This window comes from Sinohyriopsis cumingii, chromosome 15, assembly GCF_028554795.1.
Source record: "Sinohyriopsis cumingii isolate HCF-2022 chromosome 15, ASM2855479v2, whole genome shotgun sequence".
Taxonomy (NCBI): domain Eukaryota; kingdom Metazoa; phylum Mollusca; class Bivalvia; order Unionida; family Unionidae; genus Sinohyriopsis; species Sinohyriopsis cumingii.
In genome coordinates, this window is record NC_142975.1 from 85,297,026 (window position 1) to 85,424,071 (window position 127,046).

Genomic DNA, 127,046 nt, shown 5'->3' on the forward strand with positions numbered 1-127,046 from the left:
TACAAGACTAATGATGTAATGAAGTGACATGTATTCAGGCCAAGTAAATAAAATATTCAGTTTTGCTTGCAACCTAACCAACCTTTCTAATAAAAATCTCACAAACTACATTTCATTCTGAAATATACTTTAAGTGAATGTTATTTCCATAAATTTTCACATCTGGTCCCATTTTAAAAAATAATATCCTGTATCTTGTACTGAACACTCACAGTACTTTGTAATTCTTAAGCTAGACAATCAGGAATAGTTGAGAATGTATGAATTCATATGCTAAACGTTTCTTGTAAAACAAAATCATGCCTAACAACCATTTTTAGGTCAGTTACAGGAAACAGTTTGTTATGCCAGCTACATGTATATATGTTTCTCTTTTACCATTCAATCTATACTGCTTATATAATTTCTGTCAAAATATTTGATACATTGTACACATGTAGAAGCTGTAAACTTGTTGAATGTGACTCGTAAACTGCATGTTTTAATAACAAATTCAAGGGTCAAGCTAGACTTGAATTTTGGTTATCTTATTTGAACTATGTCCTCTATTTTTCAATATGGATACTTGCATCTAACACTGGTTATAAGCAAAACATTTTCTACAAGTGGAAAAGTCTTCATGTTGCATCTATATTTTAAACACGTTTTGTAAGTGTACACATGTATCTTGTTCACAGCAGTGTATTTTAGCCATATGGCTTTAAAAGAACACAGTAGAAACTATCCATTTTAATTAAGTTTAACAGACAGGAGTACCTAGATTGCACGATTATAATTGTTGCAAGTTGGTAAAAGTGCTTAATCTAGCACTGAAACAAGATTGCTTTTTTACTTTCTAAAACATCACTATAAAATAGTAGTCAAGAAGATAGTTTGAAGTATCCTCAGTAACATGTACATCATACATGCCAACCATTAAACTTTTGGCAAAAACATTATGCATTTTTTCACCAAATTATAATTTCCATTAGACTGTATATGTATTATGCTTCTTAGCTGCATTAAAAAATACAATACGCAATGAAAAATTGTTTTTGTCATTGTTATTATCATCTCTTTTATTCCACTCATATAAATTTGAGAATATTCTTAAAATGGTGACAGCTGCATAAGAATAGTGTAAGAGTACTTTCCTTATTTGCTCTTTATAGTAACTGTATATGACCCATTTCCAAGAAAACAGATGGGTTTCTTCAAAAGTGAGCTCTGCCTTACAGATTCATTTTATTGATAAGCTAGTTTGTTTGTAAACCAGTCAATATTTATAAAGAAAATGGTGCCAGATGTTCAATGAGACACTTACTGTGTGAGTTGTGGATGTTATATGATGGAAAATTTTACTGCAGATGGGTTTTTACTGTTTAACTTCAAAATGTGTCAAATATGAATAAAGAACAAAAATCAACACTGCTGTACACACTTTAAAAGAAGAATATGAGAGTAATGCAATGCAGCACTCTGAGCACCTGAACATGATCAGAATTCCAGTTCATGATCATTCACACATGTAGACTAGTTGAAGTGAGTACTGAATATAAATATTTTTTCAGTATATTTTTTGTTTGTATTTTGGTTCTAATTTAGACGTATTTTGCCCTTTGTGACAGTAAGTTTACCATCTTTAAAACCAGGTTAGTAGTAAAAATGTATCTTTTTCATACATGATATAATTCTGGCATGTAATATTTAGATTGCCACTTATAATAGCAATAATTACACTTATACTTCTCGGGGGTTGGCATGCTTGTTACATGAGATCACATGCACAAGTGTTCACAACTAGTGTTTGTCCTAATTTATTTGTTACCAATGAACATTACTGTAGCTGTTCATCAACAACAAACTGAAGCATAAAAGTCAATAAATTAATTAAATAGACCCTTCTTTCCAACCAAATTGATACAGCAAAGAACAAATAATGGGCCATGCATGATACTTGGGTGCAACTATTTTTAGAAAGAGTGATTTTCATAAGATAGCCACTCACTTTCTAGCATTGTTAAACATTTGGTTGATATGATTGCCAAATTATAGTTTTAATTTTTTCGATGTACTTGCAATAACGTTTTTTTGTATTTTCATGTTAGAAAACCACTTTGAGTTTATAGCTCTTTTAATATTCCACAACATGGTATTGTCCCATACATTTCTGACTTGCATAATTATGTTTCAGGCTCAATCTTCTATAACATAACTACTCCTTTGTGGCCCTTGAATTGTGAACTTTTTGTTTTCTTTTATTTCATGCTTGAGAAATCAGAAAATACAAGTGCATGCGAATGTATACAAAAATAGTCACAAAACTTGTAATAAAGAATTAGTTCTATTGCAATACAGCATTCTTCATTTCATGTATGGCTGAAAATAGCAAACTGAATCCTTTTTTTACACTGGCCATAAAGTGTATTATGCTGTTATATCTGGCTGTTAGTTAGTATCTTATTTCTTTTTACACCATAAATATTCTTCCTCATCTACCATTACCAAACTTTGTAAGTAGCTTGTATTTGAGGCATGTATGAAACCTATCCCAAATGATTTTTTTATTTACCAAAATATACAAAACAACTATCATGTATGCTTCGAAGAAGGCAACTTTTCTACAGATCAAAACAGAATTACGTAACTACTATATAGAAACCCTTATAGTATTACTTTTTTAATCTGTTATAAAGGGACTTATGAAAATAATTACAACAAAACTTACAGGTGTGATGAAAGATATGAGGTTGGAAACACTGGAAGATTGGTAAAATTCCTAAAAGTACTTATTCCCAGGTAATAAAAAAAGTTTCATTTCTAGGATTGGGGGCCCTGAAAGGATTTTAAACATAGTGGCTTTAATTTGCACTATGGCAGACATTGAGTGCCGTAATAACTATATTGAAATTCAAGAGACAAGCTTGTGGCTGTAAAATCTAAAAAGATGTTTTGTTTGATAAATATTTTCAGAGGTAAGTAAATACTTTATTTACAGGTGATCAGACTTTCCTACAAATAAATTAGTTACTACCTTGTCTGAAATGTGTCTTACTAGACATTGCTTTGAAATAATGCTTTATCTTATTTTGTTTCAGTTAACTATTTTTTTTATTATTCTTTATTTTAAAGCCACATGTGATGGTCCTGACATCATTGGAAGATGACTGCTTCGAAACAGAACCTCATACATATTATATTGTTGTTGTATCAACATCATACCTTCCAGGTAAGATATGTTAACCAAATATTGTTTACTGTAGCTCTGTTTAGAATGACATGGACCATACTGTTTTTTCTTTTTCTTGCCTGATTGGTTGACTGTTTTGTGTGATATTATTTAAAGTGGGGGGTAGGTCACAGTGTCCCCCCTTACACCCTTAAGTTAAAAGCATTCTTCAGCATTCTCAGAGTTGATTCTTAAAAAGGTGCAAAATGCCAAGAAACATACATGCAAAATTAAGTACAATTAACATTACAGTAAGTGACATAGGAATAAATTGTCAGAAAACTGTTACATGTCATCACATAAAAGGAAAATGATTACTTCAGAAGATAAAGTAAAAGTTATTAAACTTATTGACTATGGGGAGAGTTCAAGAGAGTTGGAGAAAAATTCAGTATCTGAATGATTCAAATAAGCAACATCATAACAGGTATGGAGAATATTCTGCAGCTGTGGGAAAATAGAGTAAATTTATAAAGAATGATTCTAAATGCTAAGTAATGTTTGTACCAAGATTTAAATGATGTTTTTGAATGGAGTTGCAATGTGCTTAATAACAATACCCCACATGCATTTCATGCTTAAGAATCGAGTACTATTAGTTTATATATGTTTACTTGAATTAAGTATTTTTTTAAGACAAGAAGAACTTTTTAATAATTAATGTTGTATTTAAATGAACGTTAAATGCTTTGAAGTTACATATAGCTTTCTTACTACATACATATACTTCATACAAATATAGTCCCCCTCTGGAAAGGCCACCACCCATTTTAAGTGACCACTTTCTTGGTGCAGTAGGGATGGCGATATAAAAGGGGTATGACTATAGAAAATTGTACAAGCCAATGCTTTTTTTAACCTCTGAATTCATGTACTCTTCTACATAAGTATTGAAATTGCTAGACCTAAAGTCTAATCTCATTCAGAGTGACTTTACCTTGTTACTTAAAACAGAAAATTCCAAATTCATTCACCTGAAGCAGCATTCAACAAGTCTTCAGATGTCTGATGCACTGGCTGACTAAAAAAGGGCTGCTAACTACAACATTGAAACATGAACCAACGTGAACACATAGTTTAAATCAAATAAAATGATTGATGATAAATATGAGTCCTGAGTTTATTTAACTTTGATTTAGTTTTAACTTTGCCGATTTCTAGGGGCAAATCTGAAAAGCTGCATGAACCCAGTGTGTAGAAAATGGACCCCCAGCAAATAGAATAAGCCAGACAAGTATGCACAGTATAAAAGCACTGAGTTTGCACATTTAAAGAACAATGGAAAACAAATTGACTGTGTTGAAAATTATTGGGATACAGGAAAATGATTGGGTCCATTGGAATTAATGTATGAATTATACTCCACAGTGTTTAAATCAGTAGAACCTATCTTGAAAGACCACCCCTTGTGCCCAAAAATAATGGTCTCTCAAGACATGTGGTCTCTCATGACGGGTCATAACACTATATAACCAATAACTCTGTGCAAGAAGAACCTGGTCTCTCAAGACAGGTGGTCTTGCATAGCAGTGGTCTCACAAGACAGGTTTTACTGTACTCCATATTATTCGTAATGTTCACAGTTTATCCAAGAGATCAGTTTGTTTACAAAATTCACTAACACTGTCCACACATCAGTCTTAGTAAGAAAATGTTTCCAATATCTAGCCTTGAATGAATGAATTATTGCCTGGTCAAGAGGTTGCAAATGTGACGTGTTAGCTGGAAGAGATTTCAAAGTCACTTGACTCAGATGTGACTTAAATATGTGTATGTAATGATTTTTCTCCATTGAAAAAAATTAAATGAGTGAATCTGTATTTAAAATGCTACTTTGCTATTGTCTGTTCTCAAAGCATCAAAAGCAAGGCCACATGCCTGGTTAATAAACTCATACTATTTAATTTAAAAAGCAAGCACACAATGTTCTATTGATCATGCATACCAATGAAAAGCATCAGTCACACTTAGATACTCAAAAGATTATAGGAACATACAGCTACCTAAGGGTACTTACTTAGAACAGAAAACCATAAACAGGATAATAACTGGAAAAACTAAACAAGCAGGCAGTTTTGGAAGGTTTATAGGACCCAAACCAGCAACCATTAACTGCTTTAACTGCCACACCACTGAAGATCTACACCACATATTCAATATATGCCCAAAATATCAACCCGCTCGGAAAATATTTATCAAAAACCAAAAAGAGATTGGATCACCACACACATACTCAGAGTTACTTATGGACTCTAATAAAAGTAAACAATCAGCATATAAATATATAAATAAATTCATAGACTCAGCAGGACTTAGGAACAAAATATATATACTATCCCCACAAAACCAAAAGACCCAGTAACTAGCTAAATAAATTTAGAAGCCACCACATAAAAACCCATAACATATTCAATTTTACGAAGCACCTATAAAAAACTAAGGAAACCGCAAAATCGGATGTCCAAGATGTCCTTAACGAACCGTGTAATCAGCTGGGACTCCTGTCTCTTGCTAAATAAAGTATAAATAACATTTAATTTCTAAAAACATTAATAAATAAATAAAGAGGCAATATCTAAAAACTTATCAATAACATAACGTAGGAAGCACACCCTAAACACCTCAACTAGTAATACCATAATAACCTTGAAAATCTCTCTTCATACATGATTTCTACTAAGAACCTCTATATAAACAGCATAGAACATTCCCCCCACTTTTTTTTGTTTAGAACATTTTGAAGAAGAAAAGGAAAAAAATCGAGAAAAAAAAATCACAAGAAACACCAGGCAAATGCAACAGGAAACCAGCGATGTAAAGCAAGCATGACCGTTCCCAAGCTCTCCTTCCCACTAATGACAGCCAACCATTTAACTGTAAGGGACCTTTATGGACCCACAGATTGAGGCCAAACTATCAGGGTTCCTTGAATCCATAAAAGCCTGGGGGAGGTGGCAGCATTCCCCTTCCCAGGAACAACTAGCAGGCTGCGGTGCAGTCAGAAAAAAGTGGCACATGCACAATTGTGCGCACGCCACTATAATTAAACTCAACAACAACAAATCAAAAGATGAACAGTCTTTCTTAAATGACTTACCTACATGCTTTTTAATTACATGTAATTAGCCTGAAAAGCTGGCTCTTTTGTATGGTGCAAAAACCAGATTAGCTTATTGTCAGCCCTAATCTGTGTCACCACCCATGTCAAGTATTGTTTTAACCTCACCTGGCCTTGGAACATTTTCCCTGATCTTTGTCCCACAGATTGGTCCACTACAGTACTCGATAACTATAATTAATCTGTTCAGCATGTGTCAGAAATTCAGTGGCTAATACATATTTCTAAGTTTGATTTGAGTTTTAGTTTTATGAGGATTATTTTTAATTGTAAAATGGAAAATTGAAATTGAAATATGTTTTAGTACTCAGAGTTGAGTGTTTTTGGTTTAATCAGGGGAAAATGAGGATATTAAAGAAGGACAAATTTGGGACTAAAAGGAATTTGATCTTGAGGGATTTCAATGTACTGAGGATTTGGTTTCGAGGCATTTTGCTGTATATTGAATTACATCATTTTGGATTCCACATTGAAAGTCTTAAAAAAATCTTAAATTTGGCAAGCTATTAGTATCCCAGATTAGAAGAACATGATATTCTGTACTGTTGCCAGCCTGGTCACATTGTCATAAAGGGTAATGAAATAGCAGATAAAGCAGCCAGACCTGCCCTGCCCTTCCCTGCGGCCACATGTTTCTGAAGGGAATACTCCATATTCCAATTCAAAATGTTGAGTAAATCATTATGCTTATCATATTTGGCAGAATATGTGGAATGAAAACTCAGCAAACAAACTTAGAACATCAAACCCACTTTAGGTGGGTGGTATCTCTTGTATAAAACAAATCGAGGAGAAGTAATATTATGCTGATCTCATATCAGACTCACATGTTTGACTTATGCATACTCCAGAAGGGTGAACCTAAATGGGAGTATGTACTCTGAGAATGGAGCACATTTTTGTGGAGTGTAAATTTCCACCCTGAGAGAAGTATTTTGATGTGAACTGCTTGAAAAACTGTATGAGGACATGCCTCTGGAGATAATATTGGACTTTTTAAAGGAATCCAGTTTTTCAGGAAGTTATAATTACGTTGTTTGAATTTTGAATGTGTTACCTTTTTCTGTTATTTTATCTACATCTTGCAGAATTTTAAAATCTGTGTTTTCCATTTTATCTCTTGTGCTTATATATTTGGAAGATTTTTTGATGCCTCATCAAGTTTTAAATACCAGAGCTAAACTGAGTGGTTTATGCCACTTGGGCTCTTTGGTAAGGACTAGTTCAACCATAATCCACTAATGTCTTTAATCATTTCCTAATTATTTATTAGTATATAATTCATTGGTTACAGACTTAAAAGACCTGCCTATAGAATCCAATTAGTAGTAGTTGTTTTATGCTGCTCAAGTTCTTTAGTAAATTTTTTGATGTATACTTGCAAAGGACTTTTTGTTGTCAATTCACATTCATTTTAAAGTTTTATAGTACATTTTTGTATTCTATCAAAGACAATTCACCCAATTAAGATTCTTATCTTCTGTTTGATAAGATCAGTTGGAGCATAGAAGACACATGATCTGGTATCATTGAAAGCACTTGTCTAACACAGTATTTATGTCAAATAGAACCACAGATGTTCAGTCGCTTTCCTTTCATGCCACATAGATCATGATCAGGAGTGGTGATCATGTGCTAATAATGATGCAAGGAAGGCACCTGCTTGATATGACTAAATATCAAAATTAGAAAGTTGTTTTTATAAATTATCACAAAGTTCAGTCAGTCGTACAATATAGCAGGGATGGCATTACACAGAGATGTAATAATATGGGTCAGTGGATGCTTATTTTTATATACAAATGATAGTAGCAAAAAATTAATTGACATGTCAGAAATTTTGCAATTAACTGGACCTAAATACAAAGATAAAAACACATTTTTAACATTAAATACAACAAGAATACAACACACATATAGTGACATATTTTAATATTTAATGAAATTGAGTCTACCTCCTAGTTCTTTTAGAAACACAGTTTTAATTTATATGTAAAATGTAATATTATCAGCACATGAAGAATATTATGAAGTAGGTCTACAGTATCTTCCTACCAAAGCTTTGCCCATACCACAGTACAACATCATAAATTAACTATTTTTGTTGCTTATCTAGTTTATGTATTATTATAAATTGTAAAGTTTGATTTTTTTATTATCATTCAAAAACCTGGAAACTTGTAGTTTCCTATGCTTATTTTTTAACACTTTTTTCACTGTCTGCATTCCCACCATGTTCCTTAAAATTTTCAGTTCAGTGTGTTTACAGAAACCCTACAGAAATCAATAAGATCTTTATGTATGATTTTTGTTCATGACTTCTATACAGTCTGTATGCTTTCCTTTGAATAGATAAATGTGGATTTTATCTTAATCTCATTAATCTTTTTAATGTTTTAAAGTCTGCTGTCATTTTAAACAATACAACTGATGTTACTAAAATATAAATGCAGTCATTGCTAAATAAAAAAACATTTACATGACTTTTTCTTTAAAACTGCTGAAGTGAATTTGACTGAACAAGACAGAATGCATCCTGGCATGAAGACCTTTAAAGATGATACAACTGATCTACTATTAAATCTGGTCACTGTTAATAAAATGGTATCAAAACAGAACAGCCTTTGAAAAAAACTTCTCCAAAACCATTCAGTAGAATTTGACCAATCTGGACAGAAAACTATCCTGCATGAAGACTTTTCAAAATTTATACAGATGATTCCAGTCTGATATGGACACTGTTACTATAAATGAAAAACTGTTTTTCAGCAGCACTGAATAGAATTTTAGAATTTCACCAAACTTGATTTAAAAAAAAGCATCCTGGCTTTGCATTGACTGTCATCCAGATAAGCAATCTCAGTTACATTGAATGTATATTCCTGCATACATTCCCCAAAACTGACCTAATCTCTCACCATATTTGCTCAAATATGAATCTATAATGGCTAATATCTACTAGGTAACTGTGCCCTTCATTTTGCAAGCCACAAATATTGATAAAGTCTGCATTGCACTTCAGTTCATTAGTTTTATTGAAATGATGTATATTGGCAAAAGTGATTATGTAGTGTTTAACAAAAGCAGGCTATTAGCAGTATTATTAAATAGGAAATATTGAGCATTAAAGTTTAGGCTAACCTCAGTGTTAAAACCTTTCACTTAGCAATTTAAAGGAAAGCAGAACAAATAGATGATCACTTGTGTTCATTTATAATGTATATCATGGCAATTAAGAAACATACTATCTGCATCACATTTTATTTCTTTATTTTATATTAAATGAAGTATATTGGCAAAAGTGATTGTGCAGTGATTAACAAGGCTGGTTATATTGGCAGCATAATTTGGTTCAGTTACCTTGAACTGTTTCAGAAATCAATTATGAATATGTATGTAACTACTTTTAGAAAATAATTTTTCATTATCATTTTTCTAATTAAGGTTCTAGCTGCAACAGAAACATAAAGGTTTTCATACAGCTTGAAGGTGAACATGGCAAGACCCCTTACATCCGACTGAAGACAAATTATGCTGGGCAGAACATCTTGCAAAGAGGAGTAACAGATTTGTTTCTGGTTAAAGTCCGAGGTATACATTCCTTTTATTTCTCATACACAACCATATGAAATAAAGTATGTGTGAAGTAGAGCCAAAATGAATTACAATTTTCATTAGTATTAAGAAAGCATGTCTGTCTTACTTTGGTAAGTACTGACTCCCCTTCCATCTTCCTGTGATAAGTTCCATTGACCAGAAATTAAATTCTTCAAGCTTGATTAACCATCCTACTGTAGAATTTTATTTTTGATGCTTGATTCTACAATTTTCTCCAGGCACACTGCTTTGGAAATAAATGCTGCATGTTTTTTAATAAAGATTTCATCTTTTTTACATTTTCTGTCCCAGATTGTTGTTTTTGTGCTCATAATTTGTGGTCAAGCTAATCAAAATATTATTTAGAAAATTCTGTCTGGCAATGAAATTGATGGTCTTGTGTTTTTTTGGACAAGAAATGCACTCATTCCAGTAATTAAGTTATCATGAGATGCACTCAATTTAGGTAATCTGAAATCAACGATAATCTTTTATCTATACTTTCTGCAGTCTTTAGATATTTGCCCCATCAGCACTATAGAGGCATCCTATTTTTGCCAAAGATGAAAAATGGTCACTGGTATTGACTAAAATGAACAAGACTTTTGAAGAAAAAGAAAAGAAAAAAAAACAGTAATTCACTTGTTCTAGAGGACAAATTAACAGTGCAGAGTAACTTGTCCTTAACTGAAATTTCATATCCTGTTACAGTTTACTTACAGCTATTAATTTGTTCTCAACCTTTATAATTTAAAACATCCATCTTCCAAGCAAGTACTGAAATTGAAAAAAAGATGTCACATTGAGCAAAAGTACATCACATATTATTTAGAATACCAGGGTCTTTGAAAATATCATGCATTGGATTAAATATGATATATTATACATGGAAAAAAGTAGAGAAAACCTACTGGCTGTGTAAATGATAGGAAACATTATATAAGAATAAAAACTTTGGGGCTTTTATGTTCTTGTCATGTTACAACAGCTTTGTGTTGCATGAAGGCTAGCCTCCCACTGGGCATTACTATTTGTTGACCAGATATTGACACTGTCACTGTTATAGCCTCTTGGTATCTTGGGTAGTGTTGTCAATACAAATGTATTTTGTTTTTTTCTTTGATAATCAATCAAAAATCGATTATAATTAATTAGTGACATCCTGTTGAGATTGTGGTTACATGCAGTTTGTTTTCCGTGATGAATAATCCTTTTAATAGCAAGTTAACATGTGGCCTTTACTAAAGATGCCAATGGGTATCCAGGTATTCAGGTACCCGCCTGCTGATAATAACCCGGGAAATAAGATGAGACATAGGGTAACTGTTTAACGTATACAAGTTTTCTGCCATTGCTTGTAAAGGCTGCACAGACTTTGTCTTCAAGTTGATAATCCTTTGGAATATGCTGTGAATACATGTACTTTGACAGTGCCAAGCAGAGGTCTGCCTCTTTTTTTCCAGTAAATAATTGACCTGAATCCCATGTTTTTCCATGTGACAACTCTTTCATTGAGCTGCCAGTGTGGTACAGTGGCTAGTAACAGAGACTGGTTATTTGACCTTGCCACACAACTGTCGTGTATTCAGTTGCAACCTTTAATAGATTTTCACAAATTGTATGATTAAAGTGTTACTTTAAAAGCTCAACCTCAGTCTCTAAATAATCATCCACATATGACAATGAGGTCAAGGAAAAGGAAGTCAGACAATATTTACGATGATTACAATTACTAGGTAACAATGAAGGATTTCAGAACTTTATCAGATAATGAGGATGAATTCTTGGACTTTGTACCAGCTGACATTGTAAAATGATATATATAGGATACTATGAATTTTTTATATAAAAATGTTGACTTAACTTCAGGTTTGTACACATTTAATTTCCATTTGATTGGGTACCCAATAACCAATCATTAGGATCAGCAGGGACCTAGCAGAACGTTTCTAAAATTTTGACATCTTTAACCTTATTCAAAACAAGGTAAGGATGCTGCTAAACTTGTCATTTAATTTGATCATATTACACAGTTCAATTACCCAAACATAATTTTGCATTTTTGTCACGTTGAAACTGATTCAACAACCAAATAGTATTTATTAGATTGTGAATAGTTTTTGTGCAATCATTTCTATTGAGAGCAATAGATGTGTAAGAGTTTTCAGCAAAATGACAAATATTCTGGGGTTCAAGGCCTACCCTGTGTATTTATAGAAGTAAAGACTAACTTGATTAGAGTTAAAGAATGTGAAATAAGTCCATTTAGTTTGAAGGATAAAGCAGAATGCACTGTGTTTTATTTTCGCATGTCCCCAGGCCGTCATTCTTAAACTTTAAGATAAATGACCAAACTGTAACCTAGGCAAGCCTTTTGGCAGCTTCCCTTGTTTCATTTATATCATTTCCTGCTTTTAGGTCCCCTTGCTGTATAGCCAGCTGAGCTGATATCTTGGCTCTGTCTGCCGTGCATCAGCAATTCCTTGCAACCATTTTAGAGTTCATATTTTTTTACCCAATTTTCATTATATATGGAATATGGGCCTATACCATTGACAAGGTCTAAAACAAATTTGATAATGAATGAGATCCATAAAGATTTATGAGGTGATCTTGCATCTGATCAGCTCAGCTTGTTACTGCCTAGAGACCATATTTCATACAGAATTTTTGTTTGACCTGGATTATGGGCTTATATCATAATAATCCAGAATGAATTCAATATTGGAACAAGTAGCTATCTCATCTTTTGAAGTACAGGCATCACAAAAAGATTAAAAGTAAAATGTTAAGTCATTGCAACAATATAACAAAGTTTTACTTTAAATCAGTAATACCATACCTGTTGCAATTGTGCAGCTGGAACTTTTCTGAGTGTTCATCCTCCCAACCATCTTTCTTTTCATGATGTCACAGTTGTAATGTCTGCATTATTTATGTCCAAGAAGATTTGCCGTTGCTTTGTTGGTTAACAAGCAAATTGACTATATCTCTTGTATGCATATCCTTTGTACATGTTTTGTTTATACTACTGATATATCTTTCTTTCTGTTTACTTAAGCTGTCTTGAGAGTTTTAGCATTTGTTTCACACACGTTGTGTTTGGCTTTTCATTTTATTCTTTTTCCCCTTCACAGGACATTAATGATCCCAATATGGTTGTGCATTTTTCTGGCTATGGTACATATTTTGTGAAGTTTTCCCTATCCTAGCATAATTGAAGTCTATAGAGACTTATTTTGATTTATATTATAGTTCATTACAAATCATTGTAATTCACATTATCTTTATTGTGAATTTGACTATTTTGATACCACTTTTTACCTTCATATCACTTGTTGGGTTCTTTTTCTGTATTAGTTTTAGATAGCTTTCCTTGATATTTACCATTTTATTAGCAATCATATTGACTTTTGTGTTTCTTCTAATTTATTAGTTTCTGGCTTTCTTTTAAGCCTGATTGACTTCATTACCATGTATCTTTCTGTACTGGGTTGGCATTGCTTCCATTTTTGCATTTAAAGATTTGTGAAAATACCCACATAAGGTAACTCTCATTTAAATTATCAAATAAGTGTACACTTAGTTCATGCATTATCTCATGTTACTTGTAGCTGCATAGTAGTTTTGTATAAAAAAAATCATATAAACATTCTTTTAAAGGAACAATGGATGAGCAGGGTGTGGGAATGTTCCCTTGGTAAAAACATAGAACATGATTATCTTGTATAGTCTGCGAGAGGACAGATGTATGCCGATTCTGCAGCCTATGCTTGGATGAGGTCTGGGGTCCAACCAAATGTAGACATAGCCATAAAGCAAGAAAGATGGTTATTTCCTCATCTTTTCCATTGAAGCCTCCATGGTATGGGGGAAAGAGATTAGGCCAAGTACTACCCTAGCTCCTCTTTTGATTGCTTTTTCAACCTATGGGGACTGGGAATAATCAGCTTACAGATGATAGATTTGGAAAGGGGATTGGATTATTATTCCATCCTTTCCTATTATTCCTCTAAATTCCAATAGGATGTGGAGCTTTCCACAACAAGAAAGTGATTGGCCCTTTCCCTACATGCAGCCAAGGACTTCTAGACTTTGTAGTATGGTAGTGAGGTCATTACCGTGGGTCATGGGCTTGACTTTGAATTTACCTACTGGGCCAGAAAAAGGGAGAGGGATGAACCTTCTATCCCCAAATGCTTTTGTCAGATGGAGAGTTGATCTTACACACATGCTAAGGATAGTCTTTTAACTCCATGGGAGGAGTTACTGGGGCTCCAAGTGACCGAATGGTCTAAAGCACTCTCCGTTACGCATCACTGCCATCTCACCTCTGTCTGTGTGGGTTTGAGTCTCAGATTCAGCCAATGTGGGCATGTGAGAAATCTTGCCAGTAGCTTCTCGTGGGTCGGTGGTTCTTTTCGGGGTTTTCCCGGGTTCTTCCTCCACCATTAATACTGGCCACCATGTATAGCCTATCATGTGCTGAAAAATGGCGTTAAACCCTACAACAACAACAACACCTCCCTGCAACAGATAGACATTGGGTCACATATTCTTGCCTCCCAGGAGTGAAATCAGGACAAAGAAGTCCTTTCTGTTCTCATCAGTGTGAATGAATTTGTTACAGAACATGCTGTGTGGTACCCACTTCATTCAGGTCCCTTACCTCCGCTCACCCATCAATTAATGTAGCATTAGCAGAAGAGAACTTGTCTTTCAATGAAGTCAAGTGACCTATAAGTAAAAACCACATTTTCAGCTCATCTTTTTTCTCTCTCTCTGCTGGGGACCTTGAACATTTTCTGGGCAGAGTCCCTGTGCACCTGTCTGAATCCCACTCCTACTTGTTCACAGAGACATCACATTAAGGTATGGGTACTCATCTGGAGCCAAATTACTGCTTCTTTTTGGTTTATGGTACTGGAAAGAATGTATCCACCACATCAACAATTTGGAAATAAGGCAGTGTTCTTAATCCTTCAAGGGCATGTTCACCAAATAAGATATGTTGCATTATGGTTTTCATTAGAAAGCACATCAATGGTGGTGTACCTTGGGAGACAGGGAGGCACACATGGACCTGCAGCTCAACTTAAGAAGGAATTACTGTCTGAGTTGCCACAATCTAGGCAAAAAAAGAACAATTTGGCAGAAATTCTGCCAAGGAAAGGGAAGCTAGTTCTTACAAAATGGTCACTCCACCAATCCATATCAGACTCCCTTTTCCAACTTTGGGGGACTGCTTGTTTACCACCAAGTGACAAAACAACTTCAAATTTTATGTTTCCCCAGTCTCCGGCTAGAGGGCCCAGGCATTGGAGCCTTTCAGTCTGAAGTGGGATCATCTGTTCATTTAGGCCTTCTCATCTGTCAGGATGATCCTAACAGGTTCTAAACAAAGTTGGGCATTCCATTGCTCATCCCATTTTGATTGTCCCACTGTGGTCACAGCAGTATTGGTTCAGTGATTTTGGTCTGCTTTTGGACCATGTATAAGGTCTCTCTCTCCTACATAACAGTCCAAAGATTCTTCATCTTCACACATTGCTTGTCAAAAACAATTTCTTGGCAAAGAAAAGTTCAGTCCAAGAGAACATTGACATCTAAGGTGTATGATGCCAAATGGATAATCATATGTAGTGGAAAATGAGTTGAAGCCAGCTGTCCCTCTGAGTGCAGTAGCTGATTTTCTTCTCTTCCTTTTCAATGAAAAACTTTGCTTGGTTTCTACTATTAAGGGTTATCAATAAGCCCTTGCCAACAATTGCAAATTTTCTAAAGGCCCAGCCATCAGAACAGGTTCTCATTTAGCAGATCTTATCAAGTATTTCAAGCTGCAAAGAGCAGTGTCATGCTTGTTAATGCCTCAGTGGAATATTGTGTTTTCTGGCCTCTTAAAAAAATCATCTAAACCTTTGGGCGAAGCTTCATTCAAGAGCCTTACCATCAAGATGTTTTTTTGCTGTCCTTAGTATCTGGAAGATAATGGAGCAAGCTTCATGCCTTATCCATAAAACAAGGCTCTCTCAGATTCAGTGGATTTCTGTCTTTCCCAACCAGTTTTTTTAGAGCACAAAACCAACTAACATTGGTCGTTCCACTCCTGTTTGAGATCCCCAGTCTCATTTGTATATGTGTTGGGGTGGTCAAGATAGACTTTATTTCCAGTTAGGGCTTTGTATATTTATTTGGCAGCCTCTGAAGGGAGTAGAAAGTGTAGGAAGTATCTTCTCCACACCATTAAAGGTTTTGCTGATATTTCAGCTTCCACCATTTCCAGGTGGATTGCATTAACTATCAAGAGAGCTTACCAATCCCTTATCTGTAGGGACCTGTCTTTCATGAAATTGAAGTCCATGAGGATCAAGCCATTGCTGCCTCATGGGCCTATATAACTCATTTGTCTTTGTAGGATGTGATGAAGCTACATTTTGATACTCTCACACTGCTTTCTTCTCCTTTTACCTTTATGTGTTAGCTCACCAAAACGAAGGCATTTTTCCCTGGGCCAAATCGTGGCCCATGAGGGTTCCATCATTTGTAGTCTCTTACTTTGGAATGAGGGCAGGAATTCATTGTGTTTGTTTTATTTGCCATCAGCCTCCAACCAAAATGACAAATTCAGCTATGCAATAGCAACAGGTATGGTATTACTGATACTAAGATTTGTTTGTTTGGTAGGGTAAAACTAATATTACTGATTTAATATTTACCTGTTGATATTGTTTGATTCTCTCCTCCCAAACTGGGCTGATGTCCCACTAAGTTAGGCCTCTCAGTAAGAAAAGAATGAAGGCAATACACATGGACAACATGTCAGTGGGGCATTCCAGGGGTGACCCAGTGTTCTGGAATCTTCTGGTTCACCCTAATGAGAGGACAAATTCTTTTCATACAGTCAGGGTATTTTCCACCCAGAAAAGTGCCAGTTGTAAAAGTAGATTGCCCAGTTTAGAGAAGTAGATGGTAATTTAGCCTTTGGCCAGTTGGTGATAAGAAGGCTGAGTGAGATCTACACATAATAATAAAATAATCTTGTATATGATTGGTTGTGTTTGTTACCACTCTGTAAGCTAGCTATTTCAAATTCAGTTTTAATCAAAGATGTTGTATAAGTTTGGTTATAAACTAGATTCACACCTTGGCTTGCTTTAGTGTTTTATAGCACAGCAACACAAGTAGGTTATTTAGTGCAGAGTCAGTTGGAGTAAAGTTCTTTTTCCAAGTGCACACCACAGTAGCAGACTGAACCACTGTGAGATCCAGACAGTGATGTGATAATGCATATTTCTGATTTTGTTTTGAGCAAGTTTGGAGTATGAGCTTGTGTCATCAAATTCTCAAACAAGTTCAAACATGAGTGAGGTCCATGCATATTAATAAGGTGATCTTGCATGTGCTTGGCTGAGCTTGTTACAACCCTGGAGGATATATTTCTAGTCTGGTTTTTATTAAGATCACTCTAATTTTAATTTGACTCTGAATATGGGGTTATAGCATACAGATCTTTTGTGATTTTAGTAATGAGTAGATCCATGTGTATTAATGAGATGATGTTGCATCTGATTGACTGAGCTTATCACCATTAAGCTTGTTACCAATCTGGATTCTATAGTTCTGATTTTGCTCAAATGAAGAACATCAGCTTCTATCAGGATCCTTTGCATGTTTGGTAATGAGTGACATCCATGCATACAAATGAGGTGATGTTGCATCTGATTGGCTGAGCTTGTTTCCATTCAGGAGACAATATTTTTGTTCTGATTTTTAACCTTTACATTTCTTGAACTTGAAAACTTTAAATTTAAAAAACATTCATTTTATCCTTAAAAAGTATCTGAATTTGTCAAAAACACATTTTGAGTTTTGGGGGAAATAAGATTCCTTGAATTTATGTGGTGAATGCAAACATTAAAACTAAATAAAATTTGTCACATTTTAAATTAAGAAGTTTTGTATTTTACATGTTTTCCACATATAATGAATGAATAAATAAAATGGGATAAAATAAGGTGGATCAAACGAGGCACAGCACTGGTAGTTAATAAAATTAACATGGAAAAAGTAGTTTTAGATCATCAGATTTGTGGATACATTTAAGAAAAAGCCAAATCCATGCAGATTAATAAGTGATGTAACATCTGATTGGCTGGGCTTGTTACTGCTTTGAAGGCTAATCTGCATCACTTTTGTTACTTGTGGAAAATCTTTTTTCTAATTGAGATGCTCTAAATAGCGTAGAGACTGGAAAGTAACCATGCCATGTTCTGTCTTTCTTTCCTAAGTCCATTGAGACTTGTTTCCATGTTAACAAAATTTTCTCCTGTCCACATTTCAGCATTATTACCTCTTAAGGCATAACAGCTTAGTGAGTTCTGTTCAGTAATTCCTCTTTCATCTGGAAACAAATGTGAATCTGAAATGATAAGGTTAACCACTAATGAAAACAATTAGTTTGATCCAATTATGTTTTAAGGATTTTGTAATTTCAGAGAAGATTGGCAAAATTGAAGGATTGGTATTTGTCATGTCGTCTGGTACAGAAAAACACATATCATGGTAAGTCACTCTTGGCTCATATCTCCGACATGTTGAGTAAATAGCATTGATGGAGTTTATACTGTATTTTACTAAGTATTATATATAGCTGGATGTATTTCTTTGACCAGAAAATAATGCTTTTAATGCATGTTTTGAAATTTATTTTGACAGGTATGTGATATCAAACATATCACATATCACTCTTCTGTTTTATATTGCAGTATCAGCTTTGTTAATTATGTATAGTGCGCGTGGTAAATAATTAAATAATGTATCAAAATATATATGTCTAACACACAAAATGTATGTCTGTACATCAATCAGTCAATCTGTCACACTTTATTATAGGCAAAATAGGTGTTTAAAAAAATCTGTTGTATAAAGCGAGATACCTTTGATGGAGTCTATGACCAAAGTAGGCTCTGATAGCTATGGTGGCATTTTAAATTTTTCTATTTTACATATTTTTTAACTCTTTGACCTTTGACTTAACTGTTTTTGATAAAAACCATGTAAGCATGTTTAAGCAAAAATTACTTGATGTAGACAAATGAAACTTGGTATGTTTATTAGTATTATTTTATACAGAAGACCTGACTTAATTTTTAGATTAATCTAATTCATTTTGTTTTTACAGATTCTTGAACTTTTGGACCTTGACTTTTCTTTCATTAAAATTTTTTTCAAAGCATAATATTGTAAAATGTAACATGAGAGAGACAAATGAAATTTGATAGACATATTTTGCATTTATAGATATTTTTATATTTATAGATATACTGCCTGCTTATATTTTTAGACTTTTAAAAAGAATTTTTTTATGACACATTTTAAAACTTTTTAGGCAGAAATGTTTTGATAAACCTATTAGAACAATATAGCTGAAACCTTTTAAGTGCATCAGTGAAATTTGGCATGGATGCTTGTGTGAATATGTATGTAACTCAGATATTGTTGTGCATCTCTAGCAGTTTGTCTAAATTTTGTCAACATTTTTTGTTGTTGGGGGACTTCAGCTTTTGGTCCATAGAATTCGTAAGCAAATCTGCTTTTGCTTTATGGTTGAAATTACAATAGCAGTGCAGTAAAACTTGTCTTGAAAGACTATTGCATTGAGAGACCACCTCTTTTGAGAGACCAGATTCTGTGTTCATGAATTTATTATTTGCAGTATTATGATGGTATGAGAGACTTCATACATGCCGTAACACAGCATGTCACGCTAAAAACACAATCTTCTGCTTCCAAACCCCATGACTTGGTCATGTTTAAGAAACATGCTTTTCAGTAATCTTCAAAATAAGAAGAAACAAAATCACCACTTCATTATATGCCCATTACATAAAGCATGTATAAACGGTAAACAGCCCTAATTGGAGCTGATGTAAAACTATCCTTTGGGCAGTTTAAATAGCGACAATGTTACGAGTCATGGAAGTTGCAAGAAGTAATAGGAAAAAAGTGAAGACAACAAGCTTAAAAAAATCTAACAAATAATTTATTTCTCAAGAATATCAAGAGAAAAATGAGAAAAAAGGAACTTAAGGTTTTACAAATCAATCCAAAAATAATCCAGGAATATTAAAAATTGAAGTCCTAGTTATAAAAAGTCTTGAATGAAACTGAATTCCCAAACCAAAATCGCAAGCTTTTTTTAAGGTTGCAGCAAGCATGCTGCAACCTTATTATGTAAGCTTGTGGCAAGCTTAGATTTGAAACCACGGCAAGCTTGCCTAATTGCAAGTTTGCGCAAGCTTCACTATTACTAGCTTGCGCAAGAGTCCAACACATGAAATCACAAGCCAAAAGATAGGACTCTAATAATTGGCTCTTCAATATTGAAAAGTATAATACCAAGGAGACTTCTTAAAACAGATGTACAGACTCTAAGAGGTGCAAAAATTGACAATCTCAGTAAGTACTCCAGTGCATGATGACATAAATATAATTTATATGAACTAAATACAAAAGGTTTTAACATAGGTCACTTAAATGTACAAGGTATATTGGGAAAAATAGCCCAGATTAAGTTAATGTTGACTTCCAAAGAAAAATATATACATGTTTTAGGACTCACTGAAACCAAATTAAATGCTAATCACCAATGATAATCTATTTCACTGTCATGGCTACAATAAACAATTAGGTAGTGACAGAGAGACAGCAAAAGGAGGTCTTGTTCTGTGCAATAATCGACAAAATCACGGACAGAATAATGAATACTGACCTTACTGAATACAAACCAAATTATTATTTCACTAGGTGGAAATAATGCCAGTGATGGAAGGTCACTGAATCAAATCAGAACAGATTTTGAACGTTTACTGTATGTACTCAATAAGGAACAACTGGATAGAATTTATTGAATCATTATGCCTAGACCAGCTGGTAAATGAGTCTACAAGAGTAACAGAAAAATCAAGCACTCTTATTGATCACATTTATATCAACCTACCAGACAATGTGGCTTGTGTTAATGTACCAAATATTGGTCTTAGTGACCACTATCCTACTTTTTTGACAAGAAAGATTAAATGCAAAAAAATAAGAAAAATACATACAAAATATCACTTAGAGATCATTCAAAATTTTTAATGAAGAACAATTTATCAATGACCTTTATAAAGTTCCATAGAATATAATCCAAAATTTGGATGACATAGATGAAGCTCTGAGTGTGTGGACAGACTTATTCATGGATATAGTCTCTGAGCATGCACCATTGACAGAACATCGAGTAAAGACTGAAATTCAGCCTAATTGGCTCACTACTGAAATCCTAGATGCTATGAAAACACAAGACCAACTCGAGGCTATGGGAAACCGTGCACAATATAAAGTATGGAGAAATAAAATAACAGGTATGATAAAAAAAGCTATAAATTTTTTTATTATCAATCATTGCTTGAAAACAAAAAGAGCAACACAAACTCCATTTGGAAAGTCTTCAGTGAACTCACTGGAGGAACAAAAAAGATCAGACAAATAGAATGCACTCACTTCTGGTAAATGACACCATAGTCACTGATGACACTGATATTGAAAATGTTTTCAGTGATTTTTATCACCAACATTACCACAGAGTTAAAAGAACCAGTGATAGAAAACAACTTTAATGAACTGAAAAAGTTCTGCAGCAGTAAAATCTCTAAGGAGGTATGTTTCTCTATCCCACCAGCATAAAAAACTTTGTTAAAAAATGTCTCAGTGAACTTGTTACCAAGAAAGCTACAGGACTTGATTAGATTGGTCCATGACTCATTGAATCTTCTGCCTCTGCTATTGTAGATAGCATAACATTCATAATCAATTTAAGTATTGCAACCTCATCTGTCCCCAAAATATGGAAAACTGCAAAAGTAACTCCTATTCACAAATCTGGTTCTAAGGATGATGTTTATAACTAATGACCAATCTCAATACTACCAGACTTGTCAAAATTGACTGAAAAACATGTCCATGACTCATTCATGTTATATTTAACCAAACACTTGCTGTTACACCCTAATCAATCAAGCTTTAGAAAGAAAAAAAAATTATGTGAGACTGCCTTGATCTCCCTAACTGATAAATGGCTTCAAGCACTTGACCAAGGTAGATTAATAGGATCTTTATTTGTAGATTTAAGGAAAGCTTTTGACATGGTGGATCATGAAATTCTTTTGAAGAAACTGAAAATCTACCAATCTGATGAAAGCACAGTTAGATGGTTTACTTCATACTTAAGTGAGAGAACATTTATTTAAGTAATGTTCTGTCTGAACCTGGAACAATTAGATATGGAGTGCCACAATGCTCAATGCTAGGTCCATTACTATTTATTTTATTTATTAATGATCTACCACTTTTACTAAGGGACTAAATATCATCTTCAGATCTCTATGCATATGACACAACATTGTCAGACATCCAAAACACAAAGCATGAACTTGAAATTTCTTTACAGAATGACCTAAACAAACTGGACAACTTGTGCACATACAATGACATGGTGGTAAATACTGGTAAAATTAAAATATTACTTGATCTCAACACGGCAAAAAAGGACAAATCTTGATAGTGATGAACTATGTCTGACATTGAAGGATAAAAATTTGCAAATGGTCTGTCATAACAGACTACTTGGTGTTACCTATCATGGACTGAACATATCAAACATATCAGTAAAAAAGTCAATTCAAGTTTATGGCTTCTCAGTAGGATAAGACATTTTCTCCCTGAAAGGCACAGAAAACTATTTTATAACAGTTACATACAACCATATTTAGACTGCTGTAATACAGTATGGGGTAATTTAAATTAATTCGAATGATAAAAACATAGCAAAGCTGGCACATCTTCAGAAAAGTGCATTAGGGCTAATATCAATCCAGAAAGAAAGCAAGGAAAATTTAGCTGGTAAGTTAAAAATATTACCTATTAAAGACCGAATCTGTATGAGAAAAGTCAAATTAATGTACATAATAGTGCTCCTGAATATTTACAATTACTATTCCAGTATAGGCTGCCTGGTAACACTCCCCACCTGCGATCCATGTCTACCAAACAGTATAAAAATCCCAAACCAAATAAGGAGTTATTTTTAAAAAGTTTCCAATACTCTGGAACTCTGGTTTGGAATAGTATTCTAGTTGAGATTAGAAATGCTCACTCATAATTTCCTTCTTCCAAACCCAATATATCCAGTGACTTCAGAGATGCAGCTAAAATAAATAAATTCCTTTGTATGAGGGCCTCAAGGTTGTTGTTGTTGTAGGGTTTAACGCCATTTTTCAGCACACGATAGGCTATACATTGCGGCTAGTATTAATGGTGGAGGAAGAACCCAGGAAAGAATCACCAACCCACGAGAAGCTACTGGCAAGCTTTCTCACATACCCACGTTGGCTGAATCCAAGACTCGAACCCACGCAGACAGAGAGGGCCTCAAGGTAGATTAGTTCTTAGCTAATTATGTTACCCTCTTTAAATAAGGTCATTATTATTATTATTAGTATAACAATATCACTCCCTGAAAAACATGCACCAGCCAGCCTCTGTCCTTATCGGATTGTTTCTCCATTTTACAGCACCATTAGACAAACAGCCTGACCTAGTGTGATCTCTATAACTTAACAGGCTAGCTTTGGGAACTATTTGCAAAGTCAGCAAAGATACCTTGCTACACTTCAATATCATGAGTGGCATTATTGTTTATATTATGAAAATATTCTAGTTGTGTTAGAATTCATTGTAAAATAAGAGTAATTATATCATGATAAACTTATGTCACAGCTTCTTATGGAACAAGGGCTAATTCAAGAGACCACAACAGCATCATAGTTTGTACGTTAATCAAAAGTAAAGTCTGCAGTACACTGTGACAACAAGGCAGGCTGATAGCTTTTCTATTTTTCATAATCAATGTTTCAAATGAATGCTTTTCTGTAATTTTGAATCAGTTTCAGAGTTGAATTTTTCAATGCAGGATAATATTTTATATTTTATATATGTTTATGTGCTCACAGATGCTGTGCATATGTTCCAGGCTTGATACTTTGATTTTTAAAATTACTTAATTATTTAGTGTCAAGCCAGATTCTTCACATCATGTTGTATATACTGTATATATTGTACATAACAGATAGAAGTCCTCAAGGTAGATTAGTTCTGTAATTGAGTTACCTTCTCTAAATAAAGTCATTATTATTATTATTATTATTATTAACTCCCATATCTCTTGCCTTGGATGTCATATAATTAAAACATCTGTATAATTTTGTTTCATGTACAATGAAATATCACCTTGGTCAATAAAGTCCTGTTTAATTCATATCCGTTTATTTGAAACCATTTGAAATGCCTGAAAAACTACTGAAACTTCTGTAGAATACTTTATAATGATCAGAATTTTAGTGAAATCTTACCAAAGTTTTAGTAAACTCTCAAAACTTTTCGTGAAATGTTCGATTTCTCGCCAAAACTTAAGTGAAAGTTTTGGCCAAAATTTTTGTGAAATCTCACGTCAATTTTGGTGAAAGTTTTGGTCAGAATTTATTTGAAATCTCACAAATATTTCAGTGAAATTTTAGTGAGATCTCGCCAAAATTTCAATGAAAGTTTTGTTTGAAATATTCGTGAAATCTCACCAAACTTTCAATGAAATGAAAAAGACTTAAATGATGCCATCATGGTTACGGTTGTTTATGCAAGAAAGAAAATGAGGACAAGAAAAACCTCAATCTTATTTGATAATGTCTGTCAAAATAAAATGTATTATCCATTTTCAAAATTACTGTAAATTTTTATCATTGATTCTCAATAATGTCTAAGAATCAATAGGCAGTTTAATAGAAATATGAAGCAGATTTTTTTATTGGATGATATTTATGTAGATATTTAAGTCAGATTTTTTTTTAGACAGAAACCTTAGGCAGATTTTTATTTCAGGTGGAAATCTTAGATGGATTTTTTTGTTTAAGCAGATTCTTAGGACAGCTAATCTGTATATTTCACCTAAGCTTCTTTAAGTTTATGGTTAGGCAGAAAATGCTTAAGAAAACTGTCTGAAATCCCCCAAAAGTCTGCCTATAATTTTGTACAGGATTTCAGGCAGATTTTTATTTCAGGCAGAAATCTTAGATGGATTCTTTTTATTCAAGCAGAATATTAGAGCAACTAATTTGCATATTTCGCCCAAAATTCCACCCTGAATCCGCCTGAATTCTGCTTGAAATTTGCCTAATCTCCCTTGATAAGAGCAATTATGGTTTAGGCAGAAAGCGCTTAAAAAAACCTGTCTGAAATTTGTCTTAAGTCAACCTAGAAAATTTTGTACGGGCTGTAACGTAGAATGCGTCGTACATGACTATCAGATTTTAGAAAACTGATGGCCAGACTTAACTATTTATTTTGTTTAAAATAGACCCTGTTAAGTAGTTAAGTTTACAAATGAGCAAATTAAGGCCAGTGACAATTATTTCGTTCTTGCAGTGTGATCATTCATAGAATAATGCCTGCAGATCTGCAGTTGTGGTTACCAAGGGTTAAATAAAGGTCACTGGTATTTATCTCTGTTTTGTGATACAGTTATTGATAGTAGTGTTACAATGCATATTGTGCCCTAAAAAACTGTATTGTGGTCGCATTCAGTATGTGGTTGCTTATGACAGCACATTATTTTCTACAATCGATCTGCTTGATGATTGTGATTGTAAATGACGTGTGGTAGGTGATAGCAGAAATACTTCCAAACAAATTTTACTGTATTTTGAATTTGCAAGTATCTGGTTATAATTATTCATTCACAAGGTCATAATGTTAAGTGAACTTCTGGTCTTTCACGGTATCTATCATAAGTTTGTCCTTCATTTGTGCACCCATCAACATTTTCTATTTTCACTTCTCAAAAGTCGCTGGACTGATTTCAACCAATTTGGCAGATAGCATTATGATATGCAAGAACTGAACATTTACAAATGTGGAACTGCCATGAAATACAGCTGCTCTAACTAAAAATAGAAAAACCTTGAAATATATTCTTCTTAAAAACTGCTCACCAGAATTGCCCTGAATTTGCAAGAAAACATTATGGTATATAAATAATACCAATATGCCATCAAATTTGACTTGTTAAAAAAAACGCAAAAATATTGAAATAAGTTCTTTTAAATACTGTAATAGTACAAAAGAATTTAATTAGATTTCATGGAAACTGTAGTGGCATAAGGGTCTTATATATTTATACCAATAATGCAAATTTATTTACCATTATATATGGTCAGTATTACTGGAAATATAAAAAAGAACCTAGCCTGTCAAGCACTTCTCAAAAGCAGCTGAGCAAAATTTATTAAAAGAAAACACCAACATTGTATTCAGATTCACAGAGAGTTTGAATAAAAATTTCCAGTTTAATTTCAAACATTCATGTCAGTAGTCTGAACTATGAAAATTGCCACAATTGATATGTTGTGATGCCTTCATCACTGTACATTGATCTACTAATTTGCACTTTCAAAAAGTTTATTTTGGAACTGTTAAAAAGAGCACAGAGAACAACAGTGTTAAACTATATCATAAATTCAGATTGTACAATGAACCATTTTATAAGGCTGTCAGATTAGTGAACCAACTTGAAGAATTTATCATATTTCACTTGGTAAGATAACAAAATATTATTCAGTAAGGTGAATACCCATATTAAATCCAAACTTTCCTGCATCTTTCAAAACTTCGAGTCCCTTTCAACAGCCTGTCATCTTGTTGCATACTTGGACTGGACTGAACAATGTGACTAGTACAGATAATTAATGCTTTCACAGCATTACTAAAAGGATAAAAGCATCCTTAAGCAAATACCAAATTTCCCATGCAATCTACATTTTAAACTCAGTTTGTCACAGTTTGTTTTGCTTTAAATCTGATAGCATGTTCAGACAATATTGATCTGCCTTAAAATGTGGTTGCCATTAATGAAAATAGAAAAATCCTATTACATCTTTTTGGAATAAACAATAGAAAAGAATTCAACCAAATTTTACAAAACATATCCAGGCATGAAGTCCTTTGAAGTCTTTACAAATAAACTTGATCCTCCATATCCAATGTATTGTTGCCTGTGTTAAAATTGAAAAATATAATATGAAATACCCAGGTATATGAAATAGGAAAAATGCAAAACATATCCAGGCATGAAGTCCTTCGAAGTCTTTACAAATAAACTTGACCCTCCATATCCAATGTATAGTTGCCTGTGTTAAAATTGAAAAAACTGTTAGTGACTTTAAAAAGATGATTAACTGAATTTCACCAAATTTTTTACATATAGCTTCTGGGAATAATCACTATGATTCATTACTGTTTTGTGCTAAAACTTTGTGATACATGAGTATTTTATTTGTTTTTCACAAATTGTATATGGCTGATAGGTTTGATTTTGAAATAAACTTTCCTGAAAATTGACTTTAAATGAGCAACCAAAAATCATTCTCAGAATAAAATATCTGTATCAAACATTTAATGACTGACTGAATTATATTTTTGTGCCCCTGGGACTTCTGAAAAGAAAGCAAAAGAAAACATTTCTTGACTCCATTAAGTTCAGTTGCAAAACATTAGGAATTCATGTACAAATGTTTGTTTATCTCATGCTTAGGAGTAGGGTTGGCAAGTTTCAGTGACTCCACTGTTGGCTGCAAGTTTCTCAGGGGAATTGGTGAGGTCTTTGTTTGAGAATGGGCTTATCACTGGAGAAATATGGTACTGCAGATTACATACCTAGAATTAAGCAATACACAAACCCTCATCTTAGCATGCTGCAGTGGATTTGTGAATAATGAATAGTGTGATTAGTCATGGCAGTTATGGCCCAAATTTATCTTTTTTCAATAATTTTATTAAGTTATTAATTATCAGTATAAATTGACTTTGATTTCTTTTTATGTTCATGAGAAAAGCAGAAAATCTCAAATGAGAAATTCCTACTCTGCCTGTTTATATTAAATTCATATCTTTATAATTGTTCAGCACTACTTCTTTTATTTGAATTCAAATATGTTTGTTCTGTTTGTTTGAGCAAAGGCGTGTCAGATGTGTCAAGCTGTACAACCCATGCACAGAGGTGACGATGTCTCCATCAGTAAAGTTCATGGTCATTGAGTCTTCCATACAGCTCCAGAATGAACACTGGCATGTGAAGGAATCACGGTATAGAACATGTTTTCACTTTAGAATAACAAACCCATTGAATTTGCTTTATTGGTCCAAGCAATAAAAATGCAAATGGAGGGATATTCAAATTTGATGATGTCATCAAAAGGCACCCATTAATTAACTTTACATTCTCCTTTTTGTGCATTTTCTTAAGAATGAAGCATCAGCTTGTGACTTACTCATGTCTCATACTCTGCTTTTATTTTTTTTTATTTTTTTTCAAGATTCTAACTTATGCCTTAAAATCTTAACTACGTGCAAGTTTACCTTTGTTTATTCCTTAATGCTGACTGTTTTTTAGTTTTCTTAAGATTTACATTCTTTTAATAATTTATTTAGTTTTGATGTCATTTGTGCAAGTTATTGCTAAGTAATTTATTTTCCTTCACTAGATCTGCCATGCTTTGTCTCTTCTGTTAACCAAGATGAACTTTCATATGAGAGAAATGATGACATAAATGGGTTCTCACATGGATCACTTTTGACTCATTATTTGCTTTGATATCATATTTGGGGGTACCAAAAAATTTCCTATTTGAGGCAGTTTATTACAGTGGTATTGAATCATCATGGTAGTACATTTTGGAGATAGAAAACATTGAGTCAGTTGTTTAAGAGATAATAGAATAAGCAAGAAGTAAAGTTTTAAAAATCCCTAATTTGTCTGTAACTCTTTAGGGACATGGCTTGCCAGCTCAATCATTGATATGGATTACTGCTCCCAAAAGTCCCTATTTGTTGTGTATCTTTTTTGGGACCTGATTTACAAAGTCAGTTGGTGATATTGATTGTTGCCCCAAGAAGTAATTTGAATATGCATGTTCATGGTGTGAAATGCTGTTCATTGTGAATTAAATGTGGGTCATATTTGTGGAAGAAAAAAGGACAATAAATATTTTTAGCTGCTGGGTTATTGCTAAATATCAATTTAAACTAACATCAGCTATTTCCTTCTCAGGGTTACAACTCACTTGTGATTTTTCAAGTTGATTCCAATCCTACACTGTGTCATGCTTAATTAAAAACAAGACACAATGTTGTCTTTGTGCTTAGAAATCTAATTTCCAGCATGTCACAGGCACAGTAAAATAGTGACAGTCAAAGTTAGAGGTGTTCATGTTTCTCTGTCCTGGTAAGTCACAGCAGAATCTTATGAGTGATGCATAAGGATAAAATTACAATTTGATAAGCTTGAAAAAACTGAAAGTGCTCCAAATGTTTGGGTTTTTTTGCTTCAATTCTTGGATGTGAAATACTTTCAGTTTAATTATAGAGGAATAACTCAAGCAGTGGAGACTTTTCACTCATAGGGACAAGGTACATGGTCATATGTAACAAGAAAACAAGAATTTTTAATGTTGTATGAATATGAGGACAAGGTTTAATTATTCAGTTGAACAGAGGACAGTGTTTATGTGTTTGGGTTGGATGGACCTGAGACTTTAATTGGGTGCTCACTCATAACATTAAGAAAAAGAATAATTATTGCTTAACAATGTTGCATTTACTTTGGATGAAACCTTGTTTGATTGAATTAACAATGGGCAGATTGCAGTGACCTTCAAAGGTCATCAGAAAATACAAGACTCCATTTTTGCTCATGATATTTTGGTAGTACTGCTGATCGTCAGTTTTTTGTGTCTGGTACTTGGACGTTATTTTATTTTACATCTGAGAAATTATGGAATATATTCATAGAGGTAAATCTATAACTCTTTAAAATTGTAATATTTTTCTAATCTAAAATAATAATAAGAATACAACAGGTATGTACCACAAATATATATCAAAGTTTCATTACAATGCTATTCAGGTTTTTTCAGTTTAAAACATTTTGCAAAACAAAAACATGTGCTTTGTGAAGGTTTTATACCCAAAATGTTTGTGTTTATTTAGTGGATTTTATCCACCCAGAGAAGCATGTTGATGAAATGTTTATTTGTATTCAGATGTAGATGCCCATATCAGATTTGGGAGCCATTCAAGAAGTTTTGTCAGTTTTTTAATTATATTTTTGGACATAAATGAATTACACAAGATAATGAAGATCTTAGAAATGAATAATGTGGTTCTTAATTATTTGAAAATAATGCATAATTGGATTTCAGCTAAGAGTAGAGCCTAGTTTAAGTTTCAGACTCAGTGCTTTTGATAGGACAGCCATTGATAAGAACAAAATTACATTGATTTTCTATAAAGTGAAGTGATCTTCCAATGATGATATTTAGATTTCCTTTTGCTTCTTTTGTTGCACAAGAACGATCATTCACTTTGTTCAAGAATGCATATCAGCATTCCCCATATTAGATAAGTTTGAGATATTAATGCATCCTATATAAATGCATCAGAGAGACTAAAAATGATGTGATTTGTGAAAACCTGTTTGTGAGGTAAAGCTGCTTTGATGAATATTTTAATAAAAGGTCAGGGACATGTAATGTGGTTTTACCTTACAAATTTAGGGCTTATTAAAATAACTTTCCCTCTAACCAACCTAAGGTACTGTCTATGCTTTCTAAAATTTAATGTGCAAGCTGAGATATTTTTTAGGTTTAAAATAAAATGACCTTGTCTGCACACTGTTTAAACCAATATCAACATTATAAATGTTTATATGCATTTCTTTTCTTGATTTCAGTCTAAAATAATAATAATAAAAGTGTAAAGTTGATATTTGAGGTGTCCTTTGTTGGTAGATGCATACCATACTTAATTCTTGATTAGTAAATTAATATGTTCACTGCAGCTATTTGAAAGCAAAGCAAGCATGCCATATTCATATTCCAAAAAGAGCATTATTTAATACAAGACAATCTATATTAAAGCAAAGATGCAAGCTTGATAATTAATGGGTTTTTTCATTGTTACAGATCTATATACAGGTTGCTTGTGGACCAGTTATTTGCAGTGCATATGTTTATATGCATTTCTTTTCTTGATTTCAGTCTAAAATAATAAAAACAAAATGTGTCAGATTGATTTTTGAGGGATCTTTTGTTGGTAGATGGTACACTATACTTCATGCTTAGTAAATTAATATGTTCACTGCAGCTATTTGAAAGCAAAGCATGGTAGTCATATTCATATTCCAAAGAGAACATTTAATTCAAGACAATCTATATTAAAGCAAAAATGTAAGCTTGATGATTGATAATAATAATAATAATAATAATGACCTTATTTAAAGAGGGTAACACAATTAGCTAAAAGCTAATTTACCTTGAGGCCCTCATACAAAGGAATTTATTTATTTTAGCTGCATCTCTGAAGCCATTGGATATATTGGGTTTGGAAGAAGGAAATAGAGTGGGCATTTCTAATCTCAACTGGAATACTATTCCAGAGCAGAGTTCCAGAGTATTGGAAACTTTTTTTAAATAACTTCTTATTTGGTTTGGGAATTTTATACTGTTTGGTAGACATGGATCACAGGTGGGGAGTTTTACCCGATAGCCTATACTGGAATAATGATTGTAAATAGTCAGGAGCACTATTATGTACATTAATTTGGCTTTTCTCAAACAGATTCAGTCTTTAATAGGTAATATTTTTAATTTACCAGCTAAATTTTCCTTGCTTTCTTTCTGGATTGATATTAGCCCTAATGCCCTTTTTTGGTTTGGGACTTTTATACTGTTTGGTAGACATGGATCGCAGGTGGGGAGTATTACCAGGTAGCCTATGCTGGAATAGTGATTGTAAATATTCAGGAGCACTATTATGAGATATCCTGTACATTAATTTGGCTTTTCTCAAACAGATTCGGCCTTTAATAGGTAATATTTTTAACCTACCAGCTAAAAAAATTCATTCTGTTTCAGGTTATTCTGTTATATTCAGGTTGCTTGTGTCCCAGTTATTTACATTAGAAAGAAAACAAATTGATCATGGCTGATTAAACATTTTCATTTATTTATGATGTTACAGTGTGACCCTGCTATAACACAGTAGTTGGGAGCCATAGAACCCAATCGCATTATAGACCGAACCGTGTTATAAGCAACCAGGTCAGTTAGCTGAAGAAAATTATGCATGTACCCACAAAAAAATTGCAGGGGAGGGGGTGTAGGTAATAAATGCGGGCGGTAAAATACCTGCTTCATCGGCACAGTTACCATCCTAAATCAATGCATATTAAATGAGAAATACACCTGTAGTAAAAACAGAAAAGACATATATAATAGTTTATTTTAGAGAACCACGAATTGGTACATATACGTGAATGCTGTTTATATATACATGTCTAATGTATAGCATGAACAGTATCAACACCGTGTACTCACCCGCGAACCTCATCATATACATTGAATCCACAATACAAGTGATTCCACTGAAAATATGCACACACACAGAGCTTTAAAATATTCAGTAATTTTTTCACAGGTCATATTGGTCTGAATTCAGTGGGAAAATGTAGCACAATCATGTAACGAATGACGAAGCACATTTACTTTTCAGTACGTCCCAAGTCGGTACAAGTTTGCCTTTTAAGTCGCCATTGGTAGTGTTTGTAAGCATAAACATTTTCCCTACAAAATGAAAACTTTCATGGCACAGTTAACGTGTTCCAGTCACACTGGAAAATGCAAAAATCCATCAGATTCCATCACTTTCATTTAAGTCTGGTACTGACTTCCTTTGATGAAAAGTTCTTTGTTTTAATTGGAAGATTGTAGTCGGCTTTCTTTGATGAAGGGTTCATGCGTTATTGAAGTCACCGCTAAAGGACAGCCTTGGAAAACCAAACAAATGTCCATTTCTTATTGCGGCGGCAACATCAAATAATTGTATTGCATGATTGAGACAGATTATTTTTCCATTTGTTGAGTACGTTTTCATACCATTTGGTGCTTCAAAGGTAATCTGTTTCCTTTGAAATTTCAGCAAACCGTTTTTTCTGGGTACAATTTTAAAAAGGAATTGGCCGTCGTTTGGACTATTCTAGTTACTGTCCCTCCATGCCTACTGAATAAACCAATAAGTAAGATGTATTTTTTATTTTTTATTTTCTTTTACATTTGTGGTAGAAGCGTGATGCTGCCTTTCACGCATGCGTCTGAAAATTAGCAAAGGGTTAACGGACAATAGAAACGCAGGTGTTCTGGTTTGATGACAGGGATTATTACAGAAAATTTGAGTCTTCTGAAGGATTTAATTCTGAGTGAAAAGAAGAGAAATTTTACTTACCATCTACATACAAATGTCAGTCTTTGTAAATATATTAATTACTAGCGAGCAGACGAAATTCTGATGAAAGATAGATTATGAGATAATACCTTGTCCGGTTGATCTCCGTTACCATTAATGTCAACAACAAAAATGTGGATATTTCACAGCATACAGTACTCATGCTAGATGTCATGATAAGCAGATTATGATATAACAATGCACTGTTTAAATGGTTTGTCAATATGGACAAAGAATTTGTTTATGTAACAATAGATACATTTCAGTGCATTTTATATCCAGTTTACGGCTTCCTTTCATGGGGCCTTTGAATTTCTGCACTCCAAACCAATGGTTGTATATAAATGTTTAAACAGCCAACGTCGCCAATAAAAAAAAATCGCCACATGGTATGGTTTGCCGGCAATAAGGAAAAACAATCCAAATTTGCGACATTGGCGAAGACATACGCGATCCCAGAATAAACTATTTATGAGTTATGTTTTTTACTTTTAAGAAGAAAAAACTAATTTTTCGTGTACGAGAAAAATACATACAAAATTTCAGGAGCCATGCTATGATCGTCTTGTATTATTCATACACGATCTCTTTCCAAAAGGATGAAGTTTTTACATTTTTTTTCGTACTTTTAAGAAAGATTTTTTGTGTACAAGAAAAATACATGTATATGACATTTCGGGAGCCACACCACGACCGCGTTATATCCGAATTTGCGTTATAACGGAGCGCGCTATAGGAAGGTCACACTGTATTGTGAAGGGTGTAGATCCTACTGAATAGGTTGGGAAAGGAGGGTCTAGATTTTATTACAGATTTAATATGTGTTGTTTTTTGAAAAGAAGAACCATAAAAAACTACTGGCATGCTTTCTCACATACCTGCATTGGCCAAGCCAGAGACTCGAACCACTCAGACAGAGTTTAGATGGCAGTGATTGATAAAAGCAAGTGCTTTAGACCACTCTGTCAACTGGGCCACCAAATTCAATATATGAATTTTGGTTCATAATTCTTTTTCCCCCAGAAAACTGATTTTAATTTTTTGGTCATTATGCTAACTGAAGAAGGTTGAATGAAACATGCACTCACTCACCTATAGAACAGCAAAAATGAGATTTTTCTAACCTGAGCCCCCCAGGTCCTGTGGTACTTGAGTTGCCAGGTGTATGGCTGATAATATACTGTTAATACATGTACCACTTACCATTTAGGGATGTTACAAAGCAGTTTTGCATGCAGCAGTCAGTGACTTTAAGTGCCAGAGGATGCATACAAGATGAAAGTGAAAATGATCTTTTAAGTAATCTCTCGGAGTTTGAGCAGAATATGTTTGAAAGGGGCTTTCAAACTTCATTGTCTCTCTTTGGCCATCATATTTCCACAGAAATGTTTATGCTTGATGGTAAAGAAATAAATGAAGGATAACAATATTTATTTTAGGGAAAAAAATATATGTCAGTAAAATTTAGATGAATCTCTGCCTTTGAACAAAATAACCAAAACTGATAAATTCTGTTTGTCCTGATTCATAAGACACTTGTTACATGTGCACCATTTTAAAATAAAATTTTCTTAACATGGACTCTTCTTGGAGAATAAATTTGGAAAAATGCTTGTTGAGCTAAATATAGGACCAAATATAAGCTGCTTCCATACACTTGATTCAAGCATATGGTTGTTTCATCCCAACTGACACAATAACAAATATTGCCCTTTCTGTTGATATTCCTGGGCATGAATATTAAACATGTCCTTGCAAATGACATGCACCAGAGAATGTTGGTATGATTTTTTAAAAATCTTTGAAATAATATATGTTCCAGATTGTTCTTATAAATATCATTGTTCAGTCTCTTCATTTACTAGCTACCTTTATTTTAAGATTATCAGTTATCCTAAAATTATCACTTCCATCATGATTACTCATGTGCAGTTTTGATTTTGGTTGGGAAAATTGTTAATAAATAAAGCTTTAAATTCCTGACTTTTTCTTTGTGTGCAAGACTTTGTGTATGCCATTTCTTTAGTTGTTGTCAAAGAATGAAATGTTGGACTATCCATCTTTTAATTATCGTAACTTTGCCATCACATTATGCTTAGTGATCTCATCCTTTTTATCACTTACTATATTTGTTTTTGTTGTCAGATACCATACCTTAGGGAGGAGTTTAATATCGTACCATCAGTGGCTGTCTGTACCCAACACAAAAGTAAGATATGGTGCTCACACAGAAACTGTAAATATTTTGATGATTTTCACCGCTTTTGGCATCCTGCTGATGTCAAGTCTGATTGCATACATTCTGTCTGACACAAATGATAATCCTGATCTGTTTGAGGTATCAGCCTTTCCATTACTTCTGGGTTCTTTGATCTCTGCAGTATCAACATTTATCATTACATCAGCAATTGAACTACAGATGCATTTTGTTGCATGCAGAGAGAAAAATGTTGGTCCAGTGTACTCGTTGGTCAGAAAAGGACTAGGTTTACAAAGGAGAACCAATGACGATTTTTTTCCTGAAGATCATTCAATTTACCCACCAACACAAGAGGCCTGTTGTATAGATCTTGAGGAAACAGCTTCCAGTATCAGTGGCTATGGAAGGTTGCTATCATTATGGAACAACCTAGACTGGATAAACATCAAGAAAAGAATTACAAAGTCTTTCTCAGGTCTTTTAATGGGAAAGAGACTCTCAGACATTGCAGATTTTGACAGACAAGATTCACTGAGAACACTGTATAAATCTTGCCAGGATATTGATCAAGATTTTATTAATGAGATGAGAAAGAGACATTATCAACAGTTTGTACCCTCTCATGCTAAGCACATACATGAAATACTGTGGAAACATTTTCCTGATACAGATACATCCAAAGATACTACAAAGAAACGAGAAGAGTCTTTACCTTCTCATTCAAAGGAAACAATAGAAGAGCCAGTATCATACAAGTTAGGTCAGAGAAAGGGAACACTGTATACATCATGCATAGATTTTACATCTAAAGATTCTATTGCAAGGAAATATAAACAGCCTTTACCTTCTAAACCAAAACATGCACGTGCAGAATCATACAAATCTGATATGGATATTGATAAATCTAAAGAGGACATCGCAAACAAACCTTCAAAAAGAAAACTCTTTCAATCTGTCATGGAAATAGATGCACCAGAAACCAACATTGCAAAGAAGCATCAACAGTTTGGATTTTCTCAGTCAAAGCCAGCATCTGGAACACTTTTTAAATCTTCCTCTACTGATAAATGGTCAGGATCTTCACAATCAAAGCAAGAAAGTGGGAAAACAAGCAAATTTGACATGGATATCATGACATATAAAGATGAAACCAGAACAAAACATGAACAGTCTATACTTTCATTAAAGCAAACGAAAGGCAAACCCTACAAGCCTGTCACAGAAATGAAAATATCTGAAGATGACAAATCAGAGCTGACAGGTGGATTAGGTGTCATAGAATCATCTTTCACTGACAGATCTACATTTAAAGAAGACATAAGGAAGCATGAACAGTCAATTTCTGATCAGTTACAGCTGGGACAAAAGGCACCCTTTACATCTTGTATAGAAATAGATATGTCACAAGAAAACTTTAAGAAGAAACATCAGCAGTATGCATCAGCTCAGTTAACACATACAAACAATGTCACATTTAAGTCCGTTATAGACCTCCCTGGTGGCATACACAAATCAAAGAGTGACTTAGAGATTAGCTCATCAGATTATTTGTCTCTAGATTTTCAGGTAACTGTTGGACATGTAGTAATAGCTGATACGTTTTCAGCTGATAAAGAGAAACATGACCAAAAATCTAAATCATTAGAAGATGTTTATTTAGATGAATTCACAGGGCATAGGGGAACTGATCTGTTGACGTATATTGAAGAAGTGGCACACCATCAAAATAGATTGATAGATATGGACAGTGATTTGAGTGACTCATCGCTCGACGAAATCGCAGAGGAGACAACCAGAAATTCTGATGAGATGGGAACTCCGTCTTCACATGTATTTGTGTCAGTAACAGGCTCATCGTCAGAAGAGTCGTTAAGTACAGACTGCTTCAAAACCAGATCTTCACATTATGTTATAGATATTCCCTCACCCTTCTGGGAAATGTGCAGTAACACAGCTACTGAGGTATATCCAGCAGTGACGTCTCAAACAGAAAGTCAAAGATTCAACTTTAACAATGCACATGACACATATAATATCCCTGAAAGCTATAGGTCCAGGGACCGTTATGAAAAAGTTGATAGTGCATCATCTGATGCTCAGCTCTCCAGTCAAAGGAAAGATCAGTCAAAATTACAAACAGGAAGAGGAAATAAAGTTGCACAAGATTCATCTCCCTTAATTGCAGGGCATTGTCCCTCAGGTGTTTCTTATGATGAATATAAACATAGGTTTCTTGAACCTGTCTTCTACAAGATAAATCTTACCACTGGACTGCCACCAAATCAAAAACTTATCGATGTAGTTGTCAAAAAGACAAGAGAAAAGCCTAATGTTGGGTGTAGGAAAAAATCTTCTACGATAATTGATATTCATCTTGGCGACAAAGATCTAGAAAAAATGCAAGAGTCAGGTTAGTCATTTTGTCTTATTTAACATCTTTGTATTGGTCTATATCTGTAAACAGATAAAATGAGAGCTCTGTATACTTTACTATTTGTTTTTGTCATATATATATATACACACTTACACACACATTACAAAAAAAGATCAGTGGTGCATTGAAAACTTACTGTCAATTTTAACTTGAGAAAGTAATTGCAAAAGGAGTTTTGTGGGGGAAGTTTCTAACAAAGGTGCAGATAAACATTTCACAACATCATCCAGAATCCCACAACTTAAACAGGAAGCTCAGTTTATTGCTAAGGAAGATGTAATAGTAAACACATTTAATGAATTTTTTGTCAGTATAGCTTTGAAACATTAAAGAACTGTTTATGAACTCCAATCTTCATGCACAAAGATTTTTTAAAACTTATTCTTAAGAAAAAAAGTCTCAGTCTATAATATATATAAAAAATTCTAAAATTCTTTAAATTGGCACATCTCACATGGTAAGCTGCACACAACCAAGTTTAAAAAACAGGCTAGCTTAATGATGGATGCAGAAGTGAAGGATCTCTGTAAAATTAAAAAGGGTGACATTGATGGTGGTGGAGGAATTGAATGGTTGAATTATTGTTTACTACTCCGGTTGGGAATAATTATTAATAAATAGCTTTTTTCTAATGAAGATCTTTGCTTTTCTGTATAAATTACCTTTTATTTTCAATGTATCCAATCCCTAAAGCATTTAAACAGTTAAAACATTTCTCCAGGTGGTTTCAACATATATTATGTCACAGTTTTTGCAGGTCAATGTGGATATTCTTCTAGTGTTACTTAAAAAAGAATTATTGTTATAATAATAACATTGAAACTTGTTTTTGTTCTTTTATTATTGTTATATTAGTAAAATACTGGTGCTATGATTTGACTGGAAACTGTAGTGATATTTCTGCTCATCTTTCAGGAAATCTCTGCATTCTAATTTGAGAATATTAAGTTCAATATAAACTATGGAATTCACTTTGCCATAATGAATCCTGTCTCTGAAAGTAAGCTTTTCATGCACATATTATGCCATTAGCAAGGTTCCTTTACTATCATTAATCACTTTTGCAAATGAGTATGATAATCTATTCAGTCATGTTAGATACATTAATTTAATACTTTACATTTACTTATAGTGTTCTCTGATTAGTCATTAGAAATGAAATGACGTAACACTTAACTTATAACACTAGCTCTTACACAGTTAGGATTTCATTGTCTTTGATTTTTTTTATATTCTACCCTCCCCTACCCCACTTGATATGAAATTAATGACTTATTGACCAATAATAGAATGCAGGTCTACTTTTAATTGATTGTAACAATGCAACCAGCTATTCTGCAAGTTAGAGATCTATTTAACATTATTTATATAGGTTCTTATGGAAAGATTCGCTGGTATCGCTGTGATGGTTATTGACACATTTCAAATTTGAATACACGAGAGCACATTGCATTTATGATGATTAGACTAAAACTGAATTAAAAAATGAAACTTAAGCATGAATTTAACTTAATAAAACTTATTTAACTGGTATTTATTTTTTCAAATCTTGCAACAAGTAGGCATTACTAATATTTTAATTGATTGAAATCTTGTCATATATTGTTATATACAGTATACATGTACTTTTTATTTAAGAAAATGTATGACTTATTAAAAGTTGTGAAGTTCATGGTATTGATTCAGATTTCTTAGCACTAGCAGTGACTGGCATTTGCAACTATATATCAAGGTTTCATTTACCAGTTTTAATTCCAATTTTACTCATGTTCAACAAACAGGCCTATTTTGATGAAATTTTCTATAAGAAGAAAATGAGATCCACACCTGTCTCAGCATTGTAAGTGGTTCCATGAGTTATCTGGGCATGCTTTAGCAAGGGAGCTGTGTATTAAGACAACAAAAGCAACAGGCCTAGATAACACTGGGTCATGTATGTAAATTATCTAATAGTATAGCTTACATATGTCCATGCATATCTACCTCAGTGTTTTGCTGAAGACATGGAAAAGTTCGCGAAAAAGATTTCAGTAGCTTCAGATCTCTGTCCAGACCTCTTAAAAACATGTTATTGACATTCTAATGATAAACCTATAAACCTGTGACTTAATTCACTAAAACCACTTCAAGTACATAGAGAACAACTTGTAAGACAGCCTTGGTCTTCATCATAGATCGGTGAATTAGTCTTAAGTCAAGGAAAGTTAGTTGTATCCTTGCTAGTTGATCTTAGAAAAGCTTTTGACATTACTGATCATGATATTCTTATGAAGAAATTAAACATTTATCAATATGACAGTTCCACAGTTGATTGATTTTCATCCTTTCTTACAAAGAGAACACTTGTGTCAGAATAAATGGCATTTTTTCAAAAGAAAAACCATTTATATGTGTGAATTAGAGAATGTGCAAATATGATTACATTTTATTATGATCTACTTCATTGGATGAAAAAAAGCAAACTCTAATTTGACAAAACAAGTTACAACTTCAAACTGTCGATTCTTAATACCCTCCACTTTGTTGCCTTGATATTTTGATAGTGTATATATCTTGTTGGAGCATGTTCCTATTACATGTTCTTTGTATTAAGTTTATTTCTAAATTTAGCTTAAAATTACTACTTTTATGATATGCATAATATTGTTAACAGATTCAATGTATACAATGTGGAACAAAGACAGAATTCATTATATGGAATACTGATGCAACTATGCAAAGTTAGAAGGCTTTCTTAAGTGTAAAATCCCTGCCACCCCATCCCCCCGTAGAGTTCACTATTCCATTTTTATTGTGAAAATGTAGTCAGTGAACTAATAAAGTTAAATTGTATGAAATCAGCTGGAGTGGGTCAGATAGGTCCATTCATCTTAAATTGCTGTCTCTTGCCTACTGTACATAATCAATCAAAGCATTACTTAGGGACTCTTCCAATCGCAACTGAAGGCTGCAAAGATTATGCCTATTTATAAAATGGGTTTAAAATCAAATCCAGATAATTATAGACCAATCTCTATTATGTCAGTTATATACAAACTGTTTGAAAGACATGTTTCCAAACATCTCATTGGTTTCTGTTGAAAGTGCTGTTTAATTCATTCATCGATCATACCGTATGCACTCGTGTATAAGCCAAAAAATTTAGGAAAAAAATAAGGCCTGGAAGAAGGGGGGTTGGCTTATCTGCGGGCCCAGGTCCAATTCTGAAATTTTTAATGCTTTTTTCCCTCGATTTCCAGTATTTATTGTTTCTGTTGAACGCCGAAGATGAGATCACATGCCTAATGATGCCACATGGCTCATAAGATTTGTGCTGTGGTGAAGTGAAACAAATATTTTTTTTCTAACTTAAGTGGTAGGTAAATGAATGAAAAACATGTTTTAACGTACTTGACGTCTATTTGACAGATGTCCAACCACCAGAAAATGCAGCCATACGTGTTATTTGAGCCACGGTGGTACGTGTATTTTCCAAAAGAACCGCCATATTAGTAATCTCCAGTCAAGTATTTAACCCGCAGCTAATCAGCAATCATTAAACTCTACAGTATCGTACAAATGCACGCCAGCTTATTTCAGTGTAAATATGAAAATAATCTACGTAAAAAAATAAAAGAATTACGATACTGAAGGTATATAAGACAAACATTTTGATCGAGAGTAGAAATACATGTACGATAGTATTAAAGGAACAATAGCGAGAGGCTCCATAGGGGTTTGTTGCACGCACGCTAAGGAAGGGTAAATAACAGGGCAATATACAAGTCAGCATGAATAATTGTAAAACAATATAATTTGTGGGATTTCTTTGACAGGTGTTTTAGAAGTAATCGGCAGCCACAGTTTATATACTACTGTTGTTTAGTTGTTTGTAAAGCAAAGTGGTTTGTTAGCGGTAGAGTGTTGTACAATAACTACCATATGCTTAATCTGTGGTAAATGCCTCAGAGATAATAGGTTTGTTTTGTTGCACAATGCCAATGACTTTACTAATACATGCCAACAATCAGATGTATTGTTTAATGAGATATGGTAGTGGACATGGTTTCTGCTCATAGTTATAAACTGTCACAATACTTGAATAATGTCCATGCTGAAACCAATCATATTTTGATCAATTGAATCACACTATCGGATGACCATGATGACAATGACGACGTATATGATGAAAGCATGCCCATAACAGAAGCTGAGTTTCGTGAACTGTTTGGCGAGTCTGATACAGAGCCAGATTTTGAAGGATTCTAAAAGTGATAGAACTTTTATAATTCATGATTTTAGAATGAGAATTAATTAAATTTCCATTAAGACTTAACACTTTAGAATTGTTTTTATTTCAACATATAAATTAGCTTTCTTACTTTCATTTTATTTAATAATGTGATTTGCCTAAATAAACGTATTCAGAACTCACTTTGTGCATCTTGTGATGTACTGGTAGTCTAGAAATTATGGGTCAGCTTATACGTGGGTTATGCACTTTTTAACAGTTTTACCAATTCAGTTTGTGGGGGGGGTCGGCTTATACGTGAACGGGCTTATATGCGAGTATATACGGTAATTGGGATTTAGGTGGAACCACTCTTGTCAGTCTGTGTTAACAAAACTCTTTGTTGAATGGTTGCTTGCTGTGGACAACAGAAAAAAAATGATTGGAACTATATATCTTGATTTTAAGAAGGCTTTTGATCTAATTGAGCATTGAAATTTGAAGAGTACAAACATTCTAACTTATCACTCTCATGATTCAAATCATAACAATCTAATAGAAGCCAACAAGTTGGTACGGTTAAATCAGCTGATGATCATCAACAAAGATGTTCTACTGGGATCTGTGGTAGGGCTATTCATATTATTTATGAAGGACTTGCAGCTGTGTTTACAACATTCTGCAACTGTTCTATATTGCTGATGATACTATTTTGCGTACGTCTGATTCTTAGATGCTGAAACATTAAGACAAACATTGTGTAAAGTTTTATTTCAAGTTGAATATTGGTGCTCACTGAATAATATGTTTATCAATCCCCTAAAAACCAAGACAGTGTTGCTTGGGACTAGGTAAAGTTTATCAGAACAGAAATCCAAATAAAGAGCTGGATATGGAAGACAACCTAATTGAATATTTTGGCGCAGAAAAACTTTTGAGAGTTCATGTTGATAAGAATCTTGACTGGTGCAAGCAAGTGAAATATGTTTGCTCTGAAATGTTGTCCTTAATATTTGCATGGCATGTTTCATTTTAAGTTAGAAGAACAACACCAATTATCAAAATTGAGATCAATTACAAATGATTAGTGCAGAATTTCATTAACCAAGACCCTGTTGATCAGGAACCTTCATTTATTATATTCACCATCTCATCATTATGTTTTTGTATTTTTATCACTTGTTGGTAATAAATCTTTTTGATACATTAATCTTTATCATATAAATTAACCTTTTTCATGGCATGATATAGCCTTACAGTCCCGGTGTGTCATAAAATCCACAATCAATGAACCAATCAGCCATATTTCCAAAAACAAATATTTGAAAATAACTTGTCTACTCTGGTCCTATTTTTTGGAATGAACTCCCTATAACCGTTAGATCAAAACATATAAATGTGTTCAAAACAAAGTTGTATAACCATAATCTTCAGAGGCAGTTGTCATTTTAAATACTGAAATATTGGAATACATGCTCTCTAATTGTCTCTAATATATCCTCAGGGAAGAATAGTATATTATACTGTGACATCCTCAAAAAATAAATTTATTATTACTGTATTATTAATTATTTTATTTTTATTATTATTATTATTATTATTATTATTATTATTACATGTATTATTGAGTTTGCAACTTAGTTTGATAAATCTGCCCAAAAGCTTGTTCAGATATGTTGGGTTGCTTGGGGTCTGATCTCACCTACTGTTTCATAAAATCATGCAATTATTGCAGATTTGTCCACAACACATGAGTGCGGTCATGCTGATTTTTTTAGACACTTATCAGTATTACTTACCTTTCTTAAGTTACTGTTGGTTGGAAGTGTATTTTGGCAGTCTGTTCAGGATATTTCCAGATGATGTCTAATGTTTCACTACACGTGATTGATCATAGCATAAAACAGCCTTACCTCCTGTATAAATGTTATTCCATTGATATCAAGAAACCAGTTAAATGTGATTAACACATTCAAAATGGCTGCTATGATAACCTGACTCTAGCATTTGTAGATTTCTCATGACTGAGTATTATCATGGTTAAGCAATGCATCAATTTACAGAATGAATGGGTTAGTTTTACATTGTAACCAAAATTGTTAACAAAACTGTCAGTTGATTTACACAGATTGTAACATGAAGCATGGAAGGATGAGATGAAATTTTAAAAGCAAACATTGCAGAATGGAAAATGACAGATTTTAATGAATGACACCATAACTAAGGTGCATATAGCTGGTACTTTTCCAGGAGGCACATACCAGCTGTATGGTGAAAAGTTTGTCCTCCCATTAGGGTGAACGAGAAGATTCCAGAACACTGACTTGCCCTTGCGAGACACCCCATAAATACTGATCAATCTGTACACTACTGCTCTCATTCATTCTTCACTGAAGATCTTAAATGTTTAACATTGTAAACACAAAGAAGATTAAGTCTCTATTTCATGGGTCAGGAAACATATTACTATTTTTTTGTGTGCAGTATTCTTTGTAAACATTAGGATTATACCCTAATCAAGGTTTATCGCTATTTAATTAAGCTGTCTTGAGAGGTTTTTTTTGCATTTGTACCATACATGTGTGTACAGCTTGGCATTTTATTTTATTCTTTTTACCTTTCATAGGGCATTAGAGTTTAAAATTGGGATTCAGTTTCTACAAGTTAAGGATAGGTAATTTGGATATCCATGCAAAATTGCAGTCTGTGGACTTGCCTTTATCTATTTTTTTCTCTTTACAAATCATTTATCTCACTTTGATTATATCATCAGTTGTGTGAAATTTATAGACGTGAATAGCTGGTTGCACACCACTTTTTTATGTTCACATACTGTTGTCAGTTATCGAACCCAAGTTCTTTTCAATTTAGCTTAGAATATAGTCTTCCTTAATTTTTTTGCCTAATTATTAGCAACCGTAACCTACTGGCTCTTTATTAATTTTATAGTCCCTAGGTTTAATTAAGCCTGGTTGATTTATTTTACATTTCTCTTTTATCAATTAACCTTGTTTGTTTTTTTTATTAACATAGACTTTGTCCACCTCATACTTTGTGTATCCTGTTTGTACATATGAAAAAAAGATGTATCTTTTCAGATTCTCATAACAATGAAAATCAACTAGATCTAAGCAAGGTGTGGGTAGAAGTTGTCAAAGGAATCCCCATGTGACACCCCACATCTTTTTATCCTGAACAAACTGTGAGTGAACAGATGGTTGTCCCTTCTGTAGCCTTTGGTTGGATGAGTTCTGTTATCTCTTGAAGAGCAGATACACATATAAAGCTAGGAAAAAGGTACCCTTGTCCTATTAACAGATTTCTCAGAGAAGGATTACCCAAGTCTCTTCTGATATGCATAGGGTTAGTGGGGCCACTCATATTGGAGGTTATAAAGGGGTGGAAAGTGAGTCACACCCTCCCATTTGGAAAGATCAGAATCCTATCCATTACATGAGGATAGAGTGAATCACGCCCTTTCCTCAGGGAGGAGCAGCACCCTGTCTCATCCAGAAAGGTAAAGAGTATTAGTCATGGCCCCAATGAGGGTGGAGCAGCATCTTCTACTGTCACACAGCTCAGTATGACCTGAAGGTGAGTTGCACTCTCTCCTCCAAAAACAAATGGGGAGCAGTACCCTTTCAGTTCCTGGGGCCCATTGTAGGTGATTAGATCAAGTTCTCTTGGTTAGTGGAAGGCTCAGGTCTAAGACTATCAGGTCTGGGGAAGTATCTTAGTACAGATCTGAGTCATCTGTCAAGGTTTTGCCTGGTGATCAGGAAGTTGATTCCCCTCCCCCTCTCCAGACTTCTGTTTCATCTCGTGGGGATTAGGAATTGGCTTTCAAATGCCAGATTATGGATTGGGATCAGATCTCACTCACCCCAAGCCTTCCCTATTATCTCTCTAAATCCATATATGATGTGGGGCCTTCTACAGTAGTGAAGTGATTGACACTTTCACTACATGTAGCCATACACTGCCAGACTTCAGCCACATGGTAGTGAGGTTGAATCTGCAGAACACTGGCATACATCATCTTCCTAAGTTGGGTCAAAAAAGACGGAGTGGGGACCTTCATCGCCCAGACACTCTAAGCAGGTGGAGAGTCACCCAAACCCACTTCCTGAGTCAAGTGCTCAGTCCATTGGGTCCATGGGAGAAGGTTTTTCCTCACCCTAAAACTCCAGTGTAAGAGAAATTCATTGAATCACATAGTCCCACCTCTCAATGTAAAGAGCAGGATGAAAATGTCTGTTCTGTCCTTTTTGATGCACGTGTTCAACATAGTACAGGTTGATTTGGTACCCCACATTCCATATCCCTTGCCCCTATTCACTCATCATAAAAGGAGGCAGAGGAGGGGGAGCTCATCTCTAGAGTTCAAAACCAATAGTTTCTAGTGTCTGTAAAATTCTTTCCTGTTTGGAGAAACTTTCTGGGGCAAACACTCAAACAGAACTCAGTCATGGTCAAGGAGCTCTCTCAAAGATTTAGCAATAGCCAAGACTCTGCTTGACAGCATAAGGGGTGGACTATTCCACCCATTACATTGTGACTCTTGTGCGCTGCTTTAACATATATGGTTCAAACCCCTTCTATCTCACTAAACCACCGACTTTGGATACTGAAGCAGCTCATGTGGGTATCTCTACAGAGACCTGGGCTTGGCTTCTAGTGAAAACACTAGAATCACAAGGCTGAGTCACTGGAAACTGAAGACTCATATTCTGACCTCTTCTAACAGCCTCATTCAGCCTGCTGAAAGATGCATCCATCAATTTGGCTTTCCATCATTTGTTGGAAGCAGTGGCAAATTCTTCTAGGCATTCATTGTCTGTGTCCATAACCTTGTCAGTGGAACTTCACCTCAGCATCAGTGTTATTCTGGACACTTCCACTGTTTTATTTGCACACAGTAGGACCTTCTGCAGGCTGCCTCCTTTGAGGCAGCTGGTCTGTGACTCTCTTTGGAGGGCTCATGCTCTTAATGGTTTCTTAGGATTTGAGAGACCATCAACACAGGTCCATTGCATCAGCATCTGGCTCTTCAAAACATACCAAGAAGCAAATTCATCCTGATTACCATCAGGGTCCATTGGCTAAAATCTTTAAATTTGTGTAACCCCAGTCAAGACAACAAACCCAATGCTGAGCTTCCCCTTGGCAGTAAGGCCATAAAAGTGCATACTGCAAAGGCCCAGGGAAGAAGTTCTCAGGTCTTTTCCACTTTCTTAAGGACAAAGTTGGACAGCCCTAGGGACTCACAGCCTTTCTTGCAGAGCATACCTCTTCCTTTGATTCCTGTTGGTGCCTAGGGTAAACCTTCAGAGGCTTGGTCTGGTTTACTCCTATGTTTGAATGTATGTTATACGGAGGGTGTTAAAAGACCAATCTCAGGCCTATTCCCAGATATTCCTGGTTCCCAGCAAAGAGGGAATGCCCCATCTAGTTATAGACCTTTCCTCCCTCAATATCTGCAGGAGGAACCATTCAAGATGGAAGCCATTTGCCTCAGTAAGGATTGCAGTAAGAGTTATGAGACTTTGGGATCTGTAAATTAAACAAAATTTTGGTGTACCAATTTCCATGGATATCATGGTTGCTGTACACCACAAATTTTAAGATCCAACAAACAATAAATGTTAACATTAAAACAATAAAATCTCTTGTCCAATATTTCCTTGTATCTGATATTCTGTACTTCATTTGCAGCTGACAGAATATGTGAATTCTTGTTGTGAGGCTATATTATTAAGTTGTATGGGAAACGAATTATGATTCAATCCATTTTCATTTTGATTTTAAATGGTATAAATATTGTTTTCATACCCTACCTTGAGAAGTCAGAGATACTTAGGATTCACATTGTTGCTGTGTCTAGTTCTGTCTCAATCAGCTCCTCCATCCTGTTTGTTCAAACTGTAAGTTATGTTCTACTTTACTCAATAACACCAGGGCCCCAAGTGGTCTAAAGTGCTCACCGTTATGGATCATGCACTGCTATCTCACCGCTGTCTGCATGGGTTCAGGTCTCAGATTTGGCCAATGTGGGTATGTGAGAAAGCTTGCCAGTAGCTTCTTGTGGGTCAGTGGTTCTTTCCGAGGTTTTCCCAGGTTCTTCCTCCACCATTTACACTGGCAGCCTTGTGTAGCCTCTCTTGTGCTGAAAAATGACGTTAAAACCTACAACAACCTCACTCAATAACATCAAACTTGAACCCTTGGTACATCATGGTATAAACATGTCATGCACCAAAACTCGATAACTGACTTACTTTCTAGGATTTATGAAAAACTTTTTACAAATCTTGTTTGGGCTCAAATTCCATTTACTAGTCAATTACTGCCCCTACAAAACTTAACAGTAAAGTCTATTTTAAGATAATCGTATGTGAAGCAGCAGTATTTGGTCTTGGAAAAATACATTCTTTGTTATATTCAAAATTAGTTTAGAAGTTCGGTATTCTTGTCTGTCTCCATCAGTACATGTGTCATCTTTGTCTGTGTAAGTCCTATTCTACTCAACTTATTGACATCAAACTTACAAACTTAAAAATGGTGAATCTTAAGATTGATTACATCTTTTTCAAAATTTTGTCTGAAATCTAATTCCATTACATGATTACCTGTTACCATTAAACTTACAGTAAAAGTGCATATTAGGATTAGGATGGATTTGTTATGTAGCAGAATGGTGTCTCAATGACCTGCTTTTGAGAATTTATTCATTTTTGTTTTCTTTCAGTTTTTTCTTGTTTGGACTGTTGTGCCTGTAATATTAGATCTATTGATGTCAAACTTATACTGTGAGTACTATATGTACAAGATTATATGTTCCCCCACCCCCCTTCCATTTTAGGGCTACAATAAGAAAAATTTTCTTTGACCATCCTATAAGTTCGGGTGAATTTTGCAAGATATTAAAAATAAAGATAAAACCAGTGTAAAATACAATTATATTATTGAGAGGAATATGTTACAAACAAACTGACAGTTTATAATGAGTTTATCTTCATGTATGTAATAAAATCCATTAAAATACATAATGCATGACATTTTAAATCCATTTATATGGTGAATTAATGAATTCATATATAGGTCATATACTGGTATAGAAGTGAGTGATTCAATTCACAATATCCTGTAATTCCTTATTTCCATGTGTCTTACAGATAAACAATTAATATTAAGTCTACATTTCAACATTCAAAGCATCTATCACATCAGACATCTATCACATCAGACAGGATTTATACAGCAGGCTGCAAGTATAGTTACAAATACAGGTTGTTCAGACTTGCACAAAAATGGAAGCAATATACTTGCTAGTAACCACCCACAGTAAACAACACTGATGGACACTTCACTTTGCAGTTGGTAGTATTTAAATTACTTGTAATATTTTTAACTAATTAAAATCCAAATATTGAATGATACAAGTATTGTGTAATGAATACCACCATGAAATGGATAAACACAGTACATACCATATATCCATTTGTGAATTGGAACAGTGGTTAAATATAAAAATATTTTAATTAACACTAATTTTAAGTGTTGCAAACATCTAGATTACCCCTTGATTTCTCAAATTTGATTTGTATGTCGCACATATAAAACAATCCCTACTCTGCATGAATCAAATTTTCATTAAAAAAATATTAACTTATAAGTGAGTATATAGAGTACATTTTAGGATGAACATGTGTTGAACATCAAATTGGGTTGCCATGATTTACTTCCAGGATTTATTTAAAAGTGGTTAAAAGTTATGTTGGCATTCAAATTTCAATCCCTTTTAAGGTAATGCTACAAAAATTACATTAAAAGCTAGTGTTGCATTTACTTTTGTTTTATTAATTAGCATGTGACAACCTGGCACAAAAACTTCTGTCACAGGGGCCATTTATTTTTTAAAACATTAGTGGTTAGCACAGAATAATTCTAATGTGTCATTCATGTTTATTTATTGATAATATCAACAAGTTGGCTTGACTGTTCAGAAATTCCCCAGCAAAGAAAAGCATTCCATAAAAGTCAAAACTTACTATACGGTGCTTTAATTGGCTGGTATCATTCCAAGCTTTCTTGTCATATTTCAAACTTGTAATCTTGGCCACATGCAATGCCAGGTGTCCTGATCAAGACAAGAGTATTGATAGACTTAATGAGTGTAAAATGGCAACTTCATGGCTTCAGAGAAAACTGACACTCATAGTTCATGAGTGAGTGACAGTTTGATATTTATTAAATGCTTCTTTGACTAAGTATACTCTTTAGAAGATCCCAGGCAGTTTTTCTTGGAAATGGGATAGGACAAAATGATATTATTAGGTGGTCATATTTCTCAAACCTCATCCAGTGATATGTATGTAAGAAGATATTTCTGGTGAAGATGGGTGCTAATCTAATGGATACATACTATTTAGGGAAAAGAATGTTAAAAGATATTAGAAGATTACCAAACAGTGAAAATCTGACAAAGATAGGATTACCAACATTAGAGTATACCCAAAGAAGGTGTGTTTTAATTTATTTTTATATGGTTATTAAACCTTTTATTTTAGTCTCCAAATAAATGTGAGGTCACAGGGGAAAATAAAATATTTTTCAAAACATAATTAGATACTAGAAGGCATATTACTTGCTGACTCAGAAATCATCGATACAGTTGTTCCCAAGGATCCATTCTGTACATTCAGTACAGTACATTTTATATACCTAATCTCAAATTTGATGGTCTTTTCATTTTTGGAAGGTCTGTCATTGGTGGGGTGGTGCTATTTTATGTGTTGACATAATGGTTGTATTTCTAGTAAGCAGATAACAGACTGAAATAGATCTATCATCTGTTCATATGACATTCTCATCCTTGAAGAGATATAAAAGTACTTCCAAACAGACTAACTGTTAGGTGTGAGTGACTTTTATTCAGCTTTTTAGGCCATTTCAGTCTGCTCCATTTGATCATGTACAGGACTCTTCTTGGTTACCACACCCTTTGTTTTACACTACATGAATGTTTTGGAAATATTGCACATTTCATGTCTTCTCGTAAATTTGGGAGTCATTTTGGTGGTATCTTAAAAAGAGAAAAAATTGTGCAATTTCCTTCTGCACTCCAAGTGTGGGAGCAGACATATATGCAAGTGACAATCAAGTCCTTCACATTGTACTTCCTGCAGATGCAAAACAACTGTTGCTGTGACAGACATCCACTGCCCTTCTGCATTTTAACAGGTCACTATAACTTTAAAATTACTAATTACCCAGATCTGCAGGACACTTTGACAAAACTTGATAAAAATATTCTGGCATGAAGACCATTCAAATTTGTACAGAGTATTCTAATCCATCTTGAAATATGGCTGTCATTAATAATGATAGAAAAATCTTTAACTGCTTCTCAAACAATGCATAAAAGAATTTTACCAAATTAGAAACTATTCTATCATGGAGGTATTTCATATTTATACAACTGATGCTGATATGCCTTCAAAATATGATCACCATTACTAAACTAGAAAATTTTTTAAAGACATTTCCAAAACTGATGAAAAGAAACATATCATAAAACATCCTAACATGAAAACCTTTCAAATTGTTCAAAATTATGCCAGTGTATCATCAAAGATGGCTACTGTCACTAAAACTAGAAAATTGTTCAAATGATTTTTTTCCCAAAGTTTTGAATAGAATTTGACTAAATTTGAGAACAGCTTGGCATGAAAACCTTTCAGATTTATACAAGTGATGCCAATCTGCCATAAAATATGGCTGCCATTACTTAAATTATAAAACCTTGAAACAACTTCTCCAAAAGTGAATTTGACCAGCCTAGATAAAAAGCATCTTACAAACTGATACAAATCATGCCCATCCATCATTAAATACAGCCACATTATTAAAGATAAACATTTAAATGACTATACTAAACTTAACCAAATTTAACAAAAGTCTTTCAGGCATAAAAGACGTTCAAAGTTATAGAATTGATGCTGTTTCCATATCTCCGAGTAGAGAAACATTTCCCCTAGTTTTTCTACCAAAAATTTAAAAGAAAACAACTGCTGTGCAGACTTGGACCAGCATATCACAGGGGCTTTTCAGTATTGGATATATTATGCTGATGTTCAATCAAATACACATGAAATTAGAAAAACCAGAGTATCCTTGAAGCAGTTGTTTTAAAAATATATGCATTCAACAGCACTGGACAAAATTAAACAGAAGGCATCCTATTCATCCTGATTTATGGGGGCCAGCTACTTGTCAGTTTTAGCTATGAGTTAGATGTCTGCAAGGTGAGCAGTCTTAACCTCATTTAGGCCTCTTGTTTTTCTAAAGTTTCTTTCCAGACCAAACAGTGAGTAAAATATAGTCGAGCCTTCCAACGTGGAATGCTGATATGTGTTGTTTCTATGTATTTTTATATTGGATACTGGAAGTATTTGTTTGTTATCTCATCATAGATGGTAGCCTTTGGGGTCATCATATATTTCAGTCACCTTCATAATTCTCATACTCACTAATTAGAAGTGAATCATTACGTTGTACTTTCAAACAGATAAAGAGCACACAAGAGTTGATTTCACAGGTTATTACTTTATATATTGTGGTTGTAAGAATACCAAAGCCAATGTGTTTGTCATTATTCATATTATGTCTACATGCTTTCATTTGATGAACTATTTCTGTATTACAATCTTGTGTGCAAACACCAGCATTATCAACATTTTTTATGGCTTGTTATCCACAATGGTCATACATCTTTCAACCTTAAAATACACAAACAGAAATGAATAACACTTGAAGTGTATGCAGTCTTGTTTGTGGTGGGGCTTTATAACAAAAAAAAATTGTTCAGAGGATAGTTTTAACAGGCTGTTGTTTATAATCCTACCATATGTAGAAGCAGAAGTGTAGATATATAGGAATCATCATGTCCATCCATCAGATTGTCTTTTTCTTCTGACCTGAGTACACATTTGTTAGCACAAATGTTATGATCATCACCTGAAGATACACACATTGACCAATTAATTGTTTGTGCAATTTTTATCAGAGCTACTGCTCTTTTTGGATTTGCAGCTGAATGCAGTATACAACAGTATCTCGTGAATGCATCTAATCTCACATTTTTGTATGGATTGCCATAAATCTTGGTAAATGAAGTTGCACACATCAACAAATAATTTCACTTATTCAGTTTTCACCCTCTATGTCTTGCAGAGTAAAGCAGTATAGGACAGTCTAGTTGCTGCAACTACTCCACTAAGTTTTGATGTATTGACTTGAAACTTGGCAGATACTGCATGTACATGAAGATGCTCATATTGACAATTCACTGTGTTCCCACAACTTTTAGAAGTGTTGTTGCCTTGTTTGACTTCCAAAGGAATGCATTGTGTGACAGAACTTTCTGAATGCAGCTGATCTCACAGATCTATGTTAACTGCCATGGAACTTGGGAAATGGTATAATCATGATCTGAGGATTTACTTATCAGTAAATCACCTATTCTTGAATTTTGTTAAAACTTTAGCTATTCTAGATTTGGATCTGCAAAAGTGTAGCCTGACAAAATCTTGTGAATATAATCTCAGTTTTCATGAGATTGTCAAACTTTGTGTATGGTATATTCATTATTTAATTATGCAGCTATTGAATTTTTTTAATTTATGATCCCAAAATTTTGCTTTGAGCTGTTGCTGTTTTCTTCTGTTGAAGCAAATGCAGTGTATAACAGAATCTTTCAACCTCAACTAGTCCTGCAATGTTTAATGGATCATCATTAATCTTGGTTCATATTCTCTTTTTCACTATCTAATAATGACTGGAATAGTGATTGTAAATATTCAGGAGCACTAATATTGGATATCGTGTAGATTATTTTGGCTTTTCTCAAACGGATTTGGTCTTTAATAGGTAATATTTTTAACTTACCAACTACATTTTCCTTGCTTTCTTTCTGGATTGATATTAGCCTAAATGCTCATTTTTGAAGGTGTCCCAGCTTTGCTATGTTTTTATCATTTGAATTACCCCATACTGTATTACAGTAGTCTAAATAGGGTTGTATGTAACTGTTCTAAATAGTTTTCTGTGCCTCTCAGGGAGAAAATGTCTTATCCTACTGAGAAGCCATAAACTTGAATTGACTTTTTTTTACTGATATGTTTGATATGTTCAGTCCATGATAGGTTATTATCTACCAAAACACCAAGTTAAGTCTATCATGACAGAACACTTGCAAATTTTTATTCTTCCATGTCAGACATAGTTAATTGCTTTTAAGATTTGTCCTTTTTTTGCCATATTGAGATAAGTAATATTTTTGTTTTACCAGTATTTACCACTATGTATGTGCATGTGCACAAGTTGTCCAGTTTGTTTACATCATTCTGTAAAGAAATTTCAAGTTCATGCTTTGTGTTTTGGATGTCTGACAATAATGTGTCATCTGCATAGGGATCTGTGGATGATATTGAGTCTCTTAGTAAAAGTGGTAGGTCATTAATAAATAAAATAAATAGTAATGGACCTAGTATTGAGCCTTGTGGTACTTCATATCTAATTGTTCCAGGTTCAGACAGAACATTATTTATATAAACATGCTGTGTTCTCTCATTTAAGTATGAAGTATGCCATCCAACTGTGCTTTCATCAGATTGGTAGATTTTCAGTTTCTTCAAAAGGATTTCATGATCCACCATGTCAAAAGCTTTCCTTAAATCTACAAATACATATCCTATTCTACCTTGGTCAAGTGTTTGAAGCCATTTATCAGTTAGGGAGATCAAGGCAGTCTCACAGGAATGTTTCTGTCTAAAGCCTGATTGATTAGGGTGTAACAGCAAGTGTTTGGTTAAATATGACATGAATGAGTCATGGACATGTTTTTCAATCAATTTTAACAAGTTTGGTAGTATTGAGATTGACCGGTAGTTATCATCATCATCCTTAGAACCAGATTTGTGAATAGGAGTTACTTTTACAGTTTTCCATATTTTGGGGACAGATGAGGTTGCAATACATAAATTGATTATGAATGCTGTGCCATCTAAAATAGCAGAGGCAGAAGATTTAACAAGTCATGGACCAGTCTGATCAAGTCCTGTAGCTTTCTTGGTATCAAGTTCACTGAGACATTTTTTAACAAAGTTTTTTATGCTGGTGGGATAGAGAAACATACCTCCTTAGAGATTTTGCTGCTGCAGAACTTTTTCAGTTCATTACATGTGTTTTCTGTCACTGGTTCTTTTAACTTTGTGGTAATGTTGGTGGAAAAAATCATTGTAAACATTTGCAATGTCATTGTCATTAGTGACTGTGGTGTCATTTACCAGAAGTGAGTGAATTTTATTTGTCTGATCTTTGTGTGTTCATCCAGTGAGTTCATTCCAAATGGAGTTTGTGTTGCTCTTTTTGTTTTCAAGCAATGATAGATAATAAGTTTTTTTTAGCTTTTTTAATCATACTTGTTATTTTATTTCTCCATACTTTATATTGTGCTTGGTTTCCCGTAGCCTTGAATTTGACTCATGTTTACGTAGCATTTAGGATTTCAGTAGTAAACCAATTAGGTGGGTTTTCATTCTTTACTCAATGTACTTTCAATGGTGCATGCTTAGAGACTACATCCATAAATAAGTCAGTCCACACACTTAGAGCTTCATCTTTGTCATCCAAATTTTGGATCATATTCCATGGAACTTTATATAGGTCATTGAGAAATTGTTCTTCATTAAAATTTTTGAACGATCTCTAAGTGATAGTTTTGTATGTATTTTTCTTATTTCTCTTGCATTTAACCTTTCTTGTCAAAAAGGTAGGATAGTGGTTGCTAAGACCAACATTCGGTACATTAACACAAGCCACATTGTCTGGTAGGTTGTTATAAATGTGATCAGTAAGAGTGCTTGATTTTTCTGTTATCCTTGTTGGCTCATTTACCAGCTGGACTAGGCCTAATGATTACATAAATTCCATCCGGTTCCTTATTTGAGTATTCAGAAGGACCTTATTTATATCGCTGATTATATATATTTTTTTCTCCTGTAGAAGAACATTTTCAATTTATTTAAAAAAGTTATCATTCCAAATTGCTTTGGAGGAAGGTGGCCTATAAATGAAACCAACTGAGAACGATTTTGCATTATTTTGAGAAATTTCCACCCCGGTACTCTCAATTTCATGTGACTCCAAGTTAAGTCTCCTTTCTGCATTTACATCTTCCCTATTGTACATAAGACCTCTTCCTGCTGTCTCTCTGTACCTGTGTAATGGTTTATTGTATTCTTGACAGTGAAATAGATTATCATTGGTGGTTAGCATTTAATTTGGTTTCAGTGAGTCCTAAAACATGTATATTATTTTCCTTGGAAGACAACATTAACTTAATCTGGTCTGTTTTTCCCACTATACCTTGTACATTTAAGTGACCTATGTTAAAACCTTTTGTATTTAGTTTCATATCAATTATATGTATGTCACCATGCAATGAAGTACTCACTGAGATTGTCTCCATACTACTTTTATCATTCTGACATCCCATTTCCATATTTAAATGTTCATATATATTAGTGTCTTCAAAGTCACATACAGACCCTGAAAATCTGTTAACTTTTGTATTTACAATTAATAGTGTCCTTTGAATAGTTAGAGTCAAGAGTCTCACTAGGTACATTTACATTTGTTATAAATGAAGCACCGGCATTCTCCTTTTTGCCAGTTTCCTAGAATGTATAATACATTGATTGACAGTCTTTTTTTTTGTGTACAGATTTATGGCATCTGAAGCACTCAATCTGTTTGCCATGATGGCATACCTCACGTGATCAGTTTCTCTACAGTAGAAACAATACTCTTCATTATAGTACCTGAAAATGGGGGCATACATGTTCGTATTTCTCAGTAGTTGAGAGGTTCCTTTTCTACCTAAATAAATTTGTTCTCTTTCGTAGAGGCTTAGGTTGACATCCTGGTTCTGAAGAAAGAAAGGTGTGTATTGTGGAATGTACTTTAGGTTGAAGTCTTTACATAGGTCAGTTATCAGATCATTGATTTCTTTCACCCTGATGTCCACATGAGGAGGTAGTCCTGATATCAGCATACAGTAAACCTTCAAAATCTGTTCTGATTTAATTTAGTGACCTTCCATCACTGGCATCAATTCACCTACTAAAATAATAATTTGGTTGTATTTGGTTTGGTCAGTATTCATTATTCTGTTCATGATGTTGTCGATTTTTGCACCTCTTAGAGTCTGTACATCTGTTTTAAGAAGTCTCCTTGGTATTTTACTTTTCAATATTGAGGAGCCAATTATTGGAGTCGTGTCTTTTCTGGCTTGTGATTTCATATATTGGCCTCTGGTTTGTATTTCAGACACATCTCTTGGAGGAAGGGGTGCTAAAATTAGTGTCTCAGTTGTGTGAGCTAATCAAGCAAATGTTGACACATTTGTCTGAGCACTGGGAAATGCAGTTGTTGGTGCAATTTGTCTGAGCTGAGGGCCATAGGTTTACACTTTTTGCTGTTGCAGGTGTGTGATGCATGACTGAGGTGGGTACTATTGTTTGCAATGCAGGACTACTTTGGGTATCAGTTGTTACTTACATGGTCATTTGATATTTTCTTTTGGCTGGTATTGGGATTGTCTGTGTCTGAGCATCTGACATTGCTGCTATTTGGGAGTCTGTCTGAATCTGGATATAAGAAATGTTGATTCTCTTCTTTGATGGAAATCTTTACTATTCATCTGATTTGGTAATAACATTCCAAGAATCCTTGACACATGCTTTGGAAGATTTCAAGATTTTGTGCCATTCTTGATGTTAGCTTCTAGTATTCAGAATCATACAATAGCACTACATTGACATTGCTTCAGTAAATTATAGCTGGTATTGAGTCCAAGTTGTTTGGACTGCAGTGTGTTTTTCTGCATTTGAATGGTTTAATTTGATTTGCTAATTCTGGTTACTGCTTTTATCTCTGAGACTTTGTCTGTGTTCACTTTGTTTCCAAGGATTTCTGTACCTCCTCTACCAGTTCATTATTCACAGTCATAGGATCATTGAATAATGTGTTATTCTCTAATATTTCTTTTCATGCTGTTCACTTTCAGTATTTTTATGGCTGTTTCACTGAGTTTATATGTCATTTCTTGCATTTATATATGTCAGCTTGAAAGTAGACCAGTGCCATTGGAATAATTGAAGTCTTCCAGGGATGAAGTGAGGCTCCATGCTGCCAAGGCATGAATCATGGAGATTGTTTAAGAATTTGTACACTTGGAGACCAGTGATGAGTGAGCATTTTCTGGAAATTAGTTTAAAGTAATGCATATGAAAATGTACTCTACACAGTGTACAACTTTTATTTGGCCATTCACCCTTAAAGTGCTAGTCGCAACATAAATCACATCAATATAAATATCATAGCATTTGTCATGACATGCCTTTTTCTGAAATGTTTACACATCTTGGTTCTTCAGCTTGACATGACAGGTTGTTAAACTTACACTGACTGGCACATTAGGCCCTGGAACAATCATTCTGTCCTATTTTGAACCTTGCATCAAGGAAGTTTTACAAATGTGCATTTACAATATGGGTTACCTAAAGAACGTAAAATGACCAATATCCAGCATAGTTTGTCTTTAGATGATGATTTCAGTTGGACAAATACTTTCTGATGAAAAAGATGACATAGATGAAGGCTATTTTTTTAAAATCAGAATGTATGTCAGTATATTAGAGCTGGGTAAGTGTAAATGGAGATACCAGTGTACTAGTGAGTGATTTTAAACCCAAAAATGCTGTTAAATACGAGTCCAATGTATATGCCGGATGGACAAAAATAGATGGCATGATAGTCAACCCATTATTTCAGTGGTATTTCAAACTTAAATAAGGAAAAGCAGACTAACAGTCTGAATAAAAAATACAGTTTAGAAATAGAGTGCAATCAATTTTTTTCTTTTTCATCACAATTTAGCCATGCACCTGCGATTTTGTGCTACAAATCCATACAGTGCTGGCATATGGGTTAAGATAAATTTAATAAATAAGAATCAGAAAATGAAATTAGGAAGCAAAGATATTTAATTGACCAAAATACTTATGTCTGTACAAGTAGACTATGGTATTAATGGACTTCAAATCCTGATACAGCATTATGAATCTGGCACAGGAGTCAGTAAATTACTAATTTTAGAAAGTGTCCAAAAGATGATATCTGTGAGCTTTGAAAAACTGCACATTATATCCATAAAGAACAGTTTGCAAACTTGTTCCAGCGTGCTAAGCTAGTTATGTATATGCTCCTTCAGACATTAGACTGAAAGGGGGTTCTCAATACAGAACAGTTGCTATACTCAAGTAAAGAATGGATTGAGCTTAAAACATTGAAAGATTAATGATTATACAACTAGAGCAACATCTTTTCAAGATTTTGATTTCAGTAGGACTCTAATAGAGTACAGCAGGAAGAAACAGTGCTGGATATTGACATGTTTGGTAAATATTGAACTATGGCTGTATCCAACTCCCCCTCTTCTTTTCTACTTTCCCTCTATTTTTTTACAAGGGGGAGCTCCCCCCCCCCTTTAGATAAAATCCTTTCAGTATCCCTACCTAATGCTTCTTTTACTGTCAAAGCAGTTGCCTCTTTCCTCAGCAAGTCAGTGGCAAGGGCAAAAAGGAGAGGTGCAAGGATGCAGTCTTGTTTCATGCTTGATTTGACAGTAAAGTTGAATGACTTTTCACTGGAATTCTTGGTGCAGAAGTTTGATGACATTTTCAGTCTTCAGTGGAATATCATAGAATTGAAGTATTTTCCAGAGGGAGTCATGGTGAAGACTCTAAAGCCTTTGTTCAGAATCTATGAAGCTGATGTACATATAGATGGTACTTTTCTATTCAGTTGTCTGTTCTAGTTTCTGTTGTCACTTACTGGTCATACTCCATATCTGCCAATGAAAAACATACAGTGTGTTATCTGAGCCTGTTCAAGCATTAAAATTGCCAACAATGAGTAGTATCATGCCTTGGTATTGCTTCAACAGCTAAGTGCAAGCTGTATTGGAAGTAGTCTTTCACCTCATCAGCATCTTATATGGTGGCATTGCATGTGATGATTGATTTCTTGATGAATTTTGAGTTGAATCTAGCATACATCATTTGTTCTTTGATGGGTTTCCATTGTAGAAGTGTGTTATTCAGTTGTTTTTGATGACCAGGGCTGTACCTTCTTGATGTTGGACATCTACCTGACCATAGTATGATGTCTCCTGTGGCTAGTGTTCTTTTCATTGCTCCTATCCATCTGGCTTCTGTGATGTATAGTTGACTGAACTTGTAATGCATTTTCACGAGAACCTGTGTTTAGATTCCCAGTCTGATCAAATGTCCTCAGATTCCAGCACCTAATGTGGATGTTGGTTTTGAGTGTCAGATTTGCTAGAACTTCTTTGCCCATTTCCTGGTTGGCTTTACTCCTTCCTCCTGTTGCAGTGTTTTCTCTCATTTACATTTCCACAGCTAGAGTATTTTTTACTGGTTTAGGCACTTGGCTATAACATGACCATACATGCATCCTTTATCCATATTTAGGACCAACAGGTTATGCTCAGTGAATGCTCTGAAGATGCATATATTCACAAATATTTATGCCCCCATAATTTTTGTAAGAGGTACTGCCATTTTTTGTGTGGAAAGTTTAGCTGAATACAGTACTTGACAACTTTTTGTGGATGCAACTAAATAAACTTTCTATGTCTTGTGGTCAACATAAAAAAAAAAGTATATGTACATTCACCAATTGCAGTACATACAGTGTTTTTACAAAAGTTATGCCCCATTTTAATGATGGATGCATCGCCATTATTGGAGTATGGGTGGGACAGTATTCTAAAAGCCAAATTCACTCAAATGATTTTCAGTGGAGAAAAATCATTATATAACATGTATTTATGTAGCCATGACAGTAATTTGTCTTCACTCACATGTCAAGATGTCAGAATGACTGGTTAAGCGTCATTAGACTGAGCTGTCCATGTAGAATAAATTTAGTCTGATCACTGAGTATGAATCTATGCCAAAAACTACACTGAAGAAACTAAGTGAAAAATTTGACACAGGAACAACTTTCCAATATTCTAAAGAAAGTGGAATTCTACAAATTGAAAACAAGTGATGCAAACAAGCATCATTTCAATAATGCATACAAATTTGACAAAACTGAATGATCTTGTGTTGCATTAGTTTAGCTTTGCTAGAACAAAAATATTCTATTCTCATGCCCTATAATATATAATCTTTCTCTCATCACATAAGTGATTGCGTGAGTTTTTGGTTTTATGGGGTTTCACTGTATTTAAATTCTGCTTGATTTTAACACATGATTGTATCTGTAACCATAATTTGTCATCACAGATCTGTACCAGTCAGTAATATACTGGCATATGCATTGGCTAAGCACATGATTTTGATTCCCTATAAGCTGCCATATTTTGTACTGCTAGATAGTGGAGAGCGGCAGAGTGCCATATTGAGCTGCATAGGCATCTTCTTGCTTGCAGAGAGAAGGATGTCAGGATAGTCTACCCTGTCACATGAAAGGCCTAGATTTACAAAGGAGAACTACTGAAAGATTTTATTTTCAAGATCAGTCATTTACAAGGAAAATGGCCTGAATTTGTAAAGGATACATGCAAGGATGACATTACAAAGATATACGAAGGGCCTTTATCTTACTTGTAAAGTCAGAAACACTGTACAAACCTTGCATAATTTTTTAATACATCTAATATGAGCAGTCCATACCATCACAATTTAAGCAAGTACAAACTGCAACAAATCAGACATGGATATTACTGCATTGTACATCACACTGAGGACATCACAAAGAAACACTTGTAGCAGTCCACCTAGAATTTTTCAGCAACCAAAAGGAAAACCCATCAAATATGTCATGAAAATGGGTACTTCTAAATATGATAATGCAAAGAGGCATGCACAACTGGTATCACTTCATTTAAACCTAACAAGCAGAACACTTTTAAAATTTGTCTCTGACATGAATACATGTACATCTAAGGAAGACATTATGAACAAACATGAGCAGTCTGCAATCCTAGCATTTATTTCAGTTCAAGCCAGCAGCAGAAATGGCCTTCACTTCTTTTTCTGATCTTGATACATCTTCATATGACATTCCAAAGAACATGGACTGTCAGTACCTCTACAGTCAAAGCCAACTGGTGAAATGCACTACACATCTTTTGTTGATATGAGTAGATATAAAGAGGTCATTACAAAGAAACGTGAATGCTCAGGACCATCACAGTTAAAGCGAGCAAGTGGAAAACACACAAATTCTGACAAATAAAACCAAAACATCTAAAGAGGAGATTACAAAGAAACAAGAACAGTCTGTATATTGATAAAGAGATTACAAAGAAACAAGAACAGTCTGTATATTCAGTATCAAAGCAAACAAAAGGAAAACCCTATAACCCTTTTACAGAAATAGACACATCTGAAGATGCCATTAAAATCCATATCTCAAATAAAGGTCGATAGGTGGACTAGGCCTCTGTCTTTCTTTCACTGACGTGGCTATATTTACGGCAGAAAACCATAAAGGTGCAATAAACGATCCAAACAATTATTGAGGCATTTCACTCATTAACATTCAAAACAAGGCATTTACCACTATCTTGAATGACAGCATGGCCAACTGAAGCAGAGGAAATCAGTTAGTTGCAGTGTTTCCTTTTACCCTCATTTGTGCTTCAGGGACTCCCAAAATTTTAATTTAAACCCCCATGTTTTGATACTAAAGTTTGTTTTTTTACTCAGTCTGACCCCTAGTTCTGATACTAAAGGGATTTTTGACTCTGTCTTTCACCCTTAGTGGATACACTGATGTGACAGTCCTATGTAATGGTCATTTTCCAAATTTAGAATCTATTTATTCATCAAACTTGAATGCAGAAATATTTAGTTAATACTAGTGGCAGATTTCATTGCTTTTTCATACATTCTTTCCAAGGTATGGTTAGACGACTTGAAACATTGAATATTTAGTGATGAAGAGCATTGAAGAAAAGTTTTTATTGTCATCAGTTTATAACAGTTTTTGTGCATGGATATGTGTGTCCTTTAAGCAATGTTCACAGAACAACTTGTCATAAGAATAGGCTTCAGACATCAGATTGTTAGAAAGCTCATGATTGCAGTCATTGTACATCTTGGATAATAAACTGTATGTTACCTTAATAGTGGTCTTAAGTTCAGACAAGCAGTTGCTTGTTTTAAATGTTCTGCCCATAATGTAATTTAATGATTGGAAATGGAAGATACAATAAAATACCAGTAAATAAACATGTGCCCTGTGTGATGCCTTACCAAAAGAAGATGAATTATATGATCAGGGTTTGTTGATTTTGTCTGGATTTAATACCAACAGTTTTCCCCATCATTGTCTCAATCTTATCTTGGATAAGAAACATTTTACTGGTATTTCCTTCTGAAGAAACATTTTACTGGTATTTCCTTCTGAAGATTAAAATGGATAAGGTCAGTATTATTGAAAATTTATCATCCTTTCTTTATTGTGTTTTCAAAAGAGAAAACAAGTTTTAGAAACCATTTATCTTATATATTTTAACTGTAATGTTAACATAATCTTGATCATTGTTGTATTTCCATATACACTCTGTCTAAAACAAATGTTCTTTTCATTTAAAAAGGAAAGTCAAAAGAAAAACTAACAGTCTGCATCTGTTAATTTTAAACAGAAAGAGAAACACCTTTCAAAGAAACATCTGTAGTATGCATCAGCTCACTTAAATAAATGAGAAACATGAAATTATGGCCTGCTATAGACCTACTTGGTGGGATTCCAAAATCAAAAGGTGACACAGAAGCAAGATTGTCAGTTGCTGTTCAACATACAGAAATATCTGCATCTCATAAAGAGATGCATGACCAAAATTATGAATTATTGGAGGTTATTTGTTTTAATTGCATTCATGGGGAATAAAGGAACTGACCTGGTACTTAAGCAAACAAAATTCTTTGATTGATATAGACAGTGATTCCAGGATGAAACATCAGAGAAGACTGCAAAAGATACCAATGAAAGTAGCTCATATTATGTATTTGTGTTATTGCCAGGTGGCTCAATTTTACTAAAGTGCATGATGCTTCAGCAGTAAGGTTCTTACACTACAGATGTTTCCTCACCATTAAAAGAATTTTATAATTATACAGTTGCTGAGGTACATATGGCATTGACTTAGAATAAGCAGTTCAGCAGGATTTTCATATGCAACCACATATATAACACGTGTATTGTCCTTGAAAAGTATAACTTCACTGAACCTTATGTTAGTTGGTTTGTTTATTTTAGTTTAAAATGGCACTTTCACCCCTACAGTTAATTAAGCTTAGGAAAAGGTAGCAAAGTGACTCTCCCAAGAATACACAGCAGCAGCTTCTCAGGCTGGCCTTGGTGGGTATCAAAGGTGTGACCATGGATTACAAGCCTAGTGCTCTACCAACTGAGCTACTTCACATCACATGAAAATATTTACATTGTTTTATATAAGATGTCTGTTCTGAGTAGACCTGTTAAAGGAAACAAAGTGACAAAATTACGGACAGGAAGAGGAAGTTAAGTTCGACCAGCCTCACCTCCCATACTCAGTTGTTTCTTTTGACAACTTTAAACAGAAGCTTCTAGAAGCTGTCTTCTACAAGATAAAACTTACAGGACTGCTGCCACCAAACCAAAAACTTCCTGATGTGGTTATCAGAAAGAGGAGATAAAAACAATATGCAATGAGAAGAAAATGTTCATCATGATCAGTATTCATCTTGGAGATAAAGAGCTTCAAAAAGTTCAGCAACCAGGTTAGTTATCATTGCTCATTGAACATCTTTTTATCTCTCAATCTGTATCAGTCAACAGATAAAAGGAGCACATTGTTTGCCTTTGCATACATGTGCACTTTGAATTCAGTTTTTTTCAAGAGGTCTAAAAATTTTCTAGATTTTATGTTGTTTTAAAACTATGACATTAGAAACTGAATAAAAGAGTGATCTTTAAGTGGGAACTATAATACCCCTTCACCAAAAATTATATATATATATATATATATATATATATATATATATATATATAAAGTGGCAGATAGTATTCACTTTCAATGTGTATGTATCCATCATTTTATCCCCCATCTTTGTCCTCTTAATCCTGTTCTATTTCACTTATTGACTAACGTCTAATTTCCATTATTGTTTCATATTGGGATGAATATGTGTGTGCACTAAACCTGTGTTGTTGCAACCTGCTTTCCAGCATTTTTTATTTTAAATTTAAAATCTTGTAGTGTCTCTAGTTTATCTTATCCCCATTCGGTTGCAAGATTTAGAGAAAATTGCATCGTAGGATGGATATGTGCTGTGCATCAAAACTAGGTCACTGTGACCTACCTTCAGAAAATTAATCAGAACTTCTTTAAAAAAATGGCTTTCCAGTCAAGGCAGTTACTTGATATTATACCTATTACCATCAAATATTTACCATGAGTGGATCTTGGAATGAACAGGCATCAAACACCAAAATCAGTCACAGTAAATTGATTTACACTATTTATTTAAAATGGTTAAAAACATTTATCTGGGCTCAAATTCTGTAATACTTTTTCACCTAATGCCACAGAATAAGTAATGAAAGTGAGTGTAGCATCTGGTGTGCATAGTTTTTCTGACTTTTTTAATCAATCAATAATATGTTCAGGAAGGCTTGACTTTCTGGCTAGAATTTGCTGTACCTTGCTTTGATTGGTCAGTATGCTATGGAACAATTTTTCAAACTGCAGACGTGATCTTGAACACATGCTTCATTTTGCAATCAAACCAAGATTAATGATTGATTAAAGCAACAACAACAACACTGGTTTTAACTGCAATTTTAACTATATCTTCCCAAGGAAATTTTCATACTGTAGCAGTCAGACCAGGCTGTCCTGGGCAGACATCAAACCTGAAACCCTTGGATTACAAGTTCAGTGCTCTACCAGCTGAGCTACATGTATGATATTTTACTAAAGCTAGGAGTTGTTTTAACTCAGAGATGCTGTTTTGATTAAAAATATACAGAGATAGAGCAACACAAATTTTGAAAAATTCCTTTAAGGATTATCATGGTAAAAAAAGATTGTGAAAGTTAGGATTACCACTTTTGAAGTATATATCAAGCAATGATCTAATTTGAGGTTGATGGGACTGATTAAAAACATAAATTTTGTAATGATGAACTTAGTACAAAGTCTGAATCTGTACATAATTTTACACTGTCATTATTTTAAATATGCTCTAACAGCTCAGTTTTCTCAGTATTTGAAAACAGATGAGAAGAGACATTGCTTCATGTGAAAGGTCATGTATTGCTTGGCTCACTTAGATCAGTTTCAAAATAGGGTGTTGATATTGGCTGGATTTAGAATGTGCCTTCAAACTTTCCAAAAAATATTCTCAGTATCTAGATCTCTGAGATATTTGTTGGAGTATTCTTGTTGCATAATAAATGGAGTGTCATGTTTTTAATGTTCTTACCCATCTAATTGTTTCATGTAATACAGAGTTCTAGGTAAGCAGTGTATGACTGCTGACATAATTATTGGGGCAAAGGTCAACAGTGATTCCATGGAAAGAACATATTCAAGTCTTTCATGACTTTGGTTATTAATCAAGATAATGCCATATCTATCCAATAAAATCCCACAGGTTAATATATTACAGATGTTATGTACAACCATATCAGGACTTCTTGAGTGTATGGTTCAACATTTATAACAAGAATAATTGTAAATTATTCTGCTTGCAAAATCTTACCCAGCTAGCTGATGTTCAGAATATCCCAAATGCAATGCATGATGTTAAAACATTATCAGTAAGTGAAAAAAATGTTTTAGACAAAGGCTAAACTTATGTGTGAGCATATATAAATACATTTAATTATAATTTGGCAAGACTTTATAACTTCATTGTGTCAGTTCTTGAAACCCAATCTGTTGCCTCACTATTTTGATACTATATATATATATATATATATATATATATATACACGTCATTGTAACATGTTCATATTTGTGTTTCTGAACTTCGTATGTAAATTAAGTTATTACTGTTTTTTGTTGCAATTGTCTCATCAGTATATGTCCATTATGTTTTTTTATGTAGTGCTGTAATGAGTATGTATTTTAATTTTGTTTGTACTTGTTTCTAGGGAATTGTTGTAAAACAGTACTTTCACAGCGGACTTGTAAATCCCAAATCAGCTGCGTGAGTAGTAAACAGTGGGAATAATCTTAAACAAGTGACATGTACATTAACACTAAATAATTTTTTAAGAGCAACCTTTTATTGTAAAGATATAAAGAATAACATCTACCCCAGTTACTGTGAGTAAAATTACATACATGTACAACCTTGCAGTCAATAGATCTTGAAATTTTCCAGATTTAGATTTTTTAAATTTTATAAATAGACCAAAGAAGCAGGAGGGTATTCACAATCTGTCCAGCAGTAAGGTCATATACATTATTAACAGATGTAACAGGATGAGATGATGCAGTTTGTAACAGGCAGGAAAATATTCAAACAATTGTCATAATGCAAGGTGGATCACTTAAAGAAAAAATTAAGATCTTGAGAGCCCTTGTGTTCAGATAAAGGTTCGATCAGTCTTTCAGAATTTGTGTTTCCTTACAATACATTGCAGCATCTAACAGTTAATTTTTAAGATTCACATAAACATTTAATTCCATGATGTGTACAAGTTTCCATTTAGAAAGAAAGTTGCCATGAAGTCAGAATGAAAATGTTGATGACTAATTAGAAAGAGGAAAATGATAAAGAATTATTTTATTATATGATTTAAATAAAAGCAGCAACTTCCAAGGATGGACACTATAAGATAACAAATCAACTTCTTTTATGTTAGAGAGCATATGCTTTTTTGTATATAGGTTCATGTGGAGTCATATATAAGACTGTGCAATACAATTTTTTATTTGGATTTAAAACCTGTTCCATCTTCTAACCTCAATTTTAAATAGCTAAATCTGTGATGTGTGAACTTAGTAACCAATCAAGTTTCACCTCATGTAAATAAACTGATTGTTTCATTTGAAAGACAAACTAGTGAAGCTATAGTAGATGTTGGCTTGCATGTTTTTGTAAAATCATGTTCATTAGGTTATATCAAACAGATTTGAAATTGTTTATGCATAGTTTCAGTGAGTATTTATCCAATAAAATAAATTGATCTATTCAGTGCATAACATTTTAATAACAGTAATACCATACCTGTTGCTACTGCATAGCTAGTACTTTCCAGGCAGAAAATACCCCAACCATATGACAGGAATTTGTCCTCCCATTAGGGTAAACCAGAAGGTTTTAGAATACTGGATTGCCACTTGGAAACCCCATGGACATGTTGCTCATGTGCACACCCTTTGTTCTTGTCTTGGTTACATAGCTGTAATGCCTGCATTGTTTACATCCAAGATTGTACCATGTCTCTTTTGTGACTATTATTTTTAAGCATGTGGATTATACCCCTGGTCAAGATACTTATGTTAAATTAAGCTCTCCTGAGAGTTATTAGCATTGTACATTTTGTATACCATATGTATAACTTTACATTTTCTTTTGTTTTTCCCTGTCACAGGAGTCTAGTGATTATAAATTGGTTGGATTGTTTCTTGTTAGAATAGGCATATTGTTAAATTAGCCCTATCCTTGCATAATGGTAATCTAAGGACTCACCTTGTTTCATATTATTGTTTATTATGAATTACTGTACTTCACATTACCTATATTGTGACTATGGCTAATATATATATATATTGGTTGGATTGTTTCTTGTTAGAATAGTCATATTGTTAAATTAGCCCTATCCTTGCATAATGGCAATCTAAGGACTCGACTTGATCAGTATTATTGTTTATTATGAGTTACTGTACTTCACATTACCTATATTGTGAATATGGCTTATATATATATATATATATATATATATATATATATATATATATATATATATATATATATATATATATATAGTAAGCAGGTTGCACACCACTTTTTACTTTTATATCACATGCTTGGTTATGAAACAGAGAACACAGATGTGCATGTAGGAACATATAATTTTGGGGGGTTTTAAACTAATGTTAATGATGTAATGTTCACCTGTTTCTATTGCCAGAATCACTTCTCCCACCTCGCACTGATGCCCCAATAAGTTAAGCTGCTCCCTAAGAAAACAATAAAGGGAATACACAGGGGCAACATGTCTATGGGGTGTCCCAGGGGTGATTCATTGTTCTGGAATCTTCTGGTTGACCCTAATGGGAGGACAAATTCTTGTCATATGGTCATATTTTCGACCTGGAAATGTACCAGCTATGCAATAGCAGCAGGTAAGTATTTCATTATTAAAATTAGTTTTACTCACCCACCCCACCCCACCCTGATCCTAAAATATACTGCTTCCATATGGCAGCATTCTCAAACTCTCATTTCTGCCAGAGGCCTGACATCAAATCAAGATGACCACAAAAAGACGGTTGGCAAGGGCATTATTTTCAGTTTGATTCAAGCATGACTTGATACACATCATCGTCATAGTACTTTGTAAATGAATATTACAGAAAACAAAAGTACATAGTTGTGAATTTGACAAGTTTGCATTTAAAAAGAAAGTTGTAAGTGAAGTTAGGATGAAAAGTTTTATTAATGGTTTGCAAATAGGGAAAATCATAAACATTATGATAAAGTAAGTATTGAATAAGTTGACAAACTAATTTGAAAACATAAACTAGAGGCACATAAAAAAAAAACCCTTTGAATTTAATCAGAGACATATTACTCATATCACACTCAGATATAACTGATTTTGTTCACATTTGTCTGAAATCTTTTTTATAATACAAAGGAATTCATTTAATGTCAGACTATACAAGACTACAACTAGTATTGTTTCTGAAATAACATCACATAAGCAACTTGGTGCTTAATCTGGCTACAGATGAAGGATGTCAAATAGTTTAATATTGTAGATCCTAGGAGATGAACTGACATGTCTACACCATGATAATCAGGCATACCAGCATCCTCTGGCAACAAATGTATTCCTCTAAGACCCTGTAGATTAGACAGGATAAGTTATAGGTTCTGCAGCTGATTGACCATGCCCACCAAAATGCTGCCCTCTGCTCATTTTGAGACTTACATGAATGGTTTTGGCTTGGTTTGGTGATTTAAGGCACAGTAACACACTTAGTGTTGAGGCAGTTGGTGTAAAGTGCCTTGCCCATAGACTCCAATAATTGTTAATAATGGCAGTCCTAGACATTCCTACAGCTAGTATTAGTTTTGAAATAACAGATGGAAATAGTGGTTTAATCTTGCCTTTGATCAAGGATACCCATTGGTTTAATACAGCAAATATTGGAAGATTTAAACACACTTACACTAACTTATCCATCTTTGCCAGCATCCAATTGGCAACAAAGGTGACAATTCCACCTAGGTCCCAGAAGTCAGACAAGGTCATGTATAGGTTCTGCAACTGATTATTCATACCCATCAAACACCTGCCTCCTTGGTTACACATTCTTGACACTTACACAGATTGGCAAACTCCAGTCTGGTATTAGTTGTAGAGTTGTCACCTCTGGAGACAAGGACTAGATGTGATCTTCTACACAACTTCTTCCCTCCAAATGCACACTAGGTAGGTTTGTATGCAGACACAAACCAGTTTAGTTCTGTGATTCATAATTGTCTCCCTGAATCAAACCAATCCAGTGGGTTTACACTCTTCACCATCCACCACACTGTGGGTCTATAACCCACTCACTGCCACTTTGTTATGTAAATGGGTGTGCTTCAACTCTTATTCATATATAATCAGTGTACGGAACAAACCAGTTTCAAGTTTACAGGTATATATTGTTACAACTCTATGGTCTTAAACTTAATAACAGCACAGAATGAAAGCTAACAAAGTTAGTAAAATTCAACAAATAATTTATTTCCACAGAATACAAAGTGAAAATTTAAAAAGAACTTGCATTGTGAATTAAATCCCAAATACATGTTGATGTTGTCCTAAATGTTCTATGGCAAATCCAGAAACATAAAGTGTTTTAATTGGATTCCAGTGGTGTCTCTAATACATTCCGATTTTGAATGTGCTGATTTATATGTTAATAGTCTGGAATATGCCCTGTGCTGACAGTCTTTGATGTATCAAAATAATGATTAAGTCTGATAAGTCACTGAGCACTTTTTTTTAATTCCAATGAATAATTTTAAAAAATCCTATCAAATTATAACTTAACACAACTAAAAGACTAATTCTATTACATCTATTTAGCTAGGAATGAATAATTCTGATGTAAAGAACCTTAATATAAAACCCAAGACACAATAAGAGGACCAGGATGAGAGTCAAAAGTTCATTTCAGCAACATTATATGTTATAACTGATCATGTCTTTTACTTTAATTTTAGTGCAGAACATGACAAACATCAGGTAGACCAAGAATATCAAAGTAGAAAACCAATGTCCTGAACTCAGATTCAAGTAAACATGTTTTTATAAAAATGACATTTAGTTGGTCGACCTAAACTCCTACCTTCAATTATGGACAATGGTCAATCACACAATACAGGTCAATTATACATAACAATGTCAGAACTATTTAATTTTCAATGATTATTATAAAAACAAGCCTTGCAATAACATATTCATGCAGACATATGCATCTGATATATGTCCCACAACAAAAACTAAATGGATTCACTTGGAATTGTGCATATAATATTCAGGTACCATATTTATTAATTTTGGTATAAAGTGCCAATCCGTCATCAAGCTAGAGTTCTAAATAGTCATATATCTGTTCTCATGCAAAGTCTGTGAATGTAGGAGCAGATTTGTGGGGTCCTAATGGCACAACAGTAATGCATTTGCTTGGCACCATCATATCCCTGTATTCATTGCCATTTAAAACAAAAATAATATTTTGTGTAATTGAATGGAGCATTTTATTGCAACACATTTGTACTACCAGATGTATTGCAACATATCTCAATGATGATGCATGATGTCAGTCATTATGCACGTAACACTCTAAGTCAGCTCCACTTCCCTCCTCTTCCTAAGCTTTGTCTCTTTCATTATTTGTTGTCTGTTTAGCATGTGAATAAAATGTCTGTGTCTTTGTCTATCGTGTACTTTAATTTGTATTCAAAACTGCATATAAAGGCTGTCAACATTAAACTGCTAGTAGTTCTTGGCTGCTCTTACCAATATAAGATCAATTTTTATTGATATACGTTTGAAAGAAGACTGACTTTGTAATATAGCTTTACTGCATTTTTTTAATTCATTTTGGCACTATTTTTGAATGCAAGAAGTATATATATATCAGTATGACAGGCTGATTTCATAATTCTGTCTGAAAATTGATAATTCTAACCTGTTTGAGGTTTTGGTCTTTCTATTGCGACTGAGGTCTTTCTGCTCTGAGGCATCGACATTCATCATTTTATCAGCAATGAGCCCATTTCCAGTTCAGTGCCTCCTAGCGGTTATTTACTACCAAACATCAAAGATTACTGTGTAAGGTGTCTTCAGACATTTTAGCCACCATATGTAATGCACACACCTGCTGCTTAAGAATCAGTCTTTGTGCTGTAATTTTAATGGTTTTAAAAAAAATTTTGCATTAGATATATATTTTGAATAAAATGGTCCATTTAAATCTACATTATTTTTCCTGCAAAAAAATATATACTTATTATAATCACTATTGAAGGAAGGGGAACAAATAGTTATGTTCAGTGTTTATACATCTTGCAGCCAGACAAATATGCATGCAGAAAAGGATAACATAAATGGGGGGTGGATTGCAGGAGAGGTACAGCTATATTTACATAAGCAAATTGCTCACTGTCCTCTAGTTTCTCATGAGATTTCATGAAGTGTAATTCTGCAAAAATTTGACCAGTAAATTTCATTAAATGTAAGTTTAACCAGACTATGTCCCCTGAAACTTTTTGATCCATATAGAATTCATGAGAGAGAGAGAGAGTTGTTGTTGCCGTAACTTCAGTACATAACAAGAAACAGTCAAAGGCATCCCATGGAAAATTAAATATCAGACTGTACTGCTTGCCATCTGCCAGTGATAAATATGCCATTGAGGGGACAATGTTTCCTCAACCTCAGCAAAGCTTGTTTTGTCTGAGTCATGTAGGCTGCAAGGGTCATCAAACTGAGCAGTTAAATAATTGCTTTGTCTGGACTGCTCTGGTGGCCTAAATGGTTAGAGCATCTGCCTCGGATGTGGGAGGTTGCGGGTTCGAGCCCTGACCAAGTCATACCAAAGACTTATGAAAATGGTACAAGCAGCTGCTCATCATTAAGGGGTTAGTGTTAGGACTGGTCGACCTGGTATCAGAATAATGTGATTGGGTGGGACATGATGCTGCCGCCACGACCACCACCCCCATGCTAGACATCGCTATAAACTGCAACACTACAGATATCATAGTGATATGACTGAAATATTGTTAAAGCTACATTAAAAATCCAAATCACACACACACACACACACACACACACACACGCACATTACTTTGTGATGGTTGTTTACTTGTAATAATTTCAAACTTGTTCAAGAAATTGATGGTAAAATATCAACACATATTGTACTTTTTACCTATATTCATTTCATCATGCTCTGTCAGTATCAAGTTGACATTAGCACATGCACAGGATTTGTCTTTGCTTGTAGTCACTGTTAGTGGTGCAAAAGAAACTACTGTAGAACTTGACTTGAATGACCACTCCTTCTGCCACAATATCTTTATTTATCAAATGAGGTTGTCTCTCATGACAGGTTCTAATACTATATTATCACTACATCTGTGCACTTAAAATCTAGTCACTCAAGAGCGGTGGTCTTACAGCAGTGGTCTCTCATGACAGATCAGAACACTATATAATCAGTAAATCAATGCATTGAGAATGTGAGTTCTTCAGTGATCTCACATACATGTAGCACTGGTCTTTCAGGACAGGTTTTACTGTATTACTAAATCTCAGCATTTCATCTCTTTAGAAAAAATATAAAAAATTCAGAGGCAATACATTGTAAAATTTTCTCTTTCATAGGTGGGTGGAGATGTTGCTAAAAATTACATCAGTGTCACTTCTGAGACTCCAAAAATGTAATATTAGTCATGGAATGAATAGAGTTGTGTTTTGTCCATTGATCTTAAAAACTGGTCTATAAGCTATAACTTATGAGAACCGGATAGAACCTAATAAGATTTTCAAAATCTTTGAGCATTATTTTATTATTTTGAATACTGATATTTGTTTTTTAAAAATAATTTTCTGGGTTTTTTTCTTGGTAACGACTTGGAAACTGGAAAAGTGCACACTGCTGATAAACTGAAGCAAAGATTAACTTTAAATCTTCTTTTGAGAACAGTAATCCATGAACTGAAATTATTGACTTTGAATATATTTAAAATGTACTTACTTGTAACAAATGATTACACAATTAACTGCCAATGGCATTGCAAATGGCTTTGACCCCATATGTATACGTTACCATATTAGTTTCCCATAACCTGTTGTACTGCTAGGTGGCATGGAATTGGAAATTGGAAAATTGAGATGCATATGCATCTTGTTGCCTGCAGAGACAAGCATGTCAGGATTGCATACTCAGTTTTCAGGAAAGGCCTTGGTTTGCAAGAGAGGTCTCGTGACAGATTTTATTGATTTTGAGGAAACAACATCCAGTGGCTATAGGAGGCTTCTATCAAGATTAAAAACCTATACTGGATAAACATCAAAAAGAAAATTACAAAGTCTGTCTCTGGTCTCTTGATTGGAAAGAGGATCCATAACACTACAGATTTCCAAAGTAAAGTGTCTTTGAGAACACACTATAAATCTTACTTGGAAATTGACAGAACTTCTATAAATGAAACAAGGAAGAGATGTTAAAAAGTTGTATGTCTTTTCGCGTTAAGCACATAAGTGAAATACTGTACAAATATTTTCCAGATATTGATGCATCCAAAGATGATATTACAAAGAATCAGGAAGAGTCTGTACCTTCTCGGTCAAAGGAAGAACCCTATAAATCTGTTGAAAAGATGGATACATTCAAAGACAACATTACAAAAAAGTGTAAAGAACCTATGGCCTATCATTTAGGTCATAGAACAGGGGCACTATGTGAATATTTCATAGATTTTGATACTCCTAAAGTTGAAATTGCAGAGAAATGTGAAGAGTCTTTGCCATTACAATCCAAACAAGCCAGTGCAAACTCTTTCAGATATGGCATAGGTATTGATACATCTAAAGAGGATGTGACCAAAAAACACCTGGAACAGTCTGTACTTGAAATTATCCAGAAAACAAAAGGAAAACCCAATAATTTTGTCATGGATTTGGATTCATCTGAAGATGACAGTGCCAAGAATCATCAACAGTTGGTATCTACTCTACCAAAGCTAACAAGTGGAAAAAATTTAAAATCTCCCTCTGACATGAATAAATCTAAGAAGGGCATTATGAAGAAACATAAGCAGTCTGTTCAGTCCTCACATGTATTTCCTGGATTCAAGCCAAGAATTGAAAAGCTCTTCACATCTTGTACTAGCATGGATGCATCAATAGATGACACTACAAAAAAACAGGAACAATCTGTACCTTCATTATCAAAGGAAACAAGAAGGAAAGTCTGCTTCATTGACACAGAAATAGATACGTCTAAAGATGACACTACATGGAAATGTCAGCAATTGGCGTCAAAGCCAACAGGTGGACTTGATAACTGTGAATCGTTCATTGGCCAAAATACATTTAAAGACTACATTGGAAGGAAACATAAACAGTCCATTTCTGATCAAGTAAAGCAGGAAAGAAAATCACTATGTAAATTTTGCATAGGCACTTCACTAGATGATTCAGTGAAGAAGCAACAACAGGAATTAAAACAGACAGATGGTCTCAGATTTAAGTCTGTTAGATACCTACCTGATGAGATCTGCCAATCAAAGAGTGACACACAGGCAAACTTATCTGTTACAAATAATTTTTCTCTAGATTTTCAGGCAACTATTGGACACGTAGAATTATCTATTATTCCTGTAAATGATAAAGACATGCATGGCAAAAAATTTAAACCTTTTGAGGTTAAGTATTTGGATAAACTCTTTAGTCATAGAGGAATTGACCTGTTGACATTTATTGAGGAATTGCTGATTGGGCAAACATCAAAAATTGATATTGACAGTGATTTGAGTGATTCTTCCCAGGATGAAATCTCTGAGGAGTTATCCAGTGATACTGAAGAGACTGATGGTAACTCTAATGATGCATTTGTCTTACTATCTGGCTTATTTTCAAAGTGGTGTTCAAGTACAAGATGCTTCAACACTAGATCTTCACACTGTGGAATGCATATACCTTCCCCTTTCTGGGAATCGTACAGTTATACAGCTGCTGGGGCACATCATGCATTGACATTTGATACAGCAAAACAGCAGGATGAGACAAAGAGAAAAGTAACTGAAAGTAAAACATTTTATTACATATTTTATAATGCGATTAAAGTGCATCGTTATGAAAAAAATTGATGTTGCCATAATGGTGATTAAAAAACACTAGAATTGCCCCTGTGGCCAAATAACCTTTGGAACTTAACTTTTTTCTCCATTTAGGAAATATATCTTCCAATACATATGGCATGTTCCATATTTAAGCCTAATTCATTTCTTTCTTTTTTTTTCTCTTCTCCCCCCCCCCCCCCATCAACAGATTATGAAATATGCTCACAATGTTTATTTATGCAAGCAATAAGGAGGTGCCATCAAAAATGTCTAAAACCCCTCAAAGAACTAGTAGTTTTCAAGTATTACATTATTTCAAATAGTTTTCTGCATGAACTGTACAGATTTTTTTTAACTGAATTTAAATGACTATGCAGTTGGTGTTCAGTATAAAGTGGTAACAAAGTATGTTGCAGTCTATGACAAATGGTAAATGTTTCAGGGAAAAACTCAGGATCAGAGATAATTTTAATAATAGTTTTATTAACTATTTTAAATTTGATCAAACTCATATTCATAACAGAAATTCATGGCAAGCCAAGGATGGGTGATTGTTGATTGCAAACTGATATTAAATGATTATTGAAATTTGGGTGCATCATCTATACACTCTAAAAGTTTTCAGCTCTATAATGATCTCACCCCCCCCCCCATGCAATGTTCACTTGATTATTCCATGCAGAAAATATATCAACAGAAATAATAATTCATTTCAGTTTCATCTGAAAACACTCATTAATTTGACAAAAGACAAATTTGTAAGCATTAATGAGATCAGTTAATAAAATGTCACTGTCCTAATCTGTTGTACAAATTTGGAACTACTGTTTATTGATGTAGTAATACATCATCTTCTATAGTAATAATTACTACATATGCACAGAATTTTATAAAATTCATGCAAGTCAACGTTTTTTTGCCTGAACATGTGTATAACTTTTTTTTAAAATCTGTAAAAAAAATTAACAACGACAAAAATATTTCACACATGAAGTGGAAACATGGTATTGTCACTTGTGGTTGAAAAGCACTCAGTATTTTACTAGTAATGATGGGAGCCATAGTTGCTCAGTGGTGAAGCATGCCAGACAACTATCAGCCAATAGTGTTTGGGTTTGAATCTTACCATGAGTCCAGCCTGGGTCAGCTACCATAGTGTATCCTTGGGCAAGGCACTTTCTTGCAGTTGCCTCAGCACAGTGCCCTAAAAGCATAAAACCAAACTAATACTGACCTAGTCTAGATATTGTATTAATTTCATTAAGGGGCATGTTGAATTATGACATTACTTTAGTGATTAATATTTACCGGTAAATACATGGTTTATGGTCAGAAAGTTTATTTTTATTTATTATTTCAACACTTTCTGCTGTTCGGTTCTGATTGATAAATTTTTTGTCTATGCTGCATCCCAGCTAAAAAAAAATTGTATAGTTTGAATGTTATAGATAATGATGTACAACTTTTTACCTCTACTGCTCAAACTTTTTACCTCTACTGCTCAAAGACCAAGAGATTTTATGAGATGGCCTGTTGTTCACTGTCTGTCTATCCATTAGCACTTCTTTACTATCTCAACTCTTCCAGAACTACAAGGATTGCCTTGACAATTTACACACACACACACACACACACACACATATATATTCATCCCATGGTCAAGTTGGTCCTAAATGAAAATTGCGTTGCTTTTACTTTCAATAAGATTGCCACAGTGCCCATCTTGAAAATCTTGTTGTATTGTTACTTCTCCTGAATAGATAATCAAATTAACATATTGTTCTGCTAAGAAATGACCCCAATGGGGCTATCGGGCTCCATGAGTGTCCAAAAAATGGGGTCACATAAAAGAATATGGGCTCAGCAATATAAATGTCATTTTTTAATATATTTTTAATCTGCTGAAGTACATGTGCTAGTAAAAATAAGAGTATATACCTGTATACTATTAGTTTTCATTTAATATATTTACCTTACTCTGTACACTAATCTGAATAATGGATGATACTCAGGGCCTGCTTTGCACAATTATAATCAAAACTCCAAAATACAACTTCCATAGCAACTAGAATGCTGGCCTCCTTTTAACTGGAAACATTATTAACTGCTTTCTGAAATTGCCAGGCCATAGAATCAGCAACAACTAAAGCCTTGTGGTCATTGCAGCATGTTGGGTTATTATACTAGTTCTGAAATTGGTGTTATGTTCAGTTATAGAATTCTGCATTTTAAGTTTTATAACGAGACTGCATGTTGCGACTTTTTGGTGTCAGAATCATATGCCAACCACGGAAAATCTTTCAACCATCTGTCCCAGAAGTTTCTCCTTTGATCAGATTTGCTCATGCTATTACTACTCATTTGGTTTAGCCTCATTGTCTGAAATATTATTACTATCGATTACGTTACTATCTTCAACTTTTTTCATTTTCTTTGGTTGAGTACAGGGGCTTGTATCATTGCTTAATTTACCTATCAGTCATACATATACTAAAAAAAAGTATTTATAGTACATGTATGACTGATAGGTAAATTGAAAGCAAAGATTCTAATCCCTGTGGTTATTAGGGCCCAAAAAGCTTAGAATCATCCACAGCTTTGAATTTATGATATTACTATGATTGAAGTATTACTAATCAAGTGATTCAGAGAAAATGCAGGTGATAAATTGATTGGCTTACAATATTAGATCCATGGTTAATTCCATTGAAAAGTGCTGTTGGACATGTGTTTATCAGTAACTATACAGATGTATTAATCGAACTCAAAGCAGTTTGATCTGATTGCTGATTCATTCCCAGACAAATTTTTACATGCCTGATGACCAACCTACAGAAATTTTAATGTGCCATCTATGATATTTTTGAGTCAGTCCTTGGCTATACACTGCATAGGGTTTTATCAAGAAGATTTCTTACGATTTCTAGCTGTTCCAAATTGAAAGTGGTTTTGATCTGAATTCCAATATGGCCACCACAGTGGCCATCTAGAAATCACGTTGTCACTTCTTGGCCTGAATTGGTGGCCATATCAGCATGAGGTTTTCACTGAAAGACTTCATACGATGTCTTGTTGGTCTTAAGTGAAAACATTGAGAATATTATTTTCCATATGGATGCTACAGCAGCCATCTTGAATGTCTTGTAATTGCAATTCCTGATGAACAAAAGTCATATTAACATGAGATTTTCATCAGAAGACTTTATGTGATGTCTAGTTGGTCCGAAATAAAAATGGTGCTGCCTGCAAATTCATTCTGGCTGCTAAGTCAGCCATCTTTAAAATCTTGATAATTTGCTTTTCCTTCAGAATGGATCATAACAAATGTATCAACATGGGTTTCTCACTGAATGACTTTTTATGATGTCTGGTTGGTCCTCAATGAAAATAGTGCCACTTAGATATCCAATATGGCCTCCATAAGAGCCTTCATGTTATCACTATTTCTGGCATCAACTATGACTGACATTACCAGAAATAGAAGAAACAAACTTTCTAATACTTCTGAAAGACTGCTAACAGAATTTCATCTAATTTGACAGAACCATCCTTTGCAGCAGGACCAATGCTTCAAACACAGCCAACATTACTTAAATAAAAAAGTTGCTATTACTAAAAACTAGAAAAGCTTTTAAGTAACTTCAAAATTGCTGAATAGAATTTGACCAAACTTGACAAAGACATTCTAGCATGAATTCCGTTACTGAAAACAATCAAATCTAACTCCATCGAACTGGAGAACCATTAATAAATGTAGAAAACCTTTAAATGACCTATCACAAGCCACTGAATAAAATTTGACCAAACAGAAGATATCCTGGCACGAAGACCTTTTCAATTTGTGTATATCGGTGATTCTCAAACTGTGTGCTGCGTCACCCTAGTGTGCCGCGAGAGATTTCAGGTGTACCTTGGGAGTTTTGAAAAATATTTAAAATTGCTTGCGTTTTGAAACCTTGAACATATCGAAAAATTAAATGGTAAATCAATGTCGCAAAAGTTAAAAAAGTAACATGAATAGTGCAATCAGTTCAAAAGCAATCTAAGTAATTCTGCCATTTGTGTCTTCGTGGTTTTGTGAGTTTGGATTTTCAGCATTGACTGAAATCAAATCGAAAAAGAGAGAGACTTCTTAAAATCGACGATGAAATGCGCGCTTGTTTGTCGACTTTTGGAGCCTCACTTCAATCTGATTTGCTCTCGAAAGCCTGCACATCCTTCACATTAAATTTAAAATTAAATATATATGTAAAAATAAATAAGTTCTTCACCACACAAATTGTTAAATCTTTTCAGGTGTGCCGTGAAAGTTTTAGATCTTTTTGGTGCACCGCAAGACAAAAAAATTTGAGAAACACTGGTGTATATAATGCAGCTTCACCATCAAATAGAGGTTTCTGCTAAAACCACTGAATAGATTTTGACCAAATTTAATATGTGTTCTGATATACCACTGTACAGTCTCTGTGCTATTACTCAAACTAAAATTACTTTTAGATGACTTCTTCAGTACTCAAAAATCCTATAGCCTGATGCATGGGGCCCCTCTAATTTCAGATCAGGATTGTCCTGTATTCTACAAGAGGTGCCCTTCGAGCTTGTCCAAAAAATAATCAAATTTGTCAGAGAAAACTTTGATAGTGCTGATGAAATGCAGAAATATATTTTCAAGATAATGACACACCTGCCATAACCCAGTGCAATCTGATTAAATTCAGATTGCCACTGACCTACATGAAAGGTGGAAATATGAAACAGTCATGATTGGAGCTGATGTAAAACTATCCTTTGGGCAGTTTAAATAGTTGTAATTAAAAGGCAAAGAGGTCGGGTATAAACTGGGTGACTGAAGGTTTTTTTGCAAAACACACCAAATTTTAAAAAATATGGTGGGGGAGAGGCAATTAATTGTTTGCACATACTGCAAACAACATATTGACATGTATTAGCTTGGTTCTGACCATGACTGGCTCAGAGAATCCAGCAGAGAACTTTGAACACCAGGATAATCCAGTCTCTAGTGAGTGTATTGATGAACACTAACACCTGCATTTTCTTCAAACCCCTATTGAATTTATAAGAGTAGCAATTTCAGTCAGGGTTGTGAATTATTTTAAGTCAACAGCCCTGGACCTGTGTCTAAATTTTTTTTCATTGAACACTTGTTCTTGTAAACTGCAGATTACAATTTGATGAAATTTGAAAGAAAACTTTCTTGCATGAAAATTTTTCAGACTTCTTTAAATCCAGATTCACCACCAAAATATAGTTATAGTTGCTGAAAAAAAAAATAAGGCTTACAAAATTACTTCTTCCAAACTGCTTAACTAAATTTTACCAGCTTTGACAGACAAATACAGATTTTTAAGTTTTAGACAAATGATGTCAATTCAGAAACTGATGTGGCCGTTGTTACCGAAAATAGAAAAACATTTAAATTACATCTTTTGAGCAATTGTTTTACAGACTTTATTGAAAGCATTCTGCTTTGAAGGGCTTTCCAATTGATAAAAATGATGCCATCCACCATAAAACATGACTGCTATTACTAAAAATACAGTTTTAAAAATATTTGAAGAAAGCATTGTGGTAATAATGGCTTTGAAATTTATACAAATGATTTTAACTTTCAATTAAAAATGACCACCATTGCCAAAACTGAAAATTCTCATAACTCATTCTGCCTCAGAGGTTTTTGTCATTTTCGCCTGAAATACGCATAGGAAAGACATTTGGGGGGCTATTTCTGAATAAATCGTAATACATCGGCTTTTTTCCATGAGACTAATGCCTAGTTGTAATAGAAACATCATTTTCCATTGGTTATTTTGCTTGCTGATGAGCAGAAGGGTAAAAGTTGGAGTTCTTCTTGTTGTTTTTTGTTTTTGTTAGGTTTTTTCTTCTTAATGGACCCATCATTTTCGTATGGAGACTGCTCTTTATTCCAAATGCCTACCTTATCCTAGTTTTTGCAAAGGTTCACCTGTCTGTTTGCAGTTCAGACTGGTCTGCCTTAGATCTGAGGCCAAAAGGTCTAAAATCCAGACACCAAATCGCATTCCGACCATGAGTGAATTTTGGGTGAAAAAAAAAAACGGGTCCAAAAACTTAGGTTTTTCCGTCTGTATTTTGTAGTGCATCTAGAACCTTTCAGATTATTTGGTATCATTTTAGAGCTGTATCTGTCTGCTTTTTTTGTAATACCACCCACGTTGGTGTATGACCTTGATGATGCAGAGCTGGAAAAAAGGGTACAGCCTCATCATACAGGTGGGATTGGGGCCAAATGAGTTAAATGACTTTTCTCTAAAACCATCAAAATTTTACTAAAAGTATTCTGGCATGAAGGACAGTTTTTTAAGGGGGTGGGACCAAAAATGATGCCATCGGATATGGATGAAGATATAGAAACCTTAAACAATTGTTTTCATAACAAATGCAATCAACAGCACTGGAAAAAATATCAGTAAAGCAAGCATCCTACAGACCCAGATTTCTTGGCTAAATACTCAATTAGGCAGATTTCAGCCAGGTGATCGGTACCATGTACTTGAACCCCTTGTTAACTCTAAACTAGTGAAGAGTAGGCATATGGGGAGTGGTGTTGGTATATGTGGTTTTGTCCCAGGAAAGCTTTGCTAAAACACAATAGTTGGGGTCCTCAAAATGTAATGTATCTTAGATGCAATTCTAATTAATTTATCCAAGGCTTTTCATGTCTCCATCAAGTTATTTTCATTTGCAAGGTAAGGGCTTATTGTAGGACACTTACTGAGCTATCTGTCAAATTAAAACAGGAAATTAAGATGCAGGGTGTCTTGAATGGTTAGACTGAAATTCAAAAAGGGATTCCTCAGGGTCATTCTTCAGACCATTACTCATTAATGTTTTTATCAATGAAAGCTTCAATTTTATTACACATGGCTTTTTATATAACTATGTCAATGATAACACATTGCCCAACATTATTATTGACTAGCTCACTGTGAACAAAATGCAAGCCAACCCTGAAAAGTTTCCAGCACAAGCTGTGGGTAGAAAGACATTCAAGCCTGTCCTAAACTGTGAAGGAATTGTTAAACTGCTTGGAGTTGACATTGACTATCAGCTACAGTTAGATTCACATATAAAAAATCTTTGCAGGAAGTTTTCAAGGCAGCTATCCATCATGAAATGTAATGGTCAGAAGCTTAACTTGACTCAGCAAACTGACAATCTTACATACCATTTATCCTTTCCAACTTCAGTTTCCATCCCCAACATGTGGGAAAAAATCTGCTGGATAGCCATTTTATGGAATGAGCTACCAAGTCACTTTAGAGAGCAGTCAAATCTTAATTCATTTAGATCATTATTTCTATCTTGGAATTGTAAAGACTGTAACAGTCATATCTATAAATAATAGTGCCATCCACTGCCATGATCATAAGATAATGTTTATGTTACCATTTTTTGTTTATTGGTTCTTGTCTTATGTACTTTCAAGTGCCCTATTGTTAGCTTCTTTTTTTAAGTACGGTATCAGCAGTATCGCAGCATACTTTTCGTCCTAATTTGGTGCTTCAGCAATAATTTAAATTAGTTTTACCAACAATTTGTTTTGTTGATATACTATATCATGGTTTTTGTTTATCCAGATACTGAAACTTTAAATCACTACCTTTAAAAATCCTTTGCTTGCTCGTGTTTCAAGTTATGTGCTATTATGTTTTGTCCAGTTGTTATATGTACATGTATTATGCTGTGTTTGTATGTCTTGCAAATCATGCTTGTTTTAATGACTATTGTTTTATGTAATGTTGGTTAAAATCTCATTAGAGCTTATGTTGAATTGTTGTTTTAAAATCATACTGACCATAAATAAATCTATCTTTCTTAGTATCTAGAGAAGTCATTTAACTACTGAAAGTATTGCAAGTGTATCCACTTAGCTATGCAAAGGGGGGAGAGGGTGCACAAATCTATGGGCTTCTGTGACAACAGTATTTTCCAACTTAAATTGATGCTTATGAAAAATACTTAAAACAGTTATCACATATGTTCACCCATAAGATGTATTATACTTGCTATGTATTTTTCTTACGGCTAAAAGAAAAGTTATCTGATATTGTGGCTGTGCCACTTGTGACAGTTAATACAGTATTTCCATATCATTCATGAAATACTTCAGTATATCTAGGTAGTCATAAAACAGATATCCTCTTTGTACTTTGACCACATGTGTGCTATATGTATTTTGTCCGTGAAAGTATAAATCCATGGAACATTCTGAAAAAGTTAAATGCAGTATGTCAGAGGTTCTTAACCCATGGGTAGCAACCCAAAACTGGGTCACCATGCTGTTTTGAGTGGGTCAACACAATCAACCTTAATTATTTGAAATTTCCTACTGAAGTGGGTTTTTTGTAGCATTTGGTTGGTCATGAGACTAACACCATAAACCTAATCTGGGTCGCCACCCATAAAGGTTATGAACTTTTGCCATATGTGATGCTTGATGCTGCTTCATTTAAAAGACAGAATAGACAAAGTTACAAAACAGACACGAAGTGAAGTTGCACAGATTTAATATGCCATAATTACTGGCTCTTTCAATTGAGGAACATAAATGGAAGCATTTTGAACCTGTCTTGTAAAAGACAAATCTTGCCACAAGACTTCTCAATGTGACTGTCTACAAGAGAAAATAAAAACCTCCTAGGTTAGAGAAGAAGACCATAAATCATGATTGATACTCATCTTGGAGACAAAGATCTACAATAAATACAAGAACTGAGGTTGTTGTTATTGCTTAGTGAACATCTCTGTGTCAAAAGATGAATGGAGAGCTGTGTTCTTTACTGTATAATTTTGCGATATATATCTATGAATCAAACATGACAATGTGCAGTGAAGCAAGTGAGATAAATTGGCGAAGCAATGTCAAGATCTTTTTGATCACTTTTTCAAGGCAGATGGAACAAATGAGGAACAATTACGAATCTAAATGTAAAAAGAATATAATTTTGGTTCTTCTTCATTGAAACCAAAAGCACACATTCTAATGCTGCTATATCTAGGGCGAAAAAACACAGAAAACTGTATGAAACCCTTGACTTATATGATAGTTGCATTCCCAAGAGTGGTCACATAACTCAAAATCATGTAATTAAAAAAAAAAATTGTTTCACTGCCTTTACTTTTCATTAAAATATAATTCAATTAACTGTAATGCCATTTATTTAGCCATTTATGAACCTAATTTTTTTGTTTTAGACAAATCAGTTTTAAGTTCTTACTATAAAAAATTAAAAAACAAAATCATATAAAATCACATTAATGCAAAATTCATGCAAGTCAGTGGATACCAGTACTTTGAAATATTTATATTATGGCAAATCAAATTGGGCAATAAAATTATTTGTTACTTTTTGCCCACTGCTGACCCAATGTTTAACAGTCCTCAAGAATTTGTCATATATGCCAGATATGTATGATACAATTGATTTCTATAACAGATTATTAATTGCCAATATAGGGCAATAGGAGTTTCTGCTGAGAAACCTTATATTCAGATTTAATGATTCTTTTAACTGAAACTCATACATGGGAATGGAACTTATCAACAGGTCTGAAATTATCTCCAGCCTTTTGTAAACAGTACAGTGTAACTTTTACCACAGGGAACTAGTTGTCAATCTCATGCATGTTAGGGCGTAGACCTTTCACATTCATGGGTCAATAGGGATACCAACCAAATATGTATGTTTTAGAATGAAAATAGAAATAAATAATGGAATATTCCCTATTTGAATTACAGTGTATTCAGCCACTGCATCTTTCTGCTGACATAAAGTCCAAACAGAGGTTCACAAGTACTGTGACAAAAACTTCACCCCAACAACTTGGATCATTCTGTTTCAGCCTTGTTTTCCAGCAACATCGCAGAGTCTGTGTTATAGCACACCTGACATATTCCCAGACAGTGTTGGGGTTTCTTTGAGACTTAAAGTTTTTTGAGGTACCTGGCCAAATGAACGTGATGTTCAAGTGAGAATAAGCTATTGTTTCATTATGAGTCTGTAGAAAATGACTGAAAATTAAAATCTGAATGAAAGAAGATAACATGTTTTTTATGCATTTAATATACTTACAAACAAAAATTATTTGGTAGACTTAGTATTGTCAGATCATATCTTAGAGATATTCCGTATTTCTAGCCACATTTAAAGATAATAAATAAGGATTGTCAGAGCATGCTGATAATTCCATTCTATAAATGACTGCAGAAGTTGACAAGCTGTGGATATATATCAGAGTTAACTTTTTATTGTAAAAGTAGGAAATGAAGGAAGGTGATCTAACTACAATTGCTTTTGATGTGTGTGTAAGTGGCATGTGGGGTTAAATTGCTGACAATTCCTCATATCTTGATCATTTTAGGGAAACAGGTATATAGATAACCCCTGCCAGCTCAGTGAAGGTTCAACCTCATATACATACAAAACTTGTTTCACTATAGCTGAGTCTGAATAACATAAACTTTTTATGTACATGTATTTGCAAAAGCTTTTTATTATTAAGAAAACCAATTTAAATCTTGTTGCTGCCTAGCAATCTTTTGCAGCTGGATTGCAAAGGGATATATAAACATGTTTTACAGAGTATGTCAAAATACAAACAAAATCAGGGATGGCATCAGAACATGCCAGGAAATTAAATTGGTGATAAAATAGATCACTCAGTCTACTGCAAATCAGGGAAGTCTCCATTTCAAGATGTGCCCTTCATGTGTGGTTGTGTATTTTCAATCATATCCCCATTTTGAAATTTGCGCACTCATGTTGTTGTATTCTAGTTTTAATACCTACAAACTATCAAAAATGAAAGTGATCTTTCAGACTTGTTTTAAATCTTAAAGTATTAAGAAATTCTACAAAAATTCTTTTTTTGTTTATTCAAAATATTTGAAACCCCATTAGCACCATTTTTTTTTTGCTGCAAATTTTGCCATTCCTCCCATCTAAATGAACTTTGAAAGAAAGGAAAAGTTAATTTAAACACCATCATTCCCTCCCAAGTGTCCAAAGAATGATGGATTTGACATTTCCTTCTTAAACTTCCGATATCATCCTTAAATTCCAAACAGAACTTACTAAATTAATTGATTTTTGGCTGAAGGAAATGGATAATGGACATGTGACTGGGATTGTTTTCCTTGACTTCAAGAAAGCCTTTGATCTTGTTGATCATGAAATTCTGCTGCAAAAGTTGAACTGTTACAGGTTTGACAATCCTTCTATAAACTGGTTTAGGTCATACCTAAACCAAAGGTCTCAACAAGTAAGCATTGGCAATATTAGCTCTCAGACTCACACAATTCATTCAGGTGTCCCTCAAGGTTCAGTGTCCCTCAAGGTTCAGTTTTGGGCCCTATCCTCTTCCTTATCTATATCAATGATCTACCATTAAATAATGAATCCACAAAATTACAGACTTGATTGCAGACAATGCAACCTTTTACACATCTAGTTCTGATACTGAAGTTATCCAAATGAGATTAAATTCAGACCTTATTAGAGTCCAGAACTGGGCACAACAAAATAGGATGGTAATTAGTGAAGGTAAAACAAAATGTATGATTTTGGGGACATCACAAAAGCTACACAAGTCAGGGAACCCAGAACTATCTCTTGCAATAAATAATCATCCATTAGAAAATGTCAAACATGAAAAGCTTGAAAGTGATACCGAAGATAATAATTTTTTATGGAATTACCATATTGATAAGCTTTGTAAAACACTCGTCCAAAATTGCCCTACTCAGCAGAATCAAGAAATATTTATCTATGGAAACTCAAAATCTATACTACAAGTCATATATTCTTCCAACAATGGATTATTGTTCAGATGTATGGGGAAGCTGCTAAATAATTGAGCTAGACAGGATTTATAAACTTACGAGCAGCATGCATAATTTTAGATGCTTCTGTTGATCATCCCTCAAAAGCATTATTTACAGAACTCAAATGGTTCACAATATATGACAGGATAGATTTAAAAATCACAAGGCAGTTCTTTTATATAAATGTCTACACCAGGAACTGCACCAGAGTATCTTCAGGACTTATTCAGGATCTTTTCAACACAATACCAGTTGAGATCAATATTACATGGAAACCTTCTAGCACCAAAACCAAGAACTGAGCAATTTAAAAAGAGCTTCCAATACTCTGGTACAGTTCTGTGGAACAAGCTTCCACTACATGTAAAATCTGCTGAAAATATTAGAGTATTTTAAGAAGAGATATCATGAGTTTGTATGTGCTCCTAATAGATAATGCAGTTTAGCATTTTAATACTAAACATGTTAAAATAAATAGTAATTATTGATATCTTTATATAATGTGCATTTTTATACTCTCCTTAAGAGGGCCTCAAGGGAGAATAATCCCTGACTAATGGGTAAATAAATAAAGCATTATTGTTTTTATTTTTATTATTATTATTATTATTATTATTATAAACCATAGACAGGGTTTAAGATCAAATGAATATTAAATTGATTTGATAGTTTCTTTGCATACATTCTGCCTGGCACAGATTATAGTCCTGATGTGTCCAGATTGATGGCATTTCTGATGCTCCAGGGGTCTTTCTGCTATGCAGTGTCAACATTCATAATTAATTACATCACATTATATAACACAGATTGAATAGCATCATTTTTTGGTGTTGTGTGCTTAGTTGTGAGGGAATATGGCTTGTGTGTGCAGGCAAGGCAATGGGTGCTGTTTACCCACAGACCTGGGTTCAAATCTCTGTAGAGTATGAATTAAAAGTTCTCTAACCTGCATCATAGTATTATTTGTATTAAATATTAAATGTGCCTACGATTATCAAACATTCTTCTATAGAATCCAGGGATAGCACTTTTTGCTGTCTGGTGTGTGTGTGTGTGTGTGTGTGTGTGTGTGTGTGTGTGTATATATATATATATATATATATATATATATATATATATATATATATATATGGTCCAGTATAAAAATAGTGCCTATATAACCACAACAATAGTCACCTGGGAAAATATTATGGCTACTTTTCCTAAATGGCTGGTCATTTTGCATATTGTTTGGTGGGAGGGGCAGAGTTACCCAATGTCGTTTTCAGTACATGGTGGGATATACATGGCTGGTATATTTGCTGGAAAAACAACTCAGGAAAACAACAGGAAGAACCACCATACTACAGAAAGAGACTGACAAAATTACTCACATACTCACTTAGCCAGGACACAAACCCATGCAGGCAGAGGTGAAATGCAAGAGTGATCAGTAAGGCAAGCACCATTATAAGACCACTATCACACAGAGCCCCAATATTGACATTGTGTTTTCGCCTGAACACTTATTATGTATAACTGGTCAAACATTTGTGCTGCAGAGTTTCATACTTTGCATAGGGTTTAATTTTTGAAGAATTTCTTCCTTTGGCTATCTTCGTTATTTAAAATAAAAAAAATACCTTGCATATCTTGCATACTGTTAAAAGAACTTTTAATTCCCTTTATTTTGGTGTATGAATGATGGGTGTCATTTCGGTTATGGATTATACAGCTTGACCTTACTTCAGAACACCTATCAAAAACCTGCTGTCTGCACTTGGTCATTTTTACTTCCTGGACTTCAAAGGTAAACTGTTTAAAAATGAGTCAATAATTTCTTAAACATTTATATATTTTGTAGTTTATTCATTACACTTTCAATGCTGGTATTACCTGCTTTGGCAAAATGTTTTCCATGTTTTAATAACTGCTAAAGTTAGTGTGCTTGGGACTTGTTTGAGCACATTTTTCAACCATATGGAAGCAGCCATTTGGTTCAGCTTTGTACTTAACTTTTGCACATTTTGCACAAGTACAATATATAAAGAAATTTCAGCCACAATACATGCAAGTAGCATAGAGGTATGCCAAGATTTTTCCACTGTGCATGTTACAAATGTAAAAAACTTCACTTTATACCTGTCACTCTGTCAGAAATTAATATCTTTTGGAGTGACATCTAAACAGAAATAGAGCACAGCTGATATCCAGTATGGTCACCATGGCAGACATCTTGAAAGTTTGTTTTTGTTGTTTCTCTGAAATAGAATGTCATTTCAGCATAAGGGTTTTCATCATTAAATTTCTTGTAATGTCTTATAGTAAATAAATTAAAATAGTGCTACTACTCTTAAATGGAAAGTCTTTTTGACATGGGGTTTTCATTAGAAGAGTTCTTACATTGTCTAGTGGTCTTAAATTAATACAAATCAAATTGAGCCTCTACAGTGTAACCCTGCTATAACACAATGGGTCCACAAAAAGGTATTGTACTATGTATTGAACTGTGCTGTAACCAGTCAAGTCATTTAGCTGAAGAAAATGATGCATGCATCAAATAAATGCCTCATGGACAGTTATCTTCTTAAATGACTGCATATTAAATGTTGTTGTTGTTGTTGTGGGGTTTAACACCATTTTTCAGCACATGATAGGCTATACATAGCGGCCAGTATTAATGGTGGAGGAAGAACCAGGGAAAACCCCGGAAAGAACCACTGACCCACGAGAAGCTACTGGCAAGCTTTCTCACATACACTCATTGGCTGAATCCGAGACTCAAACCGCCACAGACAGAGGTGAGATGGCAGTGATCCGTAACAAAGAGCGCTTTAGACCACTTGGCCACTCGGGGCCCCTGCATATTAAATGAGAAATACACATGTAGTGAAGATTGCAGATATAATATTTTACTTTATCAAGAGAACTCCAAGTGAAAGATATATATATATACATATATTATATATATATATATATATATATATATATATATATATATATATATATATATATATATATATATATCCCCATTTGCATGAGAGTAAATCTGTAATAATTCCATCAAAAATAAGCACACAGAAGTATAATCTTAAGTAATTCTGTCACAGATCATTGTCTCTGAATTCAATACAAAAAAAATAATAGCAAAATTATGTGAGGAAGATGAAGTACATTTATGATTCAGTTAGTGTGCGTTTGTAAGTCCCAAAGTCAGTAACAGTGCTTGTATAAATTTCATACTGTTTGAATTTCTCTACTGCGAATCAGAATACTTTATTTTTTAATTTTTTAAAATGATTGATTTTCAGCTGCTCTTCCATTCTCACATGTTCAGCTCGTGAATACCTAAATCTTGAGATAATTATGTTTGGTTAACACTAGACATAATCCTGTCAAGGGCTTCAAGCTTATCTTTAACAGTAAAATATTTACATTATTATGTGCCACTATCTATCATAAATACCCATTAATTAAAACTTTGAGATCTATTTCTTTTAGCTACTACAGCAAGAATAATTATTAATCAACAATTGGTATTTTTCTAGGGAAAGGATTCACTGATTGTGTGCCAATTTAACAGCACCACCAATCCACTTGGCTTTCAGTTCTTTGATATTTTGTAAATCATTGGCCCTAATTTGAACATCATTTAGCTGTGGGATTTACTTTGATGATTAGTAGTGGCTTTTATTAATTGATTTTAAGTTCAAGTGAGAATGTTAAAGTTTTTTTTTTAACCACCACATTGTTTGGTGCTTGGTTGTGTATTCAGTTTAAAGAGAAAACATGTCAGCTATATTTTGAACAACAATTGTACGCAGAATGCATTGAATATAAACACAAAGAAGACTTACTGGCTTTTTTGCTCATGGATCATTCATAATAAGATTAACACTTATGAGCCAACATCTTTCAACAGTAAAGTAAGATCGAAGTGCAGTGATCGACTATTGGCACTTTTGAAATGAAGGTTCACAAATAAAAATATTTAACAACTTTATTCATATAAAGAAAGATGCAATCATTAGACTTTTTTCTTCAAGAAGACAACACATCTTGCTGAATTTGTTTTAGCTCAAAATTTCCAAGCAGTTGGTGAAATTATTGTAAAATTTCAGGAGCCTGCATGCACAATCATGTTCTATTCAGATTCAAACACAAATACGATTTCTTCCCCAAAATTATAATAAAACTTTGACACATTAGTTTTTATACTTTGAAAATAAAAATAATTTTTTCATTTGCAAAACATTTATAAAATTTCCAGAGCCATGCCACGATCATGTCATATCAATGCTATAATGTAGTATGCTATTGTTGGGTTTCTCTGTATATAGCCATCATAGTGGTCATCTTGAAAATATTATTATCGTAGCTCCTTTCCAAGCAGATAGCTATATCAGCAGGAAGTTTTCACAAGTAGACATTTTATGATATACATTGTGACCCCACTATAGCATGCTTCGTTATAACATGAATTCAGATATAACTCGGTCGTGGTGTGGCTCCCGAAATTTCATATACATGTATTTTTCTTGTACACAAAAAAAAATCTTTCTTAAAAGTACAAAATAATGTAAAAATGTATTATCATTTTGGGGAAGAGATCACATATGAATATTACAAGATGATCATTGCATGGCTCCTTTATATGTATTTTTCTTGTACACAAAAAAGTAGTTTTCTCTTCTTAAAAGTACAAAAAATAACTTATAAAAAGTTTATTCTGGGATCATGTAGGGCTTTGCCAGTGTCGCAGACTTGGATTTTGTTTCCTTATTAGCAGCAATATATACCATCTGGCGATTTTTTTAATTTATTGGCGACGTTGTTATCTGTTTAAACTTGTATATACAACCATTGGTTTGGAGTGTAGAAATTCAGAGGCCCCATGAAAGAAAGCCGCAAACTAGATATAAAATGTGCTGAAATTTATCTATTATTACATAAACAATTCTTTGTCCATATTGACAAACCATCTAAATAATGCATTGTTATATCATAACCCGCTTATCTTGACATCTAGCATGAGTACTGTATGTTGTGAAATATCCGCTTTTTTGTTATTTACATTTCTGGTAACAGAGATCAGCCAGATGAGGCATTATCTCATAATCTATCTTTTGTCGGATTTTTGTCTGCTCGCTAGTAATTAATATATTCACAAAGACTGACATTCGTATGTGGATAGTCAGCAAAATTCCTCTTCTTTTCACTCAGAATTAAATCCCTCAGAACACTCACATTTTCTGCAATAATCCCTGTCATCAGACCAGAACACCTGCATCTCTATCGTATGTTGACCCTTTGTTAAATTTCTGACACATGTGTGGAAGGCATCATCACTCTGCTACCACAAATGTTATTTAAAAAAACACATCTTACTTATTGGTTTATTCAATAGGCAGGAAGAAACAGTAACTAGACTAGTCCAAATGACAGCCAATTCCTTTTTAAAAATGTACTCACATAAATAGTTTGCTGAAATTTCAAAGGAAACACATTACCTTTGAAGCACTGATTGTTATGAAAATCAGCTCAGCAATTAAAAAAAAACACCCTTATTAATCATGCAGTACAATTATTTGATGTTGCTGCCACAATAAGAAATGGGCATTTGTTTGGTTCTCCAAAGCTGGCCTTTAGCGGTGACTTCAATAATGCATGCGCCCTTCATCAAAGAAAGCCGACTACAATCTTCATTAAAAACAAAGAACTTTTTTTGAAGGGAAGTCGGTACCAAACTTAAATAAAAGCAATGGAATCTGATGAATTTTTGCACTTTCCAACGTGACTGGAACATGTTAACTGTGCCACGAAAGTTTCCTTTTTGCAGGGAGAAAAGGTTGATGCTTACGAATGCTACCAACAATGGCTTAAAACACAAACTAACTTTTACCGACTTGGAACGTACTAAAAAGTAAATGTGCTTCGTCATTTGTTACATGATTGTGTTATGTTTTTCCACTGAATTCAGACCAATATGACCTGTGACAAAATTATTGAATATTTTAAATCTGTGTGTGCATATTTTCAATGGAATCACTTGTATTGTGGATTCATTGTATATGATGAGATTTGCAGGTGAGTACACGGTGTTAATACTCTATTTATGCTATACATTAGACGTTTATATATAAACAGTATTCACATATATGTACCAATTTGTGGTTCTTGAAATCAAGTAAACTATTATATATGCCTTCTCTGTTTTCACTACAGGTGTATTCTCATTTAATATGCATCAGTTTAAGATGGTAACTGTGCTGATGAAGCACATGTTTTACCACCTGCATTTATTACCTACACCCCACAATTTTTTTGGTTACATGCATTATTTTCTTCAGCTAACTGGCCTGGTTGCTTAAAACATGGTTCAGACTATAACACGGTCTGGTTCTATGGCTCCCAAGTACCGTGTTAATGTGGGGGTCACACTGTATGTACATACTTGGCTTAATGAAAATGGTATATCAATTACACCCAATATAGCAATAACTTCTACTATCATGAAAGTTTTGCTGTTGCTACTCCCTCTGAATGGGGCATGTACCTACTTGGTTCTGAATGAAAGTGGTGCTGATCTGACATCCAGTATGTCCACCACAGCAGCAAATATAAAATATTTGTTACTGCTGAAGAATATCAGAGATCGTTTCAACACTCAGTACTCAAATGGAAGAAATGATCTTACCTTGAGATTCATCAAAATTCTTTTTGCTCAGTAGACCATCCTTTGATGGCCTCTTGTTTAATATATGTGGTTTTGAATTTTTGTGCATGTGTGGATGATTTCTGCAAATGCTTAGCTTACCAGCTGGTTTTGTTTAGAAGTATATTATATTCATCAAAGTAAACAGGATCAGAATTGTATTTCCAGTCATTTTCTTCAGGCTTGAAACTAGATAATGTATTCTCAATTGTACAGCATCACTTACTTTGGTGACATGTACTAACCCCATTTGGATCCACCAAACCCACTCTTTGAGTGTCCAAAAAATGTAAATTGGTATGCGATTATAATGTAGTCCATAAGCATTATGTGGACAGCCAAGAAAATTGATGAAACACACAAGAGAGTCAGACCTTCCATAGCAGTCACCACCCATTAACAATAGCATCTGATATCCATGCATTGTCTGATTGTCCCAACTTTTTCTTTCCCCTTAGATTTCACCTCCTTTTGATGGCCAAAGTTTTATTATCCCTAAATTTTTATTAGTAAAGAAATGTTGCACTTTGCTCTTCTTTTGTGCATGCCTAAGTTAAATTGTGTATGCTAACAATGATTGAACATGGCAGTTCTTTGTATTTTTCAGAATCAAGAAGTATATCAGATCTAGCTGATGAATCCATCAGAGCACAGCTGAAACCAGTTGTTGATACATTCCATGACCTTGATCAGCTTCTTCAGTCCATTCGGAATGGTATCAAAATAGGCATTACCTGGTCTCATATAAGTGTCTTTGAAAAGCAAAGGGACCTTCAGCTGTGGTCAAGGAGTTATATAGAGGCAATGGCCTGTACACTGAAAAACTTTAAGAAGCAAGCAGAAGGAGGAAACCTGTTATTCTCAACTACATTTGACCAAGGCAAAGATTGGTTCAAGAATTACCTCATAGAGCTGTGTGTAGTTCTTGGCTGGGATTTAAACAAAAAGAACCCAGGTACATCAAGAATAGAAGTTGTCGCCCAATGTAATATTTATTGACTAATTTTTGGCTTTGAGGGAATGCTTTACTTTTTGTCACTAATAATAATTTGTGTTTCTGACAAGTTACATTCTGTATTTAGCTTTTCTGTTCTTCTATCTAAATCTGTAAAGGGACATTAACTCGAATTATAATCTTGAGAGGAAATTAAGAGTGGTTACCTTCTTGTATATAACTTGACATATAATATTTAGCACTTAAACTTTAAAATAATCATTACAGGTAATTGCATAAATATTTTTCTCAATATTTTATGAATTTTTTTCATCAGTGCCCTGTTCAAATACAAAGAGAAGAAAAGACGTAAAACATTTATAATTTAGATTACATGTATTTGCCCATGATCATAAAAGCAATATGGTTATTACTGTTTGCAATCATTTCTTTGATCTTGTTTAATGTAGTATTACCTGAATCCTCCAAGCCATCTGTTTTCTCATTGCTTTTGTTCAGTTGATTGCTGAATTGACACCATTACACTAAACTCCCCAGAATAATATTTGATCTTTATCACTTCAGAAAGTCCTCAACTAGTAGTGACATATTTCAAAGTAAATTCACAAAATAAGAGGTTCCTATTAAACCCACTTATCCTTGTTTAGAGATGGTGCCATAGATCTTTCAATTGTTAGGTTATTTTTGTCTTGCCTTTGCTCTGAGAGCCTTTACCAGGGTGATGGGTGTAACAGTAGCTGGCTTGAGGGCTTTAGGGGTCAATATTTTGACAACTGGTTGATAAACAGTGCCCTCTGATGTGTTTTAAAAAGGGATCTGTAACTCTCAAAGGCTACACTGACATGTCTGGGACTAATCCCCAAGCACGAGAAGTTACAGCTGACCCCGTTTCTATCAACCAGACAAGATGTTGTGTTATTATTGCTATGGACAACACATTGGTCATGATGTATTGCAGACATCATAGGGGTACGCCTGTTCCTTCTCTTTGATTGGAAGTCTGGAACCTCTTCTGCTGGACAGTGTCTGAGAAGATCACTTTCAGAGTCTGCCACATTGTGGGCAAGAGAAATATTCCAGGTGTATTTAAAGCGGATTTCAGACGGGTTTTTTAAGCGCTTTCTGCCTAAACCATTACAAATCTGCTTCAGATTTCTATTAAACTGCCTTATGATTCTTAGACATTACTTGGAATCAATGATAATATTCACAATAATTTAAAATGTGTTATTTTGACAGACATTATCAAATAAGACTTAGGTTTTTCTTGTCCTCGTTTTCTTTCATTGCATACAAAACCAAATCCATGATGACATCACTTAAGTCTTTTTCATTTTACTGAAAAGTTTGGTGAGATTTCACAAATATTTCGAATAAAACTTTCATTGAAAATGTGAGATCTCACTAAAATTTCACTGAAATATTAAAAATTTTGATTATATAGTATTTTACTGAAGTTTCAGTACTTTTTCAGACATTTTAGAAGGTTTCAAATTAATAATAGATATGAATTAAACAGGACTTTATTAACCAAGATGATATTCAGTTTGCATGAAAACATATACAGATGTTGTAATTATATGACATCCAAGACATGAGACATGGTGGTTAATAATAATAATAATAATAATACTAATAATAATAATGACTTTATTTAGAGAAGGTAACTCAGTTAGTTACAGAACTAATCTACCTTGAGGCCTTCTATCTGTTATGTACAATATATACAAAATCTGGCTTGACACTAAATAATTGATTTTACAAATGAATGTATCAAGCCTGGAACATATGCACAAGCATCTGTGAACACATAAACATATATAAAATATTAAATATTAATCTTCATTGAAAAATTCAGCTGTGAAAATAATGCAAAATTACAGAAAAGCATCCATTTGAGACATTGATTATTAAAAGAAGAAATGCTAGGAACCTGCCTTATGTCACTTGTACTGCAGACTTGATTTTTGATTAATGTACAAACTATGATGCTCTTGTGGTCCCTTGACTTAAGTCTTGTTCCATAAGCACTGTGACATATGTTTATCATGATATAATTACTCTTACTTTACACTGAATTTTAACACACCTAGAATATTTTGATAATAAACACAATAATGCCTCACGAAATTCAAAGATGATTATATGTGTGGGCCAAGAACATTCCGCAAAGATATAACTATCTTTGATAGACATGGGTATTTGGCAACAATTCCCACCAGTGATCTAAACGTTGTCCCTCCTTAAATTCATTCTGGAAGTTAATCAGTTTTGAGTTATATAACTTTGAAATCATCCTGGTTCAATGCCTTGTCCTACTTAGCATGTTAGTCGCTACTGTAAAGCTCTTTATGGCACAAAAAGCAAAATACTAGTCCTGGTATTCAGTTTTCATACAGATTGACTAATTACATTCCCATCAACTTTGCATTCAAGCTATTCTTATTGCCGCACATTTTTCAAATGGTTATTCAATCTTGTATCCCGCTTGAAAAGTCGAATTGCCATGTTTAGCAAGCATGCTCATTCCCATCAGTTTCCGTTACGCAATGATTAGTTGGGCAAGTACAAAATTTTGACCAGTCAGAAAGCTCTTTACAGCAATCATTTTTTTAATAATAAACAGAACAAATACTTATTCGAAAGTTCATTGCAGAATGGGACTGGATAGAACATTATTTTTTAAAAAAAGTTTCGGAGATGATATTTTAAAAAGGGTCCATATCAAGTAAAATTAGATTCAGGTCAGGAGAAAAGCAAACTTCTGATTTAAAACGGAAAACAAGAAAATTTGTTTGAGGGCAGTTAGATCTTCATCCTTCCACATTAGCTACACTGACATGTACATGTACTCTAACTCCCACCAATATTTCTGTTTGAATCAGATAGTTTAAGTTATTAAGTCTTCAGAGAGTATTTTCCATGATGCTGTAATACATGAGTCTGCTTTCCATATGGAATAAAGTGCTTATGGATTAAAGTTGCAACTTTATTCAATATGGAATTTTCACTTGCTGTGAAGTACTTATGGAATTGATATGTAATAAATTGTCTGATTCCATAAGTGTTTTAGTCCATATCTATTCCATATGTATTCCTGAAGTATTCCATACGGAATCCATGAGAAATTTCTGTACAGGTATTATTGAGTGCATTTGCAATTTCAAACTAAGTCCTGAAGTACATCAAGTTCAGGAGACAACATCTAAGGTCTATGATGTCAAGTAGAGAATCTTTTATGCTTAGAGAAGTTGCAAACATGTTAATCCTAGCTGTCCCTTTATAAGAACTTTGGCTTATTTTCCTCACTTCATTTTTTAAGATAAACATAGTTCAGTTTCTGATATCAACTGCTGTAGGGTAACCCTTTCCAACACTCTCTAATTTAGGAAGAGCCCAGCCATAGCACACCTGATCAGATATTTAGAGCTGTAAAGATCAGTGTCTTGCTTGCTGATGCCTAGACTGAATGTCTTGTGTGTCTTGTGGTCTCTAACTAAAAACTACTATGTACGCTTGAAAGAAGCCACTATGTAAGCTTGAAAGAAGTTTCTTTTGGGAACCTTACCCATAAGATTGTTTTCGTGCTCTCCTTAGCATCAACAACACAAAGGAACAATCATTATGCCCAATCTTCAGAACCAAGCTTTCCTAGCAATAATAGTTTTCATTTGTTTCTCTGCTCCCGAGTGTGATCTCTAGTCTGAGTTTGTATTTATGCTAGGGATGATTAAAAAAGACTTTTATGTCCAGTCATATCTTTATGTTTTTATTTGGCAATTTCTTAATGGGGAAAGAAGCATCTTTTCTTTCTCCTTAAGGGCTCAGCTGATATTTCAGCTTCCATCATTTCAATATGGATGAACTTAACTATCAAGAGAGTCCCTTACAAAGAGGAATCTTTCATTCATGAAGATCAAAGCCCATGATTTTTGAGCCATTGCTACCTCAAGGGCTTATGTAACTTATACGTCTTTGGAGGATATCTGAAGTCCACTTATTGACATTCTCACATGACCATCACTTTTTTCCTTTGCACCTTAGCTTAACGATAATACAAGCATATTTTCTTTGGGGCCAGTAGCCGTAGCTCAGAAAGTGGTCCATATGGTTACCATCCAGTAGAAGTCTACACATCTACAGTGAGGATGAGTATTACTTTATTTTTCTTCACAGTTAGGTTGTTCACCTGTGCAGTAGCAACAGTTACATATTACTGATATTAAAAAGTAATGGGGGTAGGGCAGATTAATTTTTATGATGTAATACTTACATGTTTCTATTGCCATATTCACACCTCTGATCCAGCAATGATATCCCACTAAAGGCTATGTCCTGAAAAGAATCAGAATTAATTTGCATCGGCAAGATAACGGGTTGGACTTCATAAATTTATGGAGTCACTTTATGAGAGGATGAATTCTCATCACATATTAAAGAGTATTTTCCGTCTGTAAAAGAGCAAGCTACGCAATTGCAACAGCTAAATATTACATTATTAAAAATTTGTTTGACCCACTTTCCCAAATAGTCCTTACCTTTGACCCTATTACATTTTTGCTTTATTCGTTCCTCCTATTTGATATAAGTTGAACATTCCTGACTCATTTTCCATTCCAGCCCTCCCAGTTGGAAAAGAAAACAACATGAAACTCAGCAGTTCGCACAGAATCATACATATAGCAAAGAAGTTATTTTGTGACCTTGTGTTCATTTGGATAAGTGCCACTTTTTGCACCATGGAGAATGCAGTTTTTCTTGGGTGATGTAATTAAATAATGCAGTTTTTCTTGGTTGATGTAACTAAATAATGCAGTTTTGCTGTATTTCACTCAAGTGACTGCAATTAAAAGTGTTGTTTATATTTTTGTAGATGGTGTATGGCAAGATCTGGAGAAGAACATGTCACGTGTATTTGGGATGGCATCTGAGGCTGTGTGCAAGACTCTCAGAGGAATATGTCAGCTTTTGCTCTGCAGGGACACTGTTACTCTTGCTGACCTTCTCCTAAAGTCTCATGAAGTCATGATAGGTAATTTTGCCAGGTGTTTCAGCTCTGTTTCATGCTTTTCATTGGACCTTTTAATTATTTCTTTTATGGATATAATGAAGTTCATACAGCAATTGCCTTTGCAGTTGACCTCATAAATTCCTGCCATTGCAAAAAATATTATACAAGATTACTGTAGTTTCTGGTATGTAAGGTTCTATCTTTACCTGCCTATACAAGTTTAAAAAATTGTAAAATATGCATAGAAAAGATCTTTGGGTTTTCATTAGGTGTTAACATTGTATGTATCTTGCACTTATGTACTGAAAGCATTATACATAAATATTCATAGATATATACTCTTTTAATGTACACTGTATATGGTCCAAGCTATCTATTTAATGGTCAGTTATGTAAAAAATCAATGGCTGGCTAATGGAATAGTTACTTAAACTTGTAGCTGTAGGATTTTAGCCAGTATATTGGTATACTGTGGTAAGATCCTGCAGGTACATGTACTGTACTAAGAATAATAATGATAATAAATGATTTTATTTAAGGGAGGTAGCTCAGTTACAGAACTAATCTCCCTTTAGGCCTTCTAGGAGTTTTGTTCAATTTACACAGTATTATACAAAATGATTTGACAAAGTTGGCATCTGTGAACACATAAACATAAATAAAATGCAAAATATCCTGTATTGAAAAATTCAACTATGAAAAAGATACATTAGCAGAGAAAAACAGAAGGTATTTAAAGTACACCTCTCCCTCGATAACTCGCACACAATGGGGTCCAAAAACATAGATCACACTGTTGTGCGCGAGTTGTAGAGGAAGAGGTGTACTATGAATACAAGAGCTCAGGTTATCAAGACACCTCCATGAAAACATGAAATGACGCCATCCTTGATGGACATTGAGAAAACTACCGGGGGTGGGGGGCAAATGGTCTGTTTAATGGCTGAATGCTTATTTTAAAATTGTGTTGGGAATAGATGTCAGTAAAGTTCTTTATCTATCAAAGTTATTCATTTTTATGTTAAAAATAATTTATTTTCAAGATACCCAACCGCTGAGAGATTGCTAACATTATTCCAACTGGTTTCAACAATCTTTCATGTGTAATGCTTTATGTTGTTGTTGAGTAGTCCGGTTCCATACTCCATATGTTCTTGCTTATCTCTCTACTATTGTGGAATGCAACACAAAGATAATAATATTCAGGGAACCAGACTATATACTGCTTCGAATTCAAACAAGACTCCTTTTATATATTAAAAAAATGGAACATTTAGTTCGTGAAACAGCCTTCAACAACAAAAGTCTTTTTCTTTTTTTTTTGTTCTTTTAGTACAGTATGGATACCATGATTTCATTAATGGTGAAACTTCTCAACCATCAGGAAATCTCCAAGTGCCAGTTCAGAAATTACAAGTTAACTACAAATTCTGAAACTAACTTCTCATCAATAAAACATGTGAAGCAGAATTTTATTTCATCAAGTATGCATTTCGCTTGGTTGTCTTTCTGTCTTTAATCACATTTGTGAGTGAGTATGCTAGTTTAAGGTAGTTTAATTATATTACCTTCACAAAAGAATATAAGTGTTTGATTGATCACTTGAAATGAGTTGACCTGACACTCAATAACGGGGCATGCTAGCTCTTACGTAGGTTGGATTTGCATGAATTTAAACTTTTTATGTATTCCACCTACTTTATTTGATACAAAAGATGCAGTTAACATGGTAATACAAGAAGGTCAGCTTAAAAAAGTGCTTGATGAAAACCAAAATAATCCCAAAGCTATCTAGAAAGTGTTTACAGGGTTTGGTGCAGGCAAATATAAGAGTAAAGCTGATATTTTATCTCTCAATCATGAAGGTATTTATACTGATAATCCAACTGACATCTCAAATACTTTTAACAGCTTTTTTGTTCAAATTGCTGAAAAGCTTAAAGACCCCAGAACTTCATCTGATCATCTGGAACTCAAACATTTTTGTGCTGAAAAAACTACCAAACAATATAAAGTTTGAAATTCCTGAAATGAGTCCCGAATTTGTGTTGAAATATATTAACAAATTGGATGATTGTAAAGCTACAGGACTTGATATGATTGGACCAAGGCTACTAAAGGTAGCTGCACCTGCAGTTGTAGAGAGTATAGCTTTCAATTGCAATGAAAGTATAAGTCTAATAAATTTCCACAAACATGGAAAACTGCCAAGGTTATACCATTGCATAAATTAGGAACAAAAGATGATGTAAATAACTACAGACCTATCTCTATCCTTCCTTGTCTGTCCAAATTACTAGAAAAACATGTACATGATTCTATTCTCAACTATTTGAACACTTATGATCTTATTCATGATAATCAGTCTGGCTTTTGGCAGAATCACTCCTGTGAAACTGCACTTGTATCTTTGATTGATAAATGGCTGAAAGTATTAGATCAAGGAGAAATGGTAGGCACTGTTATGGTTGATTTTCGTAAAGCTTTTGATCTCTTAGACCATGAAATTTTGCTTGAGAAACTAAAAATCTATCAATGCAGTGAAAACTCCCTAAACTGGTTTACTTCTTATTTAACCAATAGAGTGCAAAAAGTATCTTTAAATGGTCAACTTTCTGAAAGTAAAAATATTAATTGTGGAGTACCACAAGGCTCTATCCTTGGACCTATGTAATTCATTCTGCTTATCTATGGTTTACTTCTTAAGATTGGAACTTCAGTTTCTTCCACTGACCTCTATGTACATGATACTACACTGAGATTGGTAAAACCAAAATAGTACTTGAAAATAACTTACAAGATGCTCTCAACAGACTTCAAGTATGGTGCAAGGAAAACAGTATGATCATAAATAGAGAAAAAACGAAAGCTCTACTAATTACAACAGAACAGAAATGAGCAAGGCTAGATAGCGACACACTCCAGGTTCTGTTTGACAATGTGAGCCTCAATATGACCTCTCAAGATGGAATTCTTGGTGTATTCGTGGATAACAATTTTACTTGGTCTATTCACATTAAACATATTTCAAAAAAGGTTAATTCTTATCTTTGGCTACTGAGGAAAATCAAAACATACATTCCTCTTCAGTATAGGGTCATCTTTTATAAAAGTTATATTGAGCCATATCTTGACTACTGTAATGTAATTTGGTGTAATACCTCTAATTCAAACATAACAACACTTTTAAGACTCCAGAAGAGGGCTTGCCATTTAATTCTAGATCAAAGTATGGACAATTTTCAGGATGCAATGAATAATATAAAGGTTTTAACAGTACATGAAAGAATATTTCTTAGAAAGGCCAAATTGATGTATAAAGTATCTGGAAAAGACATTCCTGTGTATCTAAGCAGTATCTTTCACCAAAGAGATGCTGATGGTACTCCAAATGTAAGGCCTATAAGAAGAAAAAATTACATTATACCAAGGCCCAAGAAGGAATTGTTTAAAAAAAGTTTTCAATATACTGGTCCACTGGTATGGAACAACGTTCCCAGTGACATAAGACAGGCTCCTAGCGTTTCATCTTTTCACAATCAGTGTCTTAAATGGATGAAATCTTTAGAAAATTGAACAGTTCTAGTACAAACAATTCTGCCTGCTTTTCTGTAATTTTGCATCATTTTCATAGCTGAAATTTTCAATGCAGGATTAAATTTTATGTTTTATATATGTTTATATTTTCACTGATGCCTGTGCATGTGTTCTAGGTTTGATACTTTGAATTTTAAAATTACTTAATTATTTAGTGTCAAGCCAGACTCTTCACATCATGTTGTATATATTGTACATAACAGATAGAAGGCCTCAAGGTAGATTAGTTCTGTAACTAATTGAGTTACCTTCTCTAAATAAAGTCTTTATTATTATTATTATTATGATTATTATTATTTATTGCAAGAATATAACAAATACTTGTGCAATCAGGTATCAAAACAAGGTTGGTACTTAATTAGGTTCACACAGAAATGCTCATGGACATACCTATTACAGTAGATTGGCATATTTCACAATTTGAATACAATTGGGTACATTGTATTTACATTCATTATACTTAAACCAAACTAAAAGGCAGAACTTATACTTGAATTTCAATTGATTAAAAAAAAAAAAAAATTTATTTGGTATTTATTTATAAAATTGATGCCACAAGTAGGTGTTAGTGACATTTTCATTGATCAAAATTTCATTGCATAATGTTGTTTACTCTGTACCAAGAATGTTGTTTGGAAAGAAGTTTAACAAAACACATGACTTCTTATTAAAAGTTGATAATTTCATAATGTTGGCTCATATTTCCAGATCATATCAACTGTTTTCGACGATGAGCGATATATCAAGGTTTCATTCACCAATTTATATCACGATTTTTTTCATTTTCAATGGATTCAATTGTTTGGTACTTTCTAGTATAAAAAAATGGGACCCACAACAGCCCCCACATTATTAGCAGGTTTGCAAGTTATCAGGGCTTGAGTTATCAAGGGAATGACCTACTAGAACTGTTCAATTGTCTTAAGATTTCATCCTTTTGAGACATTGATTATGAAAAGAAAAAATGCTCAGAGCAGAGAATGTTGTTCCATACCAGTGGACCAGTATATTGAAAACCCTTTTTAAACAATTCCTTCTTTGGCCTTGGTATAATGTAATTTTTACTTTTAACAGACCTTAAATTTGGAGTACTATTAGCATCTCTTTGGTGAAAGATATTGCTTAGTTAGACATAAATGGCAACTTCTGGATACTTTGTACATAAATTTGACTTTTCTAAGAACTACTCTTTCACCTTTGGGTAACATTTTTATGTTATTCTTTGCATCCTGGAAATTGTCTATACACTGATCTAAGAATTAAATACCTGTATAAAATCATTTTTCTATATTATAAGTGTACTACATGCTAAAATACAGGTGCTATTTGGTTTCTCGAAAATATGAGTAACAAGTGTAATACTAGCATATCTCAGGCATAACACAAACATACTTCAGACATACACAGAGACGAATTATTTAAATTAGTATGCGTGTATTCAAAATGTAGATTAAACATCAATGTAATACGGTGTATTACAGGCTTAAATCACAAAGATGCTCACAGGGTGTGCAATTGTGTGATTCACTCAAAATTTGTACGAATTCATGCACATGGAAAATGGTAATGCATGAGAACTCCCACAAATTAATTTCAAGTCGCGGCCATATAAAAATGTTCTGTGTCCAGTATACAACTCTATTCAGCCATTCACCCTTAAAATACTTGCAGAAGTGGTAAAATTATTGTAGTGCTTGTCGCGGTGTGTATTTTTCTGTAACTGTTTTTACATCTGGTTTCTTTGGCTTGTCATGCATGGTTGTTTAAACTAAATTTGATTGGCACATTGGGCCCCATAACTAGCATTGTGTCAAAGTTTGAACCTTGCATAATAGTGCTTCTGAATATTTACAATCACTATTCCAGTATATGCTACCTGGTAATACTCCCCACCTGCGATCCATGTCTACCAAACGGTATAAAATTCCCAAACCAAATAAGGAGTTATTTAAAAAAAGTTTCCAATACTGTGGAACTCTGCTCTGGAATAGTATTCCAGTTGAGATTTGAATTGCCCACTCTATTTCCTTCTTCCAAACCCAATATATCCAGTGGCTTCAGAGATGCAGCTAAAATAAATGAATTCCTTTGTATGAGGGCCTCAAGGTAGATTAGTTCTTAGCTAATTGTGTTGCCCTCTTTAAATAAGGTCATTGTTATTATTATTATTATTATTGAAAACGAAGTTTTACAAATGCGTGTTTGTAATACGGGCTATCTAGAAGACCCAAAATGGTGGATTCCAAGCATTAAGTGGCACTCTACAGTTTCATATTTTGCATAGGGTTAGAATTTTAAAAAATAAAAACTTTCCCAGGTTTCCTCTGGTTATACTGGCTATAGAGCACATAGGTATTATTATTGTACAATTTAATTTTGATTGTATGGCTGAAACTTTTATGTCACAAGCATCAAAACAGTCCTTTGAATAATTCTCCTGCATTACCCCCCACATATTTATTAGTGTCAGAGTCTCAAACAAGTCCAATTCCCCCGCCCCCATGATAAGAAGTGAGTTATTTTAAAAATGCACATTACATTTCTTCAACATAGCAACCAGTGTAATGCTGAACGACAGGAACATGCCAGAATTATTCTAGAGATGTCAACAATAAATTGTAGTTTGAAAAGGGATGGAACAGATGAGGTTCATAAAGGTCAATGGTTAAAATATTTTCTTATTGTTTAATATAGATGAAAGCAAATTTGCTTGGTTATTGTTTTTTTTAATATTTCATTACAAAAGAATTAAAAGAAACATTTTTACTATACGTTTTTTTTCCTTAATGCAACAGTTTTAATTTAAGTTGACTTTATTCCTATATTCTAAGACTTTTAATTTCCCCCACAATTAAGGTCACTACTCACACAAACATGTCTCAATAGGCATATTATGTAAGCAAGAGCAAAAAAAGCATATTAGCTTATTTTCATGCACAACATCAATGTTAATGTACCATTTTGTTCAAAACATCATACGTAATGATATGAAAACAAGAAAAATATTTCATATTTGTTTTAAGGTGGCATTCTACACTTTTGTATTTTGACTAGGGTTAGAACTTTAAAGAAAAAGAATTTCCCCAGGTTTACTCACTGGTTATACAGGCTATTTAAAAAATACTTTGTATATCTTAGGTATTGTTCAAGGAACCTTAAATTCCCTTTATTTTTGGTGTATGATTGATGGGTGTAATATGTGTTATAGAGTATACAGCTTGGCATTACTCCAGATGTGCACCTTTCAAAAACTGCTAGCTCCACTTTCACTTCCTGAGCTTCAGAGGTAAATTGTTAAATAAAAAAGCTGAATACTTTTTTTTTTACATTTTATATATTTGGTAATTCATTCATTGCACTTTCAGAAGCTGGTATTGTGTAGTCTGGCAAAATTCATTTTCTGTATTTGAATAGCTTCTAAAGATAGTGTACTTCAGGTTAATTCAGGCTGATTTTTTTAGCATAAGGGATCAGTCATTTTAGTTAGCAGTGTGCGTAGATCATGTACAGTTTCCTCAAGTACATTATCCAAAGAAATGTAAGCCACATTACATCAAAGTAGCATAGAGGTATGCCAACATTTTCTCCACTGTGCATGTTTCAAATGCAAACAACTTCACCTTACATGCATCACTTTCTCAAAAGTACATAATAACTTATGAGTGCCCTCTTGTTCATTTATAGATGATGATTTGATTAAAAAAATACTGGCTGATCATAGTAATGAAGGCAATTTAATTTTAAAGTCAGGAAGTGTATCAAATTATAGGAGCTTGGAAAGTGTTAATGGAAAAACCAGTGAGTGATTTGGAACCCAAAAGATGACATTAATTTCAAATCCAGTCTACACACTGGATGGACCAGAACAGACAGCATGCCAATCAAGACCTTGTTTTCAACTGTATTTCAAAACTACTTGTATAAAAGGCAGACAAACAAGGCAAATTAATGTACACACAGTTTAAAATTAGAGTGCACTTTTTAATGAACAGATTAATGCATATAAAACTCGAGGAAACATTTTTTCAAGATTTTTATTTCAGTAGGGGTTTTACAGAATGGATTGGGAAGAAAGAGAGATGGATATTTAAGTGTAATGAAAAACTGAACTATGGCTATTCCTCCTCCCCCTTATTTATGTTCTACTCCCCTCTTATTTTTGGTGACAAGGTGGGAAATTCCACCAATGATAAAATCCTGGGAGCATCTCTGAAATCATACCAAGGTACAGGTGTATGTTACAGGCATAAAACATACCACCAAAGTACAGGTGTATATTACAGGTGTAAACTATAGCCAAGTATGGGCATACAGCATACCAAAGTACATATTGCATATATTACAGAAATAAAATATTGACATAAACTACACCCTGGGTACAAGCATATTTTACACATTTCAAATGCAAGTGTAACACTAGCAAGACATTTATCTATTGAAAAATATCCCGGTTAATTTACTTATAAAGCAGTGAATACAGACAAAAAGGATGAACGTTGTAATTGATTTTAATAACCTTATGTCACATAACAAATACATTTGTTGGCAGAATTCATAGCAATTCAGCCATGTTCCTTGCCTACTGAAGAAAGTTTGTTTTATTGTGTTTCTTCAGGCTTCAAGTTTTGTCTACATTTTCTTCTTGAATAGCTCACAATTTCAGCAACATCATCATTCAAATTGATCACTGAAGGATTTAGCAGTCCACATTTACACACCATGCATTTACGTTTTCTGAAATAAAGGTAACGTTATAAGATTATGCAGTTAATTTATTTAATGAAGAAAGTAGAATATTAATTTTTAATTCATGTATCTGATTTCAATTTACAGGGCATACAGTATGAAAGTTGAGGGGGTGTTTGTTTTAAATTGGCACTTTAAACATGTTATTGGCTATATCAGTTATATTTCAGTGTTTGCACTTTTAAATCATCTTGGTAATGTGTCATCAGTTCACCTTTGTTTCAAGAATTTATATATTTGTATGCACTTGTTTGTTTGTTGTTCTTTTTCCATTATCCACAACGGCCACATAAGACTAATTCTACAGTTTAAGCAGGAAAAGAAGAGACAGCCTCAGAAGTACTGGTCACTTGGCTAAAGGTATCTATTAAAATTCAGCAACTCAGACTCACGAAATGGACTGATTTGCATGAGCATCGCCTTGGAATGTAATGTCTAAATTCGGGACATAGTGGAATCAATTGGCTGCCATGCCCACTCAGCTTTCTCCAGCTTATGTTTGCATGATATGGCCATGCAAAGGAGAGAGCTTAATCTTGTTAAACCACTGGTAGCTGCCCAGACCTTATTCCCTATTTATAAAAGCACAGCTACATACCCAGGCATGAATTTACCATATTCACTGGATTCACTTGGGAAATATTTGAATAATAAGTAGGGGGTCTCACAGGAATCTCCCTCACACATGTTTAAACACGTTATCTTCTGTTGTGTTAAACTAACATCAGAACTGTAATTCATCCTTTGAGTAAAGTGATCATCTTCATACTGTTTAATACCAAGGTATGAATTTCTGGATTTCCTCCTCCTTTAATCTGTTCTCCAAATGTTTCCCTAATCAGCAGTGTATTTAATGGATAAAGCAAAGTTTCTGTGAGTTATGTTTCTCTGATAATATTTAACCTGATAACATTATAAAAAATCCCTCCTACCCTTCCCCACAATAAAAGCATTATGTTAAAGGTTTAGCTTTTATTAAAATGGGTTACAGCCTAGATACCAGTGTCCACCTAATAGGTATAAAGGAGATTTCACATGTAAGAGGTTTTCCACATTGTCTTTATGTTAGACAAAAGATTGGGTGGGGGGCTCTTTCAGTGACGTAGCAGAGATTGGTCCTAATGTTAATGTGATCAGGTAAGTATTAATAGGGAAACAGTTTACTGAAAAAAGTATTCAGTGTGTGAAGCAGAGAAATGTTGAACTTGCAGCTATCATTTATACTTGCCTATAAGGAGTCAGTATTATTTCCCACAAGGCTTTTATGACTTCAGTACATGTAAGACTCAATAAAGCAAGCTATCTTTTGCATCTAAAAAACAGATCTAAAAAAAACAAAAGTTCCTTGAAACAGGTGTGTAAAAAGATACAAAACAAGGACTCTTTTGAAATTGCAGGTCGAGGGCTATAGATTGAGTCCTGGAAGCATGGAGTCACTCCACCAAGTTCTGACATGTCACTTGAACATGTTAAAATGCAATTGGTTCATTTATATTTTATGAAAAATGTAGTTTTTCTTTTTGTAAGGTACTTGGATATAACCTATTCTCATTATTCATATTTTAGGGCTTGTACAGTCTTTAAAAATGGGGAGTTTTGGGAAGAAAAATTTTATTGGCTTCTCTAGACCTGCAAAACTTTTCTGGGAAGGGAAGAGTTGGTTAAAAATGATCCAGTTATAAAATAGCCTGTTTCGTTAGTTATAACTAGTTTTAATATTATCTAAATTTCAGGAATAGAAGCTAATTCCATATCCATTGTATCAGCTGAGAGAAATTTCAGTGGTGCACTTGTGAAACCAGATCTCAGTTCTGTACTTGATCACACATACAGGACACTTGCACACACCATTTTCATTGAATCTGTCCGCCTTGGTTTCCGTGAGCAGCGAGTGCCTTGGAACTTATTCCTTAAAATCTTCAGGAAGAAACATGGGGAGATTTTTGAAGAATATGTTAGGAAAATAACTTCTTTACTGATCTACTCAAGTGAGACAATTGTAAAAGAGTATGATGGAGAAAACTTCATGATCAAGGCACTTTGCTGCTATATCACCAGGCTTGCCAAGGAGGAGCTCTGGAAGGAGTATCAGGATGTACAGATAGTTTTAATTGACATGCTGTTCAAACAAACCACTCTTGATGTTCTGAAAAAACTTGCCAAGACTACAAGTCTTACAATCTGTAAACAAGTGGAACAAGTCTTGAGACAAAGATGGATCATTCAGGGATACAACCCTTCCAAGAGAGGAGAGATTGCCTTAGCCCAGGCTCTTCTTTGTGCAAGGGAAATGGGTGAAGCTGCAGTTGGGGATAACTTAAATAATAATAAAGAGGTTTTTGAAGCCTCATGTGGTATTGATGAAGAGCCAAGTCAACATGCCAAGCTAGTTACCTATCTGCAGTTCAAGAGAGTGGAAACTCGTCTGGCTAATTGTCTCTTGGCCATGGTTCAGCTCAAGGCCAATGATTTGGTAATTGACTGCCTACAGGAATATCTCAGCCAACAGTTAAGTGGCTGCAATAAAAAGCAGTTTACAGGTGCACAAATGGATAATTGGAAAAAGCAGTTCATTTCTTTCATTGCAGAAAGCATATCTGTAAAGGTTAGTTTGCCTTTTTCTTTCTCTTAAAAATACATATACTTACTTGTTAGTGTTATTTCAAGGTAAATCATGGTTAAATAAAGCATTTCCCATTCTAGTTGAATGAGTAGACTATTATTTCAAATAATTAAAGTTTTTGTATTGTTATGTTCACTCTTTTACATCTGTTATCAAAGAGAAAATCATGGTAAGAAGATATAGCAATGATAAGTTATTATCTTCATTTATTTTGTATGGCCACTTCATTTTGCTTCATCTGGTTATGTAGAAATAGGTCCAGATTACTCAAAAAACATTACCAGTTTTCTTTCTTTTTTTGGTCAGCTGAATTTGGAAGAAGAAGAATTTGCTAGGAGAGACCACTGTCGAAACTTGCTTGATGCTGTCCTTGAGACTGAAAGTCTACAACATGATCTCTTCATGCACACCACTGTTCCACTGAAGGAAGGGAATCAAAGGATCAAAACAAGTTCCATAATAGAAGCAGACAGGATAGAAAAGGTAATACATAACTTGAAATTATTACATCTCAGGCAGGCCACATATGTATTTTAATTGCAAAGTTAAACATTTTCATTGTTTTTGCAGACCACATAGAAGTAACCTTAGAGTGGATTCCCACATGAACAAAATGCAAATGCCCAAAAGGCAGAACATTGATGTTTTTTAAAATGTTTTGTCACATGGATATCTTGCTGTGCACTGGGCCAATGAAGAGGCAATTTTGAACTTTAGAATTTCTATAAGCATCAAAGATTTTATGTATAGATTCAGTTTTGTTATAAAAGGGGAAAAAAACTAAAAGTTTCCAGAAATATCCTTCATACCCATGCTTAGATAACTTGTTATGATCAAAATTTTTCATAACTAACATTACTAAAGCTCTTACAGACATAACAAGTTGTGGCAACTCTGCTTCAGTACAGTGGCAATTCTGCCTTAACAGTTATGTCAGTCAGTTATACTGGCGAGTTCACCTGAAAACATCGGCAATTTTGCCTGGACATCAGTCATACTGGCAATTCTGCCTCATAGATAGGGCATGTTGGCCATTTGGCCCTGGCATCAGTCATACTGGCGATTCTGCCTCATAGTTACTGCATGCTTCTCTACCATCTTACCACAACTAACCTCATGCAGTGGAGGGTGAGACCCAAGGAATGCACCCTGACAGCATTTTTATGTGACATTTCAGTCAACTGATTATGTGGAATGGTCATCCTTTATCCCTGCTCCAGATACAAACTATTTACAAAGTACAGTGTGACCCCGCTATAGCGCGCTCCATTATTACATGAATTTGGATATAACATGGTCATTGTGTGGCTCCTGAAATTTCATATACATGTATTTTTCTTGTGCACAAAAGAATTCTTTCTTTAAAAAGTGCGAGAAAAAAAACATAGAAAGTTTATTATCATTTTGGGGAAGAGATCGCATATGAATAATACAAGACGATTTTGGCTTGGTTCCTGAAATTTTGTATGTATTTTTCTTGTACATGAAAAAGTATTTTTTCTTCTTAAAAGTACGAAAAATGACGCATAAAAAGTTTATTCTGGGATCGCGTAGGTCTTCGCCAATGTCACAAACTTGGATTGTTTTTCCTTATTGGCTGCAAAACATACCATGTGGCGATTTATTTTTATTGGCGACATTGTTGGCTGTTTAAACTTTTATATACAACCATTGGTTTGGAGTGCAGAAATTCAGAGGCCCCATGAAAATAGGCCGCAAACTGGATATAAAATGCATTGAAATTTATGATGTACATTTTCAGCACAAAAAAGAAAGCTAAACATTAGCTGTTGATAAGTATTGCATAATTAAAATTAGTTTCACCTCCCCAAAACTACATTTATGATATATATATATATATATATATATATATATATATATATATATATATATATTATATGCTCATTTTTTTCCCCGTTAACTTTACATTGTCAGAATCATTCAATATTCCCCGATACTGAACGCACGTGACAATACACATAATAGCATTCACGTGAAGAAAGGAACTTTCTTTTGTAAATAAACAATGGACTCAAACGCCGGCACTTTTGATTTGTAAACAAATCATGTACACTCGCGTAAGAGGCTCTTTACGTTGTAGTTGTTTAAATTTGTTTCTGAATGAACTAAAACATGTTTCATGGACTGCAAAAAACCCCAGCTGTCTTGACATTTTGCGTTGATACAATGTTACAGATTTAGGGTAGCTACCTTATATAAATGATGGATTAGGTCATTAAAAATAACAAGGCATATAACTGTTTTCTTTAGCTGGTGATAAGAATGGAAAAATAAAATATACTTACAGTTTTACATCCTGAATTTCCTCATAATGTTTTTTCTTAATTCTGCAAATCCGAATTACATGAGCCATGTCATAGGTTTTCAATCTGGATTACACATTTCAAAAGTGTGCTGTAATTTCGATGATAAGTGCAATTGTATCCTCCTTACTGCACTCAAAATGAAATACACATTAAATTCCATAGAGTCTTTTTGAAAATTGCAATTGAAAGACTTCATATTTTTCCAACGTTATGATTTCAAACATTCATTGACAGAAACAGAAACACATTTGCAGACGTAAACACGCTTCTCCCGCGCCACTTCAATCCGATGTATTTCTTGTATAATTTGCACAGATGAATATAGTCCAAAATCACAAACTTTCGTCAAATCGAACAAAATACCAAAATATATTCATTCCAGATCAAATGGAAAAGTCGTTGCAATGCGCATTCATTCACAATATGACTGCAAATTTCAATTTTAACTAGACACGCCATTTTCTTCTGAAAGTTATGTCAACCGCGCAACTAAGTTCAAATTTATCTGGGCGGAGCTATGTGCTCATTAATAATGATGTCATTTTGTAATGTCAAATCTGCGCTTGTGTATTTAGTTTGAAATACGGCATTCATTCATTTATGTTGTTTCTTGTAGTGTATTTTGTTTATATAATTAAACCTTAGGTAGAATAAAAAATGAGCATATAATAAAAAGGTTACTGCATTTGTTTGGGAAAATATGAACTCATTTTGTCGGAAGGATACACTGCACTCACAAGTTCGTGCAGTATCCATCCGAAAACTCGTTCATATTTTCCCATACAAATGCAGTAACCTATAAATATACCATGCCAAGAACTTTATTCATATCATAAATGCAAAAATTAGCCAAAGCTAGTAAAAGATGAAATACAGGTCATGACCATTTTTTATATACATCTATAAGCATTTGTGATACTAATAGAGATGTAAAACATTAATTTGATGATTTAATTATGAACAGTACAGATAAGTAACCTCAGACTAAAACTAAAATAAAATCTTAAAATGATTTCTCTAAAACTACTCCACAGATTTTAAACAATTTTGATAGTAAGAATCCTGGAATTAAGAAAAATTATATCCACTTTAGATTCTTGCTAAGAAACTAGGAAGAAAGAATGATAGAGATATAATGAGACTATACATATCTATACATTTTATGTATGCACACACCAATACCTGTGCCATATGTAGCATAATAAGATGTGAACTAAAAATGTTTTACATAATTTCAGTTGTAGATTATGTAGCCTGACCAGAATTTATGGAGGGCTTGCACTTAAGTATGGGAATGTCCAGTTGATATTGAATTAAAGATTTGACAGTGCTAGAACAATCTGACTAAAATCAGATCTCCACTGTCCTTTGTGAAGATTGACAGCAACCACTTGGGGGTCATGTTCTGGTGACCTATATTATTATCATGATCGCTAAATTTTTCAGCCAGTCAGAAGAAGCCTTATATCTTCCTGTTTGGGAAACTGAGCAGTAGAGCTGAACAGCATCAGTGTGTACCTATCGATTTGATTCACTTTCAAATTTCTGAAAGCTGCATTTCCATTGGCTAACTCAAAGGTTACCAGAGCATGACCTGTAAGTGGTCACTGTCAGATCTTCACCCAGGACAGTGGAGATCTGATTTTAAATTTTAAATAGATTAGAGCTAGAAAACTTCGAGAATTTCTCATTTGACTTTTGTTTTATAGGTCAGTGGACAGCTACTATCTCAAGAGAGTGACAAAATCGAAAGGACATGCATCACAGAAATGATCAGTGGTTTGTACATTTAAATGTTAATGTGTCAAGCCCAACAGCAGCTCATAACTTAAGGTTGTATCTTATGTACATTACAGGGTGTGAAATAAATGACTCCCACTAAATTGGATACAAGTCCATTACAGCATAAATGTGATACTGGTACCTCCCTGGTTGTCACTTTAGCTCAACAATTTGATGAAAAGTGAGAAAAGTGGAAATCTCTTTGAAGCAGATACCCCAAAAATGTGTTTATTTATTTTTTGTCTTATAGCAGGCCTCTTTGTTTCAGATGTAAAAGTGGTGAATTTGCACCAAAACGGGATTTCGATTTTCATTGTTTATATTTTAGCAGTCATCAATCCAGACATATTCAAGGTGATACATTTTTATGAAATTTATTTTTGCAAACTCAGTGATATTTATTTGCTAAACTTTTTCCACTGAAAATTTCTGCTATATAGAATAATATGGAAAATTGGGAAATATCTCCTCTGCTAAAATTTCTCCCTCTATAGTTCATGTGCACGTAGCGGAAAAATATGTAAATATATTCACCACTGTAATTTCCCCACTGTATAGTATATTGTGTACAATCTGGAAATGAAGCCGATGGTTGTTCCAGAAATATCACATGTCACAGAATTAGAATAGCTCTGTGAATTCTGGTTCCTGTTATATAGCTGGACCAACTGAATAATAATTAGCGAATATTATCTTGCATAACTGCAAAGACCAAAGCAGGATTCAACTTTTCAGCCCACCCAAGTCCTTTCTTTGATCCAATCCAACAAGGGGTGGGTAGCTGTTTTGATTATACATGTTTGGCAAAGACTATTTACATGTGGGTGTGGATACCATGGCTACGTTTTCCAGTGCAGCTTTATCAGTATCATCAAAGGGTTGTCTGTCCTTATTCAGTGGAGGACCTCATTAATCAGATGGATGGGAAGAAGGTAAGCTTGAGCTTGGAGATCCATTTAAGAGATGGTGAAAGTATGGTCTTCCATGCCATAGAGACCAGTTGCATTGATACAAACTTGGAAAATTGGCAATTTAATCTGCTGCAAGAAGATTGAGTGAGGGTCAAATATGATCACAATCAACTGAAAAAGGATGTGTTTGTTCAGTTGCCATTCTGTCTGATTCAAGAAATATCTGCTGAGAAATTCTGCATCGCAGTTGTTCACTACTGGAATGTGACTGCAGAAAGATCATTGTTCCCATGAAGTGCCCAGAACCATATCTCTTGAGTGACAGTGTACAGTTTGTGTAAGTGGGTTTCTCTGATATGATTGCTGTATATTACTTCTTTTGATGTTGTCAATCTTTAGTTGAAGACCTATGTTGATTTAAAAAAGAACTTGTATATGTCAGCAGGCCAAAATGTGCAATTTTCACCTCTAAATGCTGATGTGAAATTTTTAGTTGAAAGCTGGTCACTTCTGCAGACCATCTGCTTGCTGCCTGTCTGCCACTGCATACTGCTTCCACTCTTCATTGGATGAAATGATTGTTTAATTGATGGATGTAATTGGAAATGAAAAGGTTTTTCATTAACTAAGTGAAGGCTTTTCATCCATCATTACGTCTTTGGTACTGTTTCAGCATTAGAGTGATGAATTTGTCTCTTTCCAATCAAATGATAATGGAGAGGGCTAATATAGTCTACAAGAATGTTGACACTAAGAGGCCTATGACTGTTGGATTGTGTGTGACTGGTCAGCCAGCAAGTGTTAAACTTCATGCAAGATGACCAGAACCCTGTCTCAGGGTAGTGAGATTAACATTTGGTGTGTGGTTGTGTAAGCTTAACTCATTCAGCCCCAATCCCACCTGTAGGCGTGATGAGGCTGTACCCTACTTCCGAGCTCTGCAGCATCAAGGTCATTTAAGATACACCAAAGTGAGTGGTATTACAAAAAAGCAGACAGATATAGCTCTACAATGATACCAAATAATCTGGATGTTCTAGTTACACTACAAAATGCAGAGGGAAAAACCTAAAAAAAATTACCCGTTTTTTTTTTCACCCAAAATTTGCTCGTGGTCGGAATCCGATTTTGTGTCCAGATTTTGGACCTTTTGACCTCAGATCTAAGGCAGACTGGTCTGAACTGCACACAGACAGGTGAACCTCTGCAAAAACTAGGATACGGTGGGCATTTGGAATAAAGAGTGGTCTCCATACGAAAATGATGGGTCCATTAAGCAAAAATGAAAAAGAAAATTTCCAACTTTTACCCTTCTGCTCATGCACATGCAAGATAACCAATGGAAAACGATGTTTCTAATACAACTAGGCATTAGTCTAATGGAAAATCTGTTGAAAGTCGATGTATTACGATGTATTCAGAAATAGCCCCCAAAATGTCTTTCCTACTCGCATTTCAGGCAAAAACGACAAAAACCTCCAGGGCCAAATGGGTTAATGACATTTTTCAGTACATGACATTATATCTGTTGGAGGAAGAGCCCAGGAAGAACCACTGACCCACAGGAAGTTATGTGCAAGTTTTCTCACATACCCACATTGGCCGAACTGAAACTCTAACCCATACAGATACATGTGAGATGTCAGTGATCTGTAAAGGCGAGCATCTTAGACCACACTGCCACCCACCCTGGACCAACAATATGACTGTGATAACCCAGAAATACTATTGCTGAGATGGTATCAGTGAAGATTTTTCTGCATGGATCAGAAAACTAGTATTCTGAAAGAAAGTCACAACCCTTTGAATATGTCTGCATTCAGCTTGTGAGGTCGTCACAACATGTCATCTATCAAAATGACGTCCCAGTGCCCTCTGGCTAAATTCTTGTCATCATTGGATCAAATTATACACAAATCTAAATTAGGCAGAAACAATAAGAAAATTAAATTACTTTATACCATTTCTTTTTAATAATCATACATGCCAACCTCGAGATAAATATACATGCATTGTTTTAAAAATAAGTTTGCCTAAATAAATGCATTTGGATCTTACCTAGTGCATCTTGAGATGTCTCAGAATTGTAGGTCGGATTATGCACGGATCATGCACTTTTTAGTATTTATACCTGTTCCGTTCGTGTGTCGGCTTATACGCGAACAGGTTTACATGCAAGTATATATGGTACTTTATTATACATGTATAATGATTTCACTATAAAGCAGTATATTCTTTGGCTCCCATGAACAGCTTTTTGATGAGAGGGTGCTGCATTAAACAATGGAATGGGATCTTTAGACCTAAATGCTTACCTTTTAACTTAAAATGTGCTAAAATTAATGGCACTGATGAGAGAGTGCTCTATTGCATACATTTGAGAGTGGGGGGTTAATAAGTATTTAATTATGAGCAGAACTTGTCCAATCTAAGTTTGTGATACTCACATTCCATTGTACCTATAAAGACCATTTATTTTTGTCCTAAACAGAACTGAAGCCAATTAGGAAGTACATGAAGTTTGTCAGAATGATGGAGGGTCTAAGAGGACGAATAACGAAGGAAAACTATCTTGCAAGGATCAGAAAGGATCAAGAACTGTTCATTCAGATTCAGTTACAGAATGTGGTGGACTCTTTCTACATTTTGTACGATGAGGAGGTGACGCCAAAGATTGACCGAACTACTCTGTATCAGCTTGAATATGACACAATGGGAGACAGTAGAAAGCCACTTCCACCGACTGTGAAGATTATATTAATGATCTTGATGTGCTTAATGTTAGCATTCAGTGAGGTGTACACATACCTTGTGGCTGGTCAGTTGTCCACTACACAAGTGAAAGAATGGTTCTGCTACTTTAGCTTAAGTATTGTGAAGTTTGGATTTGTGTTTGAAGTTATAAAGGCATTGGTGTTTGGAATGCTTTTTGTCTCAAGTGCATACTAGCTTTTAGCATCTATAAATAGCCTGATGAAGCTGTATGACAACATTAGTAAACATCCATTGTTATACAGGGTTTTCATTAACCGGGCATTATGCATTGAAAAAGTGACTGTCTACATAATGTTTCTTGTGACTGCTTGATTTTTTATTTTCCTATCTACTGTGTTTTGATCATATTTATGATTTAATATAAATTAGCTATTTCAAGGGAAAAAAAAAAAATTAAGAACACTACAGCATCATATTTTGTGTTTTATAATGGAAATTGTCCACTATGAACAATAAGTATTTTCCAGATCCCTCAACAATGTCTGCAAAATTTAGTTTATTTTTACCTTCCTGGTAGGTGATTTGACTCTGAGGATTGTGATTAACTGGTCCATCAGGCCTAAATATTTCATCACCCTTATGGCTAGGTTTGAGTTTCACTAAGTTTATCTCAAAATTTATTTTTCAAATTGATATTTGAAAATACTTTTTTTTTTTACAAATGAAACATGAGTATCTATTAAGATGAATTCATGAGCTGAACAGTCATTGATTAAAAAAAAGAACATTCAGAAATTCTTATCAAAATCTCTTGGCTTTTATTTACCTATTTACATTTTGAGTTTGGCCTTTTTCTCAGATAAAGAATGGGATATTTTTGCAAAATTTTTGTAATTACAAGAGTGTAGAAGAGGAAAATGGCGTGGATCACAAATTTATTTTATTAGATCATTTGAGTTACAATTTGTACAACATTTGTCTCATAAAATTTTCATCAGTAATACCCAAACATTACTTGTCTAGTCAGACAAGCCTTTTTAGATGTCACTTGCCCTGACCTTTGTTTCATTTGCCTGAGCAATCATGGATGTCAAGCTCTGGGAACTTTTAAAATATAACTACCCTTTTAAAATATTTTATCTTCCATTATATAGTGTGCACCTATCTGCAAGCGGTATCCACTCAGATCTATTGGTACATTCTGTGTTGACAAATCTAACTCATTTGTTCCTTCTCACTGACATCAATCTCCATATATATGTGTAAAGGTCTGAACTCTTGTGACATATTCCGTCAAATATTACTTTTAGCTTGGTGAGAAGCAGCAGTACCAAAACTTCACAAAGCACATGTTCCTTGATCATCTGATAGGCTTATTTTCTGTGCTCTTTGACAAGCTGACTGCTAATGGATTTGTAGGATAGTGGTGATGGTAAATGAGGAAAGGTTATCAAGACTGAAGCAATGTCTGACTCATTTGCATCATACTGGTTGTCACTTGCATTTGCACTCATACTGAGATGCGATCACTTTCTGCACACACTGTCATTCATGAATATACATGCATATATCTGGGCCTGGAGATGTGTTGCTTTTCACTGGTATGCAGGAAGCCATTTTGATGGACTGGATGACTATAATGTCTTCCTGATGGCAGTGCTCTAGATAAACACAGCACATTTGCATATTTTATGTAGTCAAATTGATTAAAAATGCATACATATATTTTTTATTTCTTTAACACATTAACCCCTGGTGACAAGTTTAAGTGGCAGGAGGTAGTAGCCTACTGCCGAGCTTTGTATCATCAAAGTTATGTATGATACACTAAAGTGGGTGGTATTATAGAAAGGTAGACAGTAGCTCTACAATGATACCAGAAAATCAGAAATTTCTAGTTGCACTACAAAATACAGAGGGAAAAACCTCTTTTTTTTCTACCCAAAATTTGCCCATGGTCTGAATCCGATTTTGTGTACGGATTTGAGACTTTTGGGTCTCAGATCTAAGGCAGACCGGTATGAACTGCAAACAGACAGATGAACCTTTGCAAAAAGTAGGATAAGATGAGCATTTGGAATAAAGAGTGGTCTCGATATAAAAATAATGGGTCCGTTAAGCACAACAACAAAAAAGAACTCTAACTTTTATCCTTCTGCTCATGTGTGAGCCAAATAGCCAATGAAAAACAAAGTTTCTAACACAATTAGGCAGTATGTTATTGGAAAATTACCTGGAAGTTGGTGTTTTAGGATTTATTCAGAAATAGCTTTCAAAATGTTTTTCCTACTTGAATTTCAGATGAAAACAACAAAAACTTCCAGGGGTTAATGTGTTAAATTATTCAAAACATTATAAAGCATTTGGTTCACATTTTCAGCATATTGCATAAGCTGTAAGAACAGCTTATGTTGTTTGATGATGCAATCATTCAATATAAACTATGATGTTGGTTCAGGTTCCAAATGTTCCATGCATATTTGAAATGACGATATTTGACCATTGTTAGAAACCTCACTCAGATTGAACTATTTATTGAAATGCAACCAGAATTAGTCTTGGTGATAATTTATTTGATGCATTCAAAAGGCATGATTTACATTTAGTCATGTTGTACACATTTATTTTGTTTTGTTGTGTTAAAAAATACCCCAGCATTTTAAAAATGCAATTACTTCAGACCAGGGAGTAAACAATAACCAATTTATTGTCAAGCTGCAGTTAATAGGAAGCTTGATATAGCAGTAACTTTTCTGATGCATCATCAATAGCTTATGATTTCAAGTTTTTATTTGCAATTTTTTGCTAAAACTCTTGATAATTGCTCAGCATACTTGTCATCAATCCTTGTGAAGTTAAGGACATTTTATTTTGTAACATGCTTGCACACCATTTGAGCCCGAACCTGAGATCTTAGTCTTAGAAAATTTGGTTTAAGATTTTGATCAAAATTTGTTGTTTGCTTATATTTCTAAGTCCTTGGTAGATTTGCCTAATACACCTCTGCCTCGATAACTAGCACATGACAGGGTTCAAAAACATAGACCGCACTATAAACAAGGGCGCAAGTTACAGAGGGACCTAAAAAAAAATTCACTAGACATCCAGAAAATAGTGGGGTGGGTGGAAACTGGGCTGTTTAAAGTGTGCAGCCTTGTTTTATAATCATGTTGGAAATAATTGTCAATAAAATGCTTTTTCTGATGAAGATGTTTATTATTCTGTATAAATGACATTTATTTTCAAAATGTCCAACATCTGAAAGATCGTTAAATTATTCCAACTGTTTTCAACAACCATTATGTGTACGTGAAACATTTGAGTATTATGTCACTGCTTTTTGTTTTGTTGATTGGTCTGGTTCCGAGAGTGGTATGAGACAGTATTGTATGAAACAGGGAGTCTGCGAAGTAGGGAACTAGACTAACTGTTGATACACTACCAAACAAGATTCCTTTTTTATTTAAACAGCATGTGACGTTTATTTTATGAGACATTCATTTAAGTGAAACTCAATTTTTTATTGTTCAATTAGTAAAATATCAATGCCATGATTTCATTACAAGTAAAAATGAAACTTATTATTATCTTTGAGGATATCTCTAAGTGCCATTTCAAGAATTCTCTGACATTGGTTTTCCCCACAATGGTCCCTATCTGCAAAACAAAGCTCTTTATTGTACAAAGTATTCATTTTTCTAGGTTGCCCTGCTATCTTTGATCACAGCTATGATTGAGTAGGTTATTTTTTGATAGTTTAATTAGATTATGTACACAATAACATTTATAACAATGTTCAGTCGATCAACTGAAACAAATTCTCCTGAGATATGACTGGGGTCGCTAGATCTTAAGCATGTATGATTTGCATACTTTTTTACTTTTCTAATTCCACCTCCTTTATTTGATACAAAATACAAAGGAGGCCAGATTTTAAATCAGGGCAATAATACAACAATGCTTCCACTAGTCGGGTATCAAAACACGACAATTAGATTCTTAGAAACTCTCGCAGGCGTAGCTGTAGATTGACACATTTTACATTTAATTACAAGAGGACACATTGCATTTATGATGACTACACTTAAATGGGACTAAAAGATAGAACTAGAACCCCAATTTCACTTGATAAAAAATTATTTATTTGGTATTTATTTTTTAAAGTACTTCCTCCACTAGGCGTAAGTGACATTTTCATTTATCAAAATTTCCTTGAATATCGTTAATTACGATATACTAAGAATGTTGTTTGGAAAGAAAATAAAAAATATAACTTATTTTATGACTTCTTGCTAAAAGTTGATATTTCATAATGTTGGTTAAAATTTCCAGGTCCTATCTACCATTTTTGACAATAAAATGAACAATACATCAAAGTTTCTGCTACCAATTTTGATCATGATTTTCTTCAAGTTCAACAAATAGGGATATATTTTGGGGTATTTTCTGGTTTAAAGATGGGATCCATGCCTGACCTTGTGTTATAAGTGGCTTTGCGAGTTATCAGGGTGCAAGTTATCAAGGGAGTGGTGTACTTGGTATAAATCAGTAACAATCAAATCAGTGTTTTCACTGGTTGTACATTTGTGCCTTTTTCACAGAATTTGAAAGAGCACACATAAACACTACAATTTGTCATAAATGTGGAAATAAGTAGCCATCTATATCTCTTATTATCTTATGCTCTGCATCTTGTTAGGCAAGTTCAGTAAGTTGTCGAAATGCTTGATTTTCACACTTGGTCAAGTGGCAAGTTTCTTATTATTTTTTTGTTCTTTGATAGAGATCTAAGCAGGTGAGTCATAAGGAATTAAAGAATATCTTTTTTTTCTGAATACCTAAGTAATTGAAGGTGGTAAAAACAATATGGCCTAATATAAATGGAAATACTATATGAAGTTAGAAATTATAGGAAATGACTGAGTTTAAATTAATGATCATTACAATGTGTACTTTCCCTCACCACCTGATGCTAGTATAGGAGTGATAGTTTGTTCAATCAAGTGTAATGAATATTATGAAAGAAAATTTAGTAATTATGCTGATCGTGTCCTGATTAAGAAGGTTCATTTCAAAATGAGCAAATGAAAAATAAGATTTCAGTTGATAATAACAACTGTCACAGCTAATTTAGAAAACAACACTCATGGGAGAACTACTGTTTATGTAATCACTTTTATTTTGAGTCTAGAAATTCATATATGGAATAAGAATGTGATAACAACTGAGCAATAATTTAGGATCAAAGGGAATGTTCTATTAGTATCAATTTACTGCTGCAATGTCACTCCTTACCTTTTGCAAGTACTATGTGCTATCCCAAAGAAGCCTGCTAAGTTGCATGCCTTCTAGCAGCTGTTTGTTGGCTAAACCTGAGATATTGGCTACTTGAGTGAGAGTTACTCAAGTTAGTGCACATGATGTCTACATTTCTGTATCACTCTTATCCCATGCAAACTATGGGATAATTTAATGAGAAATATAAGTTTATTCTGGAATTAAAAAATGACATGTACTGCAAGAAATCTCTTCATTTCTGCTACCAAAGTAGGTGACCACTTCAGATCAGGCTTCTCACTAATTTGTTTTTGGCATATCTGTTCATTACAGCTAACAATTACTGGAATATTTCTTTGGGGAAAAAATTGTAAAAAGAAATCACCCTTGCAGTTTCATTGAAATGAAATGTTGGCCCTGAATCTCCTGTAAAGTCATCCACATGTACTGATGTTACTACCTTCATCAAGGGTACTAGTTTCTGTAAGCCAGCAGTTTTTGTCACTACTGTGGGTCTGTCAAGCATTGGTTCATTGAGCCCAGTGGTTCAACTGTATGGGTTGTACTATACACAGTTTCAGACATGAATATCTTTCTTCCATTTTCCATGAAACTTGCATCACAGGCAGTACTTAAAGCTTATCTTTCAATGATCATGATTTTATAAACTATCAAGACTATGATTTAAAAGAATAACTATATTAATGAATGGACAGCTATGGGATAGGTAGCAACCCACATATACTCTGAAGCCTTGACTTACTTCATAAGATCTCTTCTTGTGATGTTCTCAAAGTTTAATGCCATAGTTCATATCAAATAGAATGTATTTATAAGTGTGTGTGTGTGTGATTTGGATTTTTAACGTAGCTTCAACAATTTTTCAGTCATATTGCTACAATGTCTGCAATGTGGCAGTTTATGGTGATGTCTAGCACTGGGGCATCATGCCGCAGACATGTAACATGATGTCCCACCCACACATTTTCTGACACCAGGCCAACCAGTCCTAACACTAACTTCTTAATGCTGAGCACAAAGCTAGGCAGCTGTTAGTACCATTTTTGTAAGTCTTTGGCATGACTCGGCCAGGTATCGAACCCACAACCTCCCGCATCTGAGGCCTACACTCTAACCACTAAGCCACCAGAGCGGTTGTGTATTTATGAGTGATCATGTGAAGCAAAGCCATTATTGCCTGTATTTATAAGAAATACTTTGCTTCACATGATCACTCAACTTGCCCAAACATTAATGAGTAGCATGGGGTCTCGTGATGCACTGATGTCAGAGAAGGGACTCGAAATCTCATTAGTACACTGCACATAAATGGATGTTGCATTTTGATTATAAGCATATGAAATTGGGAATTTTATCACAATAGGTGTAATTCAGTCCCCAAGTAATCAAGAAATACCAATGCTTTCTGAGATGCTAACATGTAGTGTATTTTTACGGTAAAGTATGTAAAAAAATAAAATCACTGTAATAATAATAATAATAATAACAGTATTATCTTTATGTAAAGAGTGTAACTCAGTTAAATACAACTAATCTTCCTTAGGGTCCTCAACTATAACATATTAGAGCA

The 127,046-nt window shown here is 34.1% G+C and overlaps 1 protein-coding gene across 1 annotated transcript; it reads left to right on the plus strand.

The window, feature by feature from the left end:
- Positions 1–35,625: 35,625 nt before the first annotated feature.
- On the plus strand, positions 35,626–120,710 carry LOC149782241 (uncharacterized). The gene is made up of 7 exons (XM_089935096.1): positions 35,626–37,957; positions 96,119–96,466; positions 101,340–101,498; positions 111,554–112,425; positions 112,750–112,926; positions 116,480–116,549; positions 119,955–120,710. The coding sequence occupies exons 1-7, from the start codon at positions 35,626–35,628 to the stop codon at positions 120,410–120,412; spliced, it is 4,416 nt and encodes a 1,471-aa protein (XP_089791222.1). The 3' UTR covers positions 120,413–120,710.
- Positions 120,711–127,046: the final 6,336 nt, after the last annotated feature.

Excerpts from the sequence above, each read along its gene's own strand:
- LOC149782241 (XM_089935096.1), top strand. The coding sequence starts at position 35,626 with ATGTCAAGTCTGATTGCATACATTCTGTCTGACACAAATGATAATCCT. Across the intron at positions 112,927-116,479 it reads AAGCAGACAGGATAGAAAAG|GTCAGTGGACAGCTACTATC; the intron begins GTAATACATAAC and ends TTTGTTTTATAG. Across the intron at positions 116,550-119,954 it reads CATCACAGAAATGATCAGTG|AACTGAAGCCAATTAGGAAG; the intron begins GTTTGTACATTT and ends TGTCCTAAACAG.